Source organism: Apium graveolens, chromosome 5, assembly GCF_009905375.1.
Source record: "Apium graveolens cultivar Ventura chromosome 5, ASM990537v1, whole genome shotgun sequence".
NCBI classification, from domain to species: Eukaryota; Viridiplantae; Streptophyta; class Magnoliopsida; order Apiales; family Apiaceae; genus Apium; species Apium graveolens.
Window position 1 is genome coordinate 1896179 of NC_133651.1, and position 117552 is coordinate 2013730.

At 36.4% G+C, this 117552-nt stretch overlaps 9 protein-coding genes and 2 pseudogenes across 12 annotated transcripts in view; 7 read left to right on the top strand and 4 right to left on the bottom strand.

The window, feature by feature from the left end:
* The window catches only part of LOC141661911 (signal recognition particle subunit SRP54 2), a 5957-nt gene extending 3734 nt beyond the window's left edge, over positions 1 to 2223 (top strand). Inside the window, exons 8-9 of the mRNA XM_074468936.1 lie at positions 1310 to 1424; positions 1503 to 2223. Of these exons, the coding sequence (XP_074325037.1) occupies positions 1310 to 1424; positions 1503 to 1840 (453 nt within the window). The 3' untranslated portion in view covers positions 1841 to 2223. The remainder of the gene's footprint in view (positions 1 to 1309; positions 1425 to 1502) is intronic.
* Positions 2224 to 3548: 1325 nt separating this feature from the next.
* On the top strand, positions 3549 to 4475 carry LOC141725117 (uncharacterized). The gene has a single exon (XM_074527534.1). The coding sequence runs from the start codon at positions 3549 to 3551 to the stop codon at positions 4473 to 4475; it is 927 nt and encodes a 308-aa protein (XP_074383635.1).
* A 27772-nt stretch (positions 4476 to 32247) lies between these two features.
* On the top strand, positions 32248 to 34143 carry LOC141725132 (zinc finger BED domain-containing protein DAYSLEEPER-like). The gene has a single exon (XM_074527555.1). The coding sequence runs from the start codon at positions 32248 to 32250 to the stop codon at positions 34141 to 34143; it is 1896 nt and encodes a 631-aa protein (XP_074383656.1).
* Positions 34144 to 34679: 536 nt separating this feature from the next.
* On the bottom strand, positions 34680 to 38196 carry LOC141661918 (protein FAR1-RELATED SEQUENCE 6-like). 2 transcript variants are annotated; one of them, XM_074468943.1, is made up of 3 exons: positions 38062 to 38196; positions 37147 to 37228; positions 34680 to 37116 (listed from the first exon to the last, which is right to left on the bottom strand). In XM_074468943.1, exons 2-3 carry the CDS (start codon positions 37226 to 37228, stop codon positions 35195 to 35197), a joined length of 2004 nt encoding a protein of 667 aa, XP_074325044.1. In that variant the 5' UTR covers positions 38062 to 38196; the 3' UTR covers positions 34680 to 35194. The 2 variants fall into 2 exon arrangements, with proteins under 2 accessions (XP_074325044.1, XP_074325043.1); XM_074468942.1 differs by having other exon boundaries at positions 34680 to 37228.
* Positions 38197 to 39112: 916 nt separating this feature from the next.
* LOC141661919 (uncharacterized) lies at positions 39113 to 43422 on the top strand. Its single transcript, XM_074468944.1, has 11 exons — positions 39113 to 39493; positions 40160 to 40235; positions 40308 to 40393; positions 40526 to 40619; positions 40713 to 40789; positions 40901 to 41028; positions 41142 to 41213; positions 41672 to 41742; positions 42554 to 42629; positions 42984 to 43127; positions 43204 to 43422. Exons 1-11 carry the CDS (start codon positions 39152 to 39154, stop codon positions 43241 to 43243), a joined length of 1206 nt encoding a protein of 401 aa, XP_074325045.1. The 5' UTR covers positions 39113 to 39151; the 3' UTR covers positions 43244 to 43422.
* A 294-nt stretch (positions 43423 to 43716) lies between these two features.
* Positions 43717 to 45892, top strand: LOC141725133 (uncharacterized). Its single transcript, XM_074527556.1, has 5 exons — positions 43717 to 43727; positions 44358 to 44428; positions 45259 to 45334; positions 45633 to 45776; positions 45853 to 45892. Exons 1-5 carry the CDS (start codon positions 43717 to 43719, stop codon positions 45890 to 45892), a joined length of 342 nt encoding a protein of 113 aa, XP_074383657.1.
* A 985-nt stretch (positions 45893 to 46877) lies between these two features.
* Positions 46878 to 51076, bottom strand: LOC141661920 (formamidopyrimidine-DNA glycosylase). Of its 3 annotated transcripts, none has more exons than XM_074468946.1 (10): positions 50724 to 51069; positions 50384 to 50435; positions 50247 to 50304; positions 49827 to 49895; positions 49600 to 49725; positions 49241 to 49291; positions 48822 to 48899; positions 48637 to 48736; positions 47683 to 47717; positions 46878 to 47600 (listed from the first exon to the last, which is right to left on the bottom strand). In XM_074468946.1, exons 1-10 carry the CDS (start codon positions 50950 to 50952, stop codon positions 47127 to 47129), a joined length of 1272 nt encoding a protein of 423 aa, XP_074325047.1. In that variant the 5' UTR covers positions 50953 to 51069; the 3' UTR covers positions 46878 to 47126. The 3 variants fall into 3 exon arrangements, with proteins under 3 accessions (XP_074325047.1, XP_074325046.1, XP_074325048.1); XM_074468945.1 differs by lacking the exon at positions 48637 to 48736 and adding an exon at positions 48487 to 48589 and having other exon boundaries at positions 50724 to 51067; XM_074468947.1 differs by lacking the exons at positions 46878 to 47600; positions 47683 to 47717 and having other exon boundaries at positions 48632 to 48736; positions 50724 to 51076.
* A 2875-nt stretch (positions 51077 to 53951) lies between these two features.
* LOC141661921 (glycerol kinase-like) lies at positions 53952 to 57214 on the bottom strand. Its single transcript, XM_074468948.1, has 4 exons — positions 56901 to 57214; positions 56258 to 56479; positions 54994 to 55948; positions 53952 to 54341 (listed from the first exon to the last, which is right to left on the bottom strand). Exons 1-4 carry the CDS (start codon positions 57041 to 57043, stop codon positions 54096 to 54098), a joined length of 1566 nt encoding a protein of 521 aa, XP_074325049.1. The 5' UTR covers positions 57044 to 57214; the 3' UTR covers positions 53952 to 54095.
* Positions 57215 to 63814: 6600 nt separating this feature from the next.
* LOC141725139 (uncharacterized) lies at positions 63815 to 68242 on the bottom strand (annotated as a pseudogene).
* A 3435-nt stretch (positions 68243 to 71677) lies between these two features.
* LOC141725146 (uncharacterized) lies at positions 71678 to 72169 on the top strand. Its single transcript, XM_074527577.1, has one exon. The coding sequence runs from the start codon at positions 71678 to 71680 to the stop codon at positions 72167 to 72169; it is 492 nt and encodes a 163-aa protein (XP_074383678.1).
* Positions 72170 to 79126: 6957 nt separating this feature from the next.
* LOC141725151 (uncharacterized) lies at positions 79127 to 81467 on the top strand (annotated as a pseudogene).
* Positions 81468 to 117552: the final 36085 nt, after the last annotated feature.

Sequence of the window (117552 nt, forward strand, 5' to 3'; positions counted from 1 at the left end):
AATTTTTGCACCAGAGAAAGTTATTGCTAGTAGTAGGACTAGTGCAATTTTTGTCATCAAGCGTAGTTTTTTACTTTTAATATCAGAATTATGTATAAGAAACTATTTAGCGATCTGAAGCCTGATGTTTATACTGTAGCTTTTATTAGGCTGTTTTTTTTGTATCTGACGTCCCAAGTTTAAGGTCGTGATTTGTATTTAAAAAAATGCAGGATCTCTAAGACCACGTTTTAGTTATCTGGGATATATCTTAAAAGTTTGGAATTATAGGATATCTGCTCGTCCCCCCTTGCTATCTTCCCATCTGATGCTTATCTTATTGGCTTAATATATGTTGGGCTTGGTATGGATGTATGTATGTATAGAAGTTACTTCTAGGAATTAAGTAGTTATTTGTCTGGATAATTTAGCTGGCAAGTCGATACATGTTTGGCAAAACTTTGCTCATTTATCAAGCTTAAAAACAATTGTGCTTGTTTCAAATTAATGAGTATATGTCAAAAAACGGAGTTAAAGAAAAGAGCCTATAAACCTAATTCGATCTTAGTAATAAGAAGAGATGTTATGTGTGATTTAGAGAAATATAATTAGCTTTGTATATATTTGTAATGATTTAATCTGAGGGTTAAATATCAAAGTGGTCACTCTACTTAAGGTCATATATCAATTTAATCATCAAACTTAACGGGATATCATTTGAATCACTAAAGTAATAATAAATATCAAACAGATACCTCAAAATATGTGCTCGAGAATTAAAATTTATTTTATGGAGTTCTAAACATTTTTTTAAAATCTTATTACAACCAAATGAAAAGTTATGAATTCATAGTATTTTAGATGATTTTTTGAGATTTTTAAAATTTTATCTACTAATTATTTTTATTTAAATAAAGCAAATGAGTACAATATTAAAAATAAATAGTAGATAAATTTTAAAAAAATTTATTATATTATAGAAAATACTAGAATTCATACATTTTCATTTGGTTGTAATAGGATTCAAGAAAAATATATAGAACTTCAGAAAATAAATTTTAATTCTCGTGCACATATTTTGAGGTATATGTATGATATTTATTATGACTTTGATGATTCAAATGATACTCCGTTAACTTTGATGATTAAACTGATATATGGCGTTTAGTTGAGTTACCACTTTGATATTTAACCCTTTAATCTGAGTACTAATGATCACTAACTGATTTTCTCACTGATCCATTTTGAATAGGATTACTAGTTATATTACTCATTATATTCTAGGTTTTGTTCTTTTGATATTCTAGCCTAAATTTTTTTGTTCTTTTAGGTTTTTTCAATGCTTCCTGGATTTAGCGCGGAGTTGATGCCAAAAGGCCGTGAGAAGGAAAGTCAGGCAAAGATAAAACGCTACATGTATATGATGGACTCCATGACTAATGAAGGCAAGTTTAGCAAATTTTATTCAGATGTATTGTCAGTACGGCTTTAAGTGTGGTATCTAATAGCATGTCCAAATGCAGAGTTGGATAGTACTAATCCAAAGCTCATGAATGAATCTCGAATCATGAGGATAGCAAGAGGATCCGGTCGTCAACTGAGAGATGTGATGGAGATGTTGGAGGAGTACAAACGATTGGCCAAGATATGGAGTAAGATGAAGGGGCTTAAGATCCCAAAGAAAGGAGAGATGAGTGCGTTATCAAGAAACATGAATGCGCAGCATATGAGCAAGGTCCTTCCTCCACAGATGTTGAAGCAGATTGGTGGTATGGGTGGCTTACAGAATTTGATGAAACAAATGGGTGGTATGGCAGGTGCTAAAGATATGATGGGTATGTTTGGAGGCGGAGAAAACTGACATCTTCCATGTTTCCTCAACTTCCCTTGCTTGGGTTACTAGATGTAAGCTGGAACCGAAGTAAATGCTAGAACATAAAGAAAAATGTTGTTAAATTAAAGTTGGCATTCTTTTCTGACGTACCTCAAGCCAAAAATATTTTCCAAACTTTCCCGGGTGGGTTTAGTGTATGAAAGTGTTTTATGTCTACGATTTCTTTCGCATTAGTTTTGGGTGATTATAGATGACTGTATCTTATTTCACTTACCCTAACAATCAAGGAATCCATGACTGTATATTCCTCACTTCCCCCTCAATGTTTTGGATCATGCTCGTATTTGTCTGCCTTTTAAGGTGTAGGATCATAAATAATGTCAATGCTTCAATTGCATGGGATTATGCTATTATGTTCCATTTCCACAATTTAGTTTATGGCATCAATGCAGGACGCTGCACCAATTAGCCAACCATTCACTCGATCTTTCTCTTTTTATTGGGTTTCATTTGCTAGAATCAAATCTTGTCAATTGTCTTGCATTCCGCAGCTGTCTGGAGTTGCTTTTGCCGTCTGATCTCGGAATTATGCAAAGTTCTCTTTCTGATTTATATTTTGCAATAATGCAGGTGGGTTTATATTTTATTTTGCTATTAAAAGTAGAAATCAATATGCACACACACACTTTTATATAAGTGTCGGCTATAGGCCCAATAATGCCCTCCGAGCGAAGGCCCGACGAATGATTAAGCTATTGGGCCGAAGGCCCGCCAGGCCCATAAGCCGAAGACCCACGGAGAGTCCTAGGCCAAAGCTCATTCTTCTCACGCCCCCTTTTCACTCCCTCCTTAATGATGAGTAACGTAAGGTCCAGTCATGGTGAGATTGGGTATAAAACCCCCGGGGAAGTAAGACAACAGACACACACAGATTCTCACAAACACTCTGCTTCTCTTGTATTATTTACCTCACATTTACAACCAGATTCTTATTCTCACGCCGGAGGCGAATCGGGGGTACAAACTCTCACATTCTCTTCACTTTCAGGTATTGGCCGAAGCCATCTTCAAGGCAGCCGAAGCCTATTCAAACACCCGAAGGAATCTGGGCGTAACATTTGGCGCCGTCGATGGGACATACGAGAGTTACAAGCCGAGATAACGAGAACATGATAGAAATAATTTATGAGCATTCACCACCACCTGATTTTCAGACAAGGGACAACCATCCACCCTAGTGGACAAAGATGGGGTCATCACGTTAACCCCCGAGGAAGATGCATTACTCCTAAAGATACAGGCAGAAAAAGCCGCGGAGAAGGGCAAGGCCAAAACGATCAAGTTGACAAGGAAGCAGAAGCACGAGCGAAGCGAAGAGAGGCTGATGCGCTCCGGCTGAAGGCCCTGCAGCTGCAAAGAGAGGAGATTGAATTACAAGAACGAACTTTGCGGGAAGCGATGCGGGCCGACGAGCCCGGCAGAACGAATAAGGATATAAGAGAACGTAGGGTGCATGACGAAGAAGATGAGTCTGACTCTGATTTGCATCCCCGAAGGAAAAGGACCAAACAACCCTTTTCATCTGATTCGGACGAAGAGCCCGATGGATCCCGTTTCAGTCTCAATCGTCTAGAGAAGGCCCTATTCGGTGACAGGAGGGCCGATAGAGAACCGGTCGTGACCCAAGAAATTGAGCAATATCGACCCCCCCGGCGAAGAAAGGTAATTCCCTAAGATGAGTGAGTTCAATGGGAAAGGAGACCACGAAGACCACTGCGAAAAGTACGAACTGCTAATGATCGGGATGGGTCACAATGATATCATGCTATGCAAAATGTTCAAGACCTATCTGAAGGGGTCGGCTTTGATGTGGTACAAATCCCTCAAGCCCAGGTCCATTGGATCCTATGAGAAGCTGAAGAGGAAGTTTCTGAAGTACTACTCGCACCTGTGCCGAAAGGCGAAGGATACTGAAGCCCTGGTCCACTGTAGACAAAGGGCGAACGAAGAGTTGGAGGACTCTCTCGCTCGGTTTAAGGAGGAAGCTGTAATGGTCACTAATCTGGACAAGATCAAGGCAATGGGCTTCCTAACGGTGGGGCTGGACCCCTATAAAGGTAAAAAGCTTCGCTCATCTCTTTACGATTTTCCCCCGAAATCCCTGAATGATATATATGTGAGGGGCGAGAACATTCGCCGAAAAATGGAAAGTATTGGGGGATATAAGGATTCCCGAAGGGATGACCGATCAAAGCGAGCCGACAGATACGAAGGCTCAAGATCAGGCGCTGACCGAAAAGATGGTAGGAAAGAAGGAAGAAAAGAAACGGATCCGGGGGCCGAACGACGACGAGATAGAGATTCGGCCGTGTTCACCCCTCAAAATGCGCCGATCTCCAAGATTCTCCACGAGATCAAGGGCAAACCCGGGTTCGTTTGTCCGGCTAAAATGAAGGTCCCAAATCACAAGAAGAACCCCGACAAATACTGCGAATATCACAGGGACAAGGGGCATAACACCAAAGAATGGTATCAGCTCAAAAAGCTCATTGAGCGTATGATCAAAGTCGGCGAACTTAACTATTTCGTCCGAGATCTGAGAGACAGGCTTGGGCCGAAGGAGAATCAAGAGGAGGAGGCAGAGGTCGAAGAGCCAGGGTGAAGGGATAGGATAAGGGGCGAAGTAAAGACTATATCTGGGGGCAGCATCCTGGACAAGGATAGCAAAACAGCCAAGAAAAAATACGCCCGACATAATCTATATCAGTTTGGTTAGGCGAAGCCCCATATGCCCATGACCTTCAGCACGGAAGACTATGAGGTTATCATCGGTCAGAATAAAATGTGGAAGGTGATGGTAGACACAGGAAGTTCGGCCCATACTGTTCCACAAAACCTACCGCAAGATGAACCTGGCTGGAGAGCAGATAGAGCCCTGCAATGAGGCTCCCCTTTACGCCATTGGAGGACATCCCATTCAGTTTGAAGGAACAATCACTCTCCCAGTCCTCCTGGGCAAATTTCCATATACTGTTGAGAAGCCAGTGAAGTTTTACGTGGTTCGGATCAAGAGCCCGTACAATACAATATTTGGGAGGCCCTTCTTGTCAACCTTTGAAGCGGTGGAGTCTATTCCCCATCTTAAGCTCAAGTTTCCAACTGAGAAAGGGGTAGGAGAAATGAGGGGCGATCAGAAAACCGCCCGAATCATAATGCTGGAAGATCTCGAGAAGGATCAGAAATATGAAGGACCGAACGAAACTGGAAAAAGAAAGTGGGCCGAGTCCGAGCCCAGCGGAAGCCGTGAGACATTGAATATTGAGTTGGAAAAAATTGGGGCGGATCTCTCGAGCCCGATAGCCGAACCCGCGGCGGAAACCGAAGAGGTAGAATTATACGCAGGCCACTCGGGAAAGATGGTTCGGATCGGGAAAAACATGGGATCAGATCTGAAGGAAAAAGTAATAGCTGTCATTCAGCAATACCATGATGTGTTCGCCTGGGGGCCGGAAGACATGCCCGGCTTGGATTTCAAGACGGCAAAGCACTGCTTGAATGTGTAGCCCGAGGCCAAACCGGTGAAGCAGAAGAAGAGGACATTTGCAGTCGAACGACAAAAGGTTATAGAAGCCGAAGTTAAAAAACTGTTGGAAGCCAAATTCATTGAGGAAATTGAATACCCCGACTGGCTATCCAATGTGGTGGTCGTCAAGAAGTCAAATGGGAAGTGGAGGATGTGCGTGGATTATACGGACCTCAATAAAGCATGTCCGAAGGACCACTACCCTCTGCCTAGCATAGACCAACTAATAGACGCTACGACAGGATATGAGGTACTTAGTTTTTTGGATGCTTTTTCTGGCTATCATAAAATTGATATGAATGACAAGGATGTGCCCAAGACAGCGTTCATCACTCCGAAGGGGACTTATGCTTATATCAAAATGCCCTTCGGTCTCAAGAACGCTGGAGCCACGTTCCAACGAATGGCAAACAAAGTCTATAAAGAGCAGATCGGTCGAAACATGGAGGCATATGTGGATGACATGATTGTAAAATCACTATTCCAAGATCACGCCGAAGACTTGAAAGAATGCTTCGAGACGCTCCGGAGGAACAACATGAGGATCAATACGAACAAATGCACCTTTGGAGTCTCCAGTGGCAAGTTCCTTGGCTACATGGTTAGTGCCCGGGGGATAGAGGCGAACCCCGAGAAGATCGAAGCAGTCATTAATATGGAAGCTCCTAAATGCATCAGAGATATCCAGAAGCTGACCGGTCGGCTCGCCGCCCTTCGGCGTTTCATTTCCCGGTCAGCCGAAAAGGCACTCCCCTTCTTCGCCATGCTCAAAGGGTCAAAGAATTTTGAGTGGTGGCCCGAGTGCCAAAGGGCATTCGAGGAAGTAAAAGAATACCTTACTAAGGCACCTCTCTTAATGAGGCCCGATCTGAAGGTTACTCTCCAGCTTTATCTAGCCATGTCCGACAGAACCCTAGGGGCGGTGATTGTGAAAAACTACGAAGGCAATCAACACCCCGTGTTCTACGTATCCCATGTCCTCAAGGATGCAGAGACGAGGTACCCCAATGCCGAAAAAATCGCATATGGGCTAGTTATGGCCTCCCGAAAATTGCGACATTACTTCCAAGGCCGAACGATTCAGGTTGTCACCAGTCAACCTCTGAAGAAGATCTTAACAAGGCCCGAAGCCTCGGGAAGAGTAGTGGTCTGGTCCATCGAACTTGGGGAATTTGACCTCGAGTATGTCCCCAGAACGACAATCAAGGCTCAAGCTCTGGCCGACTTTGTGGTCGAGTGCACATTCTCGGGGCCGAAGGAACTTACGCCCGACGAACAGCTAATCCGAATCCCTGGAAAGTGGAAACTATTTGTAGATGGGTCAGTTGCCGGAAAAAAATGTGGGGCCGGCTTAATTCTCTCCAGTCCCAAAGGATTCGAGATATGCCAGGCTATAAGATTCGACTTTCCTTTGACGAACAATGAAGCAGAGTACGAGGCACTCCTCGCAGGGACGGAGCTGGCCCGAAGCCTTGAGGCGAAGCATTTAAGGGCCTTTAGCGACTCCATGATGGTTATGAAACACTTCACGGGGGAATATGAGCAGAGAGACCCTCGAACGAAAGCCTATGCTACCAAGGTAAAAGATGCTTCTTTATCATTTGAAACCTTTGAGCTAAGTCAAATTGGCAGGGAGAACAATGCACGGGCAGACGCCCTTTCCAGGCTAGCTTCGGTCGAGACACATAACCTAACTGGTTCTATTTACCTCACCGAAGCCAAGGTGCCTTCGATCGAGAAGAAATAATGTCTGGAGATTCGCCAGGGGAACGATTGGATGACTCCCCTAAGGTACTTTCTGGAAAAAGGTATCCTACCTCCGGACCGAAGGGAGGCGCTAAAAATAAAACATAGAGCGTCGAGCTACACAATCATTAATGGACAGATGTATCGCCGATCAGTCAGTCAGCCCCTCCTGAGATGCTTAAACACCGAAGAACAATGTCAGGCTCTTGAGGCAGTACACGAAGGAATTTGCGGCGAGCACCTGGCCGGTCGGTCCCTCGCCTTCAAAATCCTTCGACAGGGATTCATCTGGCCCACCTTGAAGGCCGATGCCAGCGACTATGCAACGAAGTGTGTACAGTGCCACTTGTTCGCCACAATCCCAAGACAGCCCCCAGAAGAGATGAATTCTGTACTAAGTCCCATTATGTTCGCCGTATGGGCCGTGGACATAGTCGGCATTCTCCCAACTAGCACGAAGCAAGCAAAGTACTGCATAATCGCCATTGATTACATGACCAAGTGGGTCGAAGCCCGTCCTCTGTCGGCCATAACCGAAGAAGCCGCAAAAAAGTTCTTCTTAGAATAGATCATTCTTCGATTTGACATTCCGAAAACTTGCATCTCTGATAATGGACTCAGTTTATTGGGAACAAGTTCCGCAAGTTTCTTGGAACGTGAAATACTTGCTACAAGTAGCCCAACACTATGACTCCAACATCAAGAAGAGGTCATTCGGAGTGGGAGATCTAGTCCTGAGAGAGCTGGCTGCTTCTATGCCCACCAAACAAGGAAAGCTTCAGCCTAACTGGGAAGGGTCTTATAAGGTGATTGAGTTCGTTCATCCGGGGACATACAAGCTTAAAATGATAGTAGGCGAAGCAATTAAAAATACCTGGCACACGAGTCGCCTTCAGAAGATTTATCAGTAAGAAATTTCCTTTTAAAGTCAATTTGTACTTTGAATTCTATATGAAAAGTGTAAGGAATTTAATCATGAATGAAACTGCACTTTCTGTCAAATTTAGTTTTATTAAATACCAAATGCATGGCCGAAGAAGTATTATCTAATGGCGATCCTAAAGAAGATAAACCCTTCGGCCAACACATTTGTTTTGCATACGAACGAAGAATGAATGGATAAAAGTAGGGGCAATCCCACTAAAATCAAACATATTTCACTCCACCACTATTATTTAATTTGCAATAGATTCATGGTAAGGACGAATGAAGGGTCTTTTAGGGCGATCCTAAGATAAGACCTTCTCCTTCGTCCTTCCCTTATTGTTTAAAAATAATAACGAAGACCGAAGCAAACCCTGCCTTGGGGCAATCCTGACGAAGATAGGACCCTTCGGCCTCAATCCTACATGTATTCAAAACACTTGCAGGGCGACAAAGCTCTGGTCCAGGGCAATCCCGAAGAAGACCAGCCCTTCCTTCGCCCCAGCAGATTGTTAGTTTTAACCGCCCGAATTTGGTTTCGGCCCTTAAGACTGGGGCAGTAAGAGGTACGAATTGTTAAAAATTGCTAAGGCGTATGAAAAGCCGAAGATGCGATTCATTTTATTGAATTGTTAAAAATTGTTAAGGCATATGAAAAGCCGAAGATGCGATTCATTTTATTGAATTATTAAAATTGCTAAGGCGCATGAAAAGCCGAAGATGCGATTCATTCTATTAAAATTGCTAAGGCGCATGAAAAGCCGAAGATGCGATTCATTCTAATAAATTGCTAAGGCGTATGAAAAGCCGAAGATGCGATTCATTCAATCAAAATTGCTAGGGCGAATGAATGAAGCCAAAGACGCGATTCATTCGCCTGTTAAAATTGTTGAGGCGAAGCCGAAGATGCAATTCCGTTCAAAATTCATTTGCCTGTTAAAATTGCTAAGGTGTATGAAAAGCCGAATATGCGATTCAATCTATCAAAATTGCTAGGGCGAATGAATGAAGTCAAAGACGCGATTCATTCGCCTGTTAAAATTGTTGAGGCGAAGCCGAAGATGCGATTAATTGACAGAAAGTTGAAAATGCATTAATATATAAAAGCCCAAAGGCTAGTTAAATTACAAAAGCTCGAAGGCAGGAGTACCTATTATAAAATGAAATTACATGTTACAACTAAATAAGACGAACGAAGGAAGCCGCTGCAAGAGTTGGGTATGATCATGGAAATACCAACGACAAACTTCGCAACAAGATCATCTTCAGTCATGTCAAGCACCTCAGTGCTGGAAGCCCAGACCTGAGGATCTTCGTTCGAGAGCTCTTCGTCTTCGCCGGAGGAGACATGAGGGGCTTCCACTGCTGGCCGGCCGATAGGATCCTCCAGGCCGTCGTCCAACAGCTGCTTATAATCCCAGTTAAGGCCGTGAGCCTTCTCCAGGACATAGTTAGCGCCGAACTGGAAGCAGCGCTCTTCCGTCAAATCCAACTGCTTCTTCATCTTCCGAAGCTCCTTGCCGGACTTCTTCAGCTAGACATTCCAGTGGGAGATCCTCCGGTTCGCCTTCGTCAGGGCCTCCTTCAGCCTGACCCAGTCACCCTTCAGCACGGTGGCCTGACCGTCCAGCACCTCATTCTGGGTTTTCACCCTCATGAGTTCCTCCTCGGCCGCCGTGGCCCTCCTCTCCAGCTCCTTCACCTCGGCCATCCGAGTCTCCATGTCCCGAACTTTGTCCTCTACGGCCGCAGCCCAATGAGCAGCCTGCAAAAAAAACAAGGCAAAAGTGTCAAACGAAGGAAGAGGAAGGTACCAAAAGATAAAAACGAATGAACTCAGAAACAAAATTAAAAATATATCAGGGACAAGAAGGACAGAAGCTCAGTACAAGCCTCAGTTGGAGAAGCCGAAACAAAGGCCGGCAGATCAGCCGGGAGCTGGAGGCCATGACACAGGTCTAAAGCCACATCCTTTGTGGACTGCCTCGCCGGGTAGACCGTGTGATCGGACGTCAACACCCCCTATCCAGGGAGATAGGACTGAACAATCCCCTCCCGGCTACGGGTCCTCTTGGAGGGGTTCCCTTTCCTCACAAACTCCAGCTCATCCTCCTCGGCAGCAGCCGAAGGCCGACGAAACGGCGAGACCCTTTCGGCTTCGGGACTCCCCTCCGTCTCCTCAGAAGGGTTCGGCGTGGCTCTTCTGTCAGCCACCTTCTTCTTCGCCGCCTCCTCTGCGGCCTTCTTCTCGGCCGCCCTGGCCTTCTTCCTTTCAATCAAGGCCTCTCTGGAAGACACTGAAACAAAAACAAGACAAAATACGTCAGACGATAAAAAAGACAGAACGAAGGAACGTATGAGTGTATGAAAGAAAACTACTAAAATAATAAAAACAAACTACAATAGACGAAGGAGAAGTTTGTTACCCCCACCCCACAAACTCAACAACCAGTCCCTATCCCGAAATTCTTTGGGACCTAGCTTGCTCACGCGGACATTCACCAAAGCCGCGTAATTCTCCTTCTCTTCATCCGTCAGGTTCGGCATGACGAGCAACGAAACATTCACATCGCGCCAGAAGGACATCCCGGACAACCTCGACCCACTCACGAAGCACCGATGACTGTGAGTGCCCTTGTTTTTGGAATTGGTGGACGTCAAATCCGCTCGCCCCGCTCACCGAGCGATGGTGTAAAAACCCCGGCTCTTCGGATTCTTCCGGAAGTCATAGTGGTACCAGAACAACCGGGTACAAGGGGCCCATAAGTCGAAGGCCCACGGAGAGTCCCAGGCCAAAGCCCATTCTTCTCCCAGACCGTTGGAAAGGAGAAGAAGCGTAACTCCCCCTTTTCACTCCCTCCTTAATGACGAGTAACGTAAGGTGCAGTCATGGTGAGATTGGGTATAAAACCCCAGGGAAGTAAGACAACAGTCACACACAGATTCTCACAAACACTCTGCTTCTCTTGTATTATTTACCTCACCTTTACAACCAGATTTTTATTCTTACGCCGGAGGTGAATCAGGGGTATAAACCCTCGCATTCTCTTCACTTTCAGGTATTGGCCGAAGCCATCTTCAAGGCAGCCGAAGCCTGTTCAAACACCCGAAGGAATCTGGGCGTAACAATAAGAATCAGTTGGAGCTTTCCCCGACATCTACACCACCTTAAACATGAAACCGAAAACTTCAGTTCGGTTATTTATTTTCAAAGGATCACAACCGATACAGTGTTTCAGTTTGTGTACTTAATCGGTTTAAAATCGAAGTCTTCAGATCAAGCGGTTTTCTTTTCAAAATACATGAAGAAAGTTCGGTTCGGTTTTACGTTTTAAAAGAATGAAACCGACAACTTCGGGTCGGTTATTTTTTTCAAAGGATCAAAACCAATTCAATGTCTCGGGCGCTGTTCTAAATCGGCTTCAAACCGAAACTGTACGAACCGCGGTTCTAAGGTCGGTTCGGTTTTGAGTTTTAAAAGTGTGCAACCGACAACTTTGGTTATTCGATTTAAAAGGATCAAAACCGAAAACCGAAGTTTCAGATGAACAATTAAACAAGAAGTTCGGGTCGGTTTTCGGTTTCAGCAAAGTGAGAAATTAAAGGTTCGGGTCAAAACAAAACAAATACTTACTTATCTCAAACCAACCCGAACCGGATGAAATTGGAATCCAAACCGAGCCGGAATTTTCAGCTTTTTACTAAAACCAAACCGGCTCTACCTCAACATTCTCTGTCCAGTTTCGGTTTAAAACTTGAAGTCAATGAAATCCCTAAATTCACTTGGTTAATTCAACAAACATGTAATCAACGAACACTCGTATGCCATTTTTTGTGAAGTTGGGCCGTTGGGGGCAGAGAGAGAGAGAGAACCCACGCGCGCGAGAGAGAGAGAGAATTCACGTCTAAAGGTTAAGGCTATATAATACTAACCGATAAACCGCACACTATATCTGGGCCATGTACAATTTTATACATTTGGGTTGGGCCTTATAATGTTAAAAGGCCGCGATTCAGTTGTATCATGTATGTGAAAGAAGGACAATACTGGTTGGGTCATGCATTCTTCTAAAAAGCAGAAATTTACATTATTCGGTTGAGCAGTCTTTTAGTGACTAATTGGATAATCGATGATTAATCGGAGCATTAATTGGATATATTTAATAAAATTTAAAAATAATTAATTTATTAAACTAAATATATAAATCTAAGAAAAAAGTGCAATGATTAATCAGATTATAAAATTGAATCGACAGAGCATATTGGAATGATTAATCGAGTGATTAATCGGTAAAATCAGTCATTTTTAGAACAGAGATTCCATGATATGAGATTTCTAGTGCATAAATATGACTCCATAAATAAAAACATGTCATCTGTCATTTAAAATTTTTTCGGGATCACTTTTGAAAAATGGCCCTAATTCTCACAATTTTGGAGTAAAATGCCCTTAATATCACAGTATAAAAAGATGGTTCTTTCTCTCACACAAAAACGTTCATAAAATATATGTTTATAATTATACACATATGCTGCTTTTGCTGATTTGGTTTTTCCTTGCAAAGAAGAGTTTAGCGCACGGGAGGTTGCATGTTCGAATCCACCCTGCAGCAAAAATATATTTTTTGGCACAAAAACGCATAAAAACAATGCGTGTAGTACAGTAACGTCTTCAGTAAATGCGTTTTCAATATTTTTTATTTTTTTTTAATTTTTAATTTTCAGTTTTAAATTTTATAAACAATATAAACGCAAATTAAAAATGCGTTTCCTGAAAACGGAACTTAAAATGCGTTTTCGTGTGATAAAAAGGCCATTTTCCTGAATTGTGAGATTTTGGCCCATTTTGCTTGAAATTGTGATATTATGGGCCAACACCCATCACTTTGGAGGTACGTGTCATTGTTCTTTTTATAATTGGACTACTGATTCCTATTTTGTTTATGGGCTTTATTCAAGATTACTGAAAGTCCGAGAATATACTTGTCCGACTACTAAATTTAATTAAAAGATAAAATTTCGTAAAGTTCCTCGTCAGGGGTGCGTGTTGGTATTTATAATTGCGTAATTCAGGTCAAATTAAAATTATTCTTCTTTTCTTTTTGGATAAATGGGGACGACACCCTTCAAAATATATAAATCAAAATATTATGAGTATGAGGTTTTTAGAGATGACTCCTCTGTGAAAAAATTCTCTTGGAACAACTAAAGGTATTCTTAAATTAAATGAAATCATATATTTAACCGTAGTCTAATAAAATTTTTTTGACAACAAATCATTTTCTATTGCTTTTTGAGTTGAGTAGACCTTGTTTAGGTTAATTTAAATTTTCTCTAATAAATCGGGGTACGAATCAAGTCGCGTTCGATCGAGTTGTTGAAGTGCATGATACCGCCATCTGAAATAAACATTAAGAATTGATCTAATTCTCCTCAGAAAAAAATTTCAAGTTTTCATGTTTATTCAGGGTCATATCATAACTTTGATTTGTCAAGCTATTAGAAGTAACTAGCATGATAACTAGAGTTGGCCAAATATGCGGGTTTGAACCGCCCACCCGGGACCGGCTTGTACGAAATTCGCAATTATTCGGTCTGAATCCAATATTTAAAAACCGGGGACCGGACCGGCCCGCGGATGTTGTGCACGCGCCATCTGATTTTCATAATAACGTGCAAACATGTAGGTGTGGTGCTCTGTTGCTTTGTGAATTTAGCTGGACTTAACTAAGATAATATGGATGTTTCCTTGTTTTTCGACTCCAAACACATTTGAATTTCTAAAATATCAAATGATATTTATTGTAATCTCATCATTTAAATTTATAAATGTCGTTTAAATGACATAATCACATTTTTTATTTAGAGACAACAATATCGATGTTGTCGTTGCAATTGAATTCGTTTAGTTTGGATAACAATATCTTATAATCAGGAATGTGAAGAGAAGACCAATCTAAACTCCACACTTTTAACTACTTTATATCTTAGTCACGACATTTATAATGAACCTATTATCACTTTTACTCATATTCCTGCTTTATATTATTCTTATAACTTATTTCGAAGATCCCCTACATACACATTTATGTGACCCTCCGGCTACACTTCTTCCACCTTAATCTTTCAAATCAGCTTGTTCATCGATCATATCGTATAAGTACATTTATCTTTCCATTGATCACCTATCTTTCATCTTTAACGACTTCAAATTCGTTCAATTAGTCCTCACTCCAACCATTTCTCATGACCATGTTAAATTATTTTCATGGCATTGTGATTATGAAGAGGATGGCGGAGGATGGCGGAGACAATAATCATACGTTGATGATTTATGAGAAATTTACATGTAAATTTAAGATATCCCACATATTCTGGTTTTAATAATTTTGTATAAAAAAATTTATCAGAAAAATTTGTATATGTGTTAAAATTTTAATAATTTGTATAAAAAATTTGTTATTAGGATGTAAATCAACGGCTCAAAAAATGTTGTTCACATAAATGATTTTTTGTATAAATGGATTTTAATCATTACACATATTCTTATTGTTTGTATAATATACATATTTTTATTCTAAGAAAAAAAAGACTTTAATAATTATAACTCCCGTATATTATAATAATTATAGATGTGAATATAATTTCATTTGTTCGTAGGGTTAGCCGGTGTTAAACTGATATATGTGTAATTTATTTAATAGGTTTAAAAGCTCATGTTAAAGACATGTGGTTAATGATTTTTCCAAATTGTATAAAAGATTGTGTTGGTGTAATAATGGTTGTATACTTCAACATCATCTTTCTTGTTTCATGTGGTCATGGGTTCGATTTCAATGCAAATTATTTTTTTAACTTAATATGGTTGAAAGGGTATATAAGTAATTTACTAAATAGGTTCAAGATATCCCCGCATATTCTGATTTTGTTTTAATCGTAAAATCAGAAAATTTTGTATTTTTGTTAAGATTTTAATAATTTGTATAAAAAAATTTGTTATTAGGATGTAAATAAGCGGCTCTAAAAACGTTGTTCACATAAATATTTTTTTGTATAAATGGATTGTAATCATTACACATATTCTTATTGTTTGTATAATATACATATTTTTATTCTAAGAAAAAGAAAGATTTTAATAATTATAACTCCCATCTATTACAATGATTATAGATGTGAATATCATTTCATTTGTTCATAGGGTTAACCGGTGTTAAACTGATATATTTGTAATTTATAAAATAGGTTTAAAAGCTCATGTTAAAGACATGTAGTGAATGATTTTACCAAATTATATAAAAGATAGTGTTGGTGTAATGGCTTTATACTTCACCATGAAAGGAATATGTCCTAAGTCCAATCATGTATTAGGATTTAGGAATAACTTTTATGTAATCTGTTTTGATTTCATTGATATTAATAAAGACTTGTTTTGTTTTTATTACGGGCTTTATCTATTTAAGTGTTTAAATAAGATATACCATAGTTTAGAGTAAAGCTTTTTATGGATTATGATGAGATCATAATAGTGAGACCTAAAAAGATGATAACTCTAAACTTAAATAGTTCATGGTCATAGGATTACTAACTGGTAATTAATAATCCGCAAAGATCGGTACATACTATGCTTGCTTCATTATGAAGTATGTCTGTTCTCATAGACATTTGTGTGGTGACACTATAGCTAATATGTAGGTGCTTATTATGGAATAAGTTCACTGAACATGACTTGCACAGCTGAACAACTGATGGAGTTCACTCACGTGTCAGCAGTTGTTCACATAGGGATAGTTGTACAAGTATCCTTAGACTTGAGGTCATCATAGTCATCTTGTGTACACTGAACTATGCTTTGGTTTAGTTCTTAGTCTCCAGGGACAATTATTAGGGCTCTTCTGGGTATAGGAATTTGTACACGAAGATAGTGTATGATCAATAAAGGATCTACCCCTTCCAGTGAAGGAAGCGAATGTTCAAGGCTGATCCACTTATGCTAGTTCAGGAATCTCTGGCCAGAGTGAATGAAATTAGAAAGGAGTTTCTAATTTGCATAGAACTACGCATAGTAAATGGTAAGCAAGTGATTAAATTAGATAGGATTGACACGAGATCCATGCCTTGTATTTAATCGGGACATTGTAGGGTAGAAGGAGTTTATTGTACGGTAACTATTCACTGAATAGGTTCTTGGTATTCTAAGCAGTGAATTCATATTATCCGGATAGTCGCGATATGCTGAGAAGTATCCCTCACGATGTAGAATAAATGTGATTAATTAATTAATCATATTTAATAAATTAGAGAATTTATATAAATAATAATAAAATAGTTTTATTATTATTTATTTCTACTACCGGCTTAATATTGAACCTACAGGGTCACACCATAAAAAGAGAATGATTTAATGGTGGAGGAATTAATTAATAATGGCTAATAATTATTTATTTATGAAATAAATAATTAATTGGCAAATTTAATAATTGATTAAATGAGATTTAATTGATTATAAATTAATTAAGAAAAGTTCTTAATATTATTAATTAAGGATTTAATTTTTGGAAATTAAATCAAGAGAGAGAATTATTTCTAAAGTGTTTAGAAAAAGGATTAATAATTAAAAGGTGTTTTAATTATTAATAAGAATAATAAATGGGATAATAATAATATTATTTATGAGAAAATTTCAGCTGAAAATTTTGCCTATAAATACACTATTATAGACCCTATTTTATTCTAACCCACATAGAACCCGAAAACCCAAAAAGTTTGGAAAACCCAATTCTCTCCACCTCCTTCCTCCTCCTTAACATCGTTTTCTTGGTGGATACCGGTGGAGTGCTTCACACTTGAGGAGCAACTGCTAAGGATCTCCGATCGTTGTCTCCGAATTATTTTTAAAGGTTAGATTCGATCCCTCGAATTTTTATTCACGATTTATATGCTTTTATTTGGATTTTGTATGTATAAAAGTGTTTTGCCATGACCCCGCTGCGTTAAAAAATCCAACATTGGCATCAGAGCATAGGTTCTATTCATATAGATATGTGGTAAAAATTTCAGAATTTTATGTGCTTGTATGAATTAATTATGATTTTTACAAGTTATATTATGGATTAATTTTGTCTGATGAGAAATCGTTTCTCAGAATAATTTTGAATGTTGATCTGGGTTCTACAAGTGTTGTAGATCGTCTGGGTATTTTTTTCATAATTTTAGGATGTATAGATTTTTTATTATGAATTTTTGAAGTTCTTGTAATTAAAATTCGTAATTAAATAAATCTTATATATATATATATATGAATTGTATGTATGTATATATCTGTATCCTCTGTTGCTTGTACTGTCTGCTCTGTTGTTTGCACGGGAGAAAGAGACAGGTGATGTCAGGCGCGCAAACCGAGAAAAGGCGGCGGCGGCTGCTAAAAAAAAATTAGGGGTGTAACGCATTCCGGGAATGCGTTACACACCTGTGGCGCATTCACGGAATGCGTTACACCCTTTAATGGCTTAAAAGGGGTGTAACGCATCACCGGAATGCGTTACAGGTCCTGTAACACGTTCATGTAATGCGTTACAGCCCTTCTATTGATTTTAAAATTGATTTTCTGGGAGTTTCGTAACTCCGTTTTAGGCGTGCAATATACCGTTGGATTTGTTTTTTCGATACGGATCTAATGGAGTGATCAATTTTAGTTTATATAAAAGTTTTGAACTGTTTATATTTCCATGAAGTGTTTTAAAGCTATTTTTAACTGTTTGAATTGATTTTAAATGCTTCTTGTGATACATAGAGATGTATATTGCTTGTTCTAATGTGCTAGATGATGTAACATTCCTACCTTGATGTTTATTCATGTTGATATATGTGATATATGCTTAGTTTATCATGCGATGATAGATTTAGGTGAACTTAAATAAACATAAGGCGTTTGTTAGACAACCTAGTATAGTGAAATTATTTCATAACCTTAATAATAATATTATGAATACAATCATGAGATTATTGTGTTTATGAAACACGTAATTGAATATGAATTGTCGATATGAGAGAAAGGATGATTCTGTCAACAACAGATTTCTATCTGTAAGAAAGGGTTATTAAGTGACGCCTCTTGACAATGCTCCACCCGATCTGGGAATCATCTGATTATTGATTATTGATTTGAAATATTTAATTTAAAAGGAAGAATCTCTTTATAATATGATTATGATTGTAACGTAATATAATCCCTCTAAAATTAAATAATATCATGTAGTAATTGGCCAATGATACAACGGGCTTGTGTCGGTCATAGCCTTCCAACATGATAGAAATTAGTTCTTATTTTTGAATCATTGTCGTTTCGTGCCACAGCCGAGGGCTTTGATTTCGAAATAAGAAATACTTGTCTATTACATAGAGATGTGTACATTGAATAAGAATCTAAAGGTCGTTACGTGCCACAGCCGTGGGCCTTTGGGGACTGATTCAACTGTACGGAATGTTGGGTTAGACTTGACTTAGAATATTGAGTTTATCGTGCCACAGCCGTGACTCAATTATTCAAGAGGCTAAAGTTTGATTAGGGAATAACATAAGATGTAATTGACAAGAGTTGTCTGCCTATTGAACATTACATGGCATTTCGTGCCACAGCCGGGGTCGTGTAATGGAATGTAGGATCCCTATTCCCACTAGCATTATGAATGCTTAATTTTTCACGTAGGGGGTTGAATAAATTAGAAAAACTAGTGGGAGCCACTTATGAATAAAGACCCGATTCATATAGTGTTTTGAAATGAAATCAAATATTTGCTAAGTGTTGTTATGTATTTATCATTTACAGATTTACTTTGTACGTTATGTCTTCTGCACTATCACTCAGGAGCATACTGGATGCTCACAAATTGACTGGTCCTAATTATGCTGACTGGCTTCGAAACTTGAGAATTGTTCTCAGGATTGAGAAGCTGGAATACGTGATTGACTCACCTAAGCCTACTGTAACGACCCGCACTTCCGGACCATTAACTCTAAAACAGAAACTAAAAGCAAATACAATTTCTTGATTAAAAAGTCTATTACAGAGGTCACTATTACAAAAGCGCAGCTAAAAGCGGAAGCCCAAAGGTCAATCTACTCCCATACTAAGATCCTCGAACTCCAATGATTTTCAACTCGAATCTTATACGAAACCTGAAATATAAAAGGGGTGAGCTACAAAGCCCAGCAAGTACAAATTGACTAACTATTTAACCGGAAGACAATGGGTGTTTTTAATAAAACAAATTTTCTCAAAACGATAATAATTTTGTAAAAACAATTTCTAAAATAAATCCAACCCAAAGTTTTATATTTTAAAATTCAGAATTTAAAACAGAACAGAGCAGAATTTATAACAGTACAGATTTTATAACAGATCTGAGCAGAATAAAACAGAACGAAACGATAATTCTTATAAATACCACAGTCTTGATCTACGGCCACACTTTGCCAGTAGCCGGCATCTAATTCTTATTCTTATTCTTTATACCACACTTTGCCAGTGGTCGGCATCTAAAGTTCAATAATTACGCGCCCTTAATAGGTATCTAAAGTTGCACACTTGTGCGCCTAATAAGGGTATCTAAGGCTAGTTCCGGAACTATAGCGTAAATTACGAACAGGTTCGAAAACGTAGAGACTGGGTTTCAAAAGATTCTCGTATCTTATTTCTTATACAGTTCGAAACATAATTCTTTTATCTTATACGAAATTCGAAAATCAGAGTATCAAAACTTTTCCGAAAATATAAGTAAGTCAAAAAGTACTTACCTCAAAGCCTGACCAGATCTGAATTTACTCTTTTTGACCCTCTAAATGATATTTTCTTGGAAAACACGAAACACGAAAGCTGAAGATAACGAAAAGACCTTTCCGAAAAGTCCAGAATTACTGAATTCTGACTTACGATGAATTTTCTACGAATTTTACAAGACTACTAATTTTTGCTGAGAAGAGCCCTACGAATTTTATTAATTAAGGCGGGGAAGACGAATAGGGTGTATTTATAAAGAGACAAAACCCTATATCTTAACCTATAAGTTATCCATATTAGAATCTGATCCAAATTTTAGGCCCATTATTCTAATTCAATTTTAAATCCTAATCTTAATCAAATTTTAATACTTTTTATTCTATTATTCTATTATCAATCTAATTTTAAAAATTACGGGATATTACGACCCGCACTTCCGGACCATTAACTCTAAAACAGAAACTAAAAGCAAATACAATTTCTTGATTAAAAAGTCTATTACAGAGGTCACTATTACAAAAGCGCAGCTAAAAGCGGAAGCCCAAAGGTCAATCTACTCCCATACTAAGATCCTCGAACTCCAATGATTTTCAACTCGAATCTTATACGAAACCTGAAATATAAAAGGGGTGAGCTACAAAGCCCAGCAAGTACAAATTGACTAACTATTTAACCGGAAGACAATGGGTGTTTTTAATAAAACAAATTTTCTCAAAACGATAATAATTTTGTAAAAACAATTTCTAAAATAAATCCAACCCAAAGTTTTATATTTTAAAATTCAGAATTTAAAACAGAACAGAGCAGAATTTATAACAGTACAGATTTTATAACAGATCTGAGCAGAATAAAACAGAACGAAACGATAATTCTTATAAATACCACAGTCTTGATCTACGGCCACACTTTGCCAGTAGCCGGCATCTAATTCTTATTCTTATTCTTTATACCACACTTTGCCAGTGGTCGGCATCTAAAGTTCAATAATTACGCGCCCTTAATAGGTATCTAAAGTTGCACACTTGTGCGCCTAATAAGGGTATCTAAGGCTAGTTCCGGAACTATAGCGTAAATTACGAACAGGTTCGAAAACGTAGAGACTGGGTTTCAAAAGATTCTCGTATCTTATTTCTTATACAGTTCGAAACATAATTCTTTTATCTTATACGAAATTCGAAAATCAGAGTATCAAAACTTTTCCGAAAATATAAGTAAGTCAAAAAGTACTTACCTCAAAGCCTGACCAGATCTGAATTTACTCTTTTTGACCCTCTAAATGATATTTTCTTGGAAAACACGAAACACGAAAGCTGAAGATAACGAAAAGACCTTTCCGAAAAGTCCAGAATTACTGAATTCTGACTTACGATGAATTTTCTACGAATTTTACAAGACTACTAATTTTTGCTGAGAAGAGCCCTACGAATTTTATTAATTAAGGCGGGGAAGACGAATAGGGTGTATTTATAAAGAGACAAAACCCTATATCTTAACCTATAAGTTATCCATATTAGAATCTGATCCAAATTTTAGGCCCATTATTCTAATTCAATTTTAAATCCTAATCTTAATCAAATTTTAATACTTTTTATTCTATTATTCTATTATCAATCTAATTTTAAAAATTACGGGATATTACACCTACTGAACCTGCTGGTGATGCACATAATGATGAACATATTGTGTATCGTAAGTGGGTAGATGATGCAAATGTTGCTCAATGCATCATGCTAGCTTCCATGAACATTGAGCTATAGAAGCAACATGAGCATATGGATGCTCACACTATCCTCATGCATCTACAAGAGTTGTATGATGTGGCAGGGATGACAGCTCGATATGAGATATCGAAGGAGCTGTTCGGGTGTAGGATGTCTGAGGGATCATCTGTGAATGACCATGTACTTAAGATGATCAATTTGATTGAACGTCTTGGACAACTTGGTTTTGCCATGGATGGGGAGCTGAGCCAAGACTTGGTCTGGCAATCGCTTCCGAGTTCGTTCTCACAGTTTGTTGTGAACTATCACATGAATAAGTTGGATGTCAGCCTGCCTGAACTCCACAACATGTTGAAGACTGCGGAATCGAATTTTTCCCCTAAGAAGAGTTCTGTTCTTCTAATTGGTGAAGGTTCCAATCCTAAGAAAAGGAAGAGAAACTCTTCCAAGAAGAAGAAAGTAGGTGAGAAAACGCTGGTTCCACCAAAAGCTGAAGACCCCAAGAGCAAAGTTGTTTGCTTTCACTGTAACAAGGTGGGGCACTGGAAGAGGAACTGCAAGGTTTACCTTGCAGAATTGAAGAAGAAGGGTAGTGAGACTACCGCTTCTGATTCAGGTATGTTCATAATGGAAGTGAATATGTCATTTCTACTTGGGTATTCGATACCGCCTGTGGTTCTCAAATCTGCAATTGTTGCAGGGACCAAGGAGAAGTAGGACTCTTGAGGAAGAGGAGGTGATTCTACTGATGGAAATGGAGCAAGAGTTGCTGCTGAAGATGTAAAATCATTTCATTTACATAGGCCTACGGGCAAGACTATTGTTTGAAATAATTGTTATTTTGTTCCCTCGATTGTGAGGAATATTATTCCCATGTTAGACTTGGTTGGATTTTCATTTATTATTGAGAATAATGAATGTTCTATTCTTAGAGATAATATTCTTTATGGACGTGGTACTTTAAATAATGGTCTGTATATATGTGACATAATTTACTTCAGATTGAACAAACTAATAAAAGAAAAGGGATGATGAAAATCTCACTTTATAGTGGCATTACAGTCTCCATTTAGTAGACATGGAGAGAGGGCTGCAAATTTGCTAGGAATGGTACATACAGATGTATGTGGACCAATGTCTACGCAAGCCATGGGTGGATTTTCATACTTCATTACTTTCCTAGATGATAGATCTAGATTCGGATATGTGTTTGATGAAACAAAAGTCTGAAGCCTTTGAAAAGTTCAAAGAGTATAAGTATGAAGTGGAGAAACAACCAAACATAGTATTATAATTCTTCGATTAGATCGAGATGGTGAATACTTGAATGGAGAGTTTCTGGATTATCTCAAAGTAAATGGTATAGTCTCCCAGTGGACTCCTCCAGATTGGTATCTGAAAGGAGAAATCGAACTTTGTTAGACATAGTTCGGTCCATGATGAGCTATGTAAATCTTTCAGTATTCCTATGGGGTTATGCATTGGAAACCTCAGCATATTAACTGAATAAGGTGCTTTCCAAAATCTGTTCCTCAAACTTCGTATGAGATATGGAAAGAAAGGAAACCGAGTCTTAAACACGTTAAGATTTGGGGATGTCCAGCTTATGTCAAGTAAGTTGACCCAGATAAGCTGGAATATCGATCCGTAAAATGTAGTTTTGTGGGATATCCTAAAGAGACTTTAGGGTATTACTTTTACACCGATCATCGGGGTTTGTCTCCAGAAATGCTACCTTCTTGGAAAAGGAGTTTATCCTTGAAGGAAACAGTGGGAGCAAAATTGAACTTGATGAAGTTCAAGAAGCACAAACTACTACAGATCGAGTGGAAACACCTGTTCTGACTGAACAACCTTTTGTGGAACAGCCCATTCATAGATCAGGGAGAGTGTCTCGCCAACCTGAGAGGTATTATGGCCTTGTCATTGAGAATGACAATGAGTTGTCGATCATTGATGATGACGACCCTGTAACCTATAATGAGGCTATGAGTAGTGTTGACTCAGAGAAATGACATAGTGCCATGAAATCCAGAATGGAATCTATGTATACGGTATACAAAAGATAGATTATAACAGATGGCCAGGTGGAGACCTATAAGGCCATGCTTGTGGCAAAAGGATTCAAACAAAGGCAATGGATTGACTTTGATGAAACCTTTTACCTGTAGCCCTGTTAAAATCAGTTCGGATTTTGCTTGCGATTGCTGCTTACTACGACTATGAGATCTGGCAATTAGCCAGATGGTTTTCTTTCCAAGAGAAATGAAAACCTAGTGTGTAAGCTGCTGCGAACCATATGTGGTTTAAAGCAAGCTTCTCGAAAGATGGAACATTCGTTTTGATGAGACAATCAAAGAGTTTGATTTTATCAAAAACGTAGATGAACCATGCGTCTACAAAAGGGTTAGTGGGAGCGCGGTAACATTTCTTGTATTGTGTTGAATTAGAGTTGACACACATAACAACATAGCAGACCCACTCACAAAGCTACTTTATGAAAGTCACTTTGATCGTCATAAAGACAAGATGGGTATTAGATACCAGAGTGATTGGCTTTAGTACAAGTGGGAGATTGAAAGGAATATGTCCTAAGTCCAATCATGTATTAGGATTTAGGAATAACTTTTATGTAATCTGTTTTGATTTCATTGATATTAATAAAGACTTGTTTTGTTTTTATTACGGGCTTTATCTATTTAAGTGTTTAAAGAAGATATACCATAGTTTAGAGTAAAGCTTTTTATGGATTATGATGAGATCATAATAGTGAGACCTAAAAAGATGATAACTCTAAACTTAAATAGTTTCTGGTCATAGGATTACTAACTGGTAATTAATAATCCGCAAAGATCGGTACATATTATGCTTGCTTCATTATGAAGGATGTCTGTTCTCATAGACATTTGTGTGGTGACACTATAGCTAGTATGTAGGTGCTTATTATGGAATAAGTTCACTGAACATGACTCGCACAGCTGAACAACTGATGGAGTTCACTCACGTGTCAGCAGTTGTTCACATAGTGTTAGTTGTACAAGTATCCTTAGACTTGAGGTCATCATAGTCATCTTGTGTACACTGAACTATGCTTTGGTTTAGTTCTTAGTCTCCAGGGACAATTATTAGGGCTCTTCTGGGTATAGGAATTTGTACACGAAGATAGTGTATGATCAATAAAGGATCTACCCCTTCCAGTGAAGGAAGCGAATGTTCAAGGCTGATCCACTTATGCTAGTTCAGGAATCTCTGGCCAGAGTGAATGAAATTAGAAAGGAGTTTCTAATTTGCATAGAACTACGCATAGTAAATGGTAAGCAAGTGATTAAATTAGATAGGATTGACACGAGATCCATGCCTTGTATCTAATCGGGACATTGTAGGGTAGAAGGAGTTTATTGTACGGTAACTATTCACTGAATAGGTTCTTGGTATTTTAAGCAGTGAATTCATATTATCCGGATAGTCGCGATATGCTGAGAAGTATCCCTCACGATGTAGAATAAATGTGATTAATTAATTAATCATATTTAATAAATTAGAGAATTTATATAAATAATGATAAAATAGTTTTATTATTATTTATTTCTACTACCGGCTTAATATTGAACCTACAGGGTCACACCATAAAAAGAAAATGATTTAATGGTGGAGGAATTAATTAATAATGACTAATAATTATTTATTTATGAAATAAATAATTAATTGGCAAATTTAATAATTGATTAAATGAGATTTAATTGATTATAAATTAATTAAGAAAAGTTCTTAATATTATTAATTAAGGATTTAATTTTTGGAAATTAAATCAAGAGAGAGAATTATTTCTAAAGTGTTTAGAAAAAGGATTAATAATTAAAAGGTGTTTTAATTATTAATAAGAATAATAAATGGGATAATAATAATATTATTTATGGGAAAATTTCAGCTGAAAATTTTGCCTATAAATACACTATTATAGACCCTATTTTATTCTAACCCACATAGAACCCGAAAACCCAAAAAGTTTGGAAAACCCAATTCTCTCCACCTCCTTCCTCCTCCTTAACATCGTTTTCTTGGTGGATACCGGTGGAGTGCTTCATACTTGAGGAGCAACTGTTAAGGATCTCTGATCGTTGTCTCCGAATTATTTTTAAAGGTTAGATTCGATCCCTCGAATTTTTATTCACGATTTATATGCTTTTATTTGGATTTTGTATGTGTAAAAGTGTTTTGCCATGACCCCGCTGCGTTAAAAATCCAACACACCATAATCTTTCTTGTTTCATGAGGTCATGGGTTCGATTCCAATGCAACACATTTTTTTAACTCTTCCATACTCTGCAGCTCCTCAATGGTGTAATAATCACTTGGATTACCAGAGAGGTTTCCACCATCCGTCTCATCTTCAAAGAGCATTTCAACTTTAGATTTTGGCTTTGCAGCAGTAATTTCTAGCTTTTTGTAGTCACTTGCAATAAGTGCAGTGGTCTTGAACAAATCAAATTTTTTGCTATCAACTGGACCAGCACCATAGATGATTTTCCTTTGTTCTTGCTCCATCTCATGTGTTTTTATCTTATTATACATTTTCCAAAATGTCATGGTCTCGAAGTCAGCAGCTCACGGACATATGAAGCTTTATTCTCTAAATGGTGAGGCAAAGTCAACATGAATATCCTGTTGACTTCTCTCTGAGGATAATTCTTACCATGTATACCCGGCTCATTCAATAATTTATTTAGCCTTTCAAAAATTTGTGTTGTACTTTTTCCTTCTAGATATTTAAATGCCTAATATTGTGAAATCAAGATATCAAGTCGATTTTGCCTTACGTCTTCGGTACCTTCCATCAACAGTTCTATGATTTTAATCAATTAAGTGCATCGGAAAATAGATCAAACGAACAAACACACACAACTCGAAGTAAATATGCTTTTATTCAAAGTACAAGTACCCGAAGATTTGCTTATAACACGGAATATGTATATATATTTAATGCTACAATCCACTCTAAAAGGATAAAGTTTTATCAAATGATCAGCAATACAAGCTATAAAGCTATATCTAATGAGTGACATCAATGTAATACTGTAATTAATGAGTATAAATTTTGGCAGCACTTCTATCTACAATTTCAATAAATGAAATCGAAACAATCTCTGTGAATTAAATTCGGTCGAGCTTCGCTGCTGAATTCTTGAGAAGTGTTATTTAATTCACTGCATTGATGTATATATAGGCAGGAGAGAGAAGTGGTAGCTTGGAGTGAGAGACAATGCACACGGACCAATATTGGCTAAGTATTTGAAATCTACACTAGTGGCGCCTAGAGTAAGCCATTCTAACTTAGTTTCTGCAGCATCTCTCTTTGTGGCACCTATAATGATGCAAGAACCACTTGGTGGCGCCTTCTAGGATCCAAGGGGAGTAGTGTGGCACCTAGAGTGAGCACAAGGTGTCATGCCTTAGTTTATTTATGCCTGTGGCGCCTTGAGTCATAGAAAATGGTGTTTGGAGACATTCTTACTTAATTTCCGGGAGCTGATTGATCATGTGGCGCCTCATCTATTAAGTGCATCTTCGGCACTTAGTTTCTACAGCTTATAATGAGGCGACAAGGAGCTAGAACCATGGTTGCAGGGCACTTTAATTATAATCGCTTGAGTTCTTGATGGCGACCGATGTACAAACATCTATGTACTAAAGTTTGCTTGACATTTAAGGTCCTGGAGCCACCAAGAACTAGTGTATAGGTGATCGGAGCAATAGGTGGAGCCAAGAGCCAAAAGTCATGGCAACAGGGCATTTTGACTTAAAAATTCTTGCTTCCTTTGAATTCTTGAAGTCAATCATGATATAAATAATTGGAATTATGTACTTGAGTTTCTAAGCTATGGAGCCACTGCATTTAGATCTTCTTTTTCTCGGGGTCACTACATCCAGATCTTCTTTCCATTGGGCATTCCATTTCAAGTTCTACAACATCCGAACTCGGCCCGGTTCTAAAGAAGGAAAGGCCCGAAAAAATTTAAAGACTTATTATTTTAACTATACGGTCAAACCTCCTAAACATGTATGCCAGAAAGTCAAACGTCATATATTAAAAAACAGAGGGAGTAGTATATTTGACGTCGTCCTAGTATCTTATTTGTCTAATAAATAGGTAATAGTAAAAGAAAAAATAACATTGTCATGAGTGCTTGATTCTCCTAGAATATTCGACGCTAAAATATTTTAGTTTAGCGCCGCCAAAATATCAAATTCACAATATTTTATATCTTCAGTTAAATAAAGGTCGATAGATTAATATTCCGTGCCGTTATAATAGCTTTATTTCATTAAAATTGACCGTTCTCAGTTAATCCTATGCCGAAAAAAGACTTAAATTTAACATGATCATAATACTTAATATTTTGACAAAGTTTATTAATCCTCGATGCGCCTGTTTGTTTCGTCAATTTTCAAGTTATATAACTAAGTTGTTTTATCATAAAACTAAATTAGAAGTTATAGTTTCCCAAAAACCATAATACATGATGTTTGGTTGAAAGCTAAAAATTACATTGTCTTTCTTCTTCTTTTTTTGGCAAAAAAACAAAAGCTAATTTGGAAAAAATAAAAATCAAAAAAATGTGACAAATATGTAAAGAAAAACTGTTAAAAAAAGAAAGCGGTTGTTGGGCAAATATTGTTAAGTCAAGATATCAAGTCAATTTTGCATGACGTCTTCAGTACCTTTCATAAGCAGTTCTATGATTTCCCACATATACTTAGCACTCTCACAGACCATAATTTGGTAACTCATAACATCATCCATAGAATCAAGCAAAAAATAAAATGTAGGCCTTCATCCAATCCAATTAATTCTTTATCTGTTGCAGTCCATTCAGCTTCAGGACATAGATACTGAGTTCCAACAATGGTTTGATGATCCTTCATAGAAATTTTCTTTCATTCCTTAAGACGTTCATATATTCTGGATTTGAAGCCCAAATATATAAAAAGCATCTTTTTCTTTTATAAATTATGTCGCGATTTATCGAACTGAGTAACCTTAATATTGCTAACTTTCTGAGCACTCATATTTTCAAATCTGAGAAAATTTTGCAATATAACGTCTCAAAATACAACTACCCAATCAGTCAATAACACCAAAATCTAATCAAGTCAAACCGACAATCCCAAAATCAGATCTACACCGATGAAAGCACTTTCAGACTCAGTACAACTAAAATCAACACAAAACTTGTCAATCTAACGGATCTAATCTGTATATCAATTAAAAAGCTCTGATACCAATTGTTAGATCCACTAGATACATACAGAGGGGATGAATGTATGTTCTTTGATTATAATCAATTAAGTGCAGCGGAAAATAAATCAAACGAACAAACATACACAACTCGAGGTAAATATGATTTTATTCAAAGTATAAATAACCAAAGGTTTGCTTACAACACAGAAGACATATATTTAATGCTACAATCCACTCTAAAGAGATAAAACTGTATCAAATAATAAGCAATACAAGTTATAAAGCTATATCTAATGAGTGTTGCCAATATGTAAGACTTTAATTAATGGGTGTAAATTATGGTAGCACTTCTCTCTACAATTTCAATAAATGAAATTGAAACAATCTATCTGAATTAAATTTGGCCGAGCTTCGCTGTATAATTTTTGAGAAGTGTTATTTAATTCACTGTATTGATGTGTATTTATAGACTGGAGAGAGAAATAGTAGCTTGGAGAGAGAGCCAACGCACGTGGACCAATATTGTCCAAGTATTTAAAATCTATACTAGTGGCGCCTAGAGGACTATTTCAAGCACTTATAATATTTCCTTTCCTTGCTAGTGGCGCCTACAAGGAGGAAGAGATATGGGTAATGACGCCCAAAGGAAGCCATTTTGACATAGTTTCTGCAGCATCTCTTTTTGTGTTGTCTACTATGATGCAAGAACCACTTGGTGGCGCCTTCTAGGATCTAAGAGGAGTAGTGTGGCGCCTAGAGTGAGTACAAAGTGTCATGCCTTAGTTTATTTCATGCATGTTGCGCCTAGAGCCATAGAATAGGGTGTTTGGTGCCATTCTTAATTTCTGGGAGTTGATTGATCATGTGGCGCCTCCTCTATGAAGTGCATATTTGGCACTTAGTTTCTATAGCTTGTAATGAAGTAGTGGCTCCTACAATGACCTTGAATGCCTTGGTGGTTCCTAAAGTGCCTCTTGTGGAGCCGGGAGGCGACATGGAGCCAGAACCATGGATGCGGGGCACCTTGATTATAATCCCTTGAGTTCTTGATGGCGACCGAGGTACAAACATCTATGTACTAAAGTTTGCTTGACATTTAAGGTCTAGGAGCCACCAATAAGTAGTGTAAAGGTGACCAGAGCCACAGGTGGAGTCAAGAGCCAAGAGTCATGGCAACAGGGCATTTTGACTTAGAAATTCTTGCTTCCCTTGACTTTTTCATGGCGATCATGAGTTAAATCATTGGTACTAATCATGTACTTGAGTGTCTACAACATCCGAACTCGGTCTGGTTCTAAAAAAGGAAAGGCCTGCGAAAATTTAAAGACTTATTAGTATATTTGACATCGTCCGTATATCTTATTAGTCTAATAAATAAGTAACAGTAAAATAAAAAATAACGTTGTCACGAGTGCTTGATTCTCTTAGGGGGGTTTATTCATTTCAGATTTTAAAGGATTGTTAATAATCTACGGAATTTAAAAGATTTTCGTTGATTTCAATTCTTCGTGGATTTTGATGGAGTTGATCCAAAGTCTTGCAGATTTTGTGAAGTTTTTTAGAAATCCATCAAAATCTCATGTATTTTGAAGAGATTTCAAGATATTAAAAATGTACTAGCAAATCCATCAAAATCCACAACTTTTTTAAATAAAAGAAAATCCATAGACTTTTGAATACCATCAGATTTTGATGGATTTTTTAAAATCCAAATTGAATACCACCAAATTTTGATTGACTTTTTAAAATCTATATTGAATACACTCAGATTTTAAAAGATTTTTTCCAATCCTTGTTGAATACCTTCAGATTTTAAAGGATTATTTAAAATCCAAATTGAATACCCCATGATTTCTAAAATCCATAAAAATCTTTCAAAATCTCAATTGAATATACCCCCCTTAGAATATTCGACGCTAAAATATTTTAGTTTAGCGCCGTCAAAATATCAAATTCACAATATTTTTATATCTTCAGTTAAATAAAGGTCGATAGATTAATATTCTATGTCGTTATAATAGCTTTATCTCATTAAAATTGATCGTTCTCAGTTAATCCTATGCCGAAAAAAGACTTAAATTTAACATAACCATAATACTTAATTTTTTGATAAAGTTTATTAATCCTCGATGCGCTTGTTTGTTTCGTCAATTTAGCAGTTATATAACTAAGTTGTTTTATCATAAAACTAAATTAGAAGCTATAGTTTCCCAAAAACTATAATACATGGGTGTTTGGTTGAGAGCTAAAAATTACATTATCTTTCTTCTTCTTTTTTTGGAAAAAAAAACAAAGGCTAATTTGGAAAAAATAAAAATCAAAAAAACGTGCCAAATATGTAAAGAAAATCTGTCAAAAAAAGAAAGCGGTTGGTGGGCTCAATATCTTCCCCTATAAATACACATAACATACCCACACCAAACACAAAATATATCTGACAGCCGCATAGTCTAAAGCCCTACATAGATACAACAAGGCTTTTGTCTCAGCCCCCACAACAAACAAGGTATGTTCTCAAAGCCCACCATCTTCTTGTCTCTTAAACCCTCTTAAACCCTCTCTTGTCTGCAAATATTTACATGTTTTAAACCCCCTGTGTTTTGATTTTGATCGTCTCTATTTCTTGTTTATCGTAAGTTCTTTCTTTATTTTGTGTTACAGAATTTTATGTTGTTTGATTGCTCATCATGTTTGTTGTTTTTATGTTACAATCTTGGTTTGTTTTGTTTACTATGTCTGTATTGTAATAGTTTTTATGAAATTTGTATTTTGCGTATTGTTTTGTGATACATGTCATCGTTAGAATTAAGAATAAAATCAAGAATTTAATTTAGATTCCGAAAATTCACATGGGTGTATTTACTCATTACTTATGTACTTTGCGGTGAGGACGTGAGGTGTGTGTATATCTCACCTTCCACGTTTCCACGTGTCCTACTTCGGAGTGAGACATATTTGGTTTGGTTTAGTGATATATTTGTTTTTCCCGCTAGTTAAACACACTCATACACCTGCGTTCTCTTTGACAAGATTAGAATTATTGATATCCCATAAAGGGAGCGAGGGAAAACCGCTACACAATGAAGTGTTGGGTTTCATGTTATATTTGTTAAGACCGTTGATTTAGAATGTTTAATTTGATCTTTCGTTATGCCTTTCCCTAGTTTAGGCTCCAGGCTCTGTGCATGAACATCGTGATCATAAAATTGTCACAAATACATGTACATATTTGTGTTTTACTGTTTTGTGAAGATGGGCAAGTTTAATTATATGTTTGATAGTGGTGTTTGCAGTTTTACATGCTGTATGTTGAAAAATAGTCTAGACCATTAATATATGTTGCAATATTGTGCTGAGAAGGAAATTTGTGCTTTATTTTTGTTAAAAGCTCTTTTAACTAATACACTGTGTTTTGTTGCAGAAGTTTTTTAGCTGAAGACACATATGGCTACTAAGACTAATCAACAGCCTGACAGTTTGAGGAGAAAGAAGTCCATAGTTTGGGACTACTTTACGGTCCAGCAAATTAGTGCTGGATGTAAGAAGGCTTGCTGTAATCAGTGCAAAAGGTCATTTGCTTACGTCACTGACTCGAAGCTTGCAGGAACCAGCCATCTAAAGAGGCACATTTCAACCGGGATCTGCCCAGTTAACCGCCAGAAAAAGAAGGGGATGCCTGAGGCTAATCAATCTACTGATGCTCAGTTAGAAACCACCTTACCTAGAAAACGGGTCAGAAGTCGGCCTGTGTCAGCACCGGTCCATGAGATTGCCAAAATGATAATGGTTCATGAATATCCACTCAATATTGTGGAGCATACTGGATTTAATGAATTTGTACAGACTATGCAGCCTCAGGTCAATATGCTGAATATTGATTCTGTGGAAAGCGAGTGTAACAACATTTACAGTTGGGAGAAGCAAGGCATCTCAGACCTTCTTCAAAGGAGTTTGGGACGTGTTAACCTTACTTTAGATCTGTGGGAATCACATCAAAGCGTGGGATATGCGCTTTTAACTGGCCACTTCATTGATGGCGATTGGAAATTGCAAAGGCGGGTTCTTAGTGTTGTCCTGGTACCATTTCCTGATTCAGAATCTGCCTTCAACCAAGCTGTTGTAGCTTGCATAAACGATTGGGGTTTGGATAATAAGCTATTTACATTAACCCTTGATCAGTCTTTTGCAAGTGAAGCTGTGAGAAGAAATCTCAGAGGTTTACTCCCAATCAAGAACCCTCTTACACTCGGTGGCCAGCTAGTACTTGGGAACTGTTATGCTCGTGTCTTAAGTCATCTTGCTGTTGATGCTTTAAGTTCTATGGTGGAAACCATCAAGAAAGTCCGCGATATTGTTAAGTATGTTAAAACAGTGGAAAGTCATGAAGAAAAATTCAACAAATTGAAGCAACAGCTTCAAAATCCAAGCACAAAGAGCCTAATCATTGATGACAGAACCAAATGGGACACTACATATCATATGCTGGTGGCTGCTTCTGAAGTGAAAGAAGTTTTCTCTTGTTTGGATATGTCAGATCCCAACTACAAACAGACACCGACAATGGAAGAGTGGAGACAAGTGGAAATTCTTTGCACTTACCTGAAGCTTTTCTATCATGCTGCTAATATTTTAACTGCTCCAACTTCTACGACTGCTGATAAGTTCTTCCATGATGTGTGGAAAATTCAGGTAGAATTGACACATGCAACCATGAGCGAGGATAATTTTGTTAGGAGTCTGGTCTACCCTTTGCATGAAAGATTCAGTGAGTATTGGAATGATTGCAATCTTGTTTTGGCAGCTGCTGTGGTTATGGACCCTACGTATAAATTGGACATGGTGAATTTCGTTTTCTCTAGGATTTATGGGAAGGATGCTGACACTTGGGTCAAATTTGTAGTTGATGGTGTCCGCGAATTGTATCTTGATTACATTCCTTCACCAACTTTTGAGGTAGAAGACTGTGAAGATTTTGGGATCGAGATTAAACATGAAGATGGTGATATTCCTGCTGCTGATGGTCTGCCTGATTTCGATGTCTATTTCTCCGATATAATGAGTTGCCAAAATGTGAAATCGGAATTAGAATTGTATCTTGATGAGCCTCTTTTTCCCAGAGGAGAAGGTATAGATGTCTTGGCTTGGTGGAAAGGAAACATGCAAAGATACCCTACTCTCTGTAAGATGGCATGTGATATCTTGTCCATCCCGGTGTCAATAGTTGCTCCAGATTCAGTTTTCGACACTGAAAGTAAGAAGATGGATAGCTATCAATGCTCCCTGACTCCATTGACACTTCAGGCTCTTCTCTGTGCAAAAGATTGGCTGAAGCACGGATAGTCAAAATTTTAAACACAACTGTTCAAAATTCTGAACAATCTTGCTTTTAAACTTCCATCTTATTGTTTGTTTACAAAATTCTGAACTTTGTGTAAGAGAATTATGAGGAAGTTTTTTATTACAAACTTCATATAAAAGTTTTATTCCTTGCAATACGGTTTCTTTATTTTGCAATACGGTTTCTTTATTTTCAGAACAAAATAAGTCAGGCCTAGAGAGGCCGAGGCCTTGAGTCTTAAAGAGGTGCTATCTTGGATGATGCATCATGGACTACCAGGACGATTCTATTTCCATTCTATTGTTAGAGATTGTGTTGAGTTGATTAAGGACTTTGAAAATGTGCTAGTGCATTTTGTTCGTAGGTCTACGAATGAAGTCGCTCGTTTGTTAGCAAGAGTGTCTCATTATATGCCAGATTTACAGGAGTGGGATGATGTTCATTTCCATTCTATTGTTCGAGATTGTATTGAGTTGATTAAGCACTTTGAAAATGTGTTAGTGTATTTTGCACATAGGTCTGCGAATGAAGTCGCTCATTTGTTAGCAAGAGTGTCACATTATATGCCAGATTTACAGGAGTGGAATGATGTTACTCTCAGCTTCTTATCGGATGTACTTACATATGATTTGATATAATGCAAGTACACGATTATTTCAAAAAAAAAAAGTCTGCAATCTACACACTTTCAAGTAAAATAAATCGTAAAAAGAAAAGAAAAGAGGGTGATCAGTCGCAGAAACAAGTATATTATTTCAATCACTTAATTCTCCACCACCGGAGCTTTTTCTGTCACAAGAGTAGGTGTTTTTTTTGTCTGGCTCAACCACCCGAGCTTGTACATTCCGACCATCCTTACGGTAAAGTTGGCCGGATCATAGGAGTGGCCAGATCATAGGAGCACGTTTGGTTGTAATTGTTTAACTTGTCGGTTTCTTAAATCCGTAAAATAAACATTGTGTAGAACATGTATCGAAATTTCTTTGAATTCACAGCATGCATTTTAAAATCAGACATCAAGGTACATGAAGCATTGTGTACGGATAAGGTTATTTATAGCAGTAATTCTTCGATATCATGAACTCTATGCACTGATTCTTCGATTGCCTGCAAAGCAGCCTTGTAGTGGTCGACTGAAATCACCCCCTCCTCGACAACTTGTAATGCGCTTCTATATAGGTGAGAAGTCCGCTGAATCTGGCTGGTGGCGTCATTGCATTTGGACAACTGGTCTGGAATACACGTGCGCTTGTAATCTATTTTCCATCTTGAGAGAATGTATGTCCAGGGGATCTCCTCTACCCCATTATAGTTAAGCACTGACAATGCATGACGACATAAATAACCATAGAAATTGAAACAGCTACATATGCAACGAACTTCTGCTGCTGCTCTATTGTACAGAACTTCATAATCCCTAATCTCTCTCCTATTACCTTCAGCCAAGACACGCTCCTTCACCAAGAATATTATAATTTCCCCGTCAACATGCAGTTGAGTAGTACTGAAACAAGAATACATTTCCTCCACCTCTAACTGAAACTTATTAAAAATATCTCTAGTAAACACTTTTGATAGCTGAAATTCAAAAGAACATCTTGTTTTCAGCGTAGGAGTTGAATTTCTCGATTCCTGATCTGCTTGTACTTCCTCCTTGTGCTTCTTGTGTAAAGCTAACTCATACTTATCCAGAAATTCTTTCAAAGGAGTTTGTTTATGGACATATCTATCAAAAAAAGCATTGAGTGTCTCACCAGGTCGTGCAGCAGCCATTCCGGCAAAATAAGTCTCTTTTAGGTAGGCAGGAACCCACCGTGCTCGATCGTCATACAAGGACCGAAGCCACTCATGATCACTAATACCAAAATGCTGAATCATAAATCCCCACGACGCTTCAAAGTCAAAAGGTTTCAAGGCCTCATAAACCGCTTTAACCAATGACTTTCTAATAGCATCATAGTTGCGAAGTCCTCCCAACTTCTCTGGAACTTTTTTCATGATGTGCGACAAACCAAAACGATGTAGAGCATTTGGAAAAACATCTGCAACTGCACTTTGCAAAATATTGCATCTCTCTGTAATTATGGTTTGGGGAGATTGCCCAGATGCACAGGTAAGCCAAGTATTAAATAGCCAAACATAAGACTCTTTTGTCTCACCAGCTAGCAGGCCACAACCCAGTAATACCGGTTGACCATGGTGATTCATTCCAACAAATGCCACAAGCGGGATTTCATATTTATTTGCCAAATAAGTATTGTCAAAAAATACTGCATCATTAAAGTAATTAATTGCAGCCCTACACCTCGCATCTAGCCAGAACACATTCCTCAGACGCCCACCACTATTAAGATCCGTCACATAGAAAAAATTTGGGTTAGTCAACTGCATACGACAAAAATAATTGTAAATGGCCTGTGTGTCACCTTTCCTTAAGTTCAAGTGATCAGGATGATTGGAACAACTTCTATCTTCTCTTGCATTAGCCTTGGAGTTACTGGTGCCTCCTGCATCTATAACAAGTGCTCTATACAACTTTAATGTCTGTGTTTCTGTTTCAGAATTAGTTTGCAACTTCCTCTTGGTTCCGGGGTTCATCTTCTTTGTCGACTTGTAGGCTTTTGTACCTAACAAGTGGTTATGGTCAAGAGTTACTTCAAGTATCCTCCACCTCTTAGAGTCCACTAGTTTCATCCTCAGCATTGCAGGACAACCGGTCCTTGTTTCCCTTCTTAAACGGTTTACATCTTTAACTCTCTTGAAGCCCTGACTGCTGCAGCATAGAACTGCACCATACTTCTCTTTACTATTTCTTTTGAACCAAGAATTTTTAACTCTTACACGAAACCCAGCCTCCTTTGCATAACAATTATAATAGTTGTAAGCATCATCATATGACTCAAATTCCATGCCTGCTGCAGGTGTGACAAACTCCTTCCTTCTTTCAATTTCACCGGTCTGACCTTCTGTTACACCTTCCTCCCCGTTTCTTTCTTCCACGGCACCTTCCTCCCCGTTTCTTTCTTCCACGGCCTCATTGGTCTGGCCCATAGCTATTTGATTACCATCGAGTGACAGTTCTTCCATCTGAGATAATTAAATCTTTAATAATCACATGATTATATATGTCACTAGACGTTATGATCTACGACAGTAAAAGAAATAATAAAGACACAAAATTTAAGACACTCCAGATCTTTATTCACATAAAAAAATCAAGTGTTAATCCTATCCTCTATAAAAACTGAACCGCGGGACAGTTAGAACAATTGCATGTCAGGGACCGAAACCTAGACCCTTGTTATATAGTCAGAAACAACTACGTGAGAGGTCCACAAAACACCTTCCTCAATCAGAAAAAGGATTCCGAGAACTTTGATGACAATCTAGTATAATTTTGTCAATAATGACATTGCTTTCCATTTCCTTCTAGTTTAGAATCATAAAGTCTACTAAGTTTTCCCTAGTTACACAAAATAAATACCCGAAAATTCGACAAACAAAGAAGTCTATCTACATTAATTGCAAGTTCTTTCCCCTCATATAAATGATGTGCAAGGTGTAATGGAAATATCGTGCATTTCTTGAATTTTTTAAATAACATAGCCTAAACAAAAAATTGAGGGCAAGAACCAAATGGAGTAAGAATATTATATCTATACAGCTATAAAAATTAAATCTTGATAGAAACCCAGTTATTAAAAACAGAATTCAACTTGTAAACATGAGCACAAACAAATATTTATGATGGGGTTATTGTAGCAAGTGAAAATGAAGAATAGAGTGAAGTTAAAGGCAGAGAGAGAGAGGGGGAGAGGGAGAGAGAGGGAGAGAGAGAGAGGGAGAGAGAGAGAGAGAGAGGGAGGGAGAGGGAGAGGGAGAGGGAGAGGGAGAGAGAGGGAGAGAGAGAGATTACATACAATTAGAGGATTGTAGAGTTGAGCAATTTATGTTTCTGTGCATCTGTGTGTGTCTATTCCTCTTTGTTTCTTCAATGTTCTTGATGTGTATGTGTTCATGTAACCGGCACATTTTTCGGCTGCGATAGCCGAAAATACCATGTAGGCTGAAAATACCGTTTTGGTTACGCATTTTGTAATTGAGTTAGTATAATACGCATTTGAGAATTGGGTATCCAAGAAAATTACTAAAAATACGCATTTGTAGTTTGGATATTTCCATTGGGATACGCATTTCTTAAAAAAATTAAAAAATAATAAATTGGATACTCATTTCACAAATACGTATCTAGTACAAAATAGGATACCCAAATAGCAAATGCGTATCCAAAATGGTATTTTCAGTTATCCAATTCCAATATGGGTATTTTCAACCATTTACGCCAAAAAATTGTTATTTTTAACCTTTTTTCTTATGTAATCATGTGTTTCTTAAACTGGACTATCGGAGTAAAACTGGAGTAAAAAAAGTTGGTATTTTAAAACCTATTCAAAAATCGCTGATAAATTATTTATAAATTGATCAAAAATATTTGACCGATTCGTTAATTTATCGATAAATTTGATTTATCAAAAATCATCCAATAAATCATAAATTGGTATCTTAACAGAATAATTTCAATATCCGAAATCTATAAGAGCAAGTCCAATGCCTAATATGACACCAAAAAACGGTGTTTGGGGCTAAAATATCACTTGCAGTGCGATACTAGTTGTATTTTACAACCAAATAATTACATATTTAATTAACTTTTCATCCAACTCATTCATTTTAATTTAAAGTGGACATCCTTTCACTCCATTATTAGTTATTTGATTACGTAGCAACGACTGCTATAGTCATTTTTGGTCTCAAATATAAAACCAAGTATCCGTTTATCCATCAAGAAGAAAATAGTATAATCTATAATGACGTGGAAACGTTGTGTTATATCTGTGGCTCACATGAAATGAAAAAAAGAAGATTCATCACAACTCACAAGTGGTACTGGTCTTTCTAAAAAAGAATGAATGACAAAAAAATTGAAATGAACTCAACTAGTTTAAGCAAATGGCTTCAACTCTTCTTACTCCTCTTCTCAATCTTTCAACTTCATCATCTTCTCATTCTTCTACAGCCACTTCTTACTTGAAAGTTACTAATAACAACTTTCAAAACCATGCTGAGCCAGTTTTCAGCACAAGCTATGGTTACTGCAGGACAAAACCATCACAAAAGAACAGGAGATCAGTCTGTGTCAAGTGTTCTAAAAATGAAGAAAATGGAACGGAAGACGAGTCGTCGCCAGCGTTTAATCCTTTCGGCTTTGTTACTGATAATGCTTCTAGTAGGACTGCCATTCAGCTCCCTGAATCACCTGCTGAGGATGGCAATGTTGGCCAAATGCTTTATGTAACTGAATACTTACTCTACTCTCATTTAGACATGTTAACATTATTTGTGTACACTTTTCGGTTTTCTTGCTTCAAAATATTAGTTTTGCATTTTAGTACTTAGCATACAGACCTGCAATAAGTGATTCCTATAGGTATCATTAGCGGAATTATCAGTCTAGGATGTATTTTTGAATTATAAACTATCTTATTATGTTCAGATCATATGGTGATCTAAATGACTAACTAAATTGTGTATTGAGTGCATCCTAAATTAAAGTCGCTCTAAAAACTCAAGGTGTTACAGAAAGGTCCTTACCGGAATCTTATATTAATATTCTGACACTCCCCTCTTTCGAATAAATTATAACAGGCGCCCATCTTTGGGACATTAATTTGCCTTTCATGTCCATAATAAATTGTGTGAATACGCCATGTTAAGGTATCAGTCACGTTAGAGAAAGACCCTTATGATGATTTTTTATTAATATTCTAACATTAGACTGGTTTGTAGCGGAACATGATTGTGAGAATGTATGCATAGAGATGCTAACTACTTGCACCATCAACTCCTGAACATCTGCACTTGGTGCTGAAAGCCAATATGCCTGCCTCACCAGTATGATGTTTTTTAGTATTAGGTTTGTATGCAACTGCTAATTTTTAAGTTATTTTGATACATTAGAGGACAGAGGATAAAGGAAAGGAATTTGGCTCCTATGTTAAAGCAGGAGGGTTTAGATGGTTTGTGAGAGAAACAGGTATTACTTTGCTTTACCATAAAATTGTGCACTTTCTTGATAGCATATTAAGTAATTAGTATCAACATACAGGCTCGGCTAGAAGCGATCGTGGTACAGTTATTTTCCTACATGGAGCTCCAACACAATCCTATAGTTATCGAGTTGTTATGTCTCAAGTATGAGCCCTTATCTATATTCAGATCATTAGTGAAAATTTTATGTAATTTATCAACTACCTTTTCCCTTTGCTACTTCTACTCTAATAATTTACAATCTTAGTATTTATTTTTTTGCCAAAACTAAAACAGATGGCTGATGCTGGCTTTCGCTGCTATGCACCTGATTGGTTAGGGTTTGGTTTCAGTGAGAAGCCACTGCCAAAATACGATTTTGACTACACTGGTTTGTAATTGTTCTAAAGGGATATGTAGCATTGATCTTAGCATTTTTATGAAGCTAATTCTTCAACAATTTTTCAATAACTTATTGTTGCAGAGATAGAGTTCCACAAGGAATTTGATAAATTACTGGATGTGCTTGAAGTTAATGCACCTTTTTACCTAGTAGTTCAGGTTTGAATGAATTCTCACAAACCCTCTACATATGTAACTGATGTCTGTGGTAACTATGCATGTTTGATGATCATTCTATATCCTCGCCTGAATAATTCACATTTGCTATAGGGATTTCTGGTGGGATCATTTGGACTAACTTGGGCATTGAAAAATCCAACTAGAATATTGAAGCTTGCAATTATGAACAGTCCATTGACAGCATCCTCTCCCATTCCTGGACTATTTCAACAGCTCAGGTTTATTTACTAGGCTGTCTAATTCTGAAACACATGTTTTCCTTAATTTCTTTCTTTTTCTGTTGACAGATCATTAATACTTCATTATAAAAATTATCCCCCTGTCTGCGCAGAATCCCGCTCTTAGGTGAATTTACCTGCCAGAATGCTGTAATGGCTGAGCGCTTTATTGAAGCAGGTAGCGCGTATGTATCCAAAATTGCATGTTTTTTATTTTCTTTCCAAATTTATATACAAAAATCTTAGCAAGGAATATGCACTTATGTTACAAAAAAAATATCCTTTATTAGTCTCTGGTTTTGCTAATCCTAAGCTGTCTCAGTTGGACATAATAGGCTAAATTTTACTCAAGACCAACTGTATGCCACTTAATAATCTCCCAGATGTATGTTTGAATCTGATAGTAGTGATTCTCAAATTTTAGAAGTCTCTGTAAGCAGAGAAAATCTTGAACTGTATTTAGAAATATGTGATGATGGTAAGTATAAAGCACACAAAAGTTTTAGTCCTAATAGAAAGTTTATTGAACCTAGATTAATCTTAGACTCTTAGTTGACAGCATTATTCATTGCAGACTAGATAGATACATGCTGTTTTTCTTAACATGTTCACTAATGCCACAATTGATGATTCTCCTCGGCAGCTATGTCCTAAAGCTGGAGAAGGCTGATGTTTATCGATTACCATATTTGTCAAGCAGCGGACCTGGATTTGGTTTGTAGTTCTATCTTCACTCAATTTTTCTTCTTTTTAGTAAAAAGAATTTTTTTGACTTTATCAATGGCAGTATGGCACATAAGACCTGGTTAATACGCAGTACAATTGCTTGTTGATGCACATAAATGTTTGTTGAGATGTCAAGCACAGTGTTTCTCTTAACTTAATAAATTCATTCCTCACATTTGTGCATTTCTTAACTGTTTTGGCAACATTTGTACATTTCCTAACTGTTTTGGCAAAGTGTATGTCCATAAGTACCAGGAAGTCGCATACTACCTGGTTGCTCGAGCATCTGCCATCACTGATAGGGCTTGAAAAAGAATCATTACAGATAATAAATTTTCAAAAAAGGTCGTTAGAGATTATCGCTTGTAAATATCTACAAACATATGCTGATGTCAACCAGCAACTCCGGCCTAATAAGTCAAGAATGACCAGATATTAATGACAGTTGTCTTCATTTTCCATACTAGTTCTAGTTGGCTAAATATGGCATTACTGCATGTATATTCTAGGTTTAGTGGTATCGTGTTCATGTTGATAACATCAATTTTATTACTTGTGGAAATACTGAAATTTTAGAAACTCTATCCTCTATGATACATCGCTAACAGTAACTTCAGCTGTGACATAAATTTTAGCATCGATCAGGGCAGTATGTGACTTTTAGTCAAAAAAACTGATCCAGGATGACAATCATTTCTCTATAGTCGATATAGGTCTAAATGCTTGAATAATTTGAGCGATGGTAGTTCTATTTGCCTTTTAGTACGTCTGACATCTGTTGTTTCCTTATACGTCTCAGCTTTGCTTGAAGCAACAAAACGAACAAACTTCAGAGATATCTCAAGTCAAATAGCAGATGGCTTTGCATCTGGAAGGTATAGTAGCATTAGTAATTTCTTGACAGCTTTATATAAATGAAGGCCTTTTAAGGATCAGGCTGCTCACAGTTGTTCTATTGCTCCAGGAATAACAAATAAAATGATTGTTCCTGCTTAAATATAGAGTCTACTTATAAAGCTAGCATTGTAGATAATAGGTGTCCAAGCAGCTCTGATAGCGTTTGTTTTGACTAGATTATATTCCTGCAATTAATATATGTACAATAAGCCAAAACTACCACTATTTCTGCACCTTGAATTTTTCAGTAGCAGAGGTAAACAGACAAGTCGATACATTAAAACACACATCATGTACTGCTTCCTGCTAATGAAAATTCAATTTGGTTTCAGATGGGATAAACCAATTTTAGTAGCTTGGGGAATTTCAGACAAGTATCTTCCTCAATCTGTGGCTGAAGAGTTTCAGAAAGGAAATCCTGCTCTTATCCAGCTTAAACTGATCGAAGGTGCTGGTCACATGCCTCAAGAGGACTGGTAAGAACTTTACCAGTGGTCATGTATAAACAGAAGCCATTTTGTAACTTAGTTCTGACCAACTGACATTTAACAGGCCTGAGAAAGTCGTCGATGCTCTAAAATACTTTTTCTGATCCCGTTCATGAAGTGATTTCATTCAACTGTCTATTGTCTCCTGGATTGTACAAAATGGGGGAGGAAATTATCAACAATATAGCTATTCTAGAATGAAATCCATCCTTTTGTTCCTTGTATTGCTTGATGATATATTATTATTACATATGACCAAATCAAGGTAACTATATTAACAATAGTTAACTCCAATGTCTTGGCTTGGTGGAAAGCAAACATGCAAAGGTACCCTACTCTCTCTAAAATGGCATGTGATATCTTGTCCATCCCGGTGTCCACAGTTGCTCCAGAATCAGTTTTCGACACTGAAACTAAGTAGATGGATAGCTATCAAAGCTCCTTGACTCCATTGACACTTCAGGCTCTTATCTGTGCAAAAGATTGGCTAAAGCATGGATCATCAAAATTTTAAACACAACTGTTTAAATCTGAGTATTAGGCTATTAGTCCCTTATTCTTTCATTGGATTGCCGAAATGATCCACAGGTATCAACATTCAGGCTATCCACTATCAACATGTAGCTGTGAGGTTACTGGATGTAAATTTTGAGGTTGCAAGGATTATGCCAGCCACGGATGAACAAGGAATGCTGAGATACAATTTGAGAATGGGGCCATTGTGGAGTAGGAGAACTTTATTAATCACACTAACATATCTAACAGTCTCTAGTTGAGGACCTTCAATAATATCAATCAGTGGACTTAAGATGTATTCATCAAATTCTAGATTTGGAATGGTAGTCCAACAAAGCCTCCAACTTCTCGACAAGATACTAGTTCTCACTGCATCTCGTAGAGGCAGAAAACAAAGGATAATTTCTTGTATGTTCCGCGGAAGCACACTAATTCTATCTTTCTTTGAATGAGTACGACGGACTTTTCTCCTACTAGACTCAGCCATTCTCTTCTGCAATAGTAAAATGCGATTCACTATACAGTACAAATACATATCAGATTAGAAGACATTTCTGTTTGACCTGCTAATATCTAAAGGGTTTCCTATTTTTAACACTAATAATAAGCATATACACATTTCAATCCAAGTTCGCCTGTCATTTCAACATAATTAAAGTAAAATCTAAATCCTAATGCAACAATTGATGATTCTCCTCGCAGCTATGTCCTAAAGCTGGAGAAGGCTGATGTTTATCGATTACCATATCTGTCAAGCAGCGGACCTGGATTTGGTTTGTAGTTCAATCTTCACTCAGTTTTTCTTCTTTTTAGTAAACAGAATTTTTTTGACTTAATCAATGGCAGTATGGAACATAAGACATGGTTAATACGCAATGCAATTGCTTGTTGATGTACATAAATACATCTTGCACAGTATCCATAATTTCAAGTGTTTGTTGAGATGTCAAGCACAGTGTTTCACTTAACTTAATAAATTCATTCCTCACATTTGTGCATTTCTTAACTGTTTTGGCAAAGTGTATGTTCTTAAGTACCAGGAAGTCGCATACTACCAGGAAGTCGCATACTACCTGGTTGCTCGAGCATCTGCCATCACTGATAGGGCTTGAAAAAGAATCATTACAGATAATCAATTTCCAAAAAAGGTTGTTAGGGTGTATCGCTTGTAAATATCCACAAACTTATGCTGATGTCAACCAGAAACTCCGGCCTAATAAGTCAAGAATGACCAGATATCAATGACAGTTGTCTTCAATTTTCCATACTGGTTCTAGTTGGCTAAATATGGAATTACTGCATCTGTATTCTAGGTTTTGTGGTATCGTGTTCACGTTGATAAAATCAATTTTATTATGCTTATAGAAATACTGAAATTTTAGAAACTCTATCCTCTATGATACATCGCTAACAGTAACTTCAGCTGTGACATAAATTTTAGCATCGATCAGGGCAGTATGTGACTATTAGTAAAAAAACAATCCAGGCTGACAATTATTTCTCTATAGTCTATTTAGGTCTAAATGCTTGAATAATTTGAGCGATGGTAGTTTTATTTGCATTTTAGTATGTCTGACATCTGTTGTTCCCTTGTACGTCTCAGCTTTGCTTGAAGCAACAAAAAGAACAAACTTCAGAGATATCTCAAGTCAAATAGCAGATGGCTTTGCATCTGGAAGGTATAGTAGCATTAGTAATTTCTTGTAAGCTTTATATAGATGAAGGCCTTTTAAGGATCAGGCTGCTGCACCGTTTTCCTCTTGCTCCAGAAATAATAAATAAAATGACTGTTCCTGTTTAAACAGCTCTGATAGTATTTGTTTGACTAGATTACATTCCGGCAATTAATAAATGTATGATAAGCCAAAACTACCGTCAGCACCTTGAATTTTCATAACCAGAGGCAGTAGATAAGTCGAAACTTTTTAAACATTTCATGTACTGCTTCTAGCTAATGAAAATTCAATTTGATTTCAGATGGGATAAACCAATTTTAGTAGCTTGGGGAATTTCAGACAAGTATCTTCCTCAATCTGTGGCTGAAGAGTTTCAGAAAGGAAATCCTGCTCTTATCCAGCTTAAACTCATCGAAGGTGCTGGTCACATGCCTCAAGAGGACTGGTAAGAACTTTACCAGTGGTCATGTATAAACAGAAGCCATTTTGTAACTTAGTTCTGACCAACTGACATTTAACAGGCCTGAGAAAGTCGTCGATGCTCTAAAAAAAATTTTCTGATCGCGTTCATGAAGTGCTTTCATGCAACCGTATAGTATAGCCTGGATTGTACAAAATGGAGGAGGAAATTATCAACAATATCGCTATTCTGGAATGAAATTCATCATTTTGTTCCTCGTATTGCTTGATGATATGTTAATATTACATATGACCAAATCAAGGTAACTATATGAACAATAGTTAACTCAGATGGGAATCATTATCTACTTTGCTCAGCTGTTAGAGAAGCTTTGAAATTCCAAAAACAAGTGTTGGCATACGAATGAACTAGGCCTTATGTAGGCTCCGTTTGGGAGTGTTGTTGAAAAATGTTGTAAGGAAAATTAGATTACTGTTTGGTAATTTTTTTAATTTATGCATATTTTGAGATATAATATATGAAAATAATGTTTTTGAGAAGGTTTGATGGTAAAACTTAGGTTTTTTCCAAAAGCACATTTTGCTAACAGCAGCTTTTAGACTAAAAGAGTTATTCCAGACATCAGCTTTTATAATTTACCAAACACGTTTCTGACAGCTTTTCTGCAAAAAACTGTTGTAACTGTCTGCAACAGCAATACCAAACGGGGTCATGGTTGTTATAGAATGAGATTTGCGATTAGTTTTGTTCTTGGAAGAAGCGAATAAGCAGAAGCTATGGTATTTTGGAGGCTTTTATTACCATATAAACCGATAGAGGGATAAAAATCAAAACATGGTTTCTCAGAAGTTTCTTGTTTTCTGTTGTGTTGCTGGTTTGAATTCCGGAGAGTTTTAGACCAGGAATTTCGAATTTCTTGTAGTTTGCCTCCTATTGCTGGACTATGAATGTCATTATCGCTAAATACTTGTCATATGGCACAACAAAATTCGACAAAATGCTACATGATATCTTACCTAAAACATTATCTTTGATCAACAAAATGCAAAACAACAAAGCCTTTTACATTTTATCTTGATCCTGACCACTTTGTCAAAGCCATTCATAATTTCACATATCCGGTACTTGTGAAAGATAATAAACTAAAAAGGATACTGAGCAGCATAAAACTGTGAGTCTTTCATTAATTTACAAACTGGTGTCCTTGCATAGTCATACTGCAGTTTAATGGACCACCTGGAGAATGTAGTTGAAAGGGTGAAAGAAAATTATGCTCTGCATCCCTTAAACATGATTAAATTACTGCATCACTTTAAAGCAAAAGACTTGTACTAATGTTCCAAAACATGTGATGCAATGGGGATTACAAACAAACTATCTTGCTCTCTTCTTTGGCTGCTTGCCCGTTTTGCCTGTTTGATTCTTCCCCTTGCTATGTTTTTCCTTGATGATCTCTTGATCCTCCTTGTCATCATCACTATCAACATGATCATCATCATGCTCATCATCACTTTCCTTGGGCTTCCTTTTTACAGGTGGTTTCTTACCACCTCGGGTTTTCTTTACCTGGTCTACAATCTTTTCACTTTCCTGAGGTTTTACTTTAGTTGAAGGATTCTTATCCTTTGCAGGAGGCTTTTTGCCTTGCTTCGAAGTGTTTTTTCCTTTCAGCTTCACATGTTTTACGTCGTCCTCCTGAACATGTTCTTCAGGACCATCACTGTCATCGTCATCATCATCATCATCAACATCCTCCTTATCTTTCTTGGAGATTTTACGAGATCTTACTGGTGCTTTAGCAGCTTGACTTTCAGGTAGTTTTTGTAATTCAGGTACAAAAGCTGATGTCTGCAGCATGAGAAGCATGCTTCCTTGTATTACCAGATAAATCTATGGAAAAAACAAAATAAAATGTTTATGAAACACGTACCCTGCCTCCAGCATTGATGAATTCGATTTTCTTCCCTGTGAAAAAATGAAAATCTGTCAAAAATTAATAGAAACCCCTCTGGATATACAAAGTTGGGAATGATATAATAGTGAAAATGAGGCTGAATCTTAACATATGCACGCAATAGAGTTGGCTGAGCATGCACTAGACTATAGGAAAGAATCATCTCTCATAGCCTTGAGCAAACCAATATAATTCGGAGAATAACGTTTAAAGGGGCATATGCAAGAGTGTGCCCATGTGTATCGAAATTACGTTATCTTCAATACTTGTGCATTAAATAAGTTACAGACCGCAAGCCCTATACAGATTATAGAAAGAATAGGATCTAGAGTTAAGTAACAATAAATAAAGTATCTAAAGTCAGCAGTAATGGAAACTAACCTAAGTAACGTAACGTTTCCTATTGCACTCATGTAACATTGATTCAGCGATAAAAAAAATCTCACTTTTCACTCCCTCTATTAATTATTGTGGGTAACAATCAACACAACATATTGCCCGTTACCTGTAACTGCTACATGTGCTGAGATAAACTATCAAGAGCAAATTTGTGTTTTATGTCAGAATAATGTTAACATATTTCTTTTATAACTAATTAATGTTGAGATATTGAACTCAACTGTAAGCCAATACATTGCCACCTTAATCAACTGGAAAACATTAATTAATGAATTATGCTTTTTAAAGTTTCAAATAAGAATATCAAGACTTGTTTTAAAGAAGCGTAGGCAGATAGATTCTAAGCCATGTAGAAACTTTGACAAAGTTTCGAAGTCAAACCATCAACAAAAGCTTTGCCAGGCCTTTTTTCACGAGAATGAAATATCCAGCCACTTGGAAACTGACTGTTATCAGCCCCAACTTCAACAGCTTTTTCAATAACCTGTAACATGAAATGATGTTTTCTTACTGATCACAATTTTTACTAACCACTTATTTTTCCAGGTTTTTTGCCCCATCGAAAATGAAACAACCATTGATTCGGAAACCGGCTACAGTCAGCATCAACTTCAACCGCACACCGAATAACCTACATAAATTGTCTTCTATACTAATATATAACAAAAACGTCCTAGATAAACCCAGACAACAAGAGTTGGAATATGAATCTGTACCTCTTTAATTGACTGGTGCAATGCACCACAACTTTCTTTCGATATGCTTGCACTACTTTGAAGTGGATGAATTCTTGCCTGTATTAAGAGTGATAAAAGGAATATTGGTTAATTGTAAAATATGATCAAGGAACTCCGCCTCAATATATTTCGAAACATGATCTAGAGAAAGAAGAACCTACACTACACAATCAATAGAAACTACATTCCCCTTGGTACTACAGTGTAATAATAATACCCATCTTTCGCTGGGTAAAGCTTAAATAAGTACATGGCCGGAGAAATGGATATATGCGCCCGTAAGAATTATTGCAAATCATATTGCAACACCCACTTGAACTTAGTATTGGATAGAAAAGGACACACGTGTAAAATAAATGGTTTTAAGATAATCTGCAAGGGAGCATCAGAAAACTGACTTGGTATAATACTTCATCAGCAATCCAGTTTCCAATACCTGAAATGAAACTCTGCGGGCATAAACAAAACAGATATCAGCATTATTATAATAAATATAGGATGTCTATTATAAGGCCGCATTATAGTTCATTCATATTATAGGCGCACATCTAGTAGATGTAAAACACATACCCCTGACCACAGTACCCTTTATATCCAAATAGTTGCATCATACATTATCAAGACTAAACACATAAATCTATAAGATCTTTTGTTACTTTCTTTTATCAGAACATCCAAACTGGTAAATTGCATCTATTTGCATCACCATTATCGTTCCATAGCACTTAAATACATCTTAAATAAAGGCAGTTTCTACCTGGTCAAGTAAGAGAGCTTTAATTCCGATCTTTTTACTGCTAATAGATTTGAAGAAGTCTTCAGCTGTCATAGGTTCAAATAGTGCATCTGGACCAAGCTCAGATATAGGGAGCACAGAGATTGGCTGCATAAATTACATTAGAAAAACCATATGAATTATGTAACTACATACAAAAATTTATTCAATAATCAAGTCCAGCAAATTGAAAAACGAATTTATAATACGTTTTCGAGTAAGCGAACTTTTGCAAATCGCCTCTTATCAGTAAATGATAGCTCCAAACCATCATCAAGCTGCCAAAGAATAAAAGAGAATAGAGAAATTTATATAAATAACCAGAATACATAAAGATACTCTAGCGAAGTAATTAAATACCCCAATCGCACAACTAAACAGTATACATATCCAAGCCTAATAATTATTGACAAATTCAAGCATGATTGAAAATCGGAAATTCACTTAGGCTTTACGTTCACTAAAACGATTCTATAAACTACAGCAGTGTAGTAAGTTCTTAACTGACAGCAACTACTAGTTCATATGAAGCTCACCAAATAAAATAAATATGTACAATACGAATTTGAACAATGCAAGTACACAAGCAGTTGTAAAAAACGGAAGAATCAAAAAATACGAGCTCTTACTTCCATAAAAACCTTGGAATATTTGGAAGGCCACTCATCAGTGTCATTTACAGCAGACCTATAATCAATCACATTACTTACTACACATCAACAATTAAAACAAATAATTCAAATTAAAACATTAAATAAATAAACACCTCTTATATTTAGTAACAGCAACTCCTTTAATATATATAGCTCCAGCCATACCTGCAAATCATAAACCCTAAAATGCCATTTCACACACACATATATACAAATACTCTCTCCGTCCCAATGTATCCTTTGTTTGACATTTCATAATCAAATTGACTCAACTTTGACCGAAAATTTCATAGTAACAATTATAAAAATTATATATCTAATATCCTTTAATATGTACATTTCAGTTTTTCAAATCGACAAAATAATGATTTTTAATTTACGGTCAAAAAAAGTGAAACAAGAACGATAAATTGAGAGGGAGCGAGTATAAACGATTAAATTAGGGATTAGTACCGAATTGAAAAGTAGGAAAAGGAGGCGAATTGAGCTGGAGCCACATGTTTTTGCCTTTGCGATGAGCGGCGACGATTGTTTTTCCGACGAGAGAGGACTGGAAATCGGCCGGAGAAACGGCGTCGATGACTTTCGAATCGTCGGCGATGAGAGCTCGGATTATCTTCTTGCCGATACAGTTGTCTTCTATGGCTCTTCGAGCGGCTTCTACTTCTGGAAGCTCTGGCATTGTTAATGGAGTTTCGCGCGCTTTTTAGGTAGCGTATCGGTGGATCAGTGAGAGTGAGTACTTTTTAGGTTATGTAACACGGGAGGGTGGACTGGGTCGGGTCAGTATGGTGTGAGTCCCATTTCGAATTACTCATCGTAAACGAGTCAAACTATTTGTGCGGTAATCGAACTTGACTTGAAAAATATTTGAATGTAATTAATTATTATCGAATCAAATCCGAGCTTAAAAATACTAGGTATTCCAAAAATGGGACATACTGGGAATAACTTTTGAATAAACGCTTAATGGTGTCTTCTATTTGAACTACTTTATTGAACGAAAAATAATAGAGATATCAGATGATTATCAACATAGTTACAAAATGTATTTTTTTTGAAAAATGAAAATAATTTGATAATGAAAAGTCATACGGCATCTATATATATGATCGAAATTGAACAAACGCATAATTATATAGTTGTTGAATCCTTCCTTCTTGGATAGGCAACCAAGCGATTTTTTGAAATGATATCTACGTGATGTAATCCTACAATTGTTGTTTTGAGCAATCGAGCACAAATACATCACCATAAAAATCTTTATCACTGAATCAACACCATGAAAATTTCGCAGATCTGTAATATCGGGATGAACTCCAAACAAATCAAATAAAACCAAACTCTCGTAAGGAGAGACAAACAAAATCCGAATAAATTGGGAAATTATTGAAGATTAACAAGTAATGAACTAAGAGATGAATTAACAAATAAATAAAAAAAGATTAGAGATAATAGGAAGGCTGCTTCAAGGCTGAGAGAATTTAGGGTTTCAGTGTTTACTTGATTCAAGTTAGTTACAAAATGTTATGTATGGGTTTTTTCATTTTTATTTGATAAGTGAAAATGAAACTCTTACATTCATATCAATAACATCAATTAAATTATTTTATACTGTCACATTAACAATTTCACGTCATTTTATTTTCCATTTTTTATGCCTATAGTATTGTTGGAGTAAAAATAACCACTAAATAAAATAGTTACTTTATTGAAATAGGTACCAAATGTTTACCAAAATAGTTAAAAAATGTGATGTGTCAGTTTTTTATTTTTATTTGATATATGAAAATAAACCCCTTACATTCATACTAATAATATCACTTATATTATTTCATACTACCATATTAATAATGTCACGTCATTTTATTTTTCTTTTTCTGTGCCTCTAGCATTATCCGAGTAAAAATAACCGCTAAATGAAATACAGAACGTGAAAGAAAAAGTTTAGAAACTACATGTGTATATTTTTATGACTTGGATAATTTGAATGCAGATTACAAAGTAATGTGACATTTGAGAAATATTTAAGAAGGATCAAGTAGAAGATGAGTGATGAAGAGGAAACAGAGTGAGCAACTCAGGCGGCTCAGACCTTCTACATCCAGGAGGAGTGGGATGCAAGTAATATCCTTTTTCAGCAATGCCTCTCTTTTCTGATTCTTCCCTGCTCATTGCTGTTCTTGGACTAATCAGAATTCTCTGCGCCGCAGCAAAATCCAGAGTCAATCCATTACCATTGCTCGTAAACATCCTATTCTGTACCGGTGAAGAAGATGTTATATGATTGGCAGGCGCAGGGTTAGGGCGTTCAGCTGCAGGAACAATTTGGAGATCAGTTTCGAGTTTTTTTCTGCTTTGTCTTCTTTCTTGAAGCTTAAAAGGTGGTATTTTAGGACCTAATGATACACGAGTCGAGTAGGTGACAGGAAGTTTATGATTTGATGATGAGAGTTTACTTGGTCCTGTTAGTTTCTGAACCAGAGCCCGAAAGTTTGAGGGCTCGGCTTGGAGTTTATGATTTGATGATGAGTCTTCACTTGCTCCTGTCAGTTTCTGAACCAGAGCCCGAAAGTTTGAGGGCTCAGCTTGGAGTTTATGATTTGATGATGAGTCCTCACTTGCTCCTGTCAGTTTCTGAACCAGAGCCCGAAAGGGTTCAGCTTGGAGTTTATGATTTGATGATGAGAGTTTACTTGGTCCTGTCAGTTTCTGAACCAGAGCCCGAAAGTTTGAGGGCTCAGCCTGGACGAAAGTGGTACCACTTGTAGGTTGCGATTCCATCTCAGATATTGCTATGTTATATGTAGTTCAGTTTTTTTCTGAGATCATAATATATATATGTAGTTTGAACAAAGAGTTTGGTTGGAGGTAGTTTACAGGCATGCAATGTGAGCGCGTAAATTAAAGTATTAAGGAAGAAATGGGAGAGGGGAGGGGAGAAGTGAGGGAGGCTTGGACTTGAGTTTCTGTTATAGTTTCTTAACTCTTCTGAATTTTCAAACTGGCTTGTGCTTAATTGTTTTGCGTGAGGATAAAATGATGAAGATAAGGCTTAGACAAGATTGTGAATTCATCTCTTCTGTTGAGTGGCTTGTATGTGTTGTATACTGTCTAATGTAGAACTGCAAACAAATAGAACCGAGCCAAGTTCTGTCTGAGCCAAGTTCTGTCCGAGCCAAATACAACACAATAATCATGGCCTATAAATGTGAGATTTCCAAATCAGAAGTTCAGAACTATCTGTTAGCCACACAAGACCAAGGTAGCAAAACCTAGCTTGCAATTTCATAAATTAACTAAAGGAGAGCACATTAACACAACCTGTAAACAAAACATCTTAAATCCTAAAATTGTCTGGGAAAAACAAAGAGTACCTAGTAAACCAACAAACATAACCACACTCGGTTTCCCTTTCTTCCGAGCAAAGGCAGGCTTCGTAGGATCCAAGATCTTTACCCAGCTCAATAAATATCGGTACCAAAATATTACAAATACTACGGCTATCTGTTTCCTGTCAAAACAGGTACTAGAAATATACTCTGCCTTTGTCTACCCTTGAAAGAGCTTATATTGTTGCACCTACATTGTTAGTTGTAAGTCTGTAATCTGATAACTTTACTGTATAAGAAATTCAATAATCCACCACAAGAAAGCACTATTTGTGATTGAACAAAACAATGAAATTCTAAAGTATCATTTATTTATTTATTAACTTAATAAAAAACTTAAATACGAAACCATGATTTTGTCCTTTAATCACGCAAATTAGTATTTGAATGGATAAGAATGGGAAATCAAACAGGAAAAAAAAAGACTCAATCTCTACAAGGATAAATCAGCCAAGTCGAAAGTCCTGGAAACAGCTTTGCACCATGATTCCACTTTTTTCTTTCTCTTTTCATCCTCTAAAATTGGATTGAAGGTGGTAGCTATTTTCATCCTCTCACCGGAAGAGAAAATCTCCTCTTCTTTCCAGACTCCAACAGCTAAACCCGCGGCATATGCAGCTCCAAGAGCGGTTGTTTCAATGTCAGCTGGTCTAACAACTGGGTTACCCAATATATCTGCCTGAAATTCGTAACACAGTATTAGCTTGATTATCCGCTTACTAAATTTAATGGAAACTAGTAAGCAACTAATAATAGTAATATTCAGGAAAAACGCAAGATGACCATAGAAAACAACAGGTTCATTACAATAAGCCCTATGTAGTCTTGTTCTTAACATAGGTATGCCTTAACTTTATATAACTGGCACGCCTTTAATCTGCCACTGTGAAGTGTTAACAAATATATTAAATAATCAAATGAAAAATTAGCAATAGAAGAAACAGGGTAAGATTTTTTCTTTTTTTTTACAAAATACATGTTTTGTAGGTCAGTGAAAGTTGATTTGATTCAATTAACAGATCAATATTAATCACGAATCCATTTGGCATTCAATTCCGATATACCTCTGCAAAGACAAGGTGATTTGATTCTATCATCAGATGAATATTGATCAAGAATCCAATAGGCGTACACTTCTGATCTACCTTCTAAGTTTACCAAATGAATAAATAAGAAACTGTGTAATTTATCTTCTTTTTTTGTTGAACTTAAAGTAGACAAGTGAAAACTCATGTAGGAGCTTAAGAGATACAACAACAATCTTTGAACGGATGAAAGTGAGAAACATTTAACGTGCAAGCAAATATATTTTATACAGTGTGGAAGAGTACCTGAATCTGCATTAGGAGGTTGTTAACAGTAGCACCGCCATCAACCCTAAGCAAAAACTTTTCTTTACTTTCCACTTCACTTGCATCCTTATGCATGGAATCCAACACATCTTTTACCTGGAAACACATGCTTTCCAGAACAGCACGAGCAATGTGAGCCTTATTTGTAAACCTTGTAATTCCAATGCAAACTCCACGAGCATCATCACGCCACCAGGGAGCGAACAGTCCATTGAATGCTGGTACAAAGTAAACCCCGCCAGTGGATTCAACTTCTGATGCCAATTTCTCAATCTCACTTGCGCTACCAATTAGGCCAAGACCATCTCTGAGCCACTGAACTGCAGCTCCAGCAATAGCAATTGATCCCTCCAGAGCATAATTAGTTGGAGCATTAGCTCCAAGTTTGAACGCAACAGTGCTTAATAGTCCATGAGTTGAATTGATCATCTGATCACCAGTGTTTAGAAGAATGAAAGCACCAGTACCATAAGTGCTTTTCGCTTCTCCCTTTCTACAAGCCTGGCCAACCATAGCTGCATGCTGATCACCAAGACAACCAGCAATCGGGATTCCTGTAATTGGCCATCCCTCTGTAACATTTCCAATAACCTCCGAATTACTAACAATCTTCGGAAGAATTCCACTAGGAATTCCCAATTCTTTCAAGGTCGTCTTGTCCCACTCAAGAGTCTTAAGATTCATCAACATAGTCCTAGCCGCATTCGACACATCAGTGACATGCAGCCCCCCATCAATCCCACCAGTCATATTCCAAATCAACCAGCTGTCAATAGTCCCAAATAAAGCATCCCCAGTCTCAACAGCTTTCTTAACATTCTCAACATTTTCAACCAACCATAAAACCTTCAAAGCACTAAAATAAGTACTTATTGGTAAACCACACGTCTCAACAAAATGGGTTCTTCCCCCCTCCAATTCCTTCTCCAATCTCCTGTAAAGCATTGAATCAAATTCAATCATTCACAACAAACCAACTACCTAAAATACCAGTAGCATATTCCAAACACCCATCTTTTTATTCATTACAACAACATAATAAAAATGAAACAAATCATATTAAATATAGCAAGTACCTAATAACAACCAACCAGATTCTTACTTCCAATAGAAAAAAAAATACTTTTTCTAAGAACTAGACTAATTAAATGAAACACACACACATAACAAAACATATACTAAATAACTAACATACATAAAGATCAAATACATTTAATGTAAAGAATCATAAGAGAAAAGGAACCTGCAAATAGAACTTGTTCGAACATCCATCCAAACAATGGCATTATGTAGAGGAGCACCAGTTGACTTGCTCCAAATCACAGTAGTCTCTCTCTGATTGGTAATACCAATAGCTTTCAATCCTTTTTCGACATCATGACCATCAGCAGTGGCCTTCTCAATGGCCTTGGTCATACAATTCTTTGCACTTTCCAAGATCTCCATTGGATCGTGTTCCACCCATCTAAAAAAATCAACAATCTCAAACATTCAAATATTCAAACACATACAATCATGAATCCAGAAAATTGTATACACATTTTTTTTCAAATATCGACTTCTAGTCAAAAATAATCAAACTAACATCAAAATATTGACCATATTTCATTTTAGTCGAGACAGCTGTTTTGAAATCCTGGTTCCGTTAGTATACAAATAAAGAAGAAGAAAAACAAGACTTACCCACATTCAAATATTCACACACATACAATCAAGAATCCAGTTAATTTTATACACATTTTTTTTCAAATATCGACTTTTAGTAAAAAATAATCAGACCAACATCAAAATATTGACAATATTTTAGTTTATTGGAGACAGACACTGTTTTGAAATTCTGGTTCCGCCGGTGTACATATAAACACAAGTAGAAAAACAAGACTTACCCTGCTTCTGGATAAATCTGAGTGAACTCAACCTGGTGTGATCCAACAACCTTGGCGTGCTGATCATATATTATGAACCTGGTACTGGTAGTACCTTGATCAAGTGAACCAATAAAAACAACATCTGAGTTCGAGTTTGACATGTCTTTTTTCTCTGTTTGGCTTTGATTCTTGTAAGAGAATGATGAAACAGAGGTAGGCTAATGTGTTTGTGTTAAGATAAAAGACAAAGGCCGATGAAAGATTATTTATATAGTAGCAAAACGAGAGGATAGAGAGACACAAGCTGATTTCTTGGGAAAATGTCCGTGAGGGTTTTTATCTTAATCAGTAAAATATATTTATCTGACATGGATATGATTAGAAAAGTCAATCGTTTCCTTTTAGGTGTGTTGATAATTTGGACTAAAGAGTGGCAGTATATCTTTGTTTTTAATAATTTTGATTCTGATTGTAAAATCAGATCAGCACCTCAAAATCATGGGTACGGTGAAATCGCTCACACGTTGGTCAAAAATATATATAATCGATTTTTAATCATGGGTATGGTAAAATCGCTCACACTTTGGTCAAAAATATATAATCGGTTTTTATATATTATAGATAAGTCATATACTCCCTTCGTCCCTGGGATGTATGTGTGTACTGTTTCCACGTATTTCGAGACTTCTATAAAATATAGTTTAATAATATTTTTTTCAAATTTTTTTTTGAATAAAAGTTTATACATAAAAGTTTTATTTTAAAAAAAATATTATGGAATTATAATTTAAACGGGTATTGAAAAGCGTGACAAAAAGTTATGTATACAATTTATTGGGACAGAGGGAGTAAATTTTTTCAATTATTCAAAATATGATAATTTACTAATTACTCGCATGATTATAGAAATCAATCAATTTTTTAAATAAATAGTTTCAAAATCGGTCAAAATATTTGTCTGATTTGACCCATTTTCGATAAATTATCCAATTTTTTAAAAATTATCCGATTAATTTTAAACCAGTAACTTAACCGAATAGTTGCGATTTCCGAAATATGTAATTATGTCTATTCGTAATCAATTTCGATATCCGGTGAAATATGTAAGCATATTTAGTCATTCCAAATACATTCGTGGTTGACTTTTTATATTTGGAAAAATCTGTGAGCATAGGTCGTCGTCGTCGATGTTATAGAGGTTTAACGCGTTTTGAAGGGGTGTCAATGCGATATCTGCAAGACACAATCCTCATAGAGAATCTGATTCTGCAAGTATCAATTAATATCATCCTCCAAATATATTGGTCCTAATTAAGGGGAATTTATTTTTAGGGTTTGGCAGATTATTTTACATGATAATTTAAATACCGGTTGTACTACTAGAAAGTACTTAAGTTCGTATTTATGCATGCCGATTTCAGATATCGGAATTATTCTGTTTATATACCGATTTACGATTTATCGGAAATCGGTCAAATCGGATCAATATTTTTTACCGGTTTTTGAGCAATTTATCGGCGATTTTTGAAAAATCGACCGATTTCTAGAACCAAGGCATACGTTTGTAATTTCAATAATAAAAATTAATTAATTAATTACACACGCACATGCAGGAGTCGAACTCAACTCAGGAGCTCTCGTAACAATAGTTTCAATAAATTCTGCATATATTTAAACATTATGGTAAATTAGAAGTTCATAAATAAATACCTTATCAGTTGTGGTTTTTCATATTTTCGAGTTTTTTTAAGCAACTTATAATTTTGATTTTGATATTAATTATTATTTTAAACAAAAGTGACGTTTACGATTTTAAATTTAAATATAATAAATTTACGTGAGTGTATTTAGATCAACTGAATAACAAATATTTTGGTATAGTAGTTCGATTCTGATAACAAAATTTTAGGAATACACGAGCCGACTATTTTTTTTGACAAGTGCACAAAGTTTTCATTAAATTGAAAATATAGTACAGCCGGGACAAATCCCCAACTGTTTATATAACAGGTGGTAAAACAAATGATATACTAAAAATAATTAGATAATTTGTTTCCTGATCATTTAACATATAGAATTTTAAAATTCTTGAAGCTAAAAACGAAATCAAAGACATCCTAAACGATCCAAATTGCACAAGCATCTCTAAAAATAACAACATCGCAATTGACCATATCACATAAAAACTATGGTTAGCCCAATGTTCAGAAACACCAATCGCATAAAATGAGATTAGAGAAGCGGCACCACAACTATCTACATGTCGGACACCAGCTATAAACATGCTGAAGGCACCCCAGCTATCTACATGCCGGATACCATCTATAGACATGCCGAAAGTGTAAATCCATGAAAGATGAACAGTCTTTGGTTGTGAAAGGTGAGCTCTTGCAATAATCACCACCGTCCCAGATTCGATGCAGGTTTTGCAGATCAGCAAAAATATCAATAAATTCGTCCTCAACAGATCCAACAGCAGATAAACTCAAACATGAATAAACAAAAACAAAACAAACACTCCAAAAGGAGAGACAAAACACACACTTCAAAAAGAGAGACACATAAACACCCAAAAAATTGGGTTTTGTTGAAAGTAAATTAACGAGAATACAAGAGAATGAAGGGGTTGAGGCTTTCCACCGAAGAAAACCAGTGAAAGCCCCTCGATTTACTTGAAAATGGACAAACCCTAGCAGAGGGGAAGAAAGGAGGGAGGCGGCGGTTGTATATCAACAATTTCCTAGCTGACTATTTTTTATTTAAAGTATCTTTAATTATTTAAACCTTACTGTTGACGGAGGAATTTGGGAGCAACAAAGTCTGAGGTTCGTAGCCGGAAACAAGATCTGTGATGGCGGTTCTTCGTCGGAAACGTGAACAGTAATCCATGGATTCGATGAACAGTATTCGTCGGAATAGATGAACAGTGTTTGGTGGTGATGGTTATTGGGGGCTGAGATTGTTTAGGGTTAGTGGTGGCTCATTTGCGCTCTCGCTTCTGACCCCCTACAATTTGCTTACGTACCCCTATTTATAGGGGATCAAGCCCACGTAGTTCTTGGGGAACAAGAAACCTAATGGGCTTAGATTTCTTATCCCGGGGCCCAGTAGGAAACCCACTGGAAATCGTCTTCTACTAGCTTTAGGAATGTCCGCCGATGAGGTCCAACCACAAAGTCCCAAGGCTCGTCTGCGGCTTCGAGACTTCACGGATAAGGCATCTCCCTGGCCAAGGATAACCCTCCGCTGCCAGCTGTTTCTCTAGTCCGCGGACGCAGGTATAGCCGTGGTTCACCCCAAATGTTGGACGCATCCTTGTCCCCCGATAAGGAGCCCCTACCAGATTGCAGGACAAGTGATCTCAAGCTTTTGGGTGCAAAGTGCAGGATACTCTAAAGTCTCCCAACGAGGACACCCGTTGACTACAGAGACAGAGCTCCCAAAGCACACACCAGATTTCACCCCACATCCCCAATGAGGACACCCATTGACTACGGGAGGAGGCCTTCAGTCCAGGCATACCCCTGGAGGTCTTTGACCACGGACACCGCCTTTCCTGTAGATGTGCTACAGGAAGGAGTTCTTCAATAGAATACCTGCATCAAATAGGTTAGTAATAATAATCTCCATCTTCCTTGAATCTTCCACAGAGCCCGTTCAAGTAATCATGTTGAAATCTTCCTAAAACATATTATCAACTCAGGGCGCGCCCTAAGTTTCCACGGCTATACCTGCGTCCGCGGACTAGAGAAACAGCTGGTAGCGGAGGGTTATCCTTGGCCAGGGAGATGCCTTATCCGTGAAGTCTCGAAGCCGCAGACGAGCATTGGGCCTTTGTGGTTGGACCTCATCGACGGACATTCCTAAAGCTAGTAGAAGACGGTTTCCAGTGGGTTTCCTACTGGGCCTCGGGATAAGAAATCTAAGCCCATTAGGTTTCTTGTTCCCCAAGAACTACGTGGGCTTGATCCCCTATAAATAGGGGTACGTAGGCAAATTGTAGGGGGTCAGAAGCGAGAGCGCAAAGGAGCCACCACTAACCCTAAGCAATCTCAGCCCCCAATAATCATCACCACCAAACACTGTTCATCTATTCCGACGAATACTGTTCATCGAATCCATTGATTACTGTTCATGTTTCCGACGAAGAACCGCCATCACAGATCTTGTTTTCGACTACGAACCTCAGATTTTGTTGCTCCCAAATTCCTCCGTCAACAAATTGGCGCTAGAAGGAGGGGCTAATCAAGATCTGCAACTAGGAGGAAGGATGTCTCAATATCGTGATGGAAGTTTTTATGATGGAAGTTCTGAGGAAGATTCCGATCACGGCTATGAACATGAACCCTACGTTCCGCCAATGACTGATCGTCCTACTCCGGATGTTGGGGGACAGCCGTATGTACTCATCAGCAACGCCGACTTGTTGGAACAACTGTATCGCATGGGCGATGCTTTGAATGGTTTCGATTCAAGGTTGAGCACCGTGGAGCGACGCAAGACCAGGAGGGGCCTTCGCCGCAGCCGTACAATTCATGCACCTGGAAAAGCACCTATGACTGATAGGGATGCCTCAGCCGGCCACGGCCGCACCGGAGGAGGGCGTGTGCCGATAACCCCGCGCCGCCTGGACTATTCCAATGACACGTCCCCAATCATCGAGCTAGTGGAGGAAGATGCTGATGGTCGGGAAATTCTGCGGGCGGATAACCAGGGAGCCACCTATCCGCACCGGTCTGAACGTAGTCTTGAGGAACGCCGACAGGCGAAGTCGATGCCGGAGAATCAGCAATGGGGCTTCGCAGCTTTGAAAGATCGCTTGGGGATCCGCTTGGGCGATGATGATTTAAGAATGTTGTTGCTTGAATGGCAAAAAGAAGCTGATCGTGGAGATGTGACGACCCATGATACAACGCGTGTGCCCCTGAATTCCCAGAAAAATCGGGAGTGGCACCGCGATCATGAGAGAGCTCCTCCCCGCAGATTGTTGGATCGATATGGTCATGGGTATGGAAGCGATCGTTGAAGAAGGCCTCAATGGAGGGGAAGAGGTGGAGGTCGAGGTAGGTACTTAGATGGATACCGTCGCGACAATTATTGCGGCCACCTTGATTCCCGCTGGCATAATCGAGCAGACAACTATAACTATGCGGAACATGATGATCACAGAGATGTGGAAAATTATGATCGCGGCACGGCTCGAGGCCACGGTCGGGGTCAAGAAGAAAATCAGGGGAGAGATCAAGGTCGGAACCCCGAAGTAATTGTGATACCCGAAGACGCCCAGAACACGAACCAGCAGCAAGCCCCTCCAGGGGGGAACCAAGTAGAGGTACCTCCACTACAACCCCAAGGCCCGCAGCCTCAAATGCAGACCATTCCGGGTGTGGGAACTTTCAATGTGGGAGATCTAAAAAGGCTGCTTAACCACCTGGAAAGCAGAGTGACGGCCATAGCAGAAATCCCTTCCCCATTCTCAGTGGCGGTAATAGAGGCACAGTTGTCGGCCGGGTATCGCAACACCACTAGCGATCTCCGTTTCCACGGAAACTCAGATCCTGTAGAATTCCTGGGTCGTTTTAATATAGAGATGGATGTGTACCAAATCCCGGACTTGGCTCGATGTCGTCTCTTGGCGGCAACTTTTAGAGAAAGCGCTCAACAGTGGTTTCAAAAGCTCGGTCCAGGAGTGATCACTTCCTGGGATCAGATGAAAACTCTGTTCTTGACCAAGTTCCAAGCCGCGGTAAGATATGCGCCCTTTGTCACAACTCTTGTCAATGTTAGGCAAAGGGAAAATGAAAGCTTGACATCGTACTTCAAAAGGTTCAACGCTGAATCTACCAGCGTGAGGGGGGCGTCAGACGAAGCCTTGAAAAGCTTTTTGATCACAGGATTAAGGGTTGGCTCGGATTTTTGGAAGCACTTACAAGGGAAAGACCCGGCTACTCTAGCAGATGTCTTTGCTTTGGAAGAATCGTTTAAAGCCTTAGAACAATCTATGGCAGAGGTACAACCGACTTCGCAGGCAAGCCAGAGAAGCAAAGCAAGGAAGAGAGATAGGTCTCCAAGCCTACGGTACAGAAGGGGCAGTTGGAGCCCAGACCGGGTGAATACCGCGAACACGAGGAGGGGATGGAGTCCTCCCTCAAACTATGACTAAAGAACAAGTCGGTACATGCTTTTGGTCACATCTATCGAGCATATCTTCGAGATAAACAAAAATAGAGGGCTATTTAGAAAACCCGAAGCTTTATCATCATGGCAAAGCAAAGACAAGAAAAAGTATTGTGAATACCATGAATCATCTGGACATAACACGCATGAGTGTCGACATTTAAAAGATGAGATCGAAGCGCTTATCAAAGAAGGACTGATATGGATCGCACCACAAAGAAACAAAAACAAGAAGAAAAGGATATTTCAATGAACACGATCAATCCAGAAACGTAAACTTTGAATCTCAAATTCCTTAGATCAATCCAGAAACTAAGTAATTTGAATCTAACCTTCAAAATAATCCAGTAATTGAAGTTTAGAAGAAAGAAAACTAATCATAGTTTATCTCAAAACATAATCATCACATATCTCTTAAAAGATTACATGAGAGGGATATTTATAGGCTAACCAATAACCTAAACCCAACAGAATTCCAAGAGAAATTCAATATCAGCTTGAATTAGCCAATATCTGAATCCTTTCAGGAAACAAATTTAAAATCCAAATCCAAATAGAAAACATATAAAAACAGAATCCAAATAGGAAAATAAAATCCTAAGTGCTTAAAGCAAGAAAAACCCTTTCAAGTGAAAGGTAAAAACTTGCAAGCCAAAAGTCGAATTATTAATTGTATAAGCCAAAATAGGTCAGCCCATGCTGGTTGTTGAGCTGAGTGACAAAGCTTCATTCGTTCCTTCATCATGCTTTGTTGTCTAAGTAAGTTTTGTGACCCATATTTGTCTCTTGTCATTGTCAAACCCCATTGTAGTGAGCAACAGATTAATAGGCTGATCCTCAACCAAATTTCCTTTCATATTCACATCATTCTCCCCCTCATCAAAAAAATTTGCCCTCAAATTCACATCATCCAAGTAAGGAGAAAGGTCACCCACATTAAAAGTTGCACTAACACCGCCAAAGTTACTTGGTAGATCTATCTTGTAAGCGCTATCTCCATAAGCTTCAAGTACCTCAAATGGACCATCTGCCCTTGGCATAAGCTTGTTCTTTCTCTTGCTTGGAAACCTTTCTTTTCGCAAATGAACCCAAACAAGATCTCCAGGTTTGAATACAGGTTGCTTACGCCTCTTGTCGGCTCGAGCCTTGTAAAGTGCATTCATCTTCTCAATCCTCTCCTTTACTTGCTCACAGGTCTTCTTAAAGACATCCAAACGATTCTTGGCATCAGTATGAATATCATCTTTGTGTAAAGGAAGCAAATCAATTGGAAGAAATGGGTTAATACCATAAACCACTTCAAAAGGAGAACGAGAGGTAGTAGAAGAATGAGATCGATTATAAGCAAACTCGGCATGACATAACTTGATATCCCAATCCTTTTGAGTCTTGCCTACTAATCCACGAAGTAAGGTACCTAAAGTCCTGTTAGTCACCTCAGTTTGGCCATCCGTCTGAGGATGATGAGATGTGCTAAATAGCAACTTAGTTCCGAGCCATCTCCATAAACACTTCCAAAAGTGACTCAAAAACTTTGAATCTCGATCAGAAACAATGCTTCATGGAATACCATGCAAACGAACAATCTCCTTAAAATAGAGATCAGCAATATGTTGTGCATCATCCGTCTTAGTCATTGGAATAAAGTGAGCCATCTTTGAAAAACGATCAACGAAAACCATTATAGAATCCTTCCCTCTTTGCGTTCTTGGCAAACCAATGATAAAATCCATACTTACACTATCCCACGGAACTTCAGCAACAGGAAGTGGAGTATACAAACCCTTAGAAAATGTACTTTTGGCCTTTTGACAAGTAGCACATCTAGAAACCACTGATTGAACATCTCGAATCATTCGAGGCCAGAAAAAACTCTCATTTAACATATCCAAAGTTTTATGCACCCCAAAATGGCCGGCAATAGCACCACTATGTACTTCACGAACAAGTAACTCACGCACACCACAATGAGGAATACAAAGCTTATTCCCCTTAAAAAGAAACCCATCTTGAATGGTGTAATTCCGAGTTGGAGAACTGAATTCTTGTGCAAAATCAACATCAGATGCATACAAGCCTTTAAGAAGCTCAAAACCAAGAATTTGAGCATCAACCATAGCTAACAAATATGCCCTCCTTGAAAGAGCATCTGCCACGACATTAGACTTTCCTTCTTTGTATTTTGAGGAAAATGTGAAAGATTGAAGAAATTCCACCCATTTAGCATGACGATAGTTCAACTTTTGTTGTCCATTAATGAACTTTAGCGCTTCATGATCAGAATATAGCACAAAAGGTTTGGGACGCAAATAATGCGACCAATGATCCAATGCTCGGATAATAGCATAAAACTCACGATCATAATTAGAATAGTTGTGTTTTGCGCCAGTCAGCTTTTCACTAAAAAATGAAATAGGTCTTTTTGCTTGAATCAAAACAACACCTATACCAACTCCACTTGCATCACACTCAACCTCGAATAGTGTATTAAAATCTGGTAAGGCTAAAACTGGAGCATTAAAAAGCTTTTCCTTAATCTCATCGAATGCCTTTTGAGCTTGATTAGACCATTCAAACTCACCCTTTTTGAGTAGCTCGGTAATAGGAGCCGTAATAGAAGAAAAGTTTTTGATAAATCTTCTATAAAAAGAAGCCAATCCATGAAAACTCCGCACCTCATGCACGGTTTGAGGAACAACCCAGGAAGAAATAGCTATAACCTTTTCAGGATCAACTTGTATTCCACAATCAGAAATAATATAACCAAGAAACGAGATACGCGATACCATAAAAGAACACTTCTCGAGTTTACCAAAAAGTTTCTGGTCTCGCAACTTTTCAAACAAAAGTCTAAGGTGATGCATATGCTCAAATTTATCTCTACTATAAACCAGAATATCATCAAGATAGACAACGATAAATTTGTTTAGGAAAGGACGAAGTACCTCATTCATGAGCCGCATAAAGGAGCTAGGGGCATTGCAAAGACCAAAAGGCATCACCATCCACTCATATAATCCTTGTTTAGTTTTAAAAGTTGTTTTCCATTCATCACCTTCACGAATCCGCATTTGATGATATCCACTTCGAAGATCAATCTTAGAGAAAATTGTCGCACCATGCAACTCATCAAGCATGTCTTCTAATCGAGGCATAGGGAAACGATATTTGATGGTAATGTTGTTTACCGCTCTAGAATCAACACACATTCTCCATTTTCCATCCTTCTTTGGAACTAGCAAAGCGGGAACCGCACAAGGACTCATACTCTCGCGTACAAGACCTTTTTCAATCAAATCTTCAATTTGTCTCTGAAGCTCTTTAGAGGCCTCTGGATCACATCTATAAGCAGGTTTATTAGGTAAAGGAGCACCAGGAATAAGATCAATTGCATGCTCGATTCCTCGTACTAGAGGTAAACCAGTAGGTAACTCATCTGGAAAAATATCACCAAATTCAGCGAGCAAATCATGAAGAAGTGGATCGGAATCGCCTTGATTATGAGTTATTTTCTTTATAAACAAAGCATATGCTATACCCCCATTTGTAGCCGCCTCCTTTTCAAATTCTTTTCCTGACAAAAATAAGCTAGTTTTCTTCTTTGAATCACGCATATGTTCATAATACTCATTAGGAGACAAAGGTTGAAGTTTAATACGTTTACTCCCAACTTGTACCGAATAAACATTAGTATCACTTTCATGCATTACCTTTCTATCAAACTGCCATGGTCTTCCAAGTAAAAGATGACATGCACTCATAGGAATTACATCGCACCATAACTCATCCTTATAACTACCAATCAAAAAACTCACCAAGGCTTGCTTTTTCACGTCTAAACCCTTCGAGTCATCAAGCCAATTCAACTTATATGGTTTCTCATGAACATGAGTTGGAAGATTTAGCTTATTGACCATGTCAATGGATGCAATGTTCGTGCATGATCCACTATCAATAATCATATTGCAAGTCCGATCCCCAACTTTACACCTTGTGTGAAATAAGTTTTCTCGTTGATCAGTATTTGGTGTAGTCTCTGTGTGTAAAATCCTACGAACAACAAGCAAATTAGCATCATTCTCTACATAAGCAAGTTCATCTCCGTCATTATTGACTAATTTCTCTTGAGTCACTTCTGGGAGAAATTGTAAGAACTGTTCCTCTGCATCCCACTCCATGTATTGCTTCATAGTAAGAGTTCTTCTAGAAGGACACTCACTTGCAATATGTCCTTTACCTTGACACTTAAAACACTTTCGTCGACTATCGAACTCTTCTTTAAACACATACACTTTCTGCCTTTCAGCCTTCTTCTCGGCCGATGAAGAAGTCTCTGGTTGTGCAGTAAAGCCAGTCGATTGACTTTTCAGCGAAGCTTGTGTAGAGTCATCGGAAAAATTAGATTTAAACTGTCCAGTCCCTTTGGAAGTACCAGACCCAAACCCTTTAAAAGTAGATTTCAGTTTCTCCTCTTCTTGATGAGATTCTATTTTCATAGCTAGCTTGCAAACATCATTAAACGAGCTATATGAATGTAATTCTACCTTTTTAGCAATAGGTCGTTTTAATCCACGAATAAACCTTGCAATTTTCATTGTTTCTTTTTCCGCCAAGTCACAAATTAAGTATAATCTATCAAATTCAGCAACATACTCTGAAACACTCATTGTATCTTGAGAAAGGGAGGTGAGCTTCAAGTATTGTACCTGTTCGTAATCATCCAGAAGATACCTTGCTCGAAGTTTTTTCTTTAAAGTTGTCCAAGTCATGATCTTTTCTTTTCCAGATCTAGCTCTTCTTGCCTTCAGGTTCTCAAACCATAATCTTGCATTCTTTGTAAGTCTGATCGTAGCAATTTGAAATCGTGTCTTATCATCAAACCGCTTATAATCAGAAATCTTCTCAACTTGTCGAACCCATTCAAGAAAATCGTCTGGGCTGCCTAATCCTGTAAAATCATCAAGTTTAATCCCACGGTCATCAATTTTAAAGCTTTTCTCTTTAGGTGAAACAGAATCACCCGAATCAACAAGTTCATCATGTGTCTTGTCGTTTTGCACCTTAAGTAAAAGTTTACCAACCGCTTCCAATCTAGACTCTGTTGAATCAGCAAGCTTTTCCGTTCGTACATCTATATCCTCCAATTTTTTAATTAATTTCATGAGTAATTCATCGGTAGCCATATGAAAAATACGAAGGGGAAAAAAAATTCTGATGAACAGTGCACGTGAACAGTAACCCCGTGAACAGTACCCGTGAATAGTAAAAAAAAATTTCTTTTTCAGAACCTAGATCTCCCAACTATTAGGAAATTGGAGAAAAAAAAACCTTGGCTCTTGATACCAAATTGATGTGGATCGCACCACAAAGAAACAAAAACAAGAAGAAAAGGATATTTCAATGAACACGATCAATCCAGAAACGTGAACTTTGAATCTCAAATTCCTTAGATCAATCCAGAAACTAAGTAATTTGAATCTAACCTTCAAAACAATCCAGTAATTGAAGTTTAGAAGAAAGAAAACTAATCATAGTTTATCTCAAAACATAATCATCACATATCTCTTAAACGATTACATGAGAGGGGTATTTATAGGCTTAACCAATAACCTAAACCCAACAGAATTCCAAGAGAAATTCAATATCAGCTTGAATTAGCCAATATCTGAATCCTTTTAGGAAACAAATTTAAAATCCAAATCCAAATAGAAAACATATAAAAACAAAATCCAAATAGGAAAATAAAATCCTAAGTGCTTAAAGCAAGAAAAACCCTTTCAAGTGAAAGGTAAAAACTTGCAAGCCAAAAGTCGAATTATTAATTGTATAAGCCAAAATAGGTCAGCCCATGCTGGTTGTTGAGTTGAGTGGCAAAGCTTCATCCATTCCTTCATCATGCTTTGTTGTCCAAGTAAGCTTTGTGACCCATATTTGTCTCTTGTCATTGTCAAACCCCATTGTAGTGAGTAACAGATTAATAGGCTGATCCTCAACCAAATTTCCTTTCATATTCACATCAAGGACACCTTGGTGAATGGGTAGTCAAGGAAGTAAGGAAGCACAAGGATGACATAGCAAAGGAAGAAGAAAGGCGAGCCCCGCGCGGGTCGAACAATGATACTCTGGTAGAAAATAAATTCATCAGGGATGGCAGCATCCGAATAATCTACGGGGGAGATTCCGGGATGGAATACAGTAAACCGAGCCTTGGCAAGATACGCTAGGGAAGCTCGGTTCAGGCCTCTCACGGACATTCATATGGTGGAAACTCGACCGCCCAAATTATTTAAGGGCGAGTCCATGGATATTACCTTCAGAGAAACAGATGCCCGATGGGTACATCATCCCCACAATGATGCGCTGGTTATTTCCATCCAGATCGGAACCAAAAATGTCCATAGGGCCTTCGTGGATAACGGAAGCTCGGCAAATATCCTCTACAACAGCACCTTTAAGAAGATGGGGCTACCTGATCGGGATATGTCGGGGGAAGATTCGCGGGTCTATGGCTTTTCTGGCGCAGGAGTTAGAGTCATGGGATCGATTCGGCTGCCATGTACTTTGGGGGAAAGCCCGTTGTCGGTAACAAAGATGCTCGAGTTTAAGGTCCTGAATCAGGAATAGTCCCACAACGTGTTACTGTGATGACCTTTTCTGCGGGAAATGAGGGTTATTACTTCAATCCACCACCTAACCATCAAATTTCCAATGCCAAATGGGGTGGGAACTATAAAGGGTTCTCAGTATGACTCTTGGGAGTGCTACAGGCAAGCTATGAGAGGCTTTAGAAAAGACTCCCACGCCGAAGATACATCAGACGATGATCAAGAAAAGAGCATTGAGCAACCGATCGAGGAAATCCGAGTCCATTATTATGTCGAGCAAGAAGATGAGCGTCCCTCCGGGCCGCCCCCAGCAACGTTGTTCTTGGAAGACACGATCGGAATTGAGATGTTGGAAGAAGAGGAGGCCTCGAACACCATAGTCCAAGCAGATTTCAATGGGGAACGGTTAGAAGGAAGATTCGACGTCTTGCAAAGCCTCGAACACGATGAGCGTAAGGTAGATGCCCTTCTTCCTGAAGGAGCGCCCTTGCCCGCGAAACATATCAAGGAAGTTGATGCCCCTGCTATGTAGGGCGCGCCTTCCAAAGAAGTCGACGCTCCTCCTAAAAGGGGATGTGCCTTCTCTACAGGACAATGAAACCCATAATTCGCCCGACCTGGATCCCCGGATACCAATGCCAACGGAGAAGATGGGGCCAACAGAAGATACAATTGAAATCCCTGTCGATGAAAAAGATCCAAGTAAAGTTTTAAGAATAAGATCTCAGTTGGCACCAAGGTTGGAGGAGAGTCTTTCGATATTTCTCTTGGTGAACCTTGATGTATTTGCATGGAACCATTTTGATATGGTAGGAATTGATACAGAGGTAATGTACCACCGTTTGAATATCGATCCCAAGCATAAAGGGGTTCGACAAAAATGCAGGGCCATAAGCGGAGAGAGAGCTATAGCCTTAACAAAAGAAGTAGAAAGGCTCCTGGACGTCGGACTAATCGGGAATCCTTCTACCCAGAGTGGCTAGCAAACCCGGTGTTGGTAAAAAAGCCCAACGGTAAATGGAGAACATGTGTGGATTTCACCGATCTGAATAAAGTGTGTCCGAAGGATAGTTTTCCCTTGCCAAGAATCGATCAGTTGGTCGACGCCACGGCAGGACATGCCTTGCTCAGCTTCATGGACGCATACTCCGGGTATAATCAAATTCCCATGTATGAGCCCGACCAGGAGCACACCTCTTTTATTACTGATAGGGGACTCTATTGCTATATCGGAATGCCATTTGGTCTGATCAACGCCGGTGCCACTTATCAAATATTGGTAAACAAAATGTTCAAGAAGCAGATTGGAAAGACGATGGAAGTATATGTGGATGATATGCTCGTGAAGTCTAAAAAAGCGGAAGATCACATCGCCGACTTAGCTGAGATGTTCCATATTTTGAGAAAGTATAAGATGAAGCTAAACCCGCAGAAGTGTGTATTCGGTGTGGAATCAGGGAAATTCTTGGGATTCATGGTCAACCACCGGGGAATTGAGGCTAACCCAGCAAAAATCAAGGCTCTGTTGGACATGAAATCTCCCACCAGCGGGTACAGAGCTTGACAGGAAGGATTGCGGCCCTAAATCGATTTCTCTCAAAGTCATCGGATAGGTGCAAGTAATTCTTCAAGGCAATCAAAGGAAGGGGGAAGGATTTTCTGTGGACCCCTCAGTATGAAGAGGCTTTTCTGAAAATCAAAGAGCAGTTGGAAAATCCTCCAATGTTGGCCAAGCCAGAAGACGGAGAAACATTGATTCTTTACTTGGCGGTATCTGAATACTCCGTCAGCGCGGTGTTGGTGAAGAAAGAAGCAAGCCACCAGTGGCCCGTGTACTATGTGAGCAAAAGGTTGTTGGATGCGGAAACTAGGTATACCAACATGGAAAAACTAGTGTACGCTCTTATTCTTGCGGCACGAAAGTTAAGACCATACTTTCAGGCTCACTGAATAGAAGTTCGCACCGCTTATCCGCTTCAGCATATTCTACACAAACCCGAATCGTCGGGGAGAATGTTAAAATGGGCAGTAGAACTAGGACAATTCGATTTGGAGTATTGTCCTCGCACGGCAATCAAGGGACAAGCGCTGGCTGATTTCATACTTGAGTTTGATTCTGAAGTTGATGACAAGACCATAGTGTTGGCGGAACATTCCTCACAAGGAAATTCTCATGATGGTAAGAGGGAGGAACTCCCACACCCTTGGTGGATATTATATGTCGATGGGGCCGTGAACAATAATGGATCAGGTGCCGGGATTGTCTTGGTCACTCCGGAGGGGCACCGTTTGATGAGTGTTATCCATTTCAAGTTTTATGTCACTAACAATGATGCTGAGTACGAAGCTTTGATCAACGGTCTGAAATTAGCTCTGGAGGTGGGGGCCGTGAATCTGATAGTTCAGAGTGATTCCGAATTAGTTGTGAACCAGGTCAACGGAGGTTTCCAGGCCCGGGGACCAAGGACGGAGTTATATATGAGATGTTCCGTGAGAATAAAATAGTAATGCGGATGTTTTGGCCAAGATGGGATCACAGATGGACAGCGTCCAACTTGGGAAAATCCCTTTGGGAATCCAGGAGATCCCGAGTATTTCAGAGGTAGAGGTATTCCAGACACAAGAAATTCCGCAAGAGAGCTGGATGACTCTCATTCATAACTATATTCAAACAGGAGCTGTGCCGGGAGACAAGCTGCAGGCTCGACGTCTTCGATACCAGGCTGCCAAGTATGTTGAATATGATGGGGTATTATACAAGAGAGGATTTAACCAACCACTATTGCGCTGCGTAGATCTAGAGGAAGGAAACTACATCCTCAGAGAAGTACATGAAGGGATCTGTGACAATCACTCGGGGGGTGGTTCGTTGGCTTTAAAAATCCTCAGACAAGGATATTACTGGCCAACTATGAAAGAAGATGCCTTCAAGTATGTTCGGGCTTGTGACCGCTGCCAGCGATTTGCTAACTACTCTAACTCCCTGGCAACGTCTATCACTTCTTTGACAAGCCCTTGTCCTTTTGCCATGTGGGGGATCGACCTCATTGGAGAGTTGCCCAAGGAAAAGGGGGTGTGAAATATGCCATGGTGGCTGTTGATTACTTTACTAAATGGGCAGAAGCCATGCCTCTGGCCACAATCACAGCAAAGAAGATAAGGGATTTCATTTTCAACTCCATAGTCTGCAGATTTGGTATTCCATACAAGCTCATCTCGGATAATGGGAAGCAGTTCAACAGCAAAGAACTGAGAAAGATTTGTGAAGATTTGAACATCAAGAAAGATTTTGTCGCGGTCTACCACCCGCAAAGCAACGGTCAGACGGAAGCCGTAAACAAAATCATAAAATATACTTTGAAAGCTAAGTTGGAAGAAAAGAAGGGAGACTGGCCAGAAGAAATGCCCATGGTCCTTTGGTCTTACAACATAACTCCCAGATCGACTATAGGAGAGTCCTCATTTCTGCTGACTTATGGGTATGAGGCCATGGTTCCCGTAGAGGTGGGAGCCAGATCCCTCCGGAGAGACGTGTTTGTTATTGAAGATGCAAAAGTTAACCAGAGGCTCCACTTGGATTTGTTAGACGAAACCCGAACAAACTCTCAATTGAAGCTTGTTGCATATCAGCAGAGAATCGCAAGGTATTTTAATAAAAGGTAAAATCCGTGTCGTTCAAGGTTGGGGATCTTGTACAACTAAAGGTTATGCCTAACACTAAGATAGCTCAGCACGGGGTGCTTGGATCTAATTGGGAAGGACCGTACAAGGTCAATGCTATACTCTGGAAGGGAACCTATCGCTTGGAAGATCTGGATGGTAAACTTATTCCCCGAGCATGGAACGCGGAACATTTACGGAAGTATTATCAGTAGGGTGTGGTTGTGTCCCCCTTATTTTTATGCTTAATTCCTATGTAATAGACTAGTAGCAAATAAATTCCTCCTAGCCTAGGGGAGTAGTACATGTGACTGCGAACCTTGGAACTAGTAGAAAGAAGAAAATTTTCAAATAGTTTCCCCATAGAGCATAGTAGCCATGGGACTGGTGTAACTTGTACACTACAGCGCATTATCAATAAAAGAAAGAATTTACTTCAAATTGTCTTATCTGCTTGGCATAAAAAAAAATTCATTTGAGGAACACCAGAGGCGCGCCCTATGTTAAGGCGCGCCCTATTGAATAACTGTTACTTCATAATCAAGATAACATACTATGCATACATGAAAGGACACGTCTAAAAAACTGACGATGAGGGAATAAAAGTATATGGCTAGTCAAATAAGCTAAGGTAAAATTCCTCCAGATTAAAGCGCGCCCTTGGACTGGCACTTAAGTAAATTATCGCAAGGGAATCACTGATAAGAAAAAGTAATTATTTGCAAAAGAAATAAGGCGCGCCCTCATTGCTAAAATGTACGAGAAAAGAGTCTATAGATCTTAATAATATGGGGACAACTTTGAGATCACATAAAAAGAACTGACTGCAAATTCATGGAAACATGATATAAAGGCGCGCCGTCATGATTTTGGAAACATGAAATGGCCAAGAAAAAATTAAAGCGCCTTAACAAATTTTTATGCATACTGAAAAAGATAAAATCATATTAAGCCATACGAAATGTCATGATGCAAAGTTAAAAGGGTAGCAAAAAAATAAGTCATACAATTTTGCACAGCATCAAAAGAGGCCTGGCTCCTCAGAAGTATTTGAAAATTTAGTACGGATGCAGGATTAAACATAAATCAAGGCACACCCTGAGACTGGTATGTTGGAGGAATGGTTTGAAGAGGAACAGTAGGATCAACTTCAGGCACGTCCTTGGAAGGTTCCCCTCTTGGCGCGCCCTCATCTTCTTCCTCTAATCCAAGCTCTACCCTCCTCGCCTTGATTTCATCAGCATGCTCCTTCTTGAATTATATCATCTCAGCGACCGTTTCCTTCCCAAACTTCTCAAAAGTGTAGTCAGGATCATTGGCCACGAAACCAATCCTGTAGAAGTGGAAACCATTGGCAAAGGCTTTATCAGTTATTTCCCTCTTCTAATCAGGCCAGCCCATTTTCTGTTGCTCCTCCAGATACTCAATCCTCAAGTTGGCTCCACCAACCTCAGTGTGGAGAGAGGTAGCCTTTTTGTTGGCAATCTCTAGCTGAGAAGTAAGATTGGCCACCTCATCCTTGAGAAAGGAGATTTCGGAGTCCTTGGCTTTGATATCCTTGGCATGCAGAAAATCCTTGTCTTTGAGGGTGTTCCTTAAAATGTTATTGTCACCCTGCAGCCTCTCTAGGCGCGCCCTCTCTTCAAGAAGCTTGTCCACCACTCGGGTGGAGTGGACGAACAATTGGCAAGATGCTTTTATAGAAGCATGAGTGGCCTCTTCCAAGTCCATGGCTTGCCACTGTTCCACTTCTTCATCTGAAACGTGAAGGGAACCCATGAGGCCAAGAGAATTCAAAGCAGCAGATGAGCCTGAAGGCGCGCCCTCTATTCTATGCCTTTTAGGCTCGCCCTGTTTATCCGTCAGGTCAATCACGGGCCTTTTCAGGACATGAGTTGTTTGAGGAATAGGAGTTGGATTTGGGATGGATGACTGTGCTGCAGGAGCATCCTTCTTTGGCTTAGGCTTGGGTTTGTCACCAGGGCGCGCCCCGAAGGATTTGGGAATTCTTGGAGGAGCCATTTCTGCATAAAACACCGAACATGTTAACTAAACGTAACAGTTAGGTGTGCTGAATAAAGCAATAAATAAAGACGATTGACAAAGGTAACATTGATAAATATGTATAAAGTGCTACGCCTAGAGAGAAAGGGTGCGCCCTAAGGGGCGGAAAGATTAACCACATCAACAAGAGTTTATATCTATTATGCTAATACAAAAACTAACAGAAAGGAAGCTAGGACGCGTCAATTATAGAAAGGCGCGCCTTCAGACTTTGCAATGACTGGACCTGAAGAATCTTGGCCTTGAAAAGAGCTGTCTTCTGCTTCATCTTCTTCTTCTTCAGCCTCTTCTTCACTATCTAGGTCAATGACACGGGAAACAGGGGCACCTTTCCTAAATTTTACATATTTACACTTCGTTCCTACTTGGTCAGAAAGGATTCCTACTCGCATCAAATTGGTCCGGGTGACTAAGGTTTTTAAGTTCCACCTGTCAGCAGCCACTCTGAGAAGGGCTTCAGCTTATTTTTTGGGCTCGCCCTTAAGTGGTTTGGAACTGGTCTGTCTGAAAAAGTATAAAGATGTAAAAAAGGAAGAAGGAACATAGAAATAATGTAGGGAAAAGAAATAAAGGGCGCGCCCTAACTTGGTGACTTATTGAATCTTATCCTTAATCTGGGAACGTCGTACAAGTAAAAAAAGTTTTCCTTCCAGCCTTTTTCGTGGCTGAGCTTGCCAGAGGAGAAACCCTTCTTATTGTGTTGCTTGTCCACAACCAAGTAGTAATACCCGTGGTCAGACTTTCTCAGGTTGAAAAAATAAGTGACTTTAGCCTTTGAAGGCTGAGGAAAACCCAGGTCCGTGTAGAGAATGAACAGGGACAGAATAAATTTATAGCTGTTGGGAGAGAGTTGGAGTGGAGCCATGTCGTAAAGTTCTATCACTTCCCTAAGATAAGGATGTAAGGGCGCGCCTACTCCTAAGGATACCAGCTTAGGGCTGATTACCATTCTAGGGATTTTAAAGTTATTCCCATAGTTGAAGATGTGGGGACGCATCATGCTTAAAGGGCGCGCCCATATGCCTTCCATATCATAAAATTCAATGAGCCATCCCAGTTGCTCATCTGAACAAGCTGAGGACAGGCCCACGCAAAAAAGCTTCCCATGCTCCTTCCTGAAGCGTTTCTTCACAGCTTCGTTGCAAGGTTCAAATTCATCCCAATCAAAATCTAATTCACTGTCAGAAATTTCCCAGTGTTGGAAGGGGATTGGGGAAGGTTCAGGAGAGGTGGAAAACTGGAAGGAGTCCTCATCAAAGAAATTTGCTTCATTGCGAAGTGGCGATGCATTTCCTTCAGGCGCGCCCTCAGAAATAGGAGTGGTAGGCGCGCCCTGTGTTTTTTGTGGAGATAGGCTTGGAGAAACAGCCCTGTAGGAAACTTTGGAAGGCCCGACATTTACATTGACGCCCCTCTCAACACCCCTATACCTGTCAGCATTCAAACTCTCGAACCAGTCATCGTCGTCCAATTCTGTACTAGTTGGGGCTGGGGATCTATCCTTTTGGACTAGTTTCTGCTTCCCATGTCTGCAAGATAAAGGAATGTTGTTCGTGGAAGAGCTTTCTGAAGAATCTGCCATCAAGGTCCCCTTTTTAGAATCTTGAACAAGGCGCGCCACCCGATTCAGAAATTCAGGGGTATGATGAGCGTTTGGAGGCTGGGGATCAAAGTAAGTGTTTGGAGGTGAATAGATTCCTAAATTGATAAGGAAGTTCTTGAAAGGGTGAAAAGGAGAGGACGTGCCCTCGTCTTCCAGCTGTCAAGAAAACCAAAAAAAATGTTGAGGGCGCGCCCAATACGAAAGAACGAGATACGAAAGTATAAAGAAAGCAGAAAAGGTAGGGGTAAGCTTAAGAGAAGGGTATTTCCTATGATCTATGTCAGCTTCCTTCTAAGACGAGCCTTCTCATGAGAAGGCGCGCCATAAATAAAATCCTAGTCTATTCTAAAGGATGTGTTTAACTACAAACAGGCGCGCCATGTTATGTTCATGCGCAGATTATAAGAGGCTAAAGATAGGGCGCGTCCTAAGTTACTGGTGGTGTCCGTGGTCAGAGACCTCCAGGGGTATGCCTGGACCAAAGGCCTCCTCCTGTAGTCAATGGGTGTCCCCATTGGGGATGTGGGGTGAAATCTGGTGTGTGCTTTGGGAGCTCTGTCTCTGTAGTCAACGGGTGTCCTCGTTGGGAGACTTTGGAGTATCCTGCACTTTGCACCCAAAAGCTTGGGATCACTTGTCCTGCAATCTGGTAGGGGCTCCTTATCGGGGGACAAGGATGCGTCCAACATTTGGGGTGAACCACGGCTATACCTGCGTCCGCGGACTAGAGAAATAGCTGGTAGCGGAGGGTTATCCTTGGCCAGGGTGATGCCTTATCCGTGAAGTCTCGAAGCCGCAGACGAGCCTTGGGCCTTTATGGTTGGACCTCATCGGCGGATATTCATAAAGCTAGTAGAAGACGGTTTCCAGTGGGTTTCCTACTGGGCCTCGGGATAAGAAATCTAAGCCCATTAGGTTTCTTGTTCCCTAAGAACTATGTGGGCTTGATCCCCTATAAATAGGGGTACGTAGGCAAATTGTAGGGGGTCAGAATCGAGAGCGCAAAGGAGCCACCACTAACCCTAAGCAATCTTAGCCCCCAATAATCATCACCACCCAACACTGTTCATCTATTCCGACGAATACTGTTCATCGAATCCATCGATTACTGTTCACGTTTCCGACGAAGAACCGCCATCACAGATCTTGTTTCCATCTACGAACCTCAGACTTTGTTGCTCCCAAATTCCTCCGTCAACACTTACCATGGTTAGTTTTCATTATAATAAAGGTTAAAAATGTCATTTTCACATTTTTTATTTATCCTGTCTCTCCGCTTATTATCTCTTCTTTATTTCTTAAATTACCCTACACTTATTTTTTCTATTTTTCATTTCAAATTAGTCTCCACTTATTCACTTTTTCCCCATTTTTTATATGCACTTCATCACTTCTTAATTATCCACGTCTATTAATCTTATCTCACCTCCATTTCTTATTTATCATTATACCACTAATCAGTAGTGTTGTAGAAATTGGCGTATTAACCGATAAATCGACCGAAATGTCGGCTGGAGAGATGTTGCTGATCTAATACCCGCTAATCGCTACAATAAACGTTTTGTTGATATCGGTCAAAAGTCGGGCCAGAAATCGGGAAAGTCAACAACATATCAATTATTATACATACAAAAAAAGTCGGACACAAACAGAACTGGGTCTTGAAGCTTGATATTTCTGGAGGAGAGGAGAGAAAAAAGGTATACAAACCTAACACAATCGACAAAGAAGAACCTATCAATATCAGAATCCAGAGGTATTGATTTCAATTTCCTCTACTTCTATGTTTTAACTTTGATTCTTGTTTCTTATAAATAATAGTTATAACCATATATAGGTCTTTTTAATTATTATTTGTTGATTGAGATATGTATAGATTTCTATATGAACTTCGAAGGTTGTAGAATGGATAATGGTTCTTGTGTCTATATTTTGTTCTATCATCCCCAATCTGACTTTAGGGATTCATAATTTTTCTTAAGTTGAATGAGTTATGAGTTAAGGAATTTGTAAATTGACTATCTTTTTTTAATTAACATAGCATAAGCAATACTAAATTTTTATCGTATAGACTTCACCATAGACCATAGTTGATAATTGTTTTGGTTTTTTAATTGTTCTTGTAGAGTTACAGAATGGAAAACTCTCCTGATTGTAATTCATCCGCTGTTGATGATCCAATAAAGTGTAATTCTGAAGATATGGGATGGGAATTTGGTGAAATGGTTATAGCAGGAAATTCACAGAGGGTTAAATGCAAGTTATGGAGCAGAGTACTCAGTGGAGGTGTTTTTCGCCTAAAACAACATATAGCTCGTGTTAAAGGGAATGTAGTATCATGTGATAAATCTTCTCCGATAAACCAACTAAAATGTAAACGAGCATTGGAGGAGATTAAGATCACCAAAAAAAACAAAAGGAAGACACATGAAGAAATCAGGAAAGATGTTAATATCACAGTAGATGACAATGAGTTTGATGATTGTGTTGAGATAGACGGTGTGAGCAAGAAACCACACCCACTTTGTCCAATTGATCAATATACAAGAGCAATATCCTCATCTGACAAAAAAATACAACAACATATTAATGAGGTATTGTTCAAGAGCAGAACGAACGAGGTGCACACATATCTAGTCAATGGGTTTATGAATCTGGGATTCCATTTAATATAATTAACAATGATGGTTTTCGTATGTTTGTTGAGGCTGTAGGACAATTTGGTCCTGGGTACATACCAGCAACTCAATATCAGTTGAGGGAACATCTGTTAAAGCAAGCTGTTTATAATACAAAAGAAAAATGAAGGCACAGGAGGATGAATGGAAGGATGGGGGATGTTCCGTTATGACTGATACATGGTCCGACAGAAAAAGACGAAGTATAATGAACTTGTGCGTTAATTACAATATTGGAACTACTTTTTTATCTTCAGTTGAATGTTCATTGGAGGCACATACAGGAAAGTTTATATTTGACTACGTAGACAAGTGGATTGAAAATGTTGGAAGTAAAGCTGTGATACAAGTTGTGACTGACAATGCTACCAATAACTTTGTTGCAGCTAGACTCTTGAAGCAAAAGAGACCAAACATATGCAGGTAAAGTTCCAAATTTTAAGGTTGTGGTTGACCAGGCAAAGTCTTTAACTATATATATTAATGCACATCATAAAACTTTGGTGTTGATGAGAAAGTTTACAAAAAAGGGATATTGTGAGGCCAGGTGTTACCAGGTTTGCAAGTTCTTTCCTTACGATGCAAAGTATGTTAGAAAAGCAGGAAAGTTTAAAATATATGTTTCTTTCTACTGAATGGAGTAGTTGTAAGTATGCTACTCAACCAAAGGGAATAGCAGCGTATAATACTATAGTTAGCCAATCTTTCTGGACCAATCTCTCATTTTGTGTAGAAGTTTTTAAGCCGTTATTTAAGCTGCTAAGACTTGTGGATGGTGATTTGAGACCGTCAATGGGTTTCATTGATGGTCAAATTAAAGATGCTAAAAAAGAAGTCATTACAATTTGTAAAGATGTAAAAGAAACATATAATCCTATTATCTACATCGTTGATTCAAGGATTAAAGATCGACTTGACGAGCCATTGCATTTGACTGGATATCTCTTGAACCCTTACTACTATTATAGAGATGATGAAGCGAAAAATGATTCTAATTGCATGGGAGCGTTCATAACTTGTGTTGAGGCCTTCTTCCCTGATGATTTTCAAACTCAAAATGTGGTCTCTAATATTGAGTTGCACAAGTATAAGGCAATGGAAGGTATATTTTTAAAAAAGTTATCCATTTCGGGAAGAATTAAGAATGATGACGATTTTAATCCAGGTAATAACTTTAAATATATGCCATCTTTCACTTAATTGACTCCATTTATGGTTAAAGTAAAATTCATCAGTTTTAATTATTCTTTGTCATGATAGTTGCTTGGTGGTCTAATTATGGATCCGAGACACCAAATTTACAAAAAATGGCAATGAAAATACTTGGCCTGACCACGAGTTCTTCAAGATGCGAGAGGAATTGGAGCACCTTTGAAGGGTTTGTAATTGTTAAATTATTGTTATTGTATTTATGCTCACTTTCAATATAAGGTCCTCAGGTTTTTTAAAACTATCTTTTTATTGTTAGATTCATACCAAAAAGAGGAATAGGCTGGATTCAGAGAGATTGAATGATCTTGCATATGTCAAGTTTAATTCCAAGCTTCTTAACAAAAATAAAAAATTGAAGGAAAATTGTGATCCATTATTAGCAAATGATGCTCGGATGGCTCAAGAGTGGATTGTGGATGGTGGCGATGATGATGAGTCTGAAGGTTCTACAATCACCTGCAATGAGATAAACATCAGTAATGATCCAATTAGAGAACTCGATGAAGATGATTTTCTTTCTGAAGTCGAGGAACCGTTCTTTAATGTTGATCATCTGTTTGGTGATTTACATAATGAACGCTGGTAACACTTTTGACTGCCTGGTTTCACCTTTTGGGTTGCGTAGTTGCTATCATTAGTTTTAGAATTCCACAAGGGATTTATAGTATAGAAAAAAGCACAATTTTTTATAGTGCTCTGGATATAAAATATTAGGAGGGATGTACTTTTGGTTGTAAGTATTTTCAATGTAATGGTTAAATGACTTAATGTATTTAACTAGGATTATATTTTTGCAGTTAACTAATGCATATAACTAAAGTTATGGTTTTGCAGTTGATTCTTTTTTGTAAGAGCCATATTTTCATTCAGAAGTTTGCTGAAATCTTACATATTTTTTATACTTACGCACATAAATTTAAAAATAAATAATAAATTACTTCTGATTTCTCACCGATTTATCATTCCGATAAATCCCCGATTTCCGATAAATCGCTATAAGGTCCCTCCACCGATTTTATCCGATAAGCGATTTCTGTAACCTACTAATCAGTGCTTTTCTTTTGTTATTTTTCAGTAATTTTTAATGTTTCTCTTTTTTTTGAAGTCAATAATTAATATCAATATACATAACTTAATAACCAACTCTATACTTTAATTAAACATAATTTAAGTTAATTACGGTAAAATCTCTATACATTAATATTCTTTGGACTGAAAAGATTATTATAAAGAATTTACTGGTTAGTATAGGTTAAAATATAAATAAGAATTTCACAAAACTCATTTTTCAAGTTTTAATCTTTCCTTTTTATTTTCTCACAATACCAATACTAGAATGAAAATCAGGTCGGATATGACATAATCTATATCCAAACCCAAATTTTTTACTATACTTAAACCCGGTCAAAGGAACTTTGATTTGAATTCGGGTATTCGAAACACGATTTTTTTATTGAATATAAACCTACCCCAATCCGATAATATATGTAATTTAGGGTTGAATACACTGACTTGCACGTTGCAACACTGAGGATGATGAATTTTAATGTGATATCTTCTATAATTTTTTAACAACATTAATTGTGTTTATATATGTATGTTTAATGTTTTATAATCAAATCAATATATATTAAATTATGTATTAACCATATTTACTATTTAGTACTATAATATAGTTTTTTTTATCTTTTCACCCGTTTTAATTATACAATAATTTAATTTCATTTATTTTTATTATGAATTAATTTTTAATATATATATATATATTTATTTATTTTTAAAATAAACGATAGTTTGTTTGCTACAAATAATGTAAATTAACTATAATGTATTATGTTATGAATATGTTATAGTTTTGATGATAACTCACCAAAACACTCTAAATAGATAAGTTAAATGATTTTGTAACTTTCAACGGATGATCACATCATTTATCCGTTGAAAGAGTAGTTTATTTTAATAAGTTTGTAACACATTTTGTATATTAAATTAGCTGGGAGGATTTGGGAGTTTTAATTATTTATAAGTCATGTTGACTACTAGCAAAATATACAAAATAGGTAGGATAATTGTATATAGAAGATGCCTTGTAATTTTGTATAAGTGAAAGAGTATCAACTGTTATGAAAACAACTTCAACTGCTATTCTACAAAGTTTCAACGGATGTGCTAGTCAAGTTTCAACGGATAACAGACGAAGTTTCAACTGATGACGCCTATAAAACCTCAATAGATAATCAATTCAAATAGCAGTTGAAAGGGACTTGAAAGTGACTTGACAGTCACATGAGTTGATTGTATACAAAAGGAATGTGGGAGCCTGGAATCAGGATTTAGAAGAAAATGAAACATTTCCATTTTCATGCAAAACATGGACATTCAAAGATGTTGTATCTTACTGGATTGCATTGGATAGAGAAATGAAGAAACATGTGATTACACCTAGCTGACAGGTTTTATGTAACTCGGTGATATATAAACCAAGAGTAGTAAGTGTTAAGAAAAGAAGAATTATATTTTCTATTTTTGAACAATAGAGCAAGGCAAGCTGTATTCTTAGTCTCTAGAGTTCTAAGTTGTAAACACTTGTAAGCAACTGTGTGTTATTTGCATCACAGAGATTTCGTCACATTTATATATATATCTCTGGTGAAAATATCAATCCACCGGAAAGTTTTTAAACACCTGTTTACTTACTTTGTATTCTTGAATACAATCTTTGTTTATTCGCACACAAGCATATTCAAACACTGATATATATATAGTAAGAAGCTTTTCAAAATTTCAAAAGTAACCAGAATTCCATTCAACCCCCCTTTAATTCTGTTGATAGATTGTTAGGGAATAACAGTTGGTATCAGAGCAAGCTTTTGACATACAAAGAGTTTAAAGATCAAACAATCTAAAAAAACATGAGTATAAAGGATGTTGGAGTGAAGATCCCAATTCTAGACAAAAACAACTATCATCACTGGAAAGTGAAGATGCACCTTTATCTACTATCTCAAGATGAAAGATATGTTGACTGTATAGAGAAAGGACTTCATGTTCCTCGCAGGGCTGCAACAGATGTTGAATGAGCTGTTGGAAATGACCAAACAGTCCTAAAGCCAAGGTCAGAATGGATAGGTGAAGACATTGAGCAAGTTCATAAAAACAAAAAGGCTATGAATATTCTATTCAAAGGTCTTGGTGGAGATATGTTTGACAATGTCATTAACTGTAATACTGCTAAGGAAATTTGGGATCAAATCCAAGTGCTTTGTGAGGGAACTGAGCAAGTTGGAGAAAACAAGATGCAACTCCTGATACAACAATATGAACACTTCCACTTTGAGGAAGGTGAATCTTTGAATGATACTTTTAGTAGATTTCCAAAATTGTTAAATAGTAGTTATTAAGAGAATTTTCAGTTATCTCAAGGGACACCAAAACTTGGCAATTGGTACCCCTAAAGATTCTGGTTTTAATCTAATTGGTTATTCAGATGCAGATTATGCAGGATGCAAAATAGACAGGAAAAGTACAACTGGCACATGTCAATTTCTAGGAAAAAAGCTTGTGTCCTAGTTCAGTAAGAAACATAATTCAGCTTCTACTTCCACAGCTAAGGCTGGATATATTTCTGTTGGCAGTTGCTGCCTGATGTGCACAGATTTTATAGACATGTGGACAAGATTCCAATTTTCTGACAACACAAGTGTCATTGCCATCACTGAAAATCCCGTGCAGCATTCAAGGACAAAGCACATTGATATCAAGTACCACTTCATAAAAGAGCATGTTAAGAATGTTACTGTTGAACTTCATTTTGTTCCAAGTGAGCAACAACTTGCAAACATCTTTACCAAGCCACTTGATGAATCAACTTTTACTAGGTTGGTAAGTTAGTTAGGTATGCTTAATTACTCTTAATTCAATACTGTTGATGTCTTTGCAATTTGTCAAGCAGCCAGAAATAAATTTAACTTTGTTATAATTACTAGTCAGGATTTGCAAACTGGCAGGTCCTGGTACTTGATCAGGATTTGCAAGTTGTCAAATCCTGACACCGAAATCAGGATTTGCTAAGGGTAAATACTGATGAAATTAAACGGATAATGATTATTCGTTGAAAGTCAAAAATATTTGTGGACACATTATCCCTCAATGGATGATGATGTATTGAATATTCGTTGAACAATCATAATTGTTGAATCTAATCTTTATCCATCGAAATATACTTACAACCTGTATGTATAAGTTGATAAATAACTTTTGGAATTTTTACAGTTCACTTTATTTTTTTAACGGTTATTTTTGGCAATTATCATTGGGTATTTAATTTTGTTTTTAATCATTTGTTTATCTTTTTCTGAGAAAGTATAAAAGCCTATTCCAATTACAAATCCCACTTTTATCTTTCTCTAAATTCACAAGGTAATTTAACTTTCTTCGTCTCCAAAACCCCTTTTTCTCTGTAACTTCAAAAGCTAGAAAAAATGGCACATGTTGTTAAAATCATGTCTCAATATGGATTTGTCTATGAGAAGAACAACTTTGTGGCCTTGGTGGACAAAAGTGTTGCGCATGAGGACTATCACAGAATGATGGACTTCATCAGCATCTGCAAATTAAAATATGCCATGCTCGATTCACCAACCATTTATTGTGAAATTGAGGAAGAGGTATGGACTACTGCTGTATTTGACTCTAAAAAGATGACCATCACTTTTACTCTAAAAGGTACAAACTACCGTGTTAACTGTGATGTTATTCAGTCATGCTTTAAATTACCTGAAAATAACACAACTGTTCCACACACTGACAAATCAGTAACTTTGATGCCATAACTTCTTCCCTGGTTAAAATGTTTTATATGCTTCTATCTGACAAATATTTTGATTTTAGCAATTATGTCATGCTAGAAATAGAGTACAGGTTAGGAGACATTCAGAGAAGACCTAGGAATGTGTATTATGCTAGATTTTTAATGATGATAGCTAATCATGTTTCTGAGGATCTTGTAATTGAGAATCCAAACAACAAGCTTGCTTGTTGGGTGCAAGAGAAGAGAGTTCTTACAGACTTAAACATGAACAATCTTAACAGTGAGGTGCCCCTCAACTATCTTCCAATCATTGAGGTACCTCAAGTAAGTGAGGTAAATTTTTATCTCCTTATCTCTTCCCAATCTGCAGTTTCTTTGACTTCAACTGTGGAAATGACATCTGTGACATTGACCAAACAGATGCCTACCCAAGCCACAAAACCAAAATCTTTAAAATCAAAGTCTAAGAAACCAACCTCTAGTGTCTCTCAAAAGATACCAGTTGTAAAAACTACCACAACCCTTGAATGAAGTGTACATGACAGTGAGCTTGGTGAGGGAAGGGGTGAAAATCAAAGAAGCCCCAAGGATAAGAATTGTGAGGCAAGTGTTACCCAAACCAGCCACACTGCAGTCTCCCAAAAGACTGTAGCTTTTTAAAAGGAAATAACATCATTTCTAGTTGTATCCTCCCAAAAGGGTGCAACTATTGAAATAAGCTTTCCTCCAAGAGCACAGAACAAGAGGGGTAGGGACACTGACCAAATACAAACCTATATAAGAAAGAAGAAGGCTAAACCTATTGGGGAGCCACAGGGTGCACACAGAGGGCCGACTGCAGTCAAAGACTCAGTTATTGCACCTTCTCAAAGTCACATTGATGTGGCTCCAATAAATGTGGAGTCACAACCCCATTCTCTCATAATCGAAACACCACACACACAAAATTCTCCCACTATTTATGGATGTGGATATGATAAACACAGCAATTCATGATTCTCCATATCTTAAATTCATGGATGAGCCAAAATCTCAAGCAAGTGATCATCATCTAATTGATAATTTGTTGGATCACTTGCCAACTCTTTCTCAAACTATTAGAGAGTCTGTGCAACAAAATCGCAAATCAATCTCCACAGACTCAACAATAATTTCAACCTCTATTCCTTTTTATTATACTATTTCAACGGATATCCATAATCCATTGATCAGTGATTGTCTTTCAACGGATATGCCTCACAGCAGTCATATGTTGATACTTCCAACGAATATTTCACATCTGTTGAATATCACTATACCACTTGATATTTCTAAATCTATTACAAGTGCAGATGATTTAGTAGTTGTCCAATCACTTTTAGGTTTGAGGAAATAGAGTGATTTGAGTGAGAGGCTCGGTTGCTCCCAGGCAAAAGGAGAGGAAAAGAGTGAATCTAAACATGTTAATTCTTTGAGCATGGCAAAAGTGAGTGAGAGGAGTCCCACCTTAGATGGTGAAGGTGAGGGTGTGAGGGTGGTGAGCCAAGGGGAGCCCTTGATGCAAGAAAATAGAGAAAATGAGAGAAAAGCATGTACAAGAGAGATAAGGATGGATGTCATTGCAAGTGAGTCAATGATTGTCAATGATGCTGAAAAAGGGAGACTATATCAGCAAGAATATCAAGTTTTTATATATTTTATCTCTTTGGATACTGAGACTTTTACTCACCCTGTTACAGCTTATCAACAATTGGAAGGTCAGGGCAATAAGGAGGCTGAAAGGGCACTTAATCTAGTACATACAACAACATCAATGCTAAGGGCCAAGGATGTCATGTCCTCTCTACCTCCTAATATTGGTGACAATTTCGAGTATGATGATGGTGACAGTGATGATGCAAGCTATGGGGATGAAGGTGACAGGAACTTAGGGGGAGATGAAGGCCCTAGTTCTTCTACTCAAATTTCAGAATGGATGCTAAGCAAGAATTGCAGCTATCATCACTTCACTCAAACAATGTTCAAACTCATCAATCAAACTCAATCATCCATTCAAGGCACAACAGAAGCAAGCACCAAAGCTCTCCTAGAAGCCCGTCTTGAGTCTTTCCAATTGCATAAAATTCAAAATCTCAAACAGACTCAAGATGTGGATGACATGAAAAATGCAATTGAGGTAGTTAAGAAAGATTTAAATGAGAAGTTTGAGGACAAACTTCCAGTATCCACTATGAGGGAAGTTCAGCTCAAGTTGAAAAAGAAGAGTGATTTGGAAAGCAAGGTTGAGGCCCTTACTGACAGACTATCTGGATTTGAAAACTCTGTGGCCAATATACTGGAAGGTCAAAACAAACAGACTCAACTTCTTCAACAGTTGGTGATTGCTCAAACTTCAAACCCTACTTTACTTGATGATAACAAAAAGGGGGAGAAGGATGTGCACATTCAAGTCAGCAGAGTAATAGTTCCAGCTATTACTATCCCAAAGCCACCAGCCTTGGACATCATTGATCTTATAAATCTTGCAGCAGCTGAGCTCAAGATAAAAAAACAGAGAAAACAGATTACTGACAGGATTGCTCATGTATTTGGTTCAACTACTAATTAAGAAAAAACTGTGAAGCACTCCACACAATTGAAGCCAATTACCATGGATGCAATGAAGCTAGGAAAAAGGGAGAAGGGTGAATCTTCAATGAAGAATGAATTCAAAACTTTGTGGTGCTAAAGCCTAAACAAGCAAGTGTCACAATATCAATAAAGCACCCAATTTTGGTTGATTAGTCTCCACCTAGGCCTGATGAAGAAAAAGTGATGGGTGCATCTATTGCAATCTTCAAAACTACTAAAGATGTCATCTTGAGATCAAGAATAGCCGGAATTTACAGATATGGAAAGATGCTGTGTGTAATGACTGGGCACCCTCAGTTTGGAAAATGTAAAGATGAAGAAGGGAGAAGATTAGGAGCTCAGAAAAGGAGGAAGAAGTAGATCATTAAAGGAGTTAAAAGAAAATCGGAGATGCCTGCAACTTCAACTGCAACTGAGAAATCTTTATCTGAAGAAAAGCAAACTCCAAAGAAGTCAGAAAAAAGGGTATTGGAAGGTTAGAGCCAAGAGGAAGATTATTAAAGATTAAGAAATGGAAGCTGAGCCAACACAATCTACAACCTCAAGTCAACCAACTGCGCCCAGTGTGGAGCCAGTTGAATTCAAGGTTCATCCAGGTTTAAATTTCCATGGTGAACCAATCATATCTAAGGATGAACCCATAGATTACATGGCCTTAAGGCTATAATTCGGGCCGAGCGAGCCGAGTTTCGAGCCAGGCGTAATTCGAGCCGAGATTAATCGAGTCGAGCCGAGCCTGCTCGTTTAGTTAAACGAGCCTAAACCTCTGCCCGAACTCGACTCGTTTAATTTCACGAGTCGAGTCGAGCCGGCTCGTTTAGCTAAACGAGTCGGTTTTAACGATTCGGGCGAGCCGGCCTGTTTAATTTTATACTTAATCGAGCCGGAACCTCTACCCGAACTCGACTCGTTTAACTAAACGAGCCGAGTCGAGCCCACTTAAATGAGCTCGAACCGGGCGAGCTCGCGGAGCGCCCGGCTCGAATTACAGCCCTACATGGCCTCTCTACGAAATTCTCAATAAAGGCTATAGTGTGTTGGAGAATGTGTTTTCTGCTGTGAAGAAAGATCTTGGATTCACTAAGGTAGCCAAATCAGAAGTACTTAGCAAGATTAGCCAAATAAGACAAAGTCGGAGAGATCCAAATGCACTACCTAGAGTTTTGACTATCCCATACACCGGTGATAGAGTGCATTTGAGACCCTACTGGATGATGGAGTTTAGAGATGAAAAGTTTGTCAGGAGATTTTTCAGACTTGAAGACCAGCTGCAAATATCAAGCAATGATACACTTAATAAAATGCAAGAGATGCTGGATATCAACAATGAAAATGAGGTTGAATTCTTTGGACAACTTCAGAATCAGATTGAGGAGAATGATAATAGGTTGGGAAAAAAGACAAGGGATTCAAGGAAAAGGAAATAATATGCTCAGGCTAGAGGAGCACCTTGAAAAATAACATGTAAATATTCCTTACTTTCTTGGTTGAATTTTCAGTTGAAGCATTTTACAATTAATCTACTATTTATTGTTTTATTTATAATAGAATGTTTTGTTATCATCAAGTCAACCTGAATTTATGCCTATAATTATATTATACATAAATTGGGGGAGATTGTTAGGAATATATTGTAGTTTTGGTGATAACTCACCAAAACACTCTACGTAGATAAGTTAAATGATTTTGTAGCTTTCAACGGATGATCACATCATTTATCCGTTGAAAAAGAATGTTATTTGAATAAGTTTGTAACACATTCTATATACTAGATTAGTTGGGGGGATTTGGGAGTTTTAGTTATTTCTAAGTCATGTTGACTATTAGCAAGATATACAAAATATGTGGGCTAATTGTATATAGAAGATGCCTTGTAATTTTGTATAAGTGAAAGAGTATCAATTGCTATGGAAAAAACTTCAACTGTTATTCTACAAAACTTCAACGAATGTGCCAGTCAAGTTTCAACGTATGAGCTAATCAAGCTTCAACGAATGAGTCAAGTCAAGTTTCAACAAATAACAAATGAAGCTACAATGGATGACACCTATGAATCCTCAATAGATAATCAATTCAAATTGCAGTTGAAAGGGACTTGACATTGACTTGACAGTCACATGAGTTGATTGTATACAAAAGGAATGTGGCAGCTAGGGATGACAATCGAATCGGGTCGGGTATTACAAAATCCATATCCAAACCCGAAAATTTTATCCATACCCGAACCCGACCCGAACCCGAAAAATACTCGAAAATGAATACCCGAACCCGATCCATCGGATTTCGGATCGGATTCGGGTATACCCGAAACCCAAATTTTGTTTGAATTGGATATTCATACCCGAACCCGAAACCCAAACCCGAACCCGAAATCTCAAAATTTGTATAATTATTGATATTGCAAGTACTTGGGATCGAACAAGCGACTTGCAGAGAAAGACTTTTAACGTGTCATCTTCAACCACTCCACCGCATCATTAATTGTGTTATTATATGTATATCTAATATTTAAAAAAATTAAGTCAATCGATACCCAATTTTTTAGCTTTATCATTAGAAGATGTTTTGTTAACCTTACAAACCTTATCACCCGTTTAAATGATTGAATAATATTATTTCATTGAATTTTATAATTAATTAATTTTTAACATAAATATAAAAATATATGTTCTAAAAACTTTATAATAATATATATAATGTATATTATATAAAATAATATATATGTATATATATAATATTATAATGTTTAATATATAAAATTCTAATATTATATACATATATATATAAATAATAATTCGGGGTTTTTTCGGATTATGGGTTCGGATAGAGTTTCGGATTTCGGATCGGGTATCAGATCGGTATACGTAATATCCAAATCCAAATCCAAAAATTTTTGGGTTTAAAAATTAAATCCATATCCAAATCCAAATCCAAGATTTCGGGTTTGTTAAATCCAAAAATTCGGGTTTCGGATCAGATATCCGTCGGATCGGATTATTTTGCCATCCCCAGTGGCAGCATGAAATCAGAATTTTGAAGAAATTGAAGCATTTTCATTTCCATGCAAAACAAAGACGTTCAAAGATGTTGTATCTTACTGGATTGCATTGGATAGAGAAATGAAGAAACATGTGATTAGACATAGCTGATAGGTTATATGTTTTGTCTTATTTTCACATGTAACTTGGTGATATATAAACCAAAAGTAGCAAGTGTTAAGAAAAGAAGAATTACACTTTCTGATCTAGAACAGTAGAGCAAGACAAGCTGTATTCTTAGTCTGGTTCTAAGTTGTAAACACTTGTAAGCAGATGTGTGATATTTGCATCACAGAGATTTCTTCACATTTATAGATATCTCTGGTGGAAATATCAATCCACCAGAAAGTTTTTAAACACCTGTTTACTTACTTTGTGTTCTTGAATACAATCTTTGTTTATCCGCACACAAGCATATATAAACACTGATATATATATAGTAAGAAGTTTTTCAGAATTTCAAAAGTAATTCAACCCCCGCCTTCTATAATTCTGTTGATAGATTGTTAAGGAATAACATATTATAATGTGATATATATGTGTGTGTAATTATAATATTTTACATATAATTATAATATTGTATATATATGGTCGTGTTTTTCGGTTAGTATACCTAGAATCTAAATCTAAAAAATTTGGGTTTAAAAATTAAATACATATCTAAATCTAAATTCAAAAAATCAAGTCGGTAAATTCAAAATTTTGGGTTTCGGTCGAATTTCCCTTAGACCGAATTGCTTTATCATTCTTATATATCCAACACAACTTTATTCGATATCATCAAATTTCTAACATCCCGTAACTAAATTTATATGTTATTCGACAGATCAAAGGTATACCGGGACATTGGGTAAAACATATCGATTACTTTTAAAAACTCTTATCGACAAATGTATATATTTATTTAAATACTTTAAATATTTTACATACTAAATTAATTCTATTATGTATATAATATATATTTATAATTTAATTTTTTAAAAAAACTATAATAAAATATGTGTAATACGAGCATACTTGTTTCGGTCAAACATTTGGTTATTAATACTAGTACTCACTCCATCGCATTAAGAAGTATATATTTGATTTGGCACGGAGATTAAGAAAAAATGAAAAATTGAGAAAAAAGTATAAAAAAAGGGCAAAATCCTTACGAGGAAAAATTTGCCCGCGCGCTGCGCGAGTGCTAAACAATATTAATATAAAGGAACATTTATACTGGTAACATTATTTCACTTTCCAGAGTAAAAAAATCTAAAATCTGGGAGTTTTTACCAATTACTTCCCATTTTGTACAAAAATATTTTTTATTAATAAACTATTAATATACATAGACGACTCTTCAGATTTACCAATATAAATGTTTCTTTACTACTCTTACACAAGTCAGTTTTATATAACCTATGCTACATGTTCTTTAATTGTTGGGAAACAAAAACTATAGCGCGAGGATTGGGTTTTATTTAAATTATAAGAAAATTAAATAACTTTTATGTTTTATTGATATTTAATTTACATATTACAACAAAAAACAGATAATCGGTTTATTAATATCACTCATAAAAGATGAATATTTTTTATTGGTAAAAGATCTAAATAGTTGAATTTATATAAAAATTTATAAATTTATAACTTTAGTTAATAATCAATAATAAGCAAGTTCGCGTAGCACGAGCAAATGATCCTATTTAATACTACTAATCCCTCAATCCCATTAAGAAGTATACGTTTGATTTGGACACGGACGTTAATAAAAAGTGGAAAATTGGGAAAAAATAAGAAAAGTAGGAAAAGCAATATCCAAAAAACGGGGCGCCTCAATTTTTACTCCATACCTGGTGTACTGCGCCCTTACGAGAATTATTCAGAAACCGAGTTCCATTCGTTTCAGCCCCGATTCGCTTCCGAACGACACCAGATAAACGTGAATGGAATTTCATAAATCCATATGAACAAATTATGAAAAGATATCCAAAGAACGGGTCGCCTCAATTTTTGCTCCATATCTCGTGTACTACCCCTTACGAAAATTATTCGAAAACCGTGTACCATTCGTTTCAGCCCCAATTCACTTCCGGAAGACCCCAAATAAAAGTGAATGCAATTTCATAAATACGGTTTGTTCTGCTATGCACCTATGAGTGCACAATAAGCGGGAAAATTTATAATTTTTAATCATTTTGATTTATGTCTTTTTTTTTCTATGCAGGGAGGTCACCGCTTTTAAAAAGAAGGAAATAATCAAAATTATTTAAACTTATAAATTTACGCGTTTATTGTGTGTCCATGAACACATTATAGAAAATCCGGTTAACATATAAAGTTAATGTAATAAAAAAAAAATAATGATTGTATAGAAATGAATAGAACGGAGTCGGTTAGAGACCGAGAGGGTACGATATTAATGGCCGAGTGTATTTACTACCCGTCGTTCTTGTTGTTCACGCCCATCATGTGCATCCACTTGAAGTCCACTGACTTTTTTGCGATTTTGATTGTTACTCGACCCGTGTCCCACCTTTTATAGTGTAGCTGTGCCACCTGTCACGGTGGATATTGAATAAGAAAGATAAATAATTCGTAGATTACATATTTGAGCTATAAAAAATCTTGAAATATTGGTAACATAACTAAATTTTCAGAAGTGCTTAACAAACATTATTTTCAAACTTTACACAAAACTGGAATTTAAATAGTTTTTTTTTCTTATTTTCAACTTACAATCATTCTTTACAAAAGTTTAAATTAAACGGGGGCAAAAATATGGGAAAATTATAAAAAAAATAGTCATGTTAAAATTAGACATGACCCGACAACCCGACATGAACTCAACACAAATTTTACGCATTAGGATTGTTCTTAAACGGGTCGCGTCGAAAACGTAGGCATAACCCGTAAATTATATTTAAAAATTTATTTATTAAAAATATATGATTTGTGGGAATCGAAACCTGAGATATTTCATTCATCTATACAACCTCATAAGTCATACCACTACACCATATTGTCTCATATGTTTTTTATTATACACATGATATGTAAGTGTGTTAAATAAATATTTATTTAATTTTAAAGATATTTACTTGAATTTCGCAAAAAAAAATAGTTACTTGAATATTTGTACAATTATTTTTTTAAAGAATTGAATTCCAGATATAAAGTTAGAAATAATACATAAATGGATTATTATTTTATTTATTAAAAATTTTTAGTTTGAAAATATATCTCATATTTTTTTAACATATTTTTTTAAAAAAAGTAATTAAAATGTATTTATATAATTTTTAAAGAAAATATTCAAAATAGAATCGCTTATATATAAATAATTTATATTGATATTACATATTTAGATAAGTTTGAATTATAAAAAGTCAATGCATTTTAGTTTATTTCGAATTTAAATCAGAACTTGACCCATTGTTCAAAATATACTCAAAATTTGACTACATGACTGGGTCGAAAAATATCGTCACATTCTACGTTTGGTAAATTTAGATTACAAGCTCGGCGGGAAAATCTTACCAACAATGTGAATTTTTTTAATATATTATGTTAATATAAACTAATGTGTTTGAGGTCTTTATATGATAAAATCAATTGATTATTTGTATTAAAATTACCAACTTCACTAGTAGCACATTATTGTTTGTGGGACTTGTCCCGATTTTAAGAATATTCAAATTTCGATATGAGATCTCACGAGATTTGTTAAAATTACGATGATATATTAAATTGATTCATTTTTCACTTGAAAAAAAACTAGCTTTTTAAAAGGAATTTTTGTAGATAAGCAATATTCATTGATCAAACTAATATTACACAAATATTTTGAATTATTTTAATATTTTGAATTATTCAAATAAAAGTTATATCTATACTATACTATAACATTTGATTCAATGCATTTTATATTAATTAAAGAAAAAAACATATATTGTTCAATAATTTGAAAGATTTAACCAGTTTAACCGATATTTATAAACTCTCTATCGAACTGGAAAATATTTAATTTTAGGAGAATAATATACAATATTATCAAATTATTATATGAAGAAATATTAGAGTCGTAATGAAAACAACTTAAAAACGGTTTAAATAACGATATAATTACAATTTTTCCTTCGAATTCTTGTAAAAAAACATAAATATCAATAATAAGTCTTTACAATATATAATTTATTTTTATGTTACAACCATGATTGATACTCGGTTGCGTAAAAAATAGATATAGATTGTTTGTCAATGATAATTTGAATACCGTGTACACAATTTTAGTTTTTGAATAATTATAAATGCATGTTATTTAAATAATCAATTGTCACATTAAATGTTAATAATGATTATACATGTAAATAAATAAGATATATTTAGCATACAAATAATTGAAATCATCGTAATTTACTAATAAATGTAACATACGATAATTTAAATGTTGACAAACACATAACTTAATAGTATTACTTTGTTAACAATAGTTTAAATAACAAAACTAACATTTTCCCGGCATGCATACGTTGAGTTTCAAAAACTAACATTTTTAATTAAAATCAACTTTTATATTAATAGTAGTGTAAATTTTACATTATTGTATATCATGATTGCAAGTCATTCTGATTTTAGTTAGACATTTTTATATTTTTAAATTGGGTAAGTTAATTGTAAGTTAGAAGTATACCCGATAATAATATAGAACAATAGATATAGTTTATTTAAATAAAATCCAAATTTTTTGGTCAACCTGTATTTAACATATATGTTAATTTTTAGTATTTTTTGCTACAGATTAAGTTTAATCGTTTCATTTTAAACGTATATCTGTTTATATTCATTCATTAAATACAAATTATACAACACAAATATATATATATATATATTGCTTAATAAGCTATATTAAAAATATTGTGTAATTTGGTAATGTCTTATATGAAAATAATACACATCGATAAACAATCAACTTATATGTATTTGATATACAATAGAAATTGTACAATATCTACAAATAAAAAAATAACTAAAAACATTATAACTGCATGATGATTAAAAAAACTATAAAAAATGACTACAGAAAGTGACACACATTTCGCCCTAGTTAAAGGTTCAACCATTTTTTAATTATTTGTTTATATTTTGAAATCCAATTTAAGATCTTTGCCATTTTCCTAAATGAAAATAGTCCAGCCGGAAGGCCCATTTATGTCAAGCGTTTTGAAGGCCCATTTCACTGATTTCTCTGGATGTCCAGCCCAAAGGCCCATTTCACCTATCTCCTTGCTGAATTATTTTGTCAAACAGACTATGAACACGTGTAAAATTATCTTTACACATCAATTATCTTTACACGTGTAATTTACAACTATTTTACACGTGTAATTATCAATTATTTTACACGTGTAATTTTGAATTTAATTATCTTTGAAGAAAATTATTTGATAAATAAATGGTATAATTGATTTTTTAATACATCAATTGAAAAAGATCCTCCAAATAATTGTTGTAAAATTATTTTTTTCGAATCAAAAATTATTTCAAAATACTAGTAAGATTTTATTTTGTCAAATTTCTAACTTATTTCAAAAAACTATTTTTTTGTAGAAAAGCTAACTTTAAAATACGGTATTTTCGTTCTTTTTTGAAAATTAAAACGCACACTTATTAGAAATTATCGAAACAAGTTACTATTCGGGAATAAATTTGGGAACTTATTTTTTCTGTAAAAATTGTGCAACCTAAATGACAATTTCAAGACGCTGCTTCAAATGGACAATCATAAACCAAGTTCATCGAGAAAATAAACGCTATAATTTTGCAAATTAAGGCTCCGTTTGCGAGTGCGGTTGAAAACTGCTATGCTGGGTCTGTGAGAAAAAATGACGGTGGAAAAAGTGATGTCTAGAAAATTAATTGATTAGTTGGTAATTTTTTTAATTTATGTGTATTTTGAAATATAATATATAAAAATAATATTTTTGAGAAGATTTGATGGTCAAATAATAATTATTTTTTACAAAATCTGAAAACATTTTTTTCCAAAAGCATGGAGAACGTACTTTTGCTAAGAGTAACTTTTAGACCAAAAGTGTTCTTGCAAACATCAGTTTTTAGAATTTAGCTTTTCACAAACATCAGCTTTTAGAATTTAGCTTTTTAGGAAAGGAAACAATTGTTGTAACTGTCTATAACAACAATATTAAACGGGGCGTAATAAATAAATGGGTACCAATTGTTACTTTGCCAGTTGACACTTGACACAATTTGATTGATTTTGCATGTAAAAACATATTTTATTTGTATATGTGAATGACGAATTCGAAACTTATAAATAGTATTTGTGAATAATTTAGAACAAAGTAAAACTAAAAAATGTTGCACCATCCCGATTATAAGAGCAGCTCTAATGATACAAATTTTTAGCTAAAAAAATTATGTAACATGTACGTGTCATATACATGATATTTAAAAAATATGTAAAAATTTAGCACTGCAACCTTGTATTTTCTTAGCAGAAAAAATAGAGAATAATATTTGACTGATCAAATTTGTCTAACCAAAAAAGACTTTAGATATAATTTTACGTAAATATAAATATAGACAACCTCGTTGCAGAAGATATTAAAATACTTAGCTAAAATTTTAAATATGGTAGATCCTACGAGGTGAAAATGATGGTGTCGGTCCACGAATTTTCCTTCATTTTGCGGCATTTTGCTTATGATAGTCAATCATTATAGCCAACCACTACTTCATGGGGTGGATCTATATTTCAAGTATTCAGATTCAAGATTTTTTTTATCCTTCCGCGAAAAATATCTTCAAATACACTTTTCTCCCTTTTCGCGAAAATATCCAAGAAAAGGAGAAAAACCCATTCACGGAATGGTAAAAAAAAATCGTTAAATCTACATATTGTGTTAAATATGTCTTGTATAACACTCGATTATTGTGTATTCCCCTAATAAAAAGGTTACTGTTCTGTAGCCATGAAAACTTGATTAAGCTTCACAATTCACATACAAGGAATGTAAGTTCACATGACATCTGATGATAAAGAAAAAGGAAGAAAGACGTAAAAGGTGAGGTGCTGCTAGTGCAAGGGGATAACACGATGGGGGAAAGTAAAAGGCACGCAACTCAAAGCATACTGACGTCGTCAACAAGCGATGCCTTGCCCAACAATGCTCCATTTAAAAATGACCTTAAATACAGTACTATTCTCTCCGTCCCTAAAAACGTTTTATATTCGTATTGGACACGTTTGTCAATGTAAATTTTTGATTGTTAATATCTTTAATTTCGTATTAGTATTAAATTTAAAATTTTCATTATATTAAAGTACTCATATATACGAATTCAACAAGATCACTTCTAACTATATTTGATCTTATAGATTAGACGTAAATTAGTGGTCAATCGCTTACGATAACAGTGTCAAAAGTCAAAACGGGAAACATTTAACGGGACGGAGAGAGTATTTTACATACAAATTGTTAAAATATTTGAATAAACATAAAGTGATTGTCAAAGCGTATCAAGTAAGTCTCTCAAATCTTACTGAGGAAGACTTGTAAAACTTATTGAGAAAGACATGTAAAGCTTATTGAGGAAGTTTTGTAAGACTTAATGAAGAAGATTTTAATAGCTTACTTAGTAAGTCTTGTAAACCAACTACTATAAATAGCTCATTTAGCTAATCAAATGAAACACAACGTTCTCTCCATCTTCTATTCTCCTATACTTCCTCTACATTAAACATAATTAATATTTTCAGTCAAGGTTTATAACAAAGGTTTATAACACCTTATCAGCACGAGTCTCTTCCAACTGAAACTTTATTCTCGAAAGAGCTACGACCTATTCTGACCCACGAGTCCCTATCAACAAAAATTATTTCATAAAAGAGTTACGTTTTCTTTTCCTTATTTTCTTCTAAATAATGTTACATATTTATGTTACTGATTGAAATCTATAAAGATGGCTATGCCGTCAAATAATACTACAAAGATGGCTTTGACGTCAAGTGATACTACTATAAAGATGGCGCTGCCGTCAAATAATAATCAAAAATTTTCTGGCCGGCTATGCCGTCGTAACTTTTGTATAAAGTTATTATTTCAAGTTGCCTGTTTAAATATTATGTGACATATTATATCTTATTTAAAATCTATTCAGAATGGTGAATCTTGCAAAATTAGAGTTTGTTGCCTTGGATATTTCGGGGAATAATTATTTGTCATGGGTCCTTGATGCGGAATTACACCTTAGTGCTAATGGCCTAAAAGATACTATTGACCCGAAAAAAATCTCAACTGTTGAACAAAATGCAAAATCGATTATCTTTCTTAGGCATCACATCCAAGAAGATCTAAAATCTAAATACCTCACTATCAAAAATCCACTCACCCTTTGGAATAATCTCAAGGATAAATTTGATCACCAGAAACTTGTTCACTTGCCATCTGCCCGATATGACTGGATTAATTTGAGGTTACAAGATTTCAAATCTGTAGTTGAATAAAATTTTGCTCTTTTCAAGATAAGCTCAAAATTAATTTTATGTGGTGAAAATATTACTGATGTTGAAATGATTGAAAAGACCCTCCCAACATTTCACCCCAACACTATGATCTTGACTCAACAATATAGGGAGCGTAATTTACAGAAATATGGCGAGCTGATATCTCTCCTTCTTGTGGCTGAAAAGAATAATGAGTTGCTACTGAAAAATCATCAGATACGTCCCACAGGCTCTGCCCAGTTACCTGAAGTACATAACACATCATTCCTAAAGAATGAACGTGGGAAAGGGCATAGAGGAGGACAGGGTTATAGACGAAACCATGGATGTGGAAATTTTTGTGGTCGGTTTCACAATCAATATCATTCTGGCCACCTGAAGTGGCAACGTGATGGTTACAACTCTGGCCACCAGAAATGGCAACGTGAAGTGCCAAATAAAAGAAAGGCACCCCAAGAAGGAGAGAACTGAGGCATCTGTCATAGGTGCGGATCTGAGGGGCACTGGCAACGTTCTTGTCGCACACCCAAACATCTTGTTGATCTCTACGAGTCATCCAAAAGGAATAATGGAAAAAGAGTAGAAACCAACTTCGCTAATTATAATCTAGTTAATGAACCAGTCAATAAAGCCTCAAATGAAATAGACACTGGTACTAATCTTTATTATGGTTTAGACGATTAGACTTCATATGTATTGTCTTGCTTTACTTATTTTCTTTGTGTTTTACTTATGTACTCATTTTATGTACTTATTTCATGTTGTTGTTTTATGTACTCGGTGTGTTTTTAATAAAGATGTTTTTCGTTTATATATGTATAGAGATGGAAGATATATGCATTGTTGACTGCGCAACCACACACACTATTTTACAGTGTAAGAAATACTTCTCACAGTTGACTAAAACCAACTCACATGTCTGGACGATATCGGGTACATCAAATATAATAGAAGGTTTTCGGAAAGCTAATTTTCTTCTACCAAATAATACACACATACAAGAGGCTCTATACTCTAGCAAGTCAACTAGAAACCAACTGAGTTTTAAAGATATCCGTCTTAACGGGTTTCACGTTGAAACTACTAATGAGAATGAAAAAGAATACCTTATCATCACCTCAAACACCGTTGACAATAAAAGGGTCCTAGAAAAATTTCACTCGATTTTTTCAGGATTATATGTTACGAGTATACGAGTTCTTGAATCTCATAGTGTCAACATCCCCAAAGTCATAGACCCAAAACTACTTTCCCTTTGGCGCGAAAGACTCGGTCATCCAGGAGTATCTATGATGCGTCGTATCGTTGAAAATTCTGTGGGACATCCTCTTAAAACTCAAAAGATAATATCCCAAGATGAAATTTATTGTTCAGCATGTTCTTTAGGAAAACTGATTGTCCGACCATCCCCAGTTAAGCTTTAAACCGAGTCCCCGAAATTCTTAGAAATAATTCAAGGTGACATTTGTGGTCCTATTCATCCATCTTCTGGCCCATTTAGGTACTTTATGGTTTTAATTGATGCGTCAACTCGATGGTCTCATGTATGTCTACTTACAACCCGAAATACAGCCTTTGCCAAATTACTTGCCCAAATAATTAAACTCCGAGCTCAATTTCCTGACCATCCCATTAAATCAATTCGACTAGATAATGCTGCTGAATTTACATCTATAACTTTTAATGAATATTGTATGTCAGTAGGAATCTCAGTCGAACACCCGGTGGCTCACGTACATACACAAAATAGTTTAGTAGAATCCTTAATTAAAAGACTTCAACTTATATCTGTTTGGGGTCATGCAATACTTCATGCTGCAAATATAATTAGAATAAGGTCTTCTGCTTACCACAAACAATCCCCTCAAGAATTAGTTCTTGGTCAAGTACCTAATATATCTCATTTAAAAGTATTTGGTTCTGCTGTGTATGTTCCTGTATCACCACCACAAAGAAATAAAATGGGACCTCAAATAATAATTGGTATATATGTTGGTTTTGATTCTCCATCTATTATAAGATATCTGGAACCGTTAACTGGTGATGTTTTTACTGCTCGCTATGCTGATTGTCATTTTGATGAATCCATGTTCCCTAAATTAGGGGGAGATAATGATTTGCATAAATTAAATTCCAAAATATCATGGAATGCATCATGATTAAATTCTATTGATTCACGTACTAATCAATGTGAATCTGAAGTTCAAAGAATTATTCATATGCAAAATATTGCTAATCAAATGTCGGATGCCTTTGGTGACTCTAGACATATTATAAGGTCACATATACCTGCTGTTAATGCTCCGGCACGAGTTGAAATCCCTACTAAGAAATCAATTCCTGAAGAATTGATTGGTGATTCAAAGCCACGCCAGAAGCGTGGTAGACCTATTGGTGCAAAAGATATTATACCACGAAAACGGAAATTGATTGGAATTGCCCCAGAAGTGGCAAAAGTTTTAGAAAATACCCCAGAAGTGGTATTTCCTCCTGAAGAGGTTCAAGCCCCTGAAGTGGCTGTAACAAAACTCCCAGACGTGGAATTGCCTCCAGAAGAGAATGTTGCCCCAGAAGTGGCACATGCCCCAGAAGTGGCAAATGCTTCCACAGAAGCAAAGGTACCTGAAAATTATGAGATCTCAATGAATTATGTCCATAACGTGAAATTACTGGATCGTGGGAGTATTGAGGTTGATGATGTATATGTTTTTCCCATGACATCTGATATTATTATGAACTCCGATCCTGAACCAAAAAGTGTGGAAGAGTGTCGACACCGAGATGATTGGCCAAAATGGAAAATTGCGATTCAAGAAGAACTGCAATCCTTGCGCAAGAGAAATGTATTTGGACCTGCAGTCCAAACACCAGCTGGTGTAGTCCCTGTCGGGAATAGATGGGTGTTTGTACGAAAATGAAATGAGAGAAATGAAATTGTGAGATATAAGGCCCGGCTAGTAGCCCAGGGATTCTCTCAAAGACCTGGTTTTGATTACCAGGAAACATACTCTCCTGTGATGGATAGAGTTACTTTTCGTTTTCTAATGGGTATGGCTTGTATGGAAAAACTGGAAACACGTTTGATGGACGTTGTGACAGCATACCTATATGGATCACTTGATAGTGATATTTATATGAAAATTCCTGAAGGGTTAAATATTGAGGACATTAATCCTCGATATTTATATTCTGTTAAATTACAACGATCATTGTATGGTTTGAAACAATCTGGTCGTATGTGGTACAACAGGATTAGTGAATGCTTATTGAATTATGGATATATTAATAATCAAGTGTGTCCTTCCATTTTTATTAAACGATCATCAACTGGTTTTGTTATTATTGTTGTATATGTGGATGATTTGAATATTATCGGTACTACTGAAGATATTACTAATGCTGCTAACTATTTGAAAGTTGAGTTTGAAATGAAAGATCTTGGAAGGACAAGATTTTGTTTAGGTATACAGGTGGAGCACTTATCTTCAGGAATATTTGTTCATCAATCAAACTACACTGAAAAGATTCTTGATCGGTTCTACATGGACAAAGCTCATCCACTAACCATACCAATGGTTGTTCGATCACTCGAGGTTGAAAAGGATCCTTTCCGTCCTAGAAAATAAGATGAAAACACTCTTGGACCTGAAGTTCCATATCTCAGTGCAATTGGCGCTCTCATGTATCTTGCAAATAACACACGGCCTGATATTGTATTTGTAGTGAACCTGTTGGCAAGATTTAGTTTTGACCATACTAAAAGGCATTGGGATGGAATAAAACACATATTCAGATATCTTCGAGGGACAATCAATCATGGACTATTCTTCCCAAACAATTCAGGATCACGACTAGTTGGATATGTAGATGTTGGATACATGTCAGATCCTCATTTTGGGCGATCACAAACAGGTTACCTATTTACATATTGTGATACTGCTATCTCTTGGAAGTCTACAAAACAGACTATGGTTGCAACTTCATCAAACCACGCAGAGTTACTAGCAATTCATGAATCAAGCAGAGAATGTATTTGGCTAAGGTCGGTCATTCAACATATTCGAGAATCATGTGGATTATCAAGTATTTTAGACAATCCTACAGTTTTATTCGAGGATAACTCGGCATGCATCAAACAACTTAAGGAATGATATATTAAAGGGGATCGAACAAAACACATATTGCCAAAAAATTTCTACACTCATGAACTTCACAAAAATGGTGATATTGATGTTCAACAAGTTGGCTCATGCGATAATCTGGCGGATATACTTACAAAGTCACTACCTACATCAATATTTGAGAAGCTGAGAAATAATATGGGTATGTGGAGGTTAAAAAGTTTTTTACATCAAAATGTCAAAATGTGAGACATTTTATTCAGGGGAGGTTGTACTCTTTTTTCTTTGTCAAGGTTTTTATCCTACTGGGTTTTTCCTTGCAAGGTTTTAACGAGGCAGTCAATCTTTGCAATAACTCGCATTTGACAATCAAGGGGGGGTGTTAAAATATTTGAATAAAAATAAAGTGATTGTCAAAGCGTATCGAGGAAGTCTCTCAAATCTTACCGAGGAAGACTTGTAAAGCTTATCGAGGAAGACTTGTAAAACTTATTGAGTAAGTTTTGTAATACTTAATGAAGAAGATTTGAATAGCTTACTTAGTAAGTCTTGTAAACCAACTACTATAAATAGCTCATTTAGCTAATGACATGAAACACAACTTTCTCTCCATCTTCTATTCTCCTATACTTCCTCTACATTAAACATAACTAATATTTTCAGTCAAGGTTTATAACAAAAATAACATTATATGTATTATTTTTACTATTATTTTGTTACTATATATTAAATCATAATCAAGGGCAAATAATTTTACCCTTACACATTAAAAAAAAATACAAAAATGCTACTCTTTCATAATTTTATTGAAAAAATAGATGAAATTGTGTTGTTTTTGAGAATTGAATCCCTAAGAGCATCTCCAATGGTATCGAATATAATTGGTAGGCTAAACCAGACCTGTAAGACAATATGTAAAATTTGTTGAATTTGTATGACATTGTACTTCGATGGTATTGGCTATACTGGTTAGCTATATTTTAAAAATAGTATGTTATTAAAATTTTATGTTGTTATAAATAGATTATATATCTTCAATATGGTAATAAATGATTAGATTTTTTTTTACAAATTTCTTACAAGTTTGTAATGGTTCAACAAATATAACCAATATCAGGAGGTTGACTATATTTATAGACAAAGGGAATGTACCATTGGAGATGGATTTTTTTTACATAATCTCTATATTTTTTATTTATAACATGTGTTAATGATTTTTAGCTAAGGATTCTACATGGTTGGAGATGCTCTAACACCCCCAGAAAACTCATGTCATATTCATTATACTACATTTCATTTTAAATTTTCTTTATAAATTTAATTTAGATAACTTGCAATAATTGCTCTTGCGATATTTTATCTTTTAATTATAACTTTTCAGAAGATAAAATTTTGATTTATATTATTTATATAACTGGTTCTCGTAGTTTTATGGTATATTCAATCATCTTTATAAATTTTTATTATACTTGATTTTTCTGATTAAATATTAAATATTTTATTAATTGTTATGCTTTATATTTTTATGCATCTTCTCTTATACTTTATTTGAATTAGTCGAGATACATAAAACATAATATTAAAATTTGTGCGAAATTACAATTCTAAAATAAGTCATTTTAATGGTTGCGAAGTTACAAATTTGCCATTTTATTTTAAAAATTTACAGCAATGCCACCCTTATATAATTTATGCTAAATATAGGTAGCAATTATGTAAACACAAAGAATCGAACCCCAATAGTGCTACGTAGATCGTTGATTTGAATTTGAAAATCTTATTAGATAAATCATAACATCTTTTAAACAAAATTATTATTTTAACTTTTGAGTAAATAAAAAGTTACTTTATATTATTTATGTACCTTTGTTTTGTTGTGTCTAGAGATGTTCACGAACCGAACCGAGTCGAGTTTTGATCGAACCGAGCCGAGCTTTAATTTTTTTTCTGACGAGCCGAGCTTTCTTAACGAACAAAATATTGTGTTCGAGCTCGAGCTCGTTAACGAACGAGCCGAACATGAGCTTTCATCGAACAAAATCGAGTTGAGTCGAACTGAGCCGAACACGAGCTTTCTCCATTAAAACGAGCTGAGCCGAGCTGAAGTAAAAATTCTGGTCAAACACCGATTGACTGCTAAAATAACAAACCAAATAAATTTAATTTTTTCTAATTTTTTTGTCATATCACTAAAATATATAGATCTAACATCTGTACGGTTGGATCATTCATAAATATTTTTAAAAAAATGAAACATTAATATGAGACTAAACAATAGTTACAAGTACTGTTCAAACCGTTGGTTGATTGTCAAAATAACAAAAAAAATAAATTTATTTTTTTAAAAAAAATTTATCATGTCACTAAAATATAGAGATCTTAACATCCGTACTGTTGGATCATTCATAAATATTTTTAAAAAAATTGAAACATCAGTATAGAACTAAACACTAGTAAGAAATACTTGTCAAACTACTAGTTGACTGTTAAGTAGCAAACCAAATAAATTTATTTTTTTTATAAAAGTTTTATTATATCATTAAAATATATAGATCTTGACATCTGTATGGTTGAATCATTCATAAATATTTTTCAATAAATCAAAACATCAATGTGAGACTAAATACTGGTAAGAAGTACTGGTCAAACTAGGTTGACAGTTAAAATAACAAACCAAATACATTTATTTATTTTTTCTAAATTTTTTGTCATACCACTAAAATATGTAGATCTTAACATCCGTACTGTTGGATCATTCATAAATATTTTTAGAAAATCGAAACATCAATATAAAACTAAACATTAGTAAGAAGTACTTGTCAAACTACTGGTAGACTGTTAAATAGCAAACCAAATAAATTTATTTTTTATTAAAATGTTGTCATATCACTAAAATATATATATATCTTGACATTTGTACGGTTGAATCATTCATAAACAATTTTTAAAAAATCGAAACACAAATCTGGGAATAAATACTAGTTACAAGTAATAGTTAAATCACTTGTTAATTAATAAAATATCAAATTAAATAATTTTATTTGAAACTTTTATCATATTACTAAAATATATATATTGACATTCGTACGGTTCAGTAATTGAGAAATATTTATAAAAAAAACTGAATAATATTCATAATAATCCAATTTATTAAAATCAAATTATATATTTTTTTAAAATCCGAGTCGAGCCGAGCTCGAGCTGAACCGAACCGAGGCGCGCCGAGCTCGAGCCAAACATGGCAACAGCTCGGCTCGAGCTCGTTTTCTTAACGAACACATTTTTGTGTTCGAGCTCGAGCCCTTAACGAACCGAGCTCGAGCTTGTCCGCGAATAGCTCGATTCGCGAACAGCTATAGTTGTGTCCTTAGTTTTATTTATAATTATATATACAATCATCTTGATAAAAGTTTTTGCACCCTGTTTTTTACGATTAAATAAATATAAATTTTATTTCTATTTTCTGTAAAAGACTATGAATGATGTTTCTCAAAGGCCGATTTGTTAACTCTTCGATTTTATGTGCTTGGGAGTGGGACGTAACTTCCTTTACGCCATGACCAAGGCCAAAGCAAACTTTTCTTCATTTAAATAGTTCAACTCAGCTCCGTGTAGAATATTGTTGACATAATATATGGGCTTATGAACTTTGACTTCCTCCTTCACCAATACAGCGCTCAAGGCTTTTTCAGGAAATAACCAAGTATAAATACAGAGTTTTATTCAGAACTGGTTTGGCCAACAAAGGGGATTGAACCATGTATTTCTTCAATTCCTCAAATGTAATCTCACTTTCATCAGTCTAGGCAAAATCTTGTACTTTCTTTAAAGCTTTGAAGAATGGCAGACACTTGTATATGAACTTGGAGATGAACCGTCCTAAAACAACAATCCTTCTAGTGAGTTTCTAAACGTTCTTTATAGAGCGTGGAGGTTCCATATCCAGGATGCCATTTATCTTGTCAGGATTGGCCTCAATTCCTCTATTGAAGACCATTAATCCTAAACACTTCTCAGATCTTACACCAAAAGCACACATGGCGGGGTTCAACATCATCTTGTGATATCTCAAGGCCTCAAAAGTATCCCTAAAATGGGTAATATGATCAGCCCTTACAAGGATATTGACTAATATGTCATCTACATAGACCTCCATGGTCTTTCCGATAAGATCTTTAAAAATCTTATTCACCAATCTTTGGTAAATGACACATATATTCTTGAGTCCAAATGCCATAACAAGATAACAAAAAATGCCAAGTTCACTGATAAATGATACCTTGGGAATGTCATCTTTATGCATCTTGATCTGATTGTTGCCGCTAAATTCATCCATGAAACTCAGCATCTCGAGACCCACAAAGACATTTATCAAAATGTCTATCCTTGACAAAGGGAAACAATCCTTTGGGCATGCATCATTCAAATTAGTGAAGTCAATGCACATCCTCCACTTTCCATTAGCTTTCTTTATCGTTACGGGATTTTCCTGCCATTCCGAAAATTATATCTCCTCAATAAAATCAACCTCTAAAAGCTTCTCAACTTCTTGCTTGATGGCTTCCTGCCTTTTAGGGGCGAAGCTTCTTTTCTTTTGTTTCACGGTCTTCCGATTAGGATCAACATTCAACTTGTGGGTGATCAACTCAGAATCGATACAAGGTATATCTGCTACTGACCATGCAAACGCATCACTACTTTCTTGCAAAAAATTATTAACTTCCCTTTGAGGGGCTCCACTAACGATGCTCCATTATTTTATTCATGTTTCCTCGACTTGAATATACTTTCCTGCTCTACCGATAACAGATAACCAAAATAACCAAAATATACTTTAATTATTTTAACCGAATAACCGATATTTTTTCGGTTCGGTTAACCAAAATATTAAATTCGGTTCGATTTTCGGTAATGATTTTTTAAAATTCCGTTTTTTTCGGTATTTCGGTTTTTAACCGCGGTTAACCGAAAACCGTTAAAATTAACTGAACTTTTTTATATGGTATAAAATATTGATTATTAATATTATTATATTTGTGCTACTATACAGTCTATACTTAATCTTACATTTCCATTATACTTTCTAGTTTCTTTACGGACCGACTGGCGACTGCCGACCTCCTCCACACTACCGTGTCGGCGTCGACCTCCACAGACCGACTTTAGCTCTTCGATTCTATGACTCTCTGAGCAATTGATTCAATTTATAACTCTGAAGTAACTCCGATTATCAATTTATTCAATTTGCTGTTCGATTTGGGGTTTAGGGATTTCAATTCAATCTCCTTCTCCCATTTTTTTACACGACGACTGCTTAGTTCCTGATATTTATTCGGTCTCAGATTCATGGTCGAATTATATTAGCTTTTTATTTGTATTAGTATTTTAAACAACAGAAGTACATAACCATATTAGCTTTTTATTTTTACTGGTGCTGATTTTAGTTTTAATTTGTTACCCCTGTAATCTATTTTAGATGGAAGACGAACATGATTATCAAGAAGAATTAGAAGCTCAGACCGAAACCGTTGCTTCAAATCCGAGAAAGAGAAAGGCAATGGAATCTCGAAGTGATGTTTGGGAACATTACGAGAAAATTAAAGATGGAGATGGAGTAATTGTTAAAGGTAAGTGTAAGTATTGTGCTAAAGATTTAAGTGCAAATACTTCAAGAAATGGTACTAGTAGTTTGCGTAATCATTTAAAGTCTTGCAAGTCATACAATGTTGAAGGTCGTCAAACGAAATTAGCTTTTCAAACTAATAAAGATGGGGGAAACACTACTTTGGGTAGTTGGTTGTTTGACAAAGATTTGTCTAGAGAGAACTATATAAAGATGATTATTGTTGATGAGTTACCATTTAGGTTTTGGGAGGGTTTGGGCTTTAAAGAATTTATGGGTACCGTGCAACCAATGTTTCAAATTCCATCTAGATGGACGGTTGCACGTGATTGTTATGGGATGTATTCTCTTAGAAGAAATGAGTTAAAAACATCATTTCTTGAATAAATACAACGCCTTTGCCTAACTACGGACACATGGACTTCTAATCAAAGGATAAATTATATGTGTTTAACCGCACATTTTATTGACAAAGATTGGAAGTTGCATAAGAGAATACTAAACTTTTGTCAAATTGTTAGTCATAAAGGTAAGGCAATTGCAATGGCAATTGAGGAGTGTTTGGTAGAGTGGGGAATTACTAGGGTGTTATCCATCACGGTAGATAATGCAAGTTCTAATGATGTAACTTTGACAAAATTAAAAGAGAGAATTGGTAATTGGCCTACTAGTGTCTTGAATGGGGAACATTTGCATTTAAGGCGTGTTGCTCACATTTTAAATATAATTGTTAAAGATGGATTGGGTTTATTTGACGAATCAATTAGTAAGGTGAGAAATGTCGTTAAGTATCTTAGACATGAAGGGTTTTTAGCACATAAACGATGAAAATGTAAATTTAAATCTTAAAAATCGAAACCCACCGCAGGATCCATGCGAAAAATAATATTTAATTTGTAGTTCAGTATGTTTACCTTATGAAGCTTTACGTTAATGGAAAGATGGAGGTCTTGAATGATAACCACGTAGCCCGTCGCTGGAATGATCTACACCTTGAAGGTATCCACACGAATGATCGCCCGAAGGATGGGTGTGTACTAGCACGTTCTTGAGGCCGCCTTCTTACTCCCTCTATCTCTCTTCCAGCTGCTAGGGTTTATGTTTTATCAAATAAAATGCTTAACCCTAATTCTATTAGGATAAGATATTATATAGGCAAGAGCTAATGGGCCTCCAACCCTAAACTGAATTTTAAATTTATTATTATTATTAAATTCAAAATTCTAATTATTGTATTATTAAGTCTCACTTAATCATCCAATAACTTAATTTTGGATTTACTATTAAATTCAAATTTCCTATTTATTTAATTAATTAAGTCACACTTAATTAATAACAAATAATTCGAATTACTTACATTTAATTTAAATTCGAATTTAAATTAAATAATCCTCCAATCACTCTTTGTGCGACCCTTTAGGTTATTATTACGTTGACAACAATTTTAAATCTACTTTAAAATCATAAACAATGAGCGGCATCTAGTAATACATCATTGTTACCCAAATAATAATAATTAATTCGGTGATCAATTAAACATTTTATGTATAATGTACAATGTACTATAATCCTTTTAACCATATATTATAGATTAAACTCAAGGCATGTTATGTGTCATCCTCTTCATAATTTAATCCAGGTTTCCTTGATCGATGAGTAGACTATAACATCAAATCAACATTTGAGCATGGCCATGCATTTCATAGTCTAACTCAAACAAGAGGCCAATAACATCACTCCTAAAATAGGAGGGTTAAATCATTTCTAGATCATTCATATTTCTCATATGATTCATAATATACCCAATATACACTTTTATCATCACTCGGTTAAAGGTAACTTTTAATGCAACAAAAGTATATTAATTCTCATATAGAAATATAATGATTTCAAGTCTAAGGACCAATACATCATCATCACTGTGAGAATTACTTATGACACAACAGAAATGTAGAATCTCACATTGGGTCTTCCAGCACCATGTATATAATACATGTGCCTGTGTTTTGACTTTAGTATCACTATACCTATGATCAATGAGATGTGATCATCAGTCAACATTCACACTAATCTTAATGCATTATTATTGTCCCTTAATAATAATACTCGACTAGGGATCTTTAGGAATATCGATACTATTTTCATAATCTTATTTTTAAGTCACGTACTTAGAGATATAGAATTACATATCATATTCCAACGATATTTATTAATCTAACATCTTATCGCAAAAAATAAAGATATAATAAATTACTAAATAATAATCCATATAATCAGAATTGATAATCCAAATGTTTCATAATATAAATGTTAGATATATTTGATAATGTCATGTCTAATATGATTTATGTTTAGTTTTCAGATCTTACTCGAACAAGACAAATCAATACTTAACTGAAATCAGCACTTATACTGAAGTCAGGACTTAAGTTATCAGTACTTAAGGTTCAGGAGATATTTATCAGTAGATAATATCATGACTTAAAGGAAACTTTCAGATAAGGAAGACGGCTGATTGAAAGGAAAGGAGATCAAGACAAACGTAAGAAGAGATATGCATGAAGAAAGAATTCTATGAAGAATAGAATACTTGGAAGAAAAGATAACTGATTGATATATTTTAGGAAGCAGAATTATATTCCATATCAGTTAACGATTATCTTGTAACTATGTAATATATAAACACAGACATAGGGTTTACACTATAAGTGTTATCATTATTGAGAATATTATTGATTGTAACCCTAGCACCTCTCGTGATATTTGTTCATCACTGAGAGAGGACAGTTCCATATTGTAACAGAGTTTATTATATTGAATAAAGTCTGTTTTCTGTCACTTGAGTTCTTTAATTCGATTTGATTGTGATAAACACTATATTCAACCTCCTTCTACAGTGTGTGTGACCTAACAAGTGGTATCAGAGCCTATCTGTTAACACACAAACAGTTTAAGATCCAAAAACAATCATGTCTGAAGCAGAAACTCCAACCAAGCCCACCAAAACTGAAGAACCTCCAAAGACTCAAATCCATAGTCGATATGAGGCTATTAGAGTTCCCATACTAAAACCATCTAAATATCCCATATGGAAGGTGAGGATGACTATGTTTCTGGAAGTTACAGATCCAGAATATCTTGACAGAATCAATGAAGGACCTCACAAGCCAACAAAACTTGATGTTGTAGTTGCAGGTGAAACAACAAAGTCTGTACCAAAGGAGAAGAGTGATTACACTGCTGAAGATATCGCATCAATTGCTAAGGATGCTAAGGTACGACACTTGCTGCATAGTGCCATTGATAATGTAATGTCAAACTGGGTAATTAACTGCAAGACTGCAAAGGAGATATGGGATGCCTTGGAGACAAGGTGCCAGGGAACTGATTCGATTAAGAAGAACATGAAGACAATACTCACTCAAGAGTATGAACACTTTGACTCAAAACCTAATGAGTCATTGAATGATTTATATGACAGAGTTGTCAAACTCTTGAATGATTTGTCACTAGTTGATAAGGAGTATGATCTTGAAGACTCAAACCTTAAATTCCTGTTAGCTCTTCGTGAAAGTTGGGATTTGAAGGCAACAATTATAAGAGACAACTATAATCTTGATGAAACAACTCTTGATGAAATTTATGGGATGCTCAAGACTCATGAACTTGAGATGGAACAAAGAAGCAAGGGGAAAGGAGGAAAGTCAAGGACAATTGCTCTTAAGGCTGAAGAAGAATCCCCCAAGGCAGCTACCTCAAGGAAAGGCAAGGGAAAAGCGCTCATCACAAGGTCTGATACTGAGTCATTAAGTTCTGATAGTGATGATAACTCAGAAACTGAAAGTTTGCCTGAGATGGATGCTGATGAAGAGATGATGAAGTTGTGTGCTCTTATGGTGAAAGGAATCACAAGGATTGCATACAGGAAATTCAGAAAGGGAAAGAGGTTTTCCAGGAAAGGTGCAAGTTCTGATAAGAAGATTTTCAGAAAATCTGAAGGCAAAGGAGGGAAGTCTGACAGAGGAGATTACACAAATGTCAAATGCTACAACTGTGGTGAGAAAGGCCACATATCTCCTGATTGCAAGAAAGTGAAGAGTGACAAAGGCAAGGCTCTTGTCACAAAGAAGAAAAGCTGGACGAACACTTCAGATTCTGAAAGTGAGGAGAACTATGCCTTGATGGCAAATGCTGATAACAGTTCTGAAGCTGCTGAGTTAAAGGTACCTCAAACTACTTATGCCTTTCATACTGATAATATTAATGAGTTGAGAAGATATCTTAAAACCATGTTCATTAGTTATAGAGATCAGACTTTAACATGTGAAAGATTAACTTCTGAAAATCTTGCTTGTAAAAAGAGGAATGATTATTTAGAAAAAGAGTTAGTCATGTTACATCAAACTCAGAAAGATAGAGATTATGCTTTCTATGTTAGGGATGAAGTACTTAAAATAAATGAATCTCTAAAGACTGAGTTAGAAAAAAAAAGAGATTTTCAGGACTTGGACTAACTCTGGCAGAACAACTCAGAATTTGTTAAGTAGTGGAAACTGGAAAGAGGGCTTATGTTATGGAGATGATAAGAATGATAAAGGAACTGTAGAAATTAAGCCTATAGTTGTTTAACAAAAGCCAAAGTTAAAACCTGTTAAGTTTATATCTGTAAAGTCTGATACTGAGAAATTAGAAGTTAAAGAAAAATAGGAATGGAAAGGAAGGTGTAAATAAAAGCAATGATTATAAGCCTGTTCCTAATGCTCTTAGAAAAACATGTCATAACTGTGGAAGTTCTAACCATCTAGCTTCTTTTTGCAGGAAGAATAAGAACATAAACTCCTTACCTTCAAAGTTAGGAGTTAAGAGTCAGTTTGTTAGATATAAGCCACAAAATCCTTGTTTTCATTGTGGTAGTTTATGACATTCCATTTATACTTGTAAGGAATATCATAGTTTGTACTATGATTATTATCAAATAAACCTTCTTTAAAGAAAGTTAGCATTGTTCCTTCTAGTGTAAGTTCTGATACAAAGTTTGATAGTATAAATGTTGATAAGAAGAATGTTAACATAAAATCTGATGCTAAATCTGCTGCAAATGTTAACAAACTTAATAAGGCCAAAGGATCCAAGAAAGTCTGGGTCCTTAAAACTAATCATTAGTGGTCTTTGTGATTGCAGGGCAACAGGAAAAACATCCTAGTTCTGGACAGTGGATGCTCAGGACATATGACTGGAAATAAAGTCCTGCTATCAGACTTTGTGGAGAAGGCTGACCCAAGTATTTCTTATTGAGATGGCAACATTGAAAAAACACTGGGATATGAAAATATCAATCTTGGGAATGTCATCATTAAAGAAGTAGCTCTGGTCTCAGGACTTAAATACAATCTGTTGAGTGTTAGTCAAATCTGTGACAGAGGTTATCATGTGGATTTCTTTGAAGAACACAGTGTAGTTGTAAGCAAATCTAAAGGCAAAGTTGTTCTGAAAGGATACAGGCATGGTAACATTTATGAAGCCAAGCTTTCAACAAGTTCTGATGGTTCTGCAATCTGTCTGATGAGTAGAGCATCAATTGAAGAAAGCTGGAATTGGCACAAGAAACTCTCTCATTTAAATTTCAACAATATAAATGAACTAGTCAAGAAAGATCTTGTGAGAGGATTGCCAAAATCAGTATTTGCTCCTGATGGCCTTTGTGATTCATGTCAGAAGGCTAAACAAAGAAAATCTTCATTCAAGAGCAAGACTGAATCATCAATTCTTGAGCCTTATCACCTACTACATATAGATCTATTTGTTCCAGTGAATGTCATGTCTATTGCAAAGAAGAAATATGCTATGGTCATAATGGATGAGTTCACCAGATACACATGGGTGTATTTCTTGCACACAAAAAGTGAAACTACATCTATCTTGATTGATCATGTCAAGCAACTGGATAAATGAAAGAGATATGTCCTAAGTCCAATCATGTATGAGGATTTAGGAATAACTTTTATGTAATCTGTTTTGATTTCATTGATATTAATAAAAGACTTGTTTTGTTTTTATTGCGGGCTCTATCTATTTAAATGTTTAAATAAGATGTACCACAGTTTAGAGTAAAGCTTTTTGTGGATTGTGATGAGATCATAATAATGAGACCTAAAAGATGATAACTCTAAACTTAAATAGTTCCTGGTCGTAGGATTACTAACTGGTAATTAATAATCCGCAAAGATCGGTACATATTATGCTTGCTTCATTATGTAGGATGTCTGTTCTCATAGACATTTGTGTGGTGACACTATAGCTAGTATGTAGGTGCTTATTATAGAATAAGTTTACTGAACATGACTCACACAACTCAACAACTGATGAAGTTCACTCACGTGTCAGCAGTTGTTCACATAGTGATAGTTGTACAAGTATCCTTAGACTTGAGGTCATCATAGTCATCTTGTGTACACTGAACTATGCTTTGGTTTAGTTCTTAGTCTCAAGGGACAATTATAAGGGCTCTACTGGGTATAGGAATTTGTACACGAAGATAGTGTATGATCAATAAAGGATCTACCACTTCCAATGAAGGAAGAGAATGTTCAATGCTGATTCACTTATGCTAGTTCGGGAATCTATGGCCAGAATGAATGAAATTAGAAAGGAGTTCCTAATTTACATTAAATAGAACTAAGCATAGTGAATGGGAAAACAAGTGATTAAATAAGATAGGCTTGACACAAGTTTTATGCCTTGTATTTAATCGTGACATTGCAGGGTAGAAGGAATTGATTGTACGGTAACTACTCACTGAATAGGTTCTTGGTATTCTAAGCAGTGAATTCGTATTATCCGGATAGTCGCGATATGCTGAGAAGTATCCCTCACGATGTAGAATAAATATGATTAATTAATTAATCATATTTAATGAATTAGAGAATTTATATAAATAATGATAAAATAGTTTTATTATTATTTATTTCTACTACCGGCTTAATATTGAACCTGCATGGTCACACCATAAAAGAGAATGATTTAATTGTGGAGGAATTAATTAATAATGGCTGATAATTATTTATTTATGAAATAAACAATTAATTGGCAAATTTAATAATTGATTAAATGAGATTTAATTAATTATAAATTAATTAAGAAAAGGTTTTTAATATTATTAATTAAGAATTTAATTTTTGGAAATTAAATCAAGTGAGAGAATTATTTCTAAAGAGTTTAGAAAAAGGATTAATAATTAAAAGGTGTTTTAATTATTAGTGAGAATAATAAAGGGTTAATAATAATAATATTTTATGGGAAAATTTTCTGCTGAAAATTTTGCCTATAAATATACTATTATAGACCCTATTTTTGTCTCAACCAAAAAGATTTACAAAACCCTAATTCTCTCCATCTCTTCATTACATCGTTTTCTTGGTGGATACCGGTGGAGTGCTTCACACTTGAGGAGCAGCTGCTAAGGATCTCCGTTCATCGTTTTTGGATCGCCATTAAAGACCTCCATATTTCCATTAACGTAAAACTTCTTAAGGTAAACATACTAAACTACGAATTAAATTTTATTTTTCGCATGGATCCGGCGGAGGGTTTCGGTTTTTTTAAAGATTTAAATTTACGTTTTCGCTGCGTTTATGTGCTAAAAACCCTTCAATAAATTGGTCAAAGATTCTGTGAAGATCATAAGAAGTGATAATGGCACTGAGTTCAAGAATTTGACAATGGAAGAGTTCTGCAAAGACCATGGAATCAAGCAGGAATTTTCTGCTCCTGGAACTCCACAGCAAAATGGAGTCGTTGAAAGAAAGAATAGAACTCTTATTGAAGCTGCACGAACAATGCTTGATGAAGCAAAGCTACCAACCTATTTTTGGGCTGAAGCTGTGCAGACTGCTTATTTTACTTAGAATGCAACACTCATTAACAAGCTTGGAAAGACACCATATGAGATGGTGAAGAA

Coding starts and splice junctions, on each gene's coding strand:
- LOC141725117 (XM_074527534.1), top strand. CDS start 3,549: ATGAGTGAGTTCAATGGGAAAGGAGACCACGAAGACCACTGCGAAAAG.
- LOC141661919 (XM_074468944.1), top strand. CDS start 39,152: ATGGCTTCAACTCTTCTTACTCCTCTTCTCAATCTTTCAACTTCATCA. Junction 40,620..40,712: donor ATACGATTTTGACTACACTG/GTTTGTAATTGT, acceptor TTATTGTTGCAG/AGATAGAGTTCCACAAGGAA. Junction 41,743..42,553: donor AAGCAGCGGACCTGGATTTG/GTTTGTAGTTCT, acceptor TATACGTCTCAG/CTTTGCTTGAAGCAACAAAA.
- LOC141725132 (XM_074527555.1), top strand. CDS start 32,248: ATGGCTACTAAGACTAATCAACAGCCTGACAGTTTGAGGAGAAAGAAG.
- LOC141725133 (XM_074527556.1), top strand. Junction 44,429..45,258: donor AAGCAGCGGACCTGGATTTG/GTTTGTAGTTCA, acceptor TGTACGTCTCAG/CTTTGCTTGAAGCAACAAAA. Junction 45,777..45,852: donor CACATGCCTCAAGAGGACTG/GTAAGAACTTTA, acceptor GACATTTAACAG/GCCTGAGAAAGTCGTCGATG.
- LOC141661920 (XM_074468945.1), bottom strand. CDS start 50,952: ATGCCAGAGCTTCCAGAAGTAGAAGCCGCTCGAAGAGCCATAGAAGAC. Junction 49,896..50,246: donor ATTCCAAGGTTTTTATGGAA/GTAAGAGCTCGT, acceptor ATTCTTTGGCAG/CTTGATGATGGTTTGGAGCT. Junction 47,718..48,486: donor TGGCAAAGCTTTTGTTGATG/GTTTGACTTCGA, acceptor ATTTTTTCACAG/GGAAGAAAATCGAATTCATC.
- LOC141661921 (XM_074468948.1), bottom strand. CDS start 57,043: ATGTCAAACTCGAACTCAGATGTTGTTTTTATTGGTTCACTTGATCAA. Junction 56,480..56,900: donor CAGATTTATCCAGAAGCAGG/GTAAGTCTTGTT, acceptor TGATTTTTTTAG/ATGGGTGGAACACGATCCAA. Junction 55,949..56,257: donor CGAACAAGTTCTATTTGCAG/GTTCCTTTTCTC, acceptor AATGCTTTACAG/GAGATTGGAGAAGGAATTGG.
- LOC141661918 (XM_074468942.1), bottom strand. CDS start 37,228: ATGGAAGAACTGTCACTCGATGGTAATCAAATAGCTATGGGCCAGACC.
- LOC141725146 (XM_074527577.1), top strand. CDS start 71,678: ATGTTAAAATGGGCAGTAGAACTAGGACAATTCGATTTGGAGTATTGT.